This window comes from Pelodiscus sinensis, chromosome 16 (assembly GCF_052426305.1).
Source record: "Pelodiscus sinensis isolate ZL-2025 chromosome 16, ASM5242630v1, whole genome shotgun sequence".
NCBI lineage: Eukaryota > Metazoa > Chordata > Testudines > Trionychidae > Pelodiscus > Pelodiscus sinensis.
In genome coordinates this window covers 16,469,463-16,570,757 of record NC_143067.1, presented here as the reverse complement: position 1 = coordinate 16,570,757, position 101,295 = coordinate 16,469,463, and the positions used below count along the sequence as shown (strand labels likewise).

Here is a 101,295-nt window from a genome sequence, read left to right as displayed (position 1 = left end):
CGAGGAAGAAATTCTGGCCTCTAGTAAATCCTGGTAGAAGAAAGCTGTAAAGACTCACCTGCATCCCACTACATTTAGCTATTTGTGACTTCGGCCCCTCCTCCCCAGTTTTACCAATTAATGCAGTACCGTCAGATACAGTTTCTACCAGAATAATCCAGACCATACTGGAAAATGGAAATGTTTCCTAAGATGCCGAAACAATTTCTGAGTTACCAGATCAGACACTAGATCCCAGTTTTTTGCCTCCTTGCTGAGCTGGGGCCCATGAGGTTCGACTGTTGCATCTGGAGTCTATTCTCTATTTAGGCAGAGACTGTTTCCCCCCGAGGAGCAAAAATTCAGATCCGTCCGGCCGCCTGTACCCTGTCCTAGCGGTTTAAACCATTTGCTCTGAGGTGCACCGGGCCCTATGGGGGCTTTGCTGAGAGAGGGAGGTCTCTGCACACTCGTTCTGTATTTTTGTGGGCGGATCAGGGGAATCCTAGTTGGATCAAACAGGAGCTACGTGCAGGAGCAAGGCTGTTGCAATGGGATCTTGGCAGCCCCGGCGTTAGATTCGGTATCCTAGGAGAGCTTCGATTTGTTCTCCATTTAACAGTGGAATGGGAGGGGGTTGCTGCTGCGGCCAAAAAATAGCTGGATCTGTCCAGTTTTCCCCCGGCCCCACCAAAACCTAGCGGGCCTGCTTGAGCAGAAAAGCCCCCCACGTGGTGCTGGGGCCTCAGCCACTCAGCGGTGCACGGCCCCGGAGAAACCCCTCCCGGGCCCGCCTCCCTGCGATCCTCCTCTTCTGGCAGCTCCAAGTGACTAATTTTTGTCATATGACTGTGACACCAAATGGAGTCGGGTTCGCGGAACTAGCTGCCTGCCGGAGGAGTTCGCTGCTCCAGCCCCAGCGCCTCCGCTGGGTGCAGCGGGGAGAGAAGGAGGCTGGGGGGCAGCGGGGAGCAGCGCGCCCCAAAATGCCACCCACCTTGTTCCAGAAGCTCTTCAACAAGAAGCCCGGGCTGAGTTCTCCTGCCAGGGACTCCAGGGAGGAGTGTGTCTTCAGGTAACGCGGGGGGAGCCCTGGGCAGCCCTTCCCTCTCTCTCGCCCGTGCTCACAAACTTGGACCAGTTCGTTACTTTCTAGCCTGCTTGCCTGATGCAAACTACTCCTCGCCCCTGCTATGGAAGAGGCCAGAGAAGAGAGGATCGGGTGGGGGGGTGTGATTTTGCGCTCTGTCTGGAGGGCTCTGGTGTGCAGGATTGGATACACTGACTGAGCTGGCCCCCTGCAATCCTCCCCTCCCCCGTTTGACACACACATTTGGTGTGTTGCCTCCTTTCCCTTCTTCCCAGCCCCTTTCCCGGGAGAGCCCTGGGAGTGGAGAGGCTTCTTGGCCTGGGTTCCTCCCGCTACACAAGAAGCTGGACGGAAATCCCTGATGCGCTTTTTGCAATGCACTGGGACGCATGCAACATTGTTTCTCCCGAGTGTTTCCTAAAGGTGCCCTCCGTCTATTCTCCTCCAACGCAACCCCTTGGGGATCCCGGCCCCCCGAGCCCTTCGCTCTGCAACAAGTCTTATTTTCATTGCCGTCCTTCTTTGTAAAAAAGTTGCAAAGCAGAAGTAGCCTCTTAGCGCTTCCCAAGATGGGTTGCTTCCTCTGATTAGGTTGTGACTCTTCCTTTTGGCGTGGGTTGGGATTTCTCGCTTCCCTTTCCCCGTCCTCCAATTCCTTTGTTAACTTTATTTTATTTTATTTTATTGCCTTTGATGTTTTGACGCACTTTTGAGGCTGCGGATTTAACAAGCCCCCTAAAAAAGACGCCATTCTTTTGACTTTCTTGAAGTGGCGAGGTGGTTGCTATCTGGAAAGAGCCACCTTAATAAATACTAAGAGGGAAGAGCAAATATGAAATGCAGGCTGCCAACAGAAGTGTAAGGTTACTCTTAAAATCTGTCATGATCTAACCACAACAAAACTGAATCCACTAAGCTTCCAAACACAAGACTGCAAGAAAAATGCTTGCACCCTCCTTACAAATGCTTCGCCACCTTTATCTCTTAACATTAAACGTTTCAATTTAAGCTGATTGTATGTGTAATTCCCTGTATTTCTAAAATGCTAACAGAATATGGTTTTTTGTTGTCTGGAGAAAGCAGATCCCTAGAGATCCAGGGATGCCTGTGTGGTATAAGGACTTGAATTTGCAGTTTTTTATGAGGACTCCAGTGTAAAGTTAAAAATCAGGACCAGAACTACACTTTTGGCAGTTTGTCCCTATTGTAACTTATCAAAATTCTAAAAATAAGATTAAAGGTTGATCTAGCCAAAGGTATTTTAGGGTCTATAAAATAACAGTAGTAATGGATAGACAGAGCAATAACCATCTAGTAGATTTGTGTAGAAAAATCTGGTCTAGTTGCAAACTATTAATTTAAACCACTATCATGACTTTGTAACTGACATGTAAATAACACTTTGCATTTGTTGGTGTGAATTGCGGGGTGTGAATATTTACATTTTAAATTGACTGCTTGGAACAGCTCTCCATTTAATATTTTAAATATCTTTGTAAGTTACATTACACAATGTGATGGGTAACATGTAGACCTGAGGGCTGCCCTCTGGATCTGTACTGGATTACAGGACCATCTTTCTGTAGTTCCTGAGACCCAGTCACTGCAAACATCGGGGATGGTAAATACTAAACATACCCATTTATTCTCTCAAGAAAACCATTTTCACAGCATACTGATTGATCTTCCATGTTTTTATGAAATCAGTGAAAAACTTTTTGAAATAACCTAGAATCCAGTGCCATAAATGTTGGAATACACCTGTAGCAAAATTGGTTTATAGCTTCCCAAACACCTCCATTTCATTTTCCAGCTGAGTAATTTATTTTATTTTACTGACATACTGGGTGGGCCAAAATTTCTTCTTTAACAGAGAGAGAGAGAGAGAGAGAGAGAGCCAATTATATTTTACCTGATTTTTATGCTGTCCAGACACTTCTTAATGATAAACTTCTACTGAGGATTTAGTGTACAACTCAACAGCTGTGTTCCATACACTAGGGATATTTAGGATTGTGTGTTGTAAGGAAGAAAATATTACTATATCATCTTCTGAGGTCTTCCTCCTCCCCTTTCTTTAATACAGAACACTGTGTGCCAGGACAGGATGCATATATTTAAAATTACCTCCCTGCTAGTACATTTAAGATATTTTTATATGATGAATCTGTTAGTGGACATATTCAGATTAAGTTTTATAATTTCAATATAAATGTAAATGGGGAAACATACTATGAAATGTTAATAAAAAGTGTCTTTCTAACCTTCTGTTACTATTATATTTTGCTAAACTGAATTTTCCAGTGTTAAAATTCTGAAAAATTGGTCTTTGTTAAGCGCTGTGCTAAAAATCAATGAAAAGCATAATAGTTATATTCTTATAAAAGAAAGTGAAAGTACATCCAATCCTTGGATAATGCACAGGATTCCTTTAAAGCTATAAGGTTATGAAACAGGTATTTTACTTTAAATAAGATCTTGCCTGAATTCCAAATATTGTATGAAAGTAGAATCAGACTCATACTTCATGAAAAAGAATACAATTTCGCATATGATCTGGATAGCCCACTAGTTGCTGGTGAGCACTTAAATCTCCAGTGCATCCTCAAAATATTTGTTGTGTCTTGGTGAGAAGTTCAGATGGGGGCCGAGGATGGTCATGTGGTTAAAATACTAGCTTCTCTTTATAAGACCTAAATATTATTTTGTCACAGGCTTCCTTTATGCAAGTTGCATAATTTCTCTCTGCCTTAGTTTCTCTATCTATAAAATGGAGATAATTCTTAGCTAAGAAAGGCATGGGATGATGAACATGGTATGTGAAGGTTTGAAGGAATGTGCTATAGAAGGACAAAGTATTTATTAGAATATTAGGGATGAGACTTCAGAGAATGGGTGCATATGTTAGGCATATATGGCATTATCTTGCATCACTAAACTCAAAGATGCAATTGCTGTTGATCTCAATAGGAACAGAATTAGAGCCCTAAATCCTTATTGAGGTTCCTAGAGTAAGTGGCTCAGTTTTTCAAAGCACCCATCAGTTTTATTTTTGAAAAATTGGGTCACGTATTTCAGAGCCTAACTGGGACACATATTTAAAGGGAAAATAAGTCTTGGTCTGTGTATCTGGAGGCTGTTTCCTTCTTGAGGCAACAAGTATTGCTCTTCGGGCAACAGTTAAATAGAACATTGACGTGCAACTGTAATGCAGGGCTTTGGAACTGAGTAACTGACATGTGAGTGATATTAAGGTAACAAGGTGCAAGTTACTCATTTTTCCTTCACTATGAATACATTCTGCATTTGAGTCATGCTTACAAAATTGTAATGAAATTTTACCAGTGGAGACACATTCTGGAATCCTGAATTTAAAACACTTTAATGAAAGCAAATTTTACTTGCTTTTTCCCCCCTCTCAAAAAAAATAAATCCCATGTGTGCGTGGAGTTTTGCAAGGCAAAATCAAGTGCAACTATGGGAAATGCTTCAGGAATGAGTGCTGATTAAGTTAGCAGTTGCAGAGTTTTGTGAGTTGTAATGTAGCACTACCTGATTTAGTATATCATGGCCCAATCCTTCAAACATTTCCATGCATGTGGAAATATTATCTTGGCTCCTTTTGAAAATCCTAGCTGAGATAATGAGGGGACCTGATAAATGTCTAGAAAATAGGGATGCTACTGAACGTTTAAAATGTTAACTGGTGAAATGCTAGATTTAACCGGTTAACCCTGGACCAGCCTTGCATCATTCCCTAGGCCCGCCTTGCAACGGGGCTGCTCCCGTCAGGCCAGGCCAAGCCAAGTTTGCTGTGCAGCACTGTGGGCTGGGGAGGGGAGGGGGGAGGCAGCTGCTCTTCCAGTTAACTGGTTACACAGGAAGCATGCCAATAAGGCCCATGCTTGCCAGTTGAAAGACAAATTCAAATTCTTAGAAAAGGAATTATATTTTCACACAATGCAAAACTAACTTGTGAAACTCTCTATGATCTCATTGAGGCCAGAAGCTGAGGAGTCAAAAAATGATTAGACATCTATGGACAACAAGAATATCCACATTATAATAGTAATTGTGCATTAAAAAGTACCCCTAGGAATTCTGGAAGGGATATAAACCTTTAATATGCTGGAGGCATAAAATAATCTATACTATAGGAGTAAACTTTTCTTGGGGCACTTTCCACCATAAACTAATTGCTGCAGGATTTCTTGAATCTTGTTCTGAAGCATCTGTTACTGGTCACTGCTGATGACAGAATGCTGGATTAGGCTGACCGCTGGTCTGGTAATTTGGCAATTCCTATATTTTTGTGTTCCTGTTATTAGAAACAAGTATGACAGTTCTTTGGAGTCCATCTAGATTTAAAATTGAGGGTGTACACATTTATAAAAGCTAGTAGTAATTCTATGCAATCAAAATTCTCCAATCTATGTACAAAAATAAAACAAAAAATTAAAATCTTTGTAAACAGATGAAAATCTGTTTTTCATCTTGCTAAACTGTCATCTTCACAATAAATCCTGAGTTGCACTGTTTATATTACTGAATGCTGGAGGCAGAAGCAGAAAGTGTACATTTACATTTATTTTGTGCTAATAGTGCATTACAGTTCTGTATTGATTGTCATCGGTTGCCTCAACATTCAGTTTGTTTACTTTTTCTGAAAATGAAATATTCTTTTATCACAAGTCAAAATCTCAGAAGGGATATTCATGATTTAATAGCAGGCTACATCTGTCTACACAGTTCAAGTGTGTTGCTCACTTTGAACCTTTTAAGAGATGGATCCTCAACCTCATTATAGACTCACCCCACTAATATGAACAAATATAGGCCTATAATGGTTAATCTGGTTTGATGCATGCTTGTGTTCTGTGTACGACAGAGCCATTGAGCATCATTATGCTACAGAACAGTTTGGTGCACTTGAGTTCTCCTGTGCATCTAGCTATTTCTCCCCGTTAGTAGGAGGATAGACTGAACATGAGAGTTCCTTCAGGCCTGGGTTCCATAGACCCTCTCAGTGTGTTGTTTGATCTCAGAAGCTCTAAAGAATAATTTTCCAGTGTTGGGTGTTGTTCCATGAATGCCTGTCAGCTGTATATTGCTCTTGTAAAAGCAACTATTATAGGGGTACAAATATATGGGAGTTATTCCAACTTAAAAATAAACCATACACATTCCTTCTCCTACTAAACAGCAGGGAGTATCTCTTCAGACATTTTCTCATGGATGCTCGTTGTGGGTGTTTATATATCTGAGGGAGAACACAATTTCCCAAATAAAAACAGGAATTCATTACTTTGGTGTCCCCTGCTTGTATAGGGACAAGGCCACTTGCAGCTATTCTGTAAACATACCTTCTTCCAGGGTCTTTCTGGAGTATAGACTGCTTGATTGATTAATGATCTGTCAGATTTCCAGTACTGTATAAGATCCGAGGTTGGCTATAGCGTAGTATATCCTGAAAGAAGATGAGGCAAGCATGAGTTTCAACTATGACTTCTGCCATCTTCTCTTGCAGTAGCTTTAACGTGTATCTTGACATTTTTTAAATTTTATTTATTTACCTTGAACATATCATGAATTTATGAGTAGAATGACAAAAATGCTCTAAAATCTAAAGGAGACAATTCATTTTGCATAGCCATCCCTCTCCTTTAATAACTGATTATATGCTTCTTCAGCTCCTTTTTTGAACTTTAAAATTAATGGAAAGGAATTAGTCTGAAATAAATTTCTAATCATGAGGGGTTACATCTTGGGACTGGATGCAGGTGATTTTTTTTAAAGGAGTGCTGGAATAAGGTTAATGAAGACTGTGAAAGGCTCGTCTTATAACCAAATGGAAGGCATTGATTGATAAAAACACAAACAGGATGTTGTTGTACAAAGCCACTTGACTTTGGTTTCCCCTCTTTTGCGTAAATTCGAGTTGGTAGCAGGAAGGGCTCTTCTGTATGCCCTTCCTTAACAGAAGAATTTATGAGATGCCTAAAAACGCATATAGTCTATGGGAGTCAGACAGGGTGGAGGTGTTATGTTATCAAGCTTTGGGCTTGAGCGTCCAGTGTAATTCAACCCAACTGATCTAGTTATTGCCAAAACCCCTTTAATGGAGTTACTATCTACAGCACACAAAAAGCCTCACTCCACCCAGTCAAAGGCCTTTTGTGCATCCATCAAAAGTGGGTAGTTTTGTGTCTGCTCAGCCTGGGTCCAGAGAATCAAACTTATCATTCCATCACTTTAGAAAACAATTTTAGTTCTATTAGATAAATATAGTTAACAAAAGTATTTAACAAGAATTCAAAAGACTCCTCAGGTAAGCCATTAGCCAGTCAAGCTGATGCACCCTTTGGAAATTGAAGCTTGTGCAGTCTAGGATATTGTATCAAAAAACTTAGCCACTTATAAAAAATTTTCAAGTCTTTTCAGCAGTCTTATTAAAGCTGATTTGTTCAAAACCCATATTGGTCAGGAACCTTATCTGGTTTTAATTTGGCAATAACTTCTAGTCTTTCCAACAATGTCAGGTGAACCTTTAGTTAAATACTGTTTAGCCTTCTTGAATTTAGAAGGTTTTTGCTCTACCAAAAAGCATTTTATAACCTCTTGTCAAAGCAGGTTCTGATTTAAAAAAAAATCTTGTATTTTATTAAGTTTATGTATCTAGGATTTTTGTATTAAATCCTGCTTTTTCTCATTAATTCTCTCGGTCTTTCCCCAAACCCTCTTTGTTATATCAGTGGGAAAGTCTCTGACTTCTGGGCTAACTAATTAGCTTGAGTTTTGCAAAGTTTATTATGTATCCAGTTCTCTCTTTACAAATTGTGCTGAAGTTGCCCTCCAGCTATGATCATTTTGGCTAGCATTATGAAAAATATTTTTAATGTGCCTTAACTACATTTCTTTTTCTAGAACGCTTATTTTAGATAGTTTTTCTTTACTTTGCTGAGACATTTTCTATCATTGATCCGTTGTGTATCTTTTCTTTGTTTTTCAGCACCCTCGAGCTCAGAAACAAAAAAGCATAATAGGTTCAGGTGAGCATCCCTGCAGGGTTGCAGAAGTGCTTACACTTTTGATTAAGATGGCCACTATCCAGGTCTTGCTTTACACCAGGCCTGTGACAGGCTGAATTCCCTATAGGTCTAGGAGTCCAGATTCCTCTGCAGGCAGGCAAAAATGTACAATCATGGCTTAGGGCACAATGTCAACTTAAAAATCACATTTCTGTCTGAAAACTGTATACCTAATATAGTGACAAGCTAGCAGGTAAGATTATGAAAACTAAAGGAGATTAAGGTGTGTGTGTAGGCCTCCTCTACTTTTCTCACTTTATTTTATGTATTGATGGCACTTTGTGTATAATCAGTTTCATAGCGTCCATGTAAGGTCCCTAAATTTGGGCTGTGCTGCAAGCACCATGTAGGGGCAATGCATAGTTGTGCTGCTTCAGAAAGCAGACTGTGATACAGCAAGTCATGGGAGAAGATTTTCAAAGGCACAGAGAGTAGATTGGCAAGTCAGGAGGACTTAGGTGCCTAGCTGCTTTAATGCCTTTGAAAATCTCCCCTTACTCCAGGGGGAATGTTCCCTAAACCAGCCTGATACCCACTGTATGCTCTACAACTCCCTCCTCCCCTGAATATATGGGAGAGGTTGTGGTGGTTTGGGGGGAGAGGGGAAGAGGGAGGGTGTTGTCCAGTGATACAGGTAGCACCTTACATTCTCCTTGTAGGTGTACAGGATAGTCACAATCTGGCCCTTTTTTCAAGGAGAAACTGAGGAGGTGAAAAGGCCCTTCTAAACATCAGCAGAGGAAAAGAACACCCCTTTAAGCTTTTTTTTTTTTTTAAGGGAATTAAAACATGTGAAATCAGCCAACTTCAAAACACTGAAATCCCCCTGTGTTTCTCTTAGTAATGTTACCTCTCCCTTGGCTGGGCCCTTTCCGTGGTCAAACACTTCTTTGATGTCGTGTAAGACAAGATTGTGTAGGCAGTAGTAAAGATCATGCCCTTGCTGTGATATGGGTATCAGCCCCCTGTATTCTCTGTGTTATCACTTCCTCATGTGAGGAGAGCACGAGTTTTATGAAGAAGGGTTGTGGTCGCTGACCTGCTGTAGGCTGCCTCTGGAACAGCGTGTTGCTGTGTTCCATTCCCAGTGTCTTGACTCTTCATTAGGATAATGTTATTTGAAAGAAAACTGGAGCAAATGAATTATATTGCTTCCTTTCCAACTCTGGAGTCTTAAGAGGTTAGACCTATGCAGTCTGATCTCTGAGCTAACCAATATATGGAGAAAGCCATTTCAATACCTGCTTAGATGGCATAGGTCTCCTAATCCTCTTGCCATCTGATTAGAGATGCTTCCTATGGCTAATTGTCATCTTTTTGCCAATGGTTAGCCTTGGATCTGTTTTGTCTAGCACATTCTTTGAAGAAAGTGTTACATGGATTTCTGGCTGCCCTTTCCTCCATTGGGTTGTCGTGGTGGCAAGTGAGCCAGATGCTGTGACATGGGGGAGGCTGAGGTTCAGTGGGCGTGGGAAAGGAAGCATGGGTTGGGTACTGTTTCCATGGTGATAGAGCAACCTTCAAAGCCAGGAGGTAAGTTGTCATTGTTCCCTTATGTGAAAACTACTTCCACATAATGGAGCACAAACACCCTTCCCCATAGTAAAGGGCACGTGGTTTTGGAGACTGAAGTAGGACGGGTTCTTTGAGGAGTTTGAGATGCTCTGGACAGCATCCTTCGGTTCCTCTTCCATGTTTGAGCTTAGGTGGAGGAGCTCAGGGGGCATGGAGTGTACAGTAGCCCCTGAAAGTCTCTCTCCCATGTGTACCCTGGGGAGGAAAATCCCTTTCCACCCCACCAGCACTGTTGGAGTGCTGATGCTTCTGGGGTTTTTGGTGCCTTCAGTGTTTTTCTCCAGGGGATATGGTCCTTGGTGTTTGTATTCTGCTGAGCTAAGACACAGTTAGAGTGGCATCCTAGAGTCAATTTGTTCTTTCTTTCAGAGTTCATTGTTGGATACACTGGCTCAAATAAGACAGAGGCTGAAACTTGATTTTATTTTGCTGTAATTCTGTCTTGGTTCTAAAAATGGCTACTTTATAGTATATTTTACAAGTGGAAAATAACGTGCATGACAGTTTCATGCTTGCAGGGTACTTTCTCTCCTGTTTCTACATCTGTAACAGAGTCTGCAAGATCATGTGACTGTGTAATTCCCAGAAAAATCCAGTGCTTGATTACACCTGTGTAAATCCGCCATTTAGTTACGGTGGACTTTTGTTAGTGTAACTGAGACCAGAATTTGACCCTAAGTCTTTTGCAAAGATCAGAGTTGGTGTGAGAGGGTGATTTTATGGGAGAGAAATTACATCAGCTAAATTCCATCAATTAAAAACAGAAAATAAATTTCAGTCATTTATAAATCCCTTGCTAATGCATCACTTAGTCTCACATATTCAGTGTGTAAAGTGGAGTGACTGCTTAAGGGATTCAGCCATAGAAATTTCTTTCAGAAGGGGCAGTCCCTTAGAAGGATTAATCATTTATTTCTGAAAATAAATGTAGAAGTGTGTTCCGTAGTCATCATGTACTATCTCAGTTTCAAAGAGGATTTTTTAATGATGCATTTTGGTTTTAATGTGCCAGTGAGACATCTATGTAAGGTAATTTGCAGGTATGTAGAAGAACAATTACCTGGCAACCTCTCCCTCTCAAAATCATGAAACCAATAGGTTGTGTAGATAATATTATTCAGAATAAAATGGTGTACTTTTCAGAGGTTTAGGAATAATTCCCGTGGTAATTAAAAGCAAAATACATTCATTGTTGAAACATGTGAATTACAAGAGGAAGTAGTATTCAAAGTCATGCATAAGTCTGCAGTGTATATATTATTGTATAATACAAGCTCAGAATAGTTCTCACTACAGGAAGTTGGTTCTTCTGTCCTTGGCTTTAGCTGTCTCATAAACATGTGAGTTAGTAAATATACAAGTACCACCAAAATTATTTTCTTCCTTCCTTTCACAGTACTGTAAGCATGCAATCACCTTTAATTTTCATTTTGAGATGCTTATGACTGGTGACCTCTAGCTGTTCAAAACAAACCTAAATCCTAAAATCATAATTTAGATTATCACTCTAAGTGACTTTTGTATATAGCTTGAAACTGTGCTGATAAAAGAGACCACCTATTTGCCTCCGATTAGAAAGCTTTCTGGATTGATGGCCCCATGGCACTCAGTAGTGAACAGGTCTGCTATAGTGAGCCCATAGACTCCACCTAATTCCTGAAGAAAAATCAGCAACACCTTGTGATTAATGGCATAAGCAGCTGATAGAGTTAGATATATTTGTTAGGGATGTAAAATCCTGGTTAATCAGTTAACTGGTTAAACATTAGGTCAACCTAAAGTTTAATTGGTTAACTAAGTGGGATCCTGGTGGGGGACTACTGCAGCCTGTCTGGTGCAGCCTCCAGCCTGCAGGATTCCTGGCCCCGCCAGAGCAGCCTTTGTCCTCAACTGGCTGGGTTTCCCATAGACAGAGGCTAATCTGAATGTTGGAGCATCCCCTGCCTGTAGAAAGCCCAAGCCTACCATGAACAGAGGCTGATCCAGACAAGTGCAGCCCCTGTCTGTGGGGGGCTAGAGCAGCCCCACTGCAGGGCTGGGAGCTGCTCCAGCTCCCACTGGATACCAGTTAACCTTTTACATCCCTAATATCCGTATGGAATGCTGTCTCGTATCCATTACCCCAAGGAGGAATCCTCATCAGAATTAACCTTCTTGGAACAGGAAAATTATCCATCCATGTCATCTCCATATTGCTTCTACTATGCTTTTCCATGCTTCCGTTACACCTCTGAAGGGTTGGTCCTTTTCTTTCCAAGGTAAATAGTGTGATGCTTGCTAACAGGTTAAAACAAAAGGAAAAACTATGTAGCACTTTAAAGACTAACAAGATGGTTTAATAGGTGATGAGCTTTCATGGTTTAATCACCTATTAAAACATCTTGTTAGCCTTTAAAGTGCTACATAGTCTGATCTTGCTAAAACAAAAGGAAAAACTAACACGGCTATCTCTCTATTGCTACCAGGTTAGATGTTAATGAAGCTCAGCAGCAGATAGGAAAATGCATGTGCTTAGGAGCTGGGCTGGGCTGGTGTTTTGTCCTCTTAATCAGAGCATTTTTTAGTAGAAGGATATTGTGTGAACATCCAAAAATATGTCCTCAAATATATGTGCTGGAGTTCTGATATTAGGGACATGTTGCTGTTCTGTTCTAAATCTATGCATCTATTAGGTAAAGTTAAATGAAATGTCTCTAATGTTAAGCCAGTGAAGTGGCTTACGTAGCTGGCTGTTTAAAGGTAGACTGATCTCTGATAGATGACTAAAATAGTCATACAGAAAAAGGTTTTTCATTACTTAAACATATTCAATTGACTCAAGTTACTGGAAATTACTCTACTTTCTTAGTAGAAAAGGAAGTCCTCCTACCGACAAATTAGATGGTTATGAAGAAGCTGAAAAAAACTTGAATAAACTTAGTTTTTTATTACTCACATCTTTGGAATCCAGATCATGTACAGCACTGATCTTTATCAGGCAAGAATAAAATCCACATTTTTGATACACCGCATAAAAAATCATATTAAAAGAGGCAAAGATCAGAATAGGCTAAAGCAGATTCTTATGGGGTGATGGATAACATAATCGTTGCATTAAAAAACGATTTTCCAGGTGAGCCAAAATAACATTTTGCTTTATATGTTAAGATTTTTTTCCTCACACCTGAACAAATTAAGTGAGCAAAAGCACCACAGTCTTAGAAAAGGAAGATAAATTAGGTGCACTGGTTACATTTCAGATGAATGCAGTTAGTTTAAAGATCAATGCATTGAACTACATCCTGATTAATGAAGTGCCATAATTCCATTAAACTTATATAAGTGTGCTGTGTGCGGGGGCACGGGGTGTTTCGCAGATACACAAGACTGATTCTTTCAAATTTTGGGGACGGAAGCTGTGAATTCTGGTTCTGAGAATTAGTATACATGCCATTCCCCATTGCCATAAGGAGACATTTTCCCACCTTCCTTTAGAATTTTTAATTTTAAGGTTATCCTTAATTTTTGTTTTCCTTTATTAACTTGCTGAAAAAGTCTTATAAATTGCGCCTGTGAGAGGACAATCTACAGTCAGATTGGACAGGGAGCCATATAAACAAAGTAAAACTCAGGAACTGTATTTGTTATTGAGGGGACAGGAAACCAGCACAGAGTACAGGGAATGTAACTCCAACACATCTCTACGTAGCACAGAAGAAAAATAGAAACAAAAGTAAACATATAAAGGGCCCAATATAGTGAAGGTGCTTAGTGTCCTTAACTCCAATTTAAGGCAAAGGGAATCAAAGCCACTCAATGCCATGAAAACTTTGGCCACTTATGGAGAACACATCAGAGTGAAGAAGTGAGAGAGACAGAATTGTGAGGACAGAATGAAACAGGAAGAAAGAGACCAGCGGGAGTAAGAAACAAGACCCTACTTCCCCAGATTCCTGCTTCTCTGTATTTGCTTTAATTAGGTACTTTTGCTTTCTTAGGTCTTGATGTGTGTGAGCACATGCTTAAGTCCATCCCTAATCAGCAAAAATTCTTACGTATGTCTCTGAATCGAGGCCGTTGATTGTTGTCTGCGTCAAGTTGCGTACTGGTTAAAGCTCTCTGGTCTAAGACTCACTGGTCTGGCAACATATATGGTCCAGCAAAGCCCTGGACCCGAAAGGTCCAATGGCAGAGGTGGAGGGTGGAGGCTGGTGGCAGGCAGCGGAGCTGATTGGTGGAGCTTGCAGCCTGGCAGAGCCAGTGGGGCAGTGGAGCCTAGTGGTCAGGGAAGGGAGGCTGACTCTTCCCCCCCATCAACCTCGAGATCCTGGGGGCCTGACTCCCATAGTATGGCAAAATCCCTTGTCTGGGGCACATGCCTGGGGATCTTGGGGATGCCAGACCAGGGAGATCCAACCTGTATTATGAAGCAGTGTGAGTTAGCAATATGAATTCTGTATGTATATACATTCACAGGCTCTGATCCTGTAAATGGACCCTGTGGGTACAAAAGGCGAGTTGTTTCCTTGATCAGGACCATAGTTTTTAGTGTGCTTTGGTGCTACATAAATATGTGATAATACCAGGATATTTAAAATAGCTTTGCCTCTTTTCTCCTTTCTCCCCTTTTCCTCTCTTACTTGTTGATATTTTAGTTATCTCTCTGTCTTGTTGTCACTTTTTCCCCTCTTTTGCTCCTTCCCTCCATTTACTCTCCATGCCCTGGCCAGAGGCTGCTCCCTTAGGGGCATGTCCATACTGCAGCCGGAAGCAATGCCCCCAGTCAAAATAGGCAGACCTGAGCTAGCCCATCTGACCCCCCAGGCTTGAGAGTGCAAGTTCCAGTCAGAGTGGCAATATCTACACCACTATTTTTAGCATGCTGCCTCCAGCCCTACTAGCAGGAGTCTGGCTGTCTTGGCTGGGAGGCTGGCTCCCAGCTCCAGTGTAGTGGTGCCCTGTGTGCCCTGGCTTGGGCCCCTTTACTCTTTATCAACAGACGCCTGTGCTGGCTCCACCTTCAACATGCTGCCTGCAGGGAACCAGCATTATTTTGAAATCTATGTTTGAAGGAAATAACATTAAAAATGGCACCTAATTAAAAACTAAAGTTGCTGTGAATGTTGGATGTAGGGTGGTCAGATATCCTGATATAAGGGGCTGTTAATCTTATATATGAAACTTTATATCCCCTCTGCCCCAAAAAATAAGTGTCCCCATTTTTCACACACACTGTCTGATCACTCTAGCTGGTTGTATAGTGGTGACATTCTGCCACTAATCTCTCAGCCCCCACTACACCCGCTTCTGTCTTTGGCAGCCTTCAGGGGCTCTACAATGAAACAGTGGCAGCAGTAAAGGGGAAGGAGGAGAGACACACACACAAAAGCATTAATGTACCTAATGCTGCATGTGCCTCTTTCTTCTATTTTCCTTGAATCTTCTCTGTTGTTCTCCCTGCTGGTGCAATCAATGTTCCTCTGCTTTGGAAAAGAAATTCACATTCTCTCTCTCTCCCTCTTTCTTTTAAAGAAACAAGTGAAGCCAGGTCATTTCCTCCCCTCCCCCTCCACAATCTTTGTCCTTTTCCAAATTACTCCTTTTCTGGAGGCCTGCTGTCTCAGCCTCTCCCTCTTTCGTGTCGCGTCTTGGTTTTGCACCACAGGCTGCAGAACAAAGGCTGCTCGGACCTTTACTCTGATAACTTTGACATGCCCTATGCCAAAGAGGGGAGCAGAGGACAGGAGCAGAGTGAGCAATTTTATTGACAGCAGCGCCTTTAGAGACAGCAGCCTGAACGCAGCCTGGCAATACTGACAGCTCACGCCAGCCCACTTGTGAACCTTTCTTTCTAATTGATACAGCAGAATAAATGGCTTCTTGTCATGTTGTCAGTGGGTCACAACAGGATATCCATAGCACCCGCTTTCATAGGGTTCCCTTCGCAGATCATGTGAGCTGATTTAATAGAGGAAAAAAGCTGGACAAAAAATGCTAGTGTTCCTTTCTGCACTGGAGTGAGAGTCCAGCCAAATCTGTCCCTCCCCGAGGAATAGGGGGAACACTAGGTTTTTGTTCAAGCTTTTACATGAATGCCACATAATGTGCTTGCTGACACTGCTGGTATCCTGCAGGGATCAAATCAGCGCTGCACCAGGTTGTTCTGCTGCAGCATTGTTGTCTCACCAAGAGGCAGACAGGAGTCGCTCTAGCCACGCCAGAGTTGCTGCTGACCAGCGGTATTGGCCTACGTTGACTTGCATACACTCAGAACTAGTTCCTTAATGTTGGCAAGAAAAGCGGTGGATTTTAACAAATATTTTTAGTGTTTTTGTACCTAACTGCATAATGTCGTTTTTATCAGCTATTTCTGTTGACTGTATAAATTGTGAAGGCAAAACTTGATTGGTTTTGTGTGTGCCGCCTGAATCCAATGGTACAGACAGTGCTTATTCTAATGTGTACAGCTGGGTGTATTTCATTGCCTACATGGAATAAGGGGAGACAAGGTGGCTGTTTCTTCCTTAATTTTAAATTTCTGTTTTGAACTTTTTTGTTACGTTTGATCTATGAACCAAAGTGACATAGACCCTTACAGCCAGATTTTCAAAGTTATTTAGGCATGTAAAGATTAAGATAGAGGCCTAGTGGGATTTTCAAAAGTGCCGAAGCAGACTAGGAGCTTAGCTGCCATTGAAAATGCCAGTAGGTGCCCATCTGCATCTTTAAGCACCTATACACCTTTGGATGTGTGGCCCTGAATGCAGGAGATTATGTCCCATTTTCAAAAGTGACTTACATGCTTAGGAGCCTAAGTCTCACTGATAGTCAGCTGGACTTAAGATCCTAAACCGCTATGGCATTTCTGAAAACTTTACCCATAATCTCCATACAGCATGGCTGCATCTAGACTGGCATGATTGTCTGCAAATGCTTTTAATGGGAAAGTTTTTCCGTTAAAAGCATTTGTGGAAAAGAGCATCTAGATTGGCATGGACGCTTTTGCGCAAAAGCACTTTTTGTGGAAAAGCATCTGTGCCAATCTAGATGCGGTTTTGCACAAGAAAGCCCCGATCGCCATTTTCGCCATCAGGGCTTTTTTGCACAAAACAGTTCTCAGTTGTCTACACTGGCCCTCTTGTGCAAAAGCATTTGCGCAAGAGGGCTTTTTCCCCGAACGGGAGAGTCATTGTTTTTGCGGAAGAACACTGACAATCTTACATTCGATCGTCAGTGTTCTTGCGCAAATTCAAAGCGGCCAGTGTAGACAGCTGGCAAGTTTTTCCGCAAAAGCAAGTGCTTTTGCGGAAAAACTTGCCAGTCTAGACGCAGCCCAGATGTTCTTAAAAATGACTAGTGATTCTGGACATCCTACTTTAGATCAATGTTCCCTCTAGTCTTTTCCATCCATGTGCAGATTTTTTTCCACCTATGTGCAGAATGAATGTTATGTGCACTGAGGCATGTGCTAATGTGCACCACCAATATAAACAAAACCTAGCTGTGAGCACTCCTGTTAATCAGGTGGTAGCATCTAAATCTCTTCTGAATGGCTGCACAAGTGCACTGCTTACAGGGAACACTGCTTAAGATACCTAACAAAGCTTTATTTTCAGAATTTGGGTGCTCTACTTCTTCTTAAAATCCTATCCCCATTTAGATGGCTCAATTGGGGCACCCAAAATCATCTGTCACTTTTGAAAATATTGGCTGTGTATATGTTTTTCATGCACTGAAGATATATTATTTTCAACCTTGTGTCCTCATTATTGAACTGCTGTGTCTAGCATAATTCATGCCACCCAAGGAAAAAAAACCAGTCTAACTATAAATTCTCCTTCTGCAACAGTCTATAAACTCTCCTTTTCTCCATCATGCTGTTCATGGTCGGCTGAGTTCAATGAAAGGAGCATATGAGAGAGACAAAAAAATGATCAGTTGAGTGCCGCTCAAAAGTAGATTGCAATAATAACACGATTCTTTAAAATCCTCATTCATAAAAACGTTTTGTCCTTCTTCTTGTGCTTGACATTCAAGGCAACTCTATATAAAGCAGACCTGAGAAGACTGAGTCTAGATGTGTCTGGGTGTAATAATGCTGAAATATCTTGTAATTTTTTTTCTTTTGAGATGCTGGCCCAAACTGACTTATTGGAACAGAAATTTCAGCTGTCCCTGAACTATAAAACAAATTCAGTTTTATAAGTTTTAAGTTCCAGTTTAGGATCTGATTTGATTGACCAACATTCTAGAGATGGATTACAAATGCAACCCACCTTCCATAAATCCCTTCAACTAGCAGCGTGAAGGGATCCAAGGGCCTGGATTTGGCCTGTCTTTGCGTTGGTAATAGGTTATTTTTTCAATAGTTTGGGTTTGAGTAGGCAGTTCTCTGCAGCTAAGCACTGGTGATATGACAACACACCATCTCATTCCTGGTCTATATATGCATAACAAGAGAATAATGGTGTAAGGCCTCATCCACGAAGTCTCTGGGCATTAAACCATATACCCTCATACTAGCCGGCTATTTTTTCTCCTTATACTCAATTTTAAGCCTGTTAATAATCCTGTTAATGTCAATAGAATGACCCAGAGCTAACAATCAGAGGGGTAGCCGTGTTAGTCTGAATCTGCAAAAGCGACGAGGAGTCCTGTGGCACCTTATAGACTAACTGAAGTGTAGGAGCATAAGCTTTCGTGGGCAAAGACCCACTTCGTCAGATGCATGTAGTGGAAATTTCCAGAGGCAGGAATAAATATGCAGGCCAGGATCAGGCTGGAGATGACCAGGTGGATCCAATCAAGGAGGATGAGGCCCACTTCTAGCAGCTGATCTGGAGGTGTGAATTCCAAGAGAATAGAAGCTGCTTTTGTTGCTAACTACAAAAGCAGCTTCTATTCTCTTGGAATTCACACCTCCAGATCAGCTGCTAGAAGTGGGCCTCATCCTCCTTGATTGGATCCACCTGGTCATCTCCAGCCTGATCCTGGCCTGCATATTTATTCCTGCCTCTGGAAATTTCCACTACATGCATCTGACGAAGTGGGTCTTTGCCCACGAAAGCTTATGCTCCTACACTTCAGTTAGTCTATAAGGTGCCACAGGACTCCTCGTCGCTTTTCCAGAGCTAACAGCTAACCATATGCAGAAGTGTTCTGCTGGATTGAGGGATCAGAACGTGCTCTGCATTTTGCAGGATCTAGTTTCTGGTTCACTTTTTTTCCTTAGCTGCCAGGCTACCCCATTTATCTCAGAGGTTAACTACTTTTGCACACCTCAGATGGAGCTGCTGTTCTGTGCAGTTTGTTCAGTCCATTCTTTGTCTTGATCTCTTTGCAGTTATAGAAAGGTAAAGTCAAGTTAAGTAATTTCTTTTAGGGTCTACTCTATACAAACCTACCAGAAATAGTTTCTAGTCACTTCAGAGCAGTGTTTCTTAAATTTTATAAGATCAAGGAACACCAAACAATATTTTTTTTTATGAGGAACACCAAGGATTTTTTGTTGGGGGGAAAAAAAATAATGTGTGTGTGGGGAGGGGGGGAAAGTTGGAGGGAAAGGTATTGAGGAAAAAAAAAGTCACCTGCCCTTTAAGGGCAAGTATTTTGAACTCTGTTGTTCTCCTCGGCACACTTCCAACTGCCTTGCGTGCCACAGAACACAGTTTAAGAAATACTGCTTTAGAATTCTTACATTGTAAAAGCACTGAGCCCCATCACTCTTTGCTATGGAGAATTGAGCAGTCAAAGACACTTTCTTCCTAGCATCCAAAGGGGCTTTTCCACTTTCTAGACCCAGCAAGGTAGAATTTGAGTGGGACTATTGAGTGCTTGAGTTTGAGCAAAGTTGCAGAGAACTACTCTCCTTGTAGGCAAACTACAGTACAGTCCCACTTTACCAGTTACTATCCTTTGGAGGCATCAGTATGATTACATACATCTGTTAAAGGATGTGCAGCTGCTTAGCCCAGGTTCATAGACCGGCTGTTGTTCTGAGCTGAGAAGGTGATCGGCAGATTGTCCAGTCACAGAACTGAATCAAATGGGGGTTCTGCAAACACAGGGGTTTGCAAGACTGGGCAAAAATGAGAGGGAGACAGTACCTTTTGATGACATCTGAAGCCACTGAAGTTAAATTGTCCAGGACAACCAGTTGTCCAAGGCAATTGTCTATCTCCACATCCCCATTAAGGCCGGATTGTAGAATGCTTCAACAGTCTCCAAAGGGTTGGTAGCACAGTTGGTTCTAAAACTGCAGTTACTCATTTTCCCCTCTCCCCATCCTGACTGATCTCTTTGAGAGTCGCTGTCACTGAAGTCTTGGCTCAGCAAGAGAGTCTGGATAATTTTAGGTCTAAGCAAAAGTACTTGTTAGATAACTACATAAAAGCTTTCGGTTCAACAGGTTAGTTGTGTGAGACATGTTCACTTTGGATTGTGCTAAGGATGTTCGGAAAGCACCGTCTTGGATCAGTCATATCCTCGTTTGTCATAGCAAGTGCTGGCTTCATCAGTATAATACAATTAATTAGTTAATCACTAGTTCAGTGCTATTCCTTTATGCTTTTGATTTTTTACGGTATGTATCAGAACTCTTTTTTTAATCAATATCAACAGTTTGGTGTCTTTCATAAGAATCATATACTGCATATGACACTGCCGTTTGTTATACCAAGTAAGGAATATGGAAGATGTATTCCCAGATATTGGTGGCCTAGTGTCCCTTTGCTGACGTTAATTAAAATGATTGGGCAAGAAAAAACTGACTACAGAAGAAATATAGTTTAGAACTTGGAGGAAACTTTGATTCTCTTCTGTTTCCTGCTTGACCACAGACTTTCAGGAAGACCTTGGGTGAATTGGTGTCTCTGTGCCTTGGTTTCCTATCTGTAATAAGGGGGGAAAGCACCTCCCATCCTCATTGCAGTGTGGTGAGGATAACTGCCTTACAGAGTGGGAGGTATTCAGACCCTATGGCTATGGGGCCATCTAAGTCGGGGATTGGCAACCAGGAATGGTGGGCCACATGAGTTACCCTTCTTCCCTTCACTGGACCGCAGCAGCCCACAGCCCGCTGGGGTTCATCTGTGGCCGTGGAGCCCCATATCTATTCCTCCTCCCCCACACATCTCTTGTGCACCAGAGCCCCGCATTTCCTGCTGCTTCCCATCCCTCCCAGGATTTTTGGAGGAGCCGCAAATTGCCTGATTTGCACTCTGTCCTGCTCCTTCCCCTCCATCCTCCCTTGCAGAGCTGGAACACTGACAATCAGCTGCTTGCTGTGTTCTAGCTCTGGGAGGGAGGAGGAAGAGCCGGATGGAGTGTGAATCAGGCAATTTGCGACTCCTCTGAAAGTGCTGGGAGGGAGGAGCAGGAAGTGTGGGGCTCCAGTGTCCCAGTAAGCGAGAGGCGCATAGGGAAGGGAGGCAGCCAGAAGCTTTGCAGGCTTAAGGTGGAGCCCCAGTGAGCTGCTTGTGGACCATGGGCTACATGTTGCCCACCACTGATCTTTGTAGAAAAGATAGAGAGCAATGCCCATGAATGTTAACCACTCAGGTCTCTTCCATCCCAGTATTGTATGAAAGGGGGGAAACCTCCAAACCTCATCAATTCACTGTTTCCCAGTGGGTCTTGTGTTATTTGCATCTTCAATTTATGTCCCAACCCACGTGTTGACTACCATGTTCAGTAACGTGTTTGCAGGATCAGGCTCATGAATTTTTAAGATATGCAGGGACTTAATTAAACAGCCACAGCTAGCCCAGGTCAGCTGACTCAGGATTTCAGGGCTTGGGCTATGGCACTGTAAAATTATGTTGTAGATGTTTGGGGTTGGGCAGGAATATGAGTTCTGGGATGCCATGAGAAGGAGGGTCCCAGGTCCCAGGCTTCAGCCTGAGCCTGAATGTGTTCTCTATAGTGATACAGCCCCATAGCCTAAACCAGGTCACATGGACCAGCTGTGGATATTCGGTTGCCCTGCAGACGTACCCTAATTGTATTGTGCAAAGCTACGAGCCTGTTAGTAGAGCCCTGCATGGATATGCAATATGTATCCGCAGCCTCTAAAATGAGCCACAGATATCCGCATTGACATCCACGGAGATCTGCACTGACATCCATGGATGGAGATACCCGTGGATCTAAAGCGGATATCTGTGAATTTTCAGGGCTCAACCTGTTAGTTCTTAACAAATGAACAAAATGACGGGATGATAAGTGTTGGCCATAATTTATTTTCAATGGTGTTGGAAGTTCATTGGCTAATAGGCAATATGAGTAGATAGGAACATCACCCTAAATAGGTTATAACTGTACTGTATTTCATTTTTTAAAATATTTTTAGAGTGCTATGCTTGTTTAACTCATCAGCATCTGCTGTAGCTTGCACTTGTGTTACTGAGACTAAATGTTGAGTGCGTTCCAAAGACATTGTATCAGCAAAGAGTTTAACTGTATGCCTTGCTTTCAGCTCCTGAGTATTTCCATTGATTGAGGTGAGATTACTCACATGCTTAGAGTTAGGCACATGCTTAAATAGTTTGCCGAATTAGGGCCTAATGTGAGTGTAAAGAAATCTTTATGATTAGAGAGCACGCAAGTAAGCATAAGGCTACAAGTGTCTAAAGTGTCTAAAATATTACTGTTAGAATAAATTATTGAGTAAAGATTTGTGGTTGTACATAGAGATCCTATGCAATATTTTCCTATGGAAATAAGCTGTAGATATCTAATACATCAAACTGAAATAAAATATAGTCTTTGGAAAAACCATGAATTCACCATTAATTAATGTCAGTTTTATATGAATATTTGTATCACTGATCAATAATATAATTAGCTAATGTACACTGAATAAACAGTGAGTTATTTTGTCAAATAACTGTGTGAAACCAGATTTTTACATTAAAAGAGATAAAATATTTTAGAAGTGTCAATATGTCAGGCTTTAGTTGAACTAAATACAAGTAGAGTATTTCCTCCACCTTTTTTCCATTATAAATATCCACACAGTTGGTAACTTTTTTAAAAAAAGGGTCTGTGGCTATAGCAGCCAGGCCTAGTACAAAAAAGCTGTTTGGCAAAAGGAAGCCTGAGAAATTCTGCTGTGGCCAGGGTCATATCCTAGGAAAGTTGCTCAGCTTAAAATAAAATAATAAAAGCATCAGATTCTGAAACAGCTCAGACATGGGTCACCAGAGGACAGGGTCTGCTCTGAGACCTCTATCTACATTCATTGTAAGTTTCAGTCCGAAGAATTTAAGAATATTCCTGGTGGCCTTAATTTCTGTGAGGGAGGATAAAATGAGTAGGAGTCTCTATTGCACTCAGCTCCCAGACCATTCAAATGTTTGTTTCTTAGCAAGAGGCTAAAGTGATCAGGAGGTTGATTTTTTTATGTAAAGAAATGTTCATTTTTCCTTTCAGAACTGGATGTTCCCTCTGTGCTTTGCTAATATAGAAACTGGCAGAACAGGCACGGCTATTTCATTGGCGTTAGGGCTTGCATCCTTATTTGCTTGTGTCTCATTCGTATCTCATGACTGAATGAATCAACACATAATTAAGTGGTCACATGAGGACTGAGGTACAATGTTGCTCATAGCCTGATCGTTGTGAATCTTGGGAGGATCACTGCTGACGTCTGTCTTCTTCCTTGTGTGAGAAACCCTTAATCACAACAAAATGTCCCGTCCCCTCCCCCTCCAGGATAGTGGATTGCCTAAACTTCAAGAGAATCTACACTAAGAATGATACATAGGGTGAGGAGACAGAGGGGAATGGAGCTGCTGGAAAAAATCCCAGTGGTTGAGTTTACACGTCTGTTGTCAAGACACTGGAGACACCAGAATACTCTAAAAAAAATCAGTCCATGTGCCACTCCTGCCCCCCAAGCGTCTTTGATTCCAGCTGCAGATGCAATTGGTGGACAAGGAATGCAGGATGAGGCCCACGGCGTGGCTCAAGCAGGCCTATTTGGCAATGGTGGATGAAAAATAACTAATAGCCTATTTTAATTTTGATTTTTTTTTTTTTAGTTGAATCAAGTTACAGAGGCTCTGTAGCAATCATTTTCCAAGTCCAGCTGGCACATACTTGTCTGGAGATTTATTGGGTTCTCAATTATCGCCTAGTCACAAGAGCGGCCACCTTAATCAATTCTATGGATGTGGACGATGGCCAAAGAATGCTCAAATCCCTACGCTGCATTTTCAGGCCATATCAATTTCACAAGCAAGGCAGTCGTTTTCCCTTATAAGATTTGGGAAACAAGCTCTGAAGTGGGTTTTTAAAATATATAAACAGGTTGCCTCGTTGATGCTGGTAACCGCAGTCATGTGCTTGGCTCCAAGGCAGCATGTGCGAACCTTCTGGGGTAATCACTGAGGGGCCTCTGTCTGCAGGAGACTAGCTTGCTTGTCCTGGTCCCCTAGACTCAGCTAGAGTCTTTTCTCACACAGTGGTTGCAGGATGCAGATGTCCACCAGGGGTCATCTGTGTATACCCTGAACTGGACAGTAGTGCTGTTGAACATGGGTTTATTGGTTATAGTCTGTTTGGGTTAGAAAGTAATGCAGCCCCCTAATGGCCAGCCAACTACAGTCCAGGGATGCTTCAAATATTGTATTGTAGCATCCACAGTATTGGCAACTCCATGCATTCAGCAATCATGAGATTTAAAAAAAAAAAAAGCCCACACTTTTTTTTGCCTTCTGTTTTTGAGCCTTTGTCAAGCTTTTCTCTGCAAACAGGAGGGTGAGATACTTTCCCTTTCTTAATGAAAGCCAAGTTTGTCCCATAACCCCCTGACTACTGGACCTGGGGGTTTCAAAAAATGCTTGATGGTTTTTTGTAGCGCGCCAATGAAATTGAGAGTTGGCAGTACAGATTTGAGGTGGACAGTCATCAGATCAATGGCAGAGAATGTCCCTTTGTGAGGAGGGAGTTCTGTCCCTCTCTGTGTCCATGTTTCTGAGATGAGTTCTTACATTCTAGGGTGGACTGGCTGAGCTCTAGCTGGAGACCGGCAAGAATGGAAAAAACGCACTCAGCATGGTTTGCTGCAAACAGGAAATTCTCCAGGCAGAACAGAGAGTTTCCCAGACATTCTTCTCTCATTTTCAGAGCCCTTGAATTCTGGGAATGGACACGTTTACAGTGTTCCCTTTAAGCTGTGCGCTTGTGTGGTCACTTGGGAGAGATTCAAATTAGGGATGTTAAATAGCGGTTAGGAAGCTAAACGAGTAGTCGATGGAATTTCCATTGACTACTCAATTAGTTGATAAGGGGGTTCACTGCAGCCCTGCTTTTTAAATGTAGAAAGAGTCTGGCAGCCAGGCCGGGTCCCAGATGCTGTGGCTCTGCTTTTTAAATGTAGTAAGAGCCACTTAACCCTGTCGGATCTTACTACATTTAAAAAACAGGTGCAGCATCTAGGACGGGGCGGGAGCCAGGATTGCTCAACCACAGCTTGCGCCGTTTTCCCTGATGCACATCTACCTTCCCTCCCCCAACAGAGACAGTCCTGGGGGGAACTGGCTTTTAAGCCGGCTCCCCTTGCACCAGCTCCTGCTCTTCCCTCCTTGCTCCCTCAAGCAGGAGGAAGCAACTAGTTGAGTAGTGACTTGAGGCTTATTGGTTAGTTGACTAGTCGCTTACATCGCTAATTCAAATGGTGCTCAACTGATGACCAGAGCATCCACAGCCTGCAGCATATGTTTCTATTAGTGATGCACATTCACACATGCCTCGGTGCACATAACACAATTTATTCTGCACATGGATGAAAAAAATAGAGGAAACATTGGACACATGCACCCTTACAGGAGAAAACAGATGGTTTTATTTAATGCACTTTATTTAATCAGTTGATGAGATGGGAAAGGATCCCATATTGTGGTTGATTTCTTGCTGCCAACATGACAGGCCAGAGAGGTGTTTTGATATTAAGTGTGTGTATATATCCTGTATGAGTATATTAGTGTTTATAGCCATGGTGTAAAACATGCTACCCACACATGGCTATTTGGCCAGTTGAGTGTGGCTAGTTTGCTGTAGCAGTGGCTACTACTTCAAAACTGGTTGGACACCACTGATTTATAGGTTATGGATAGTTCTATCCATAATCTTGTATAATTGGGCTTTTTGTTAGGAAGTTATGTGACTGTTTAATAAAATATTTACTTTTTCTTTATATAAACACATATGACAGGCTATCAGGATCCTAAACTGGTGTAAATCAACATAGCTTCATGGTAGTAATGGCAGTGTTGCCAGCTCTCACAATTTTTATCAAATCTTACTTGTTTTTCTTAAAAGCTCCATGTCCCAGAGTCCTATTCTGAGAGTGCCTGATCTAATTTATTTTTAAAAAATACCCCTTTCTGGCCTTCATGATTGCAGAGAAAAGTTTAAGAGCATGACTCCTAAAGGCTCAAAAACCAGAACGGAAATAATAAGAACTCAAAATATATTACTGTTTTTAATATCTTATGAGTCTTTAGGTAATCTTGTTATTTTGGGAGCCTGATTTGTGATTTTTTTAATGTTGGGCATTGATAATTGTGTGATGGAATTTTGTTGATTAACATCTGTTGAGACGCAGGCCCATGCACCTTCAGATTCAGTAGCAGCAAAGATCTTATATACCAACTCTATCAACAGTGAATGTTTCCATATCTTCAGTGTGCCCTTTTTGAGTTCTATTAGACATATATATAACATCCAAAATTTAAAATACTAATTCACCATTTATTCCTGTAAGAAAGTAGGCGTAGCAACTTATAAACTTAAGCTAGTAACCTTGCTTTTGCTCAAGTACCTAGAGTTGCATTGAGATTGCTTTGTGTCCTATACTCTTAAATAGCTAAAATTAGTTTTTTGCATTAATAATTCACAGTGTTGGGAATTTGCAGGAAGGATTAATGCTAGTTTTAATGGGGAAAATGTGTGCAAGGTAATTTTGTGTAGAAGGTAAATGAAAATGCTGCACTGAATGTTAGGTTGTCTTTGGGACTATGAAGAAGGGAAGGAAGACAGAGACAAAAGTTTTGTATGTGGGTTTAAGGATCAAAGAAAACACTGCCAGAATTACCCAGAAAAAAAGCAATACATTTAAAAAAGGCTTCCTTTCCAGACAAGGAAATTTTATTTGCTTTTTAAAAAATATGACCTAAGTGAAGACAAGTTAACCTTTTCTATTATAATAACTGTATTGGGAATAATTTGTATTGGGATTTTCCCCAAAAAACTTTCCATTAAATACACACACCACTAAACTATTTAATCTTTATTTTTAATAGCTACAGGGTAAGATTATTCAGCTCTCTGAATACCCGCGAGTACACAATAAAATAACTGTTTGGCAAGGGGAAAAATGCCCTGTTGTCTTGCAGTACCAGTTGGTATTATGTAGGTTTGTTTGGTGTCTCATGTCTTATTTATAGGAGATGGCAGTTGGAAACTGGATACAAAACAAACACCAGTGTTCCAGTTTAGCTTAACCATGTATCAGATTCTTTCTCTGATAGTTTATTTTTACTTTAGGCATCTTTACTTTCTTAATTTTTCATGTAGTTTATAAAGGGGGACGTCCACCTGCTTAAGCGTGAACATTTACCTTGTGAAAAGGAAAATAAATTTCAGATAGCATTGCCAAAGGACTCTTTTTATTAGATTCTCATTTAGGATCAAGCCCCTTTTCACTGTAAATAAAAGTAATCTACTGCGATTTGAAGTCTTTTTGATTTAGTGCAAACATCCCATGTAAAGGATTTGTAAAGGTCCTTCAGGGCAAGGGGCGGCGGTGTGAGAGATGGAGGACTCAGGGCAGGGTTTTGGGGATGTGCGTGTTGGTATTCAAGAGGCTGGAGGTTAGGGGTGTGTGAGTAAGGCTTGGGGGTCACATCTGGCATGGGCCTTTTCTCTCCCCCCAATGCCCTCTAGCCGTCAGGGTGGTTTTTTCTTCCCCCTGGGAAAAGGTTTGGGATGGGGGGCTACGTACTTGGTGTGCTGGCAGGCAAGATGATGGAGCCTCCAACCCTGCTGGTCACTCCTTTGGCCATGAGGCTGTCCCCAGTGGACACTCCGCAGGGTAGCTCTCCCCTGCAGGCTCGCTGCCCCTAGTGGGCGTTCTCATATCACATCCCTCCAAATAGCAGCCCCTCTCTTTTCATGTTATTGAAAACAGTCCTTTTCCCAGGACTTCTGGTTGTACTGGCACAACCAAACCCTGACCTTGCTTTAAGTTAAGAGAAGAGGAATCTGCATGCCAGTTTTGGTGACCCTAGCTCTTCCTATTAGGAGGAGTTGTCGAACAAACGGACTCGTACACAGACAGACAGATGCACTCTAATATATAGATAGATAGGTATAGATAACATTTCTTATCAGAAACCCACAGGGTCTAGTTTTCTTTAAGGAAGATAAAATTGGGAGCCTTTACAGGTGGACAGGATTATCTGAACATTTCTCGAGATTGGTAGAAAATGCAGATCTTTCAGTTATCTTGCTGATGAAATATAAGGTTACCTACATTCTTTCTAAGCATCTTGGTTGCGGCAAACTTTAAGTTGCTGAGAAAGCTTGGATTCTCACAGCATTCACATGATCCAATTCCACTCCGTTACTGTTCTATATTAGATACTGTCCATTTCTTTTCCTAGCCAGCTAGGAATTTAGTAGCTTTTTTTCCACAAAGATCCAAAAATCACAAACAGTAATTTTTTAAAAAGTCTAACTTAGTAGTAATTCCAGAAAGGCAAATACCTGTATCTTGTAGATAAATTGGGATCAAAATATTTTTAATCGCATTTCAAATCAAATCACCATTGATTCTCACTTTGAAGCTGGGCCATAAATACAAACTTCTGTCATCTTACAGTGCTAACCAATAAATAGGACCATTTCTTGGCTGTGGTTTTTAGGGTCAAGCCACCAAACGTGTGAGGGAACTTTACTTACGTAAGACTCATTCTAAGCAAAAAATAATTCATTGTGCCGTCTCTATTCTATTAGAGCAAAATGGCTGCAACTCCTTTATTTAGCCTGAATTTGGGATTTGAATCCACTTTTGCCTCAAGAGTTTAGCACCACGTGATTTGTCCCCCAAAATTGAAAGTATGCTTTGACTGCAGTTTTTAATAGTTAGAAAGAGTCAAGATACAGTAAAGGCAATAAATCCCTTTCTGTTGACGGGTTATTTTATTCTGGTTTTATTTTGTGGACTTAGTTTGTAACAATCTGGCATTGTGAATTGTGCAGGCAGACTGCTGTGAATGTGTTGAGGCCCTCTGATTTAAGGATGAGGCCTCTGGCTTCAAGTCCAGAAGCTGCTCCACACAATAGAGACCCCTGCATTGAGGCAGGTCTTCAGTGGGACTGTGTTGAGACCTAGTGATCCTCTAGCATAGAGCTCATTGTGGGACTTGGCCCTCAGGAAGCATATTTTAGAAAACTTTTGCTTTTGAACTTTTTAACTTTTAAAGTATTTACCAGCTGGGTTACTTAAATTGATGTTTGAGCCCCTAAATACATAGTTTGAGTTCTCAGATGTGTTGAGCATCTGTGTCCACTGTTGAAGTCAGTGGGTAAACATTGGCCTAAATGGGGAACAAATGCAAATTTTTCTGAGTTACAAATTTTTTTATGGAAGCGCCGTTCAAAAATAGAAGCTGTAACTCTATCAAAATGAATTACATGTTAATAGTACAGGAAAGAGGACACTATTTCAATGTAGATTGTAGAAAATAACTAATAGTATAATTTATATCTGTTACTAACTCAGGACCCAATCGTATGTTCCTTATGGGACCAGAAACTCCCATGGTCCTCAGGGGACGCGGGGCTCTGTTGCCACTCATTTATCTCTATGGAATAGGATGTGTCTCACGTAACTGTACAGGAAATGGTTGCTTATTTTGTATGCGTGAAGGATGGTGGTGATGATTCTAATTTATCTAGGGCCTTTGAAACAGTGAATGGTCAATATAAGATGCTGCAGTTGTTGCTATCTGTCTACAGTTATGAAGCTTGACTTCACTTAGTGCATCTTAAGTGCTATCCATTCAGATTTTTTCCTGTCACTTATTAGACTGTGGCTGTGTCCTCTTTCAAAGCTCTTCTCTTTAATGTGCATCAAGTTACTGTGAGGTAATATGGAAACTTCAGTTGTTACGCCTGTAAATAAATATTTACCTAATACATTAGGCTCAACTCCTCAATGCTGCATCCCTTGAAAAAAGGTCACTTTTGACATCATTGACTTTTTTAGAGAGCAGTGCATATGCGGCACATGACATAGATGGTTTTCAAGTAATTTCATCTGGCAAGAGCAAGTTACTGTATTCCTGGCTGTGCTCCTTGGTAAACAAGAAGATAACTCAGGGTCAAATAGTAATAGAGAGGTAGCCGTGTTAGTCTGATCTTGCTAAAGCAAAAGGAAAAACTATGTAGCACTTTAAAGACTAACAAGATGGTTTAATAGGTGATGAGCTTTCGTGGGCCAGACCCACAAAAGTTCATCACCTATTAAACCATCTTGTTTGTCTTCAGGGTCAAATGTTATCACTTACAGTTCCTATTGGAAGGGAGCTGCGAGTATAAAAGGCAGGATCTGGATTTAAGGCACCAGTGCTTCCTGAAGTTTCTCACTTGATTAGCTGTATTTATCCGAGTAGTCCTGCTGATTCCATTGGGCTGACTCACTTCTGTAAAGTGGAACATATGCATAACTGAAGGGCCAGGCCTTTTGGTCTTTAATTTTGGACACTCTAGTGAGCACAGGAGTTTGCAGTTCTGGATGCTATACTGCATTGCTATTTCTGTTTTATCTCCTACTCCCATTATAAGGGACCAAAAAGGCACCACTCAGGTAGAAAAATTTCAAGTGAAATCTTGGCTTCCCTGAAGCCAATGAGACTTTTTTTTTTTCAATTGACTTCAGGTTTTTAACCCTAGATTTCTAACATTCTGCATGTTGCACTAAAGAGGGTGTGTGTGTGTGTGTGTGTGTGTGTGTGTACACAAACAGGAGCTCTGTGTTCTTCAGTGTGTGTGTGTGTGTGTGTGTGTGTGTGTGTGTGTGTGTGTGTGTGTGCGCGCGCAGACAGGAGCTCTGTGTTCTTCAGTGGAATTCACCCAGGCAGGTGGGAAATCCTCTGTGGATAGTCTCCAGGAATGAAGTTTATGAAGCTATGAATTAGCACAGCTAGCTTCTGTGAAATTAATGGGTTAACAATAGCAGTGAACTTTGCGATGAGGGGATGCTGCAGAAAATCCTAATGTTGGAAGATTTATTCTGATAGCCCCCTGTGTATCGTAGGTGCTAGCAATAACCTGAAGTCACCAGCCACAGAGTAAAATTAAAGTGGGGATTTGCTCAAATTTTTAAGGGAGATGGTCCCCACTGCGTGTTAATGTTCTACCTTTGCATATTTCCTTCTTTTTAATAGTGCAAGCAATAAGCAAATTAATCATATGAGCTATTTCTACACACACACACATAATATTTAACACCTTTTGTCACATGCTGAACCTTTCTGGATGTTTCACTATCTACCCGCTTCCAAAGATTTTGGGACAACCCCTGTAAACATTAAGCCTTTTGCTCTTGTGATGATACTACCATCAGCTTCCTTCTAAGGCCAGGGGTTACCCCAAGAGTAGTTATGAAACCATGTTTACTGCTCTGTAGCTGGTCAGGATTTCTTAGAGGGTTTTATTACACATCTCCTGTTTCTAAACTCCATATTGCCATCTAATTGTCTTGACTGTTCCTGGTTACTTGTAATCTTAATGAGCCTGTACAGAAAATACAGTGCCGTCTTTGTTCCTATAGGAGACTGGTGGTGGGAAAGGATGGAAGTTGCTGAAAACAGAAAATGTTTCTGTTTTCACTAAGCATGAAACATACTTCAGTTCTGCACTATAACTGTGTATCAGCAGTTCAACCTTTTTGCAATACATGTGAATAATTGTAGGCATCCCTTCTGGATGTCCAGTATAAAGCAGGCATTCTATACTGTTAAACCTTTAAAGGCCTTATTTTAGCGGTGAAATCGGTGTGTCTGAATCTTAGGCAGAGCTGGGATTGGATGGCAGGCTCATTGCAGACCCAGGTGGCATATACTGACAGCTCTGGGTCACATGATGGCTATTAGTGCTTGCTTTTCCACTCGCCTGCTCAGCCTGTCAGCCAGGGTTGGACTGGAGCATCCTGCAGCTTCCAAGAATGTGGAGGGGGAGGAGTCTGAGAGCAGGCTGCTTTGTTTTTCTCCCCTCTTCTTCGATCAGCCTGAATTCCTGACACATGTGGATCATGGGGGCTTAGAACTGCAGCCATAGTTGCCAGGGGATTCTGGTTATGTGGCTCAACTCATATTGGATTCGCTAAAGAAGAAGGATAGATTGAAACTGGCGTGGAGAGCCTACATTGACTGCCAAAGCAGCACTTAGCTATCAAATGAATTAGACTAATCTTCTCTCCTCCGCAGTAATATACTTGAGGAGACAAAGGAGCAGGGAAAACAGGCAACGTTTACTTTAGTAAAGCTCTCGGACTGGGCAGCAGAATGGAAGGACAGGAGATTGGTTATGAAACTATAGGACAGAGTAGATGGATCCTTATGCAGAAATCCATATTTTGCTTCTGGGATCTGCTTTCTTAAAGGCTGTATTAATGATCCAGTTGCTAGGATTAAGGTTTTTGCATTGCAGCATGGAGAGTCTTTTGTTTGAGTTAAATTCAGACCTCTCAATATGTCACCTGACAGTCGTGTGGTTTTGGATGAATATGGCTCATTGCTATTATTAACCTAGGTTGGCAGCAGGGCGTAATAGGAGTTTATAGGGATTTTGAAAAGTGGATCTGCGTGGGGAGACAAAGATGCTTCTCAGGTATGATCAATACATTATTGACGTTATTTTTACAATTTGGTTATTAACTTTCTTAACAATAGATTTGCTTCCTTAAGACTTTTTTGTAGAAATGTCATGCTTTCTAAAATATATATAGGCGTATATTTGATAATGCCTATAGCTGTACATGGAGTGGCACTATTCTGCATTTTTAAAACACCCTAAAATAATTCCATCTGCTGTAAGTTTGCAAAGACTAATGCTGATGTGCTAAAATAATGTGAATGGTTGTGTTCAGTGCTATTGAATTTAATCTGAAGGGACTCTTCTTGCTTTGTGAGTGTGTGGTTTTTATATATATATATATATATATATAAACAGAGCGTTTTCCAAAAGAACAAATTAGGGAAAGTGTGTGTATTTGTAAATCCTCTAAAAACTGAACAGGTGTTTTCTGGAATGGCATGACTTAAATATGCCCACAAATCTACTTCTAGGAATTGCTAGTGTTGTCTTTAAAGTCTTGATTGCTGGAAGTTAAGTTGTAAAGATGGTCAAAATATTTAATACTTTTTTACAAACCTTCTAGAATATTTATTTTCACAGTCTCACAATGCTTTCAAGTTATTGTGTTCATTATACTATGGCTATGTATGGCTATATTATGTGTTTGTATTCTGTGTACTTTTGCTCAGAGGCCAGCAAAGAAGAACTAAGTCCCTGCTTAAAAAAAGGCATTTGGAGCACATTGGAGTTTAAAGTGTGAAATAGGCATCCAAGTGAGAGCTGAATGGCTAAGCAGAGGCAAGTGACTAACAGGTGGGAGTTAAAAATGAAAACAAACTAAGTTAGTTTAGTTTGGGAATCCGACAGCACATTAGAATTTAGAGTCAGGACTAATAAAGGTAGAATCCAGCTGAAGTTTAGGTCTCGGTTTATTGTACAAAGTGCAGAATGTCACATTGCTTTTTATGTGGCCAAATGTGCACAGTGCAAGCAACTCAAGGATCCCCTAGAATGGGTATTACAGTTACTCAAGAGTGAGAACTGCTAAACTGGTAGATCAATGAGACAGATTTATAGATGTGACACAAAGCTGGCATTTGCAGCCTGCAGCTGTGCCCTTCTTCCCTCGAGGGTTTGGCAAACTCAGAAATATAGAAGAGCAAGACTCAGCTTTAGTGTTAAAAGAAAAGTCAGCTTCTAGTTCTATTCCATGTGGCAAGCCTTGAAACTGCAAGCTCTTTGAACCAATGGTTAGGGATGCAAGCTTGTCAATGATCCAGCCTTAAAGATCATAGGTTATTCCCTGGCAGCCATCCATCTCCAGCGATGACCGACCCCCTTGATTGTGGGAAGATCCCAGGCCGAGTTCACAGTTGTAGGAGGCAGTGTCAACCAGGGCACTAGAATAAGCTCCCCGCCAATCAGCTGACACTGACTTGTGGTCTTGTTAAATCACATAGGTCAGAATTTTCTCTGTGCAATTGGGTCATACATCCTCTTCCAGTGGACTCAGACTGTTACGGATAACTGCACCTTGCACAACTTTTCTAAGTATTGGTCCTGTGATTGCACTAGCAATGGAATATCCTCTTCTTCCTTCCTTCATGTGCAACTACAAGGCTATATTATTTTGCAAAAATCTAAGTCGAACTTCCTGCTGAAAACACCACGCGTGCAAATCAGTGGTATGAACTTGATTCCCCATTTCTGGATAATTAGTTTCGTTTGAATTTCTGGTGCCTCTAGCAAAAATGGTTGCATTAAAACTTGAAACACTATTAACATAATCACCCATTAAATACCTGATGAGTTCCAAATTAGTTATCCTTTTTCAAGAAAAATCTATGTATGGTGAACTGTCCATAATGCATCTATATAGCAGCAGGAATGTAATAGTGTAGGTGATTAACCGATAAGCAAAGGCTTATAGTTTAATGTTATAGACTACACATATTTCCCTCCCTCTTCCCCTCCCTGTTGCCAGTACATTTTTTAGCAGGCTGTCCAGCAGTGTGGCTTAGACCTGGCTTACTGAGGATCCAGGACCTACACCTGCTGTGGCTCTGCATTTAAAGTGTATTAGGAGGCAGGCGAGCAGGCAGCCTGGCTCAGTTCCAGCTCGTACAAGCTCTGGGAGCTCAGACCTGCCCTAGACAGGGGCTGTTGCCATCCCACGCTGCTGACTCTGTATCAGAGGCAGCAGCACAGAGCGACAGGCAGTCAGTCTGTGCGGGAAGCTGGTTTTTAAAGTGGCTTCCCTCACAGACAAGCTCCTGCCTGGCACCCCATGCTGCTGCCTCTGATAGAGAGGCAACAGTGCAGAGTGGCAGGGGGCTCCTCAGGAGTCAGGCTAGAGCATGCTGGCTGCCAGCCCCACCCCCGAGAGACTATAGAATAGTCGATTAACCAATAAGAATTAATGAGGTTACTCGACTATTCAATCAACCAATATTTAACATCCTTATATAGCAGTCGTCAAAACAGTGAGTGAGTTCTCAACCATGGTGAGAAAATGTTGGAGAACATGGTATGTCCTCACTGCAAGGCCTGCATTCCATTTTGTTTTTTGGTCATGTCTTCTGAAAGGCATAGGAATTGAAAAGATCCAGGAGTACACAGCACATCTGTCTGGAGTATTGTGGAAAAGGGAGTGGTAAAAGGAAGGAAGTACTTAATCTGCAAAGGGGATGGAGCATGATCAGAGGTAAGAGAGGTAATGTAGTGAATGGTACATAGAAGGCCAGTAAGGTGCTCCTCTTTACTTTCCCCCTGTAATTAAATAACTGAAGGGTTGTCAGTATCAGTAGACAGCATGTATACCTAATAGAAGAATATATATTTTATGCAACTTGAAGATAAGCTGTAACACTCTGCAGCACAGTATTTTAAATGCATACTGCTTAGAAAGATTTCAGAAGTGGATTACACCTTTATACTTACGCTCTATGCTCTTCAGAACAGGGTCAAATGAATGTTGTTGCTAATTATGTATGCTCATTCAAGACTTAACACAAGGGGATCCCAAACCTGGACTGGAGGCTCTAATCACAGCTGCCATACACAATAAATAATAATAATAATAATAAATTAATAATAAATATATTTAGGAAATTAGTTAAAACTACAAGGACTGTGAATCCCTGTGCTTCAGGGTGCTTCTGATCACCAGCGAGGACAAGAAAAAATGTTATCCCCAGTATGTAGCTTTGTACTGCTAGCTGCATTATGAAGCACCCGACATTGGTCACCATCAGTGTGAGGGCACCAGTCAAGATAGACCAGAGTTCTATTCCAGTCTGGCTGTTCATATCAACATTCTAAAAAGGTGCTAACATGAAAAACATGCAGAACAGATAAGCTGCTGTAAACTATAAATATCATTTGCGTAGATGCTTTTAAAAATAGTTTGAAGTGATTCATCACTGGGCAGTTTTCATACCTATGGGTAACATGATGTTGAAAACAATAAATTGACTGATAGTTCTAGCTTGCTGTTTGGATAACTGGCCATATCCTTTTTTAGAGAGGTTTTACTTTTAGGTAATTTAAGTTGTAAGTTTCTGTTTATTTGGTATCTTGATTTGGTGTCTTGATTAGGATCACCCCTTCCTTTGATTTCATTTGTATTTTATTTAGATTTAAAAAAATGTTTTGTTAGTTATTAAAAAGTAAACCAGCAGGATCCCATGTCATTTAGAAATGAAATCTTATTAGAGAGAAAATCTTTGCTGAGAGAGAGAACTTCATTAAGGTAATTTCTTAAGTGTCAAAAAAGGTTCTGTTGGTCTTACAAATAAGTACAAGAATCTTTGAGTCTTTAGTTACAGAAAAAAATTGAACTTTAATGGGATGGAGGAGTATTTGTATGTGTGGTGTCTCATGTATTAAGCCATAGTGCTGCATTGAACCATCATCTTTGGATCACTCCTTAACCTCCAAGAAAAACAGTTATAGTAGCAACAAATGCTATGCATTAGAGATGCGTGAGAAAATCCTTTATCAGAGAGAATTCAGAATGGTGACTTGTATACTGATGAACAAATCTCATCATTGGTATTTTAAAAGGTTTTTTTAAACAAGCTACATTCATAGGGATTCAAAGAACATACAGGAAAAGAAAATAACTCTGCTGTAGCATGTCTGACCATTTAATTTCCATGAGTACTTATTTTAGGAATATTACATTTCAAAAGATTTGCAAATATTTGTGACTTTTGGAAAATTACTTTATTAATTTGGTTCAGTTAGGTCGTATTCTGAGGTTTTCTTATGCTCCCTCTTCTTTCACATTCCATGCCAGAGCAAATATGACCTTGGAATTTGAACTTATAAAGTTAGTAGGGGGCTGCAGTCCTTGCTCTCTCTGGCCACCTCTCTCTGGCCACTTTTGTGGTCAGAAAGTCTGATGACATCATTCTGCTGCATGATAGAATATATATATATATATATATATATATATATATATATATATATATATATATATATATAAGAGAGAGAGAATGCACTCAGTTGCATAGCAATATTAGCCTTTGGCAGGAAATTCATCTTTAGAACCTGTTGCAATTAGGCTGAAGACTTACTATGTGATATATTGAAGAACCAATCTATTCGTCACAATGTAGGACCAATGTGCCAGCCTTTCCTTGCTAAGATCTAAAGAAAATTACTTAATTTTGGAGTTGTGTTTTAAAGAGTCTGTTTACTTATATAACCTTTAAAAAGGCTTCCCACCATATTTCCCATCTTTGAACTGCTGCATCCTTTACATTTTGTGCTCATCATGGATGGGGTTTTCAAAAACTCTTATATCATGTATGTGCATGTGAAAATCTCACCCTCTATGAATTATAATTATTATTTATTGAAGGCTTATAGAAACTACAGTTATACAATCAGGATGGGTACCATCTTCCTCTCTTGGTTCTTCAGTGAGGTCAGAATATGAAATTTGTAACATCACAGTCATCTACCATGACAACAGACTGAGCTTTCTTAAAACCATCTCCATAGAAAGATCAAGTAGCAGCAATTGAATTATGCAGGAGAAACATCTCATTAACAAAACTAGTCAAGATTTTCACAGCAGTGTTGGGAGGTTTAGACACAGCTTTCGTTACCATGAGCAGAATATGCGAGTCTAAATCCCCAGAGTGCTGTGAAAATCTCAGATAAATATCAATTACACTTCATGGTAAGCTACCATTTATATATAGCTATATACTGTCCAGCTGATGGGGTAGGGGGCGGAGGACAAAGAGGGCAACTGCCCTAGGGACCTGCAATTCAAAAGGGCTCCCAGCTGCTGCTATTATGGTGGTAGCTGGAGCCTCAAATCCTTTAAATCATTGCTGGAGCCCCATATGGTGCACTCTGGGTGATGCTGAGCCTGCCTGAGAAAAGCTAGCCCCAGCTCCACCACTTCCACATGAGGTCCTGTCCCATCTGGCTAGCCCCCCACCCTCCAACTGCCTTGCCCAGGAGCCTGGCAAGAGGATCAGTCCCACTGGCTATATGGGTAAACATGCATAGAAATCAATAAATGATTAATAGATATTTTACGTGTGTTTCATGAATAGCTATAGATGGTTATAATCGCATCAGCTGGAGTGTACCAATTATACAGGTCTTTGGACTTTTGAAGAGTGTAAGAATTGATTAACCGTTTATTAAAACATCCTTTAATCATTTGTTAGCCCTTGATAAAGGGAACTCTTAATATGATATGTGATTTAACTACCTTTAATGTCAAGGGAGGCACAGAATGATTTTAGTCAAGGGAATGTATTTTTCCATGAACCTTTCCTCTTACTCTCCTTCTCCCTAAAGAAAAAGTGTTCTCTGCATGTTGCCATTATTTCCCACAAGGTTGTAAAACAGGTAAAATTTGCCAGCAACAGAGGGATATTATACAAAGCAATCCTTTTACCTCCTTGGCTCTCAGGTTAAGAGCTAAATGGGTTTCACACTTTTGCTTGGATCTTCTATCTTAGGTAGCCCCCAATATGGTAGTATCCAAGTGTTTTTTTTTAATCTTTAATATATTTATCCTCTTAACATCCCCATGAGTGGTAGAGAAGTACATTATGCCCATTTTACAGACGGGGAACAGAAGCACAGAGTAACAAAGTGACTTGCCTGTGGTTAAACAGTGTAAATCTGAAAAATTCTCCATACTTTGGGAATAAAGATGCACAGATCCTTAGTTGTGCACATTGTTGTTTTATACCAATGAATATCTGTCCCAGAGTATTGTCCTGCAGTATTTATTCTGGGGATGTGTATTGCATATGGTAAAGGTTTGTACGTTTTCTCCAGATGCTCTTTTAAGATGTCAGCCTGTACAGCTGTTAAACAGGAGAGCAAATCTGATCTGTATGTCTTTCCTACTAAAGTGTGTGTCTAAGCATATGTCAGTGCTGCTATAAGGCACTATGCTTGGCCCAGGCCAACTGATTCAGGCTTGAGGGGCCCGCATTGCGGGGCTGTTTAATTGCTGTATAGATGTTTGCAGCCTGAGCTCTGGGTCCCTCCCACCTCACAGGGTCTGAAAGCCTGGGATCCAGCCCAAATCCAGACATCTACATTGAAATTAAACAGCTGTGCAAGCCCTAGTGAGTGGGCACAGGCCAGCCATGGGTGTCGAACTACGGTATAGACATGCCTTAAATGCTGAATGGACAAGGTGTTAGTTTGAGGTGCCAGCCTGCATCTATTTATTGACTCCTCAGCTAGTGTTCTTGATTCAGGGAACACGCCAGTACTGCCAGAGAATATTTTGCAAGGCTAAAGAGCATTAAAGCTATATTATGTAACAGAGATCACACTTATCTGGGACTATCATGAATATGATTTATAGCACATGTTGAATATTTGTATCAAGAAAGGTAAAACGACATGTACAGGAATGGAGAAGTAAACAGGCTCTTGTTATCTTGACCCAATACGTTGCCGAATGCAGCAAGGGTTTTATATTTAGCTTGCTTTCCTCTTCGTGTGTAATCTGCTCCTGGGGCATGTTATAAGCGGACTTTCCTAAACAGCTGTAAGGGTTCCTGCCTTCCTTTGCCAGGATAGTGAAAAGATTTCATAGTCGAATTGCTGAAGTACTAATAGAAGTCATGCTTTTATTTAAGAGAGAGGCAAATTCAAATGCATTGCAGGAGTGAGACAAGCAAAAATAATAATTTTGTAAGCAATGGATTATTATGATTTGTTTATAATAGTGTCAATGGCATAGCTTATGAGAATGATTTCTGAACTTTCCACTCTAAGGGTAAGAGATCCCTCAACCATATGGTTCCTACTAAGGCTGTGAGTGTGAGATGATCTACTGGACTCACTTCAGTAACTAGAGATTGCATGCAGGGAGTTGACTTGGGCCAAACTGCTCTAAATATAGTGGCTTAGTGTCTCTCTCAAATGGCTCTTTTCTGGTGCCGTCTCAACTAATAGTTGTGTGTTTGTGTTTCACAGTAAGTGACATTTGCTCTGCTTCATGGGAGAGGATACCACCATCTCTCGAATGGATTCTCATGGCAGCTGTCAATCAGAACTTGCCTATACTATTACCGGGCCAGAATCTGCTGTTACTGAAATAAATGGCAAAATTCCAGTTGACTACAGGCCCAAGGCATACTGGGACTGCTGGCAGGAGAAGTAGGAGAAGGGCAGAGGACCAGTGTTGTTTGCAAGCGCTGTACTCCAATTCTGTTGTCCTGTTTTAATAGTCATCGTAGCTAATGGTAGAATTTTTTTGTCTAGAATTTAGTTACTTAGCCATCGGGTCTCCTTCTGAGGTATGCAGTTTTCATTGAGGGTAACTAGCTTGATGTGTGTACACTAGGGATGTTACATTTCAGTTAATCAGCTAATGGAGTAGTTGATGGAACTTCCATTGACTACTTGATTAGTCGATAAGGGGAGGCGCTCCCTATACCAGCTGCAGGCGGCTCTTAGTATACTTAAAAGGTTGAGGCGTAGCAGGGAACCCGGGGCGAACGGGAACTCAAGCATTCCCCACTCACGTGGCGTCCCCACTGCTGCACCTCTGCTTTTTAAATGTAGTAAGAGCCCCCTTACTACATTTAAAAGGCAGAGGCACAGCTGTTGGGACCCAGTGCAAGCTTCAGTCCCCACTTGCGCTGTTTCTCCCATTGCACCTCTGCCCCCCCCACCATCCCCTGTGGAGGTGGTGCTGGGGGGGAACCAACTTTTAAGCTGGTTCCCCCCAGTACAGCTCCTGTTCTCCCCCTTGCTGCCTCTGATACAGAGGCAGCAAGGGTGGGGGGGGGGGGGAGCAAATTGTTGACTAATGACTTGACTACCCAATAAGCCTAGCTTTATCAAGTAGTTGACTAGTTGCTTTCATCCCTAGTGTATACCAAGACAAAACCAGGCTCTTACACTCAAATTCTGGACAGCAATATATTTCAGTTGTAAATTGCTCAAGTTTTCTCCTGTATTTCTTTCCCCCCTCCTGCCCATTTACTGTTTGTTACATAGTATCCTCTTTGTAGCTTCTCTTTTTCTCCTCCCTTGCTAAATTGTGGGGCTAAGCTGATTAGGAAATGGACTTCCTCCCCCAAAAGACCCAAGGAACTGTATTTACTGCTGCTTAAATTCCTCCAGGCTGATTGTAATCTAGCTAGGGATGTAAGAGTATAGCCATGTGAACGGGTAACTGCTACATGGCTACACAAGGCTCAGGGTCTGGCTCCTGGGCGCACCAGCTTCCGTGCTCCTGGGGAACTGCCTGCAGCCCTCCGCTGCTGCCTCTGTATCAGAAGGGACCAAAAAGCACAATCTCAATAAAGGCCCAGTCTAGTAACACAAGAGCTTATAATGATGATGGTGGTGGCCTGAACTGTCATTCTCTCTGTGTCTGAATGCAGCAATTACAGTAATTGGAGATAGACCCCAGCCACATGCAGATGTACGCTCTCCTGGAGCCTTGGGTGATTCTAATCTAGGGTTTTGGTTTGAACCCATCTATAAGACTGCCAGCCTAATCATGGCACATTTTTAACACAAACTTTTTGGGCCTTTATGGAAGGGTGGGTGGCTTCTCTATGGATTTTTTTTTTCAGTAATGCAGTTAAATGCTGATAGGCACTATGATGAATACTGATATCATCCGAGTAACACCAATTTACAGCAGTGTGTGATTTAACCCTCTTGCTACGTAGGCATGATGCTTGCCATAGGGTCAAAATGTTTAATAAGTTGCCATTGCATGTCTTGAGTTTTATATTTTAATAATAGTCAGGCATACAAAAATAGTAAAAGCAATGATGTAATAACTCATTGTAGTAACAGACACCTCTGTCCCTTTGTTTTCCATTCAAGCTGGCCTTTACCGGAGTTTGACCCAAGTCAGATCCGACTGATTGTGTACCAAGACTGTGAAAGAAGAGGGCGAAATGTCTTATTTGACTCCAGCTCTAAAAGAAGAACTGAGGACATATCAGTGTCGGTGAGCATTGCTAATCATATAATTGAAACTTGGTTACAGTAGATTGTATATTTTTTCAAAGTAGCACAAGATTAATATGTAAAACACCTTGTATTTTTGTTCACGTTTCAAATGTCCAGATCCATGTTGCCCAATATTTATTGTCAGAGCTCGACAAATAATGCAATCTACTTGCTCGTGACGAGTAGATTGCAACCTGGAAGAGCTGAGTTTGGGCGATCTGTGCATGCGCAGATCGCCGGACAGCGCTGCTGGCGAACAGGACTCGCCGTGGTTTGGCGAGCCCTGCTTATTGTGTTGCAAAGTATTCGAGAGTCAGTGATTCTCTCCAACAGTGTTATTTTTATTTCTGGACTTTTCTTTCAAAACCATGCAGTGCCATGTATGGGTGATGGAGAGGCAGTAGAAGATTTCAACTTCTAATCATTGTACCAGCTGTTTGGCAGAAAGTCACTTGAAAACTTTGACTTTTTGTTTTTTTCTTTTGTCAGCGAATTAACTGCTGTTTATTGATTGGTGAATTTGCAATGTAATTGCTGGAGCAGAATGAATGAGGGTGTTCTTTGGGTAGGCACAGGAAAGCAAGTTCTAGGCTAGTATTGCCAATAGGGATGTAAGCAACTAGCTGACTAGCCAATAAGCAAAAGCTTATCAGATAGTCGACACACTAGTCGACGAGTTGCTTCCCCCCCACTTGCTGCCTCTATCAGAGAGAGGCAGTGGGGGGGGGGGAAGAGTAAGGTGCAGGTACTGGGGGGAGCCATCTTAAAAGCTGGTTGCCCCCTGCTCCAACTCCGTTGGACTGGGCGAGGCACAGCAAGGGCATTTCAATCTTTGAAATGTACAAGAGTCCCCACTGAGGCTCTTTTACATTTCAAAGTGGAAGCACTGCATGGAGTCTGAGCTGGAGGCGGGGACAGACTCAGAGGCTCCATGTGGCATTTCAGCCCTACTGAGGCTCTTGTACATTTCAAAGACGGGATGCTGCGCAGCACTTCTGCCTTTGAAATGTAGCAACAGCCAAGCGGGCTCTTGCTACGTTTCAAAGTGGAAGCGCCCTTATCGATTAATCAAATAGTCAATGGAAATTCCATCGACTATTCTATTATTTGATTAATCTAATTTTAACATCCCTAATTGCCAATGACTGTCTGTGTGATCTTGGGAAAATCATTTATTGGCTCTGAACCTCATTTTCTCCATATGTAAAATGCCTGCAAGCCCATTAAGAGCTTCAAATAGAAATTGTTTCTATTTGAAAATTCTCTGAGTGCAAATGGGTGGCCATCGTTAGTTTTTCATTAGGATTTTGCATATGACTAAGTACTGATAAGTAAGGCAGTTCAGCCCATTAGCACAAAACCCCTGTCTTCACTTCAGGTTTGAAGATGGTTGCACTTAATGAACCCTGCTGTTTCTCACCTGGGTTCTGATTGCCTGCTTCCTCCAAATACCTCACTCTAACTCTGGACAGTAATTTGTGTGACTTGGGGCATGAACTCTCATGACTTCCATAGTTGAATATATCAGTTTTATTTTAGGTGTTACATTCTCAGCACAAACTTAATTGCAGTAACAGTAGCAAGTGTCACTGCAAAACAGAGCAATTTAAATGTCACCTTGCTCTGAAAAACTAATTTGTTAATATAGTTTTATTAATCCAAAAGCATATGACCAAATATATATTGGATCTGCATGTGTTATGCTAATTAAGCGAGGCTTTGTGGCAGTCCATATTAGGGACCTATTTGTCCTTTTCCTGTTGATTTACTGGACTACTCAAAATAGATCTAAAAAGTGTCTGTATTTACACAGTCAATTTTCCATTGCTTTATTACTGATACATAGTTCAGCGTGATGGCTTGGTAGCTACAGAGATCGATTAAAAAATAGCCCTGTTTCTCTAGGGTGATGATAATCTGAAATTGCGCCACCACAATCTCTTCTTTTTATGCCATTTCTTCACAGGAAAAGAATTAGACGATAAGGATGGAGGGGGAAAAATTGTTCTCTGGCTGCAAATTTGGAATGCCCAGTGCTAGCCACTAGTGACTTCATTTATTTTATTGTTGGTCACTTTCTTGGTATTTGAAAGGGAGTTTATGATGATACAGTTCCTACATTCCCCAGCTTACTGTCTGTCTTTAATGAAATTATTTTGATACTGTCATCTCATGCAATCTTTTGTCTTTCAAGAGCATTTTGCAGGTAAATATTAGGGATGTGAATGGTTAATCCTTAACTGGTAAGATTAGTTAAGTAGAATAGTTGAGTAGCCAATAAGAATTCATATGGTTACTCAACTATTCAATTACCCGCTAGCTAACATCCCTACTCCCGAGCGCAGCAAGCTACAGGGCTGCAAAGCACCAGTGTGAACCAGGCTACAGTGCTGGGAGCAGCACTCCAAAGCACAGTTAGTTACTCCCCTGGTGGAGGTAGTTTACCTAGAGCACTGGGACAGCGAGCTCTCCCAGCATTACTACCCTGACCACACGGTCATTTTCAAGCGCTGCCAGGGCTGAGCTGTTCTTTGAGAAGTGTTGAGAAAGCCTCAGTTAACTTGAATAGGAGCAGCTGGGCCAGTGCTGAGTGCTTTTTACATCTTCCCCTGACTGTATTTACAAATGCCCAGAGGTATTAATCGCATTAGGAAACACAGGAAAAAAGCCACAGGATGGTGCCTTTGGAAAAGCAAGTTACTAGATATTCTTTCATGGTGGAGAGTGCCCACCGCGCAAAAATGTCTTACTGCAAAAGGGCAAGAGTGCCTTGCAATGTGCTTAGAGCCAAGATCTAACTTTATATATGCAGGGAGTGGCCTCATTAAAATCAAAATAAATGGGGGAGAAAAATAAAACCAATACAATTCTTTGACAATGTCCAATATGCCCTAACAACAACAATACAAGTTTGTGCTGAACAAGCAACAAGTTGAGTTCAAGGTGGTTGTGCATATTTTACCAAGGTATAAAATCCTATTTAATTAGTTAACAGGTTAAACATTATGTTTAACCGGTTAACTGATTAAATGTGGAAGGGTGGGCTGGAGCATCCATGCCCGCAATGTGCTGGGACGCTGAGGAGGGGAGAGGAGGGGATGCTGCTTTAGCCAGGTTGTAGCAATCCCAGGTCCTGCCTTCTCCAGCCCTAGCTGGTTAACCATAACCGATAAGCATCACTCAGCAAAGGGTGATGCTTACCAGTTAAGGATTAACCATTCACATCCCTAATATTTACCTACAAAATGCTCTTGAAAGACAAAAGATTGCATGAGATGACAGTATCAAAATAATTTCATTAAAGACAGACAGTAAGCTGGGGAATGTAGGAACTGTATCATCATAAACTCCCTTTCAAATACCAAGAAAGTGACCAACAATAAAATAAATGAAGTCACTATTGGCTACTCAACTATTCTACAGAAGCCAGTGCACTCCAGTCCTACTCCCAGAGAGCCCCCTGCCACCTTGCGCTGCTGCCTCGCTTCGGGGCCCAGCACCGAAGGGGGGATCCCAGGCAGCAGCATGGGGTCCCAGGAGGGAGCTGGTCCAGAAGGGGAACCAGTTTAAAAAGCAGCTCCCCATGTAGAATGGCTGCCTGCTGCTCCCCGCAGACAGAGGCTGCTATGGGAGGGCGGTTGGAGGTGGGTAGGCTGCCACGAAGTAGCCTCTGTCTGCAGCACTTTGGGCTGGCCATGGACTGAAGCTGCTCTGGCAGCAGCCGCTGTCTGTGCAGGAGCTTGAGCTTCTCGCGGACAGAATCTACTCCGCAGGGAGAGGGCAGGTGGCACAACGGAGCCAGTGCTGGGGAGAGGGGGCTCCCCCCAGCATCAGCTCCTGCTTGACTCCCCCCTGTTCCCCGCTGCTGCCTCTGATACAGAGGCAGCAAGCGGGGAGAAATGTGTAGTTGACAAGATTAAGCCTAGGCTTATTGGTTAATCATATAGTCGACTACATGTTAACATTCCTACTCGGGAGAGAGGGATGTTTTTTCACACCCCTGAGCCTGTGGCAATATAGATTTAGCCTAAGTTAAGCTATTATTGAGTGATTTTTTTTTTGAAAACTCCACCTTCAAGCAGCATCTTATCATAGAATGCTCCTTTTTAATATTCAGCTAGCTGTGTAAAAATTGTATATTCCTGGTTTCCTGTTGTGTGAATATGAATTGTAATACAACTGAATGACAATTTAGTAGTAGTGTACTTGCAGCAATCCAAGTACTCAATGTCTTTTTTCGATGCATAATCCCTTGCATATATTAGAATTGCATCTGATGAACCAAAGGTGAATGTATTTCGGTCATCTTAAATCCTATTAAGGGATATTATGGTTATGAAATTTAAAGCACACCTCTTGCCTATTTTTCCAGAGGGGCACATGTTCCAAGCAGAAACATTTGGTGTAAATCAGCTAGTTGAATGGGTACTTGGCTTGAAATCTTGGATAGGTGAAGAATTTAAAAGTTGACCCAGATGTTCCTAAATTGTCCAGCAAAGCAGAATCTACCTTCAGTGGGGTTTATTCTAACATTACTAGACATTCTAGTAACATTTGTATGTGTGTGGGGGGAGATTTTTATACAGCAGAAAGAATGTCTGATGAAATCCTTAAATAATTCTCTTTTTTGCCTCTTTGCCTTCTGATAATCCAAAAAGCCAAGTAAATGAGATTTTGGAATGCTTACAGCAGAGTTACAGTGAAGGCTAATGGGTGATAACCTTCCATCTGAGGGACCATATGATTGCCTCTATAGCAGGGGTGTCCAAACTTTTTTCAAAGAGGGCCAGATTTGAAGAAGTGAACATGCGTGAGGGCCGTCCCCGCACTCTCAGCCCCAAGGTGGAGGGCCCGCGGGGTCGGAGGCGGGCGGAGAGCGCAGGACACGCCGGCCTCACGGCGGCCCGGGGGGGCAGGGCGAACCCGCAGCCGAGCGGGGCTGCGGACATGCCCTACAGGGCAGGCTCTAGGACCGCGGAGGCCATGGGCGGTGGCGGCGGCGTGGCCGGAAGCGGCGCGCTGGGCGCGCCAGTTCAAAAGAGCGCCGGGGAGCCAGGAGAGGGGGAGGAAGCGGGGGCTGTATTAAACCGGAACACGGGCCGCAATTGGCCCGCGGGCCGGACTTTGGACATGCCTGCTCTATAGTTAAAGATTTGAGGGGAGGAAATATGTAAATGTATGTTAAAATTTGTGCTAGACTGAGGAATTAGTTAATTGCAGAGATGTGCCTTTGCCATCAATGTAATTCTGAGGTCTGCGTAATGGTCTGCTATCACTGCACAATGCAAAAATCTGTTGTTCCTGGCGTTACAGGATTGAGGACAATTAAGACTGTTGAAAGAAACAAAAGGACATACAAAGAAAGGGACAAATATATGCTCTCCCTAATAACTAACTCTGTGTATGTTATTACTTTGGGATCATAGTGTGATGGCTGGCCATGGTGAAAATTCCCTGTAGTTCAATTTGAAGGACAAGTTGTTACTTTTTCTGGGTCTGATTGGGTCCAACGTCACAGCAAAAAAATACCTGTAGCCATGGGTCTCAACGCCCAGATCAACTGACTGGGGCTCATGCTGCAAAGGTAAAAATAGCCATTGAGATGTTAACTCTCTGGCTGGGATCTGAAACCTGGCAAAGGAGGGGATTTTTGGAAGCGGAGCCCCCACCTGAGCTGGAATGTCGACACTGCAATTTTTATTCCTGCAGCACAAGCCCGAGTCTGATCCAGGCTCCAAGACTCACTGCTGCTGGTTTTATGCTGGGTAGACATCATCCCCCTTGAGGGTTAAAATTGTTTGATTAGGTTGCAAAAGAGGCCTTGTGGCAAGGGCTGCAAGTTGCAGGAACTTGAGAATGTTGGCCGAGCTGCGTGCCAGGCATTGTCACTTAGATGTGAGATCCATGTTAGACAGCTGTGAGTCTTGGGCACTTGGCAAATAGGACAGGGCAAAGTGACTTCCTTTTGTGTATCCTGTGCCTTTTTTTGGTAGTTGGTTCAGCAGGTTCTTTCCCAACTTTATTCCCCTACTGATTAGTCTGCCTTCTGTATCCAGGGGTCTTACACAGTTCTTAGGCACGGTACCAGAATTAGTTGGTGTCAATTCTCCTTCCCCGGAGCAGCAGAATATTCATCAAGGCTTCTTCCACTTTGGTTTTGCCAGTATCTCAGGAGAAAGAGACTGCACTTGTCAGCATTGTGGCATCAGATCACGAGAAGATGTATCAGAACAGGAATCATTTGCATACTGAGTACATGAGGGCAGTGTGTAATGGAAAGAGCAGACTTTACCAATGCTGTATCCAAATAGTCATATACAACACCTACATCTTTCCGATGTTATCAGTCAGTAAGATGTTGGAAACAGCCACAGTGCTCCTCCCTGGCTGCTTTGCAAGTCTGATCTACTTGCCTTCATAGAGATCTCAGTGTTTGTATCTCATACAACTATGAGACTTGTTTGTAATGGCAGCTGACTAATTTGTTTTTAGGTGATCATGTTTGTCTATGATTTTGATGCCTCTTGGTAGCTGCACATCTGCACCTACTCCTTTTCCTCTCGCATCCTTTCCCTTCTTCCTGTTTCCTTCTATCTGCAAAACCCAGTCACAGAGATGAGTGAGAAATGTGCTTCCTCACTGGGTCCCAGTGAAAATCCGTTTTGCGGAAGCAGGAAGAATGCTCCTTAGAAATCCTTGAAAACCTGATATCAAACCTGGATTGAATTTGGATGCGAATATGCAATGGAAAGACAGATTTTCACCCCTATTTTAAGGTACAGGTTGAACCTCTGTAGTCCAGCACTCTCTGGTCTGGCAACATCTGGGGTCCGGCATGATTTTATTTAGCCAGATGTCCACTTTTCATGGGTGTGGCCAAGTTTCCCGCATTCCCATAAAGATTGCTTACAGTACCCAGTCCTGGTGCTCAGTGTTCTGTGGTGTTATTTAGCTCTAATTTACCCCTAAATGTCTTGTAAGACCCCAGCAAGCAGTGGAAGTGTTATTAATGCTGCTAGACAATATTGACTTCCCATGGTTCAGCAAATTTTTTGGTTCGGCACTGGTCAGGTCCTGAGTGTGCTGAACTAGAGAGGTTCCACCTGTATAAGCATAAGAAAGCAGAACCAGAGCTGAACCCTCAGTCTTTCCTCTGAATTTTTTGATGTTTGAATTGAGTGCTTGACTTCCCAACCTTGACACTGCATTGCATTGGCCATTTGCCAGCACCACACAGTTCTGTACTCTGCTTTGTTGTTGTTAATTAATTATATATCACTGTAAATGTGTATGATATGTAAAAACAAGCAGCAACAAAGGTGTCTGCCCTAAGTACTTACAATCAAATGTGACAAGGACACAACATAAAGGATGCCATAAAGTAGTGGTGAGGTCGGAGGTCAGAGTACACACTAGAGGAGAATCCTTCATCAGTGCTTGGCCCAGAGAGCAGAGTGCATGTGCTTTGCCTATATGTTTTATTAGTTACATTTTTGCATCATGTTGTCCTTTTGTTCGTGGCCCAAATGTTAGTGGGGGGAAGGGCATTTTCAAAAAGGGATTTGATTGGAGATGGTTGCTGACAGGTACATGAGAAGTGGGAGAATTACATAAGTGCAAGGGGAAATTTGCAAAGATACGTGGAGTCAGAAGGCTAAAGAATGATGACAAAGGAAACAAGGCGGAAGAGTTGGAAGGACTGAAGGAAAAGGTAGCAACAGGAGCCCGAACTAAGCAGAACCCTGACTGTGGGTCAGAGTTATGAGCTCAACACAGAAGGTAGAGGGGAACCAGAGACAAAACTTGAAGAGGGAGGTGACAGACACTGGGCATGGAAAGAGAGATTTAGCAGCAGGTGAGCATCAAGGAGAGGCCTAAGTAAAGAAGGCTGCAGTAGGCCAGGTGAAAAGGAACCAAAGAATTTGGCAACTGTGATGGAAATGAAAGGGTGGATCTTAAAGATGCTATAGAGGAGCAAGAGGTAATAACAGGTGGCTAGGCAGTGGGGAGGAGTAAACGAGAGCCTAATGTGAAACTAGCATTAGGGGTTTGGATTATGGAGAACAGTGGAGTTTATCACAGTTTCAGGGCACATCTGTATTCCCCCCTCTCTCTCACCAGCACACCCATTCTGCAATCCGCTTAAGGAATGCCCAGTCAGATACCAGACTCCCAGCCATCCCTGGGCTTTCGGTAGGGATCCAAGCCACCCCCTTCTGACTGGTGCCATACACTGAGATATTCCCAGCAAGTTAGTCCACCTAAAGGCCAGTGCCTGCATTTTGCTTTCTTTCCATGATCAGTGTTTTGCCAGGCATTGCTTGTAATCACACAGTTCTTTCTAAGCAACGTATATATATTGTTAGGATAAAAGCATCACAGAAGAAAAATATGCACACAAGATAGGTCCCTACATGCCTACTAATATATGTACCAGAAATCGCTCATTAATGTTATGGGGCCCTGGTAGATCAATGCCCATCCAGCCCCTCCTTTCAGGGTTAGGGTTCCCTAGCACTAATGATCATGTCTGATGAATCTAAGGGAAGACCCTGTGCTTGTTTATACTCAGCCTTTATATAGCCCACTTTTTCTCATTGTCTTTGGTCTCTGGGAAACCCAGTTGGAACACATACATGCACACCGCCCCTGGGGTGGAACCTCTCTGGGGTTGTTTATAGTTTCAGTGATGTGTGTTAGTCACCCCGCCACTGTTTTTAGTACCTGGAGGAGCTAATCACATTCATCCCTAAACCATTCATACATTTAAATTCAGTGATCCCCAAAGATACCTCATGGAGTTGCGTTATCTGCCACAGAGTTACTCACAGAGCTGGCAAGAGGAAGAGGGCTTGGGGAGCAGCAGCTGAGTTTCATTTCTACCGTGCTGCATAGGCCGCTGTTTCTGATGCAGTAACTCTTAACCAAATGATAGTGCAGTGCGCACGTGGTCTCATTTGGAATCTCTGACTCCAGCACTGGATAAAACATATAAAAGCAGCCCATAATGTTAACCACACCAGGATTACCCACTCATTTGATTATGCTGAAACACAGGGCAAGTGCTGGGCACTACATTGCTCAAGGGATTAGTAATAGAATATTGAGCCGTTTGGCTGGAGGTGACCTGTGAAACTGAGACGATGGTCTCAAACTGTTTCCTCGTGGACAAGTTTTCAGGGAGCAAGAGACTACTGTTACAGTTGGCATCTTCAATTTCTGTCTGCTCAAACAGCCCAGAGAATGAATCCTGCCCTCTCCACTCTCAGACTGCTGTCAGTCAAAACTGAAGGTATATTGATGGGGCAGCAAGGGGATTTTTTCCCCCTGATCACTGCTCCCACTTGACCTGTGAATGCTGAGAATAAAGCTGACAACTTTCAGGAATGCTACAGTCTCTTTGTTTAAAACAACAACAACAAAGCTCTGCATTTATTGACAATTGAAAAAATGTGCAACAATCTAGTATTCCAGGCAGATGCAAAAATTATTTTTATATGAGCAGTTGCGATTCAGGCTGATGTCCATAAACTCTGAGAGTTAATTTCACTAGATTCATTGTCCATCAGCGTGGTGGTCCCTTTCTTTCTGAGGATTAGAGTAGCCTAGAGATTGGATGGATAGTTTTCAGGCCTAGAGTTCTTTTTGGGTGGTTTGAGTTCTTTCCTCATTCCCATCACAATGGAAGGTGAGACCTCCTATGGTAGACAGGTATAAAAGGATAAAAAATGCCTGATGAATGTTCTCACTCGTATGCACACCCATCCTGTCAAACTGCTTGGCATCAGCGCTATATCCTAGGTTCCCTTGAAATGGGATTTTTCTACCCTACTCTCTAGTTTTGGTACTTCCATTGCCTGCCTAGAAAACACTTCCTGCATCTTCTGAGAGTCTGACTTTTGGAATCATACAGCATTCCAGAGCCTTCTCCCTGGGGTCCTCCCCCCAAATACCTAACTTCTATTGGAACTCTCCTTTGGGAATTGGTGTGGCATTTTATCCAAGTGGGGATCAATAGCTCAGAGATCAGTCCCTATACATGCAGGGGAAGACATCTTTCCTCTACACCTATGGTACATTTACTCTCATCTAGCCATGTGCGTTTGCAAAATATTCATCCCATTGATTCTGGCTTCCCATAACCTTAAAGATTCATTTATTTTCATTTGACTCTTGTCCTGTGTAACTCGTGGTGTTCGGGGAAGAAGCAGAAGTGCTGCTTGTGCCTTGCCCGTACAATAAAGAGTTTGTGCTCCCAGTGAGAAACCCATGAAAATGCCATCAAGAGGTTTAGAAGGACCAAACATTGCTAGTGCAGGTTGGGGAAGATGACTGAGGAAACAGCCTGCTGCAGATGTATCTGATAGAAGTTCAGAAGCAAGTCTACTGGAGAGCTGCTTCATAGCATGTCTTCAGTGCGTTCCCATCTGCAGCCGAGACTGTCAGCAACAGTAACGTATGCATAAGAACTCTGGCCTGAGGATGCAAAGACCCCTTTCCACAGCTTTCCTTTCTGGCAGCTATGTGCATGGCAGAGAATTGCCAGTACTGTAGCATTTTATCTAGAGATTCCATTTGCTGCACTATATATATTTGGGAAGAAAGAGGCTAGGTTTGAAACTTTGGTTGGTGCAGCTTATTTAATGCTATAGTTATCTCTTTATTTGGGGAAATATGACGTGAAAATACTTGAAATATTATATTGGAACACAAGTTGGCCCATTCCCTTGTTGCATAATATCTGGCAGTTTGTAGCATCTAATATTTCATTGACATTCAAATCCAGTAACTACAGAGAGGAGGAGCATTATAGATACTTGATCTCATAGTCCAGCACATGCTGGATTCTAAAATTGCCTGTCCCAAAATTTGTCACTGTTCTGCGTTTTACAGATGATTTGCTACATGTAAGCTGCTGACAGATAGTATCTCAAAGATCTTGAACATTTGACCTCTTTCACTTCGGAGGGTCCTTAGTTCATTTTGCGTTCCACTGCAAAGATCAAATGTCTGTTCTCCTCTAGTATTTAAATTATTAAACTGTAATTTCGAGATGTCTTGTTCATCAGTGGATTGGGAAAAGCTACGACTCTGAAAATGTTAATATGCTAGTAAATAGGAATGTAAAATCCCATTTTATTGGTTAACTAGTTAAATATTATGTTTAATTGGTTAACCAATTAAAGGAAGGCATAGATAGGGGGAGTAAGGCCCCTGTATGCGGGGTAGGCATGTAAAATCCTGTTTAATTGGCTAACCAGTTAAACATACTGTTTAATCAGTTAACAGGTTAAAGGGGGGTGAGTGGATGGACCACTCCAGCCAGCTGGAGCAGACCCACAACCTGCCGCTGGGCTGGAGGCAGGATGACTGGAACAGCCCCTGTCCACAGCGAGTCCCACCCTTCCTTTCCCCCGTCCCCGTCCCCCCTCCCCGCAGGGCTGGAACAGTCCTCTGCCCGCGGCAGTTGGGGAGGTGCTCCAACCGCCATTGGTTAATGGTTAACTGGAACTGGTAATCAGCTAACCGGTTAACCTTTCACATTCCTACTAATCAAGAGAAATGATTAGGGTTTGCAAAATGCTCACTTTTTAGCCTCTCATTTAATGCACAGAAATTTTTTCTTTTACATAAAATGCATTTAATATACTTATAACCTGAAGTAAGCCTAGCTATTGCCAAATCTTCTTATAGGAACTTGCAACATCTGATGGAAAATATAAAGCTGAAATGTGGTTTGCCTGCAAAAGCTGCTGTAACCCTGTGGATTCAATGTGGTTTTTTATCACATGATGCCTTGCCTAGCTTGGGACATTGTTGTTTGTGTCAGAGATAAAATGCAATTCTGGTTCACGAGTTCCTACTAAAGTCATATGATTATTGTTCACATGTTCCAGCCATTGTATGCACGGTGCAAGAAATATGAGACATTAGCAAATCTACACGTTGCATGAGTTCAGCGTGCTCCTCATGAGGATTAGTGTGTCATAATGCGAGGTGGTTACTCAGAGAGGGAGCTTGTGTAAAGCACAGGCCTCAGGGTCAGGAGAATGCTTTTCCAGTCCTAGACCTGCCCCAAACTCACGAGTTTGTCAGTATGTTTTTCCTTAACCTCTTTCCCACAGGAGCAGCTTCACAAGTGACAGCACTAGTGCAAACACTAGTGCGGGTAACATGATGGAAAAATGTCAGTGAGTGTGTGTGCCCTGTTTAACTTGGGGACAGATTATAGCAATCTGGTAGCCTACATGCACTATGACACATGGGGCTGCACACCCCATTTGCATTGGCCTCTACCTTGCCCAGGGAGGGAGGGGCAGAAACATGATGCTCCTTTCTCCCTCTGCCTCTCCACCACCACCGCTGCTGAAGCAGCAGGGGTCCATCTTTTCCCTGCACTGGACCAGTGGAAGTGGCAGAGATCTAGTACTTATCCTGGCAGCTGACATTATCAGCTTGGAGGAATGGGCGGAGTCCCCTTGCACTTTTCTCCTTTTGCCAGCTGACGCATGCACCGAGCATCTTGCTGGGGTGGAATCGGAGGGATGCCCAAAGCAGGGGTTGGGCATTCAAGTCCCATTGAGATGTCTAGGACAATTTGCACCTCTTAGAACCATTGTTTCTGGCCCTTTGCAGACTTTGCAACAGTTACACTTGGGTTGCATTTCCAGGCTTTTCTTCCTTGTCAGTAGGGTTAAAAACCTGAATTTGCCTGTACAAAGTGCAGTGCCGATCACGGGACTATATGAATACTTAGTATGTATGTAAGGCAGGGAGAAAGCAGGTGAAATCTGTTGTTCCTTGTCTTGTATTCACCCCTTTTCATGCCATCCATTCTCTGACTCCCCATAATTCATTCTTTGTAAAACTTCAAAGCAGTTTGGCTGCCTGCAATTTCTTAAGGCAATGAACAGGGATGGTTATGTAAGTAAAGTAGGCCAGCCTCCTTCCCCATAGCCAGTCTGTAGAAGAAGTAAATCCTCGCTCTGGGAATACAAGGCCAGATCGTTCCGGTGCCATTCAGCAATGTTGCTGATGATGTGAGCTGGTCTGTGACAAGCTTGTGGTCTGTGTTTCAGAAACTCTGTAGCGATGCTCAGGTGAGAGTCTTTGGGAAATGTTGCCACCTGAAGCCTGGAGGAGACAGCTCCTCTTCATTGGACAGCTCCATCAATTCATCCTCCTCCTCGTCTGACACGAAAGAACAGTGCCCAAAATATCAGGTGAGAATTCTTTAACGTGACTTCAATCTTACCAAATTTTGCAGCAGATGTATCAAAGGTTTTAAAAGGCTTACAATGAGAGACAGCCAAGGGCAGGAGTTTTTCTTTAAGGTTTAGGTTAAGGTTCAATTGTGAATTGAGACTAGGTATGTTAACAGTTAACTGGTTAGCCAGTTATCTGGTAAGCACCTTAAGGGAGTGATGCTTACCGGGTAATGGTTAACCAGTGTGTGGGGGCACCCCCCTCACCAGACCCCTGCACAGGGCCGGAAGTGGCATCCCCAGACAGAAATGACCTCAGAAGCAGCAGCAGCTCTGCTGACCCTGCACAGGACTGCTGCTTCTGACCCTGCACGGGCTAGGAACCCAGTAGACCATGCCGGGCTGCAAGCAATTGGGTTGGAGAAGCCCCTACCCCTGTTTAATCAGTTAACTGGCTCAACTTAACATTCACCCATTTAACTAATTAAATGTGATTTTACATCCCAAATTGAAACCAGGATTTGGGGTTCAAGGGCACTAAAACATGGTAAACTGTTCTCTCAAGAGTGTGAGAGTTCTGCTGTTTTGTGTCATATTTGATTGAATGAGGCTAGACATTAAGCCCCTTCCATGGAATGAAACTTTGGACTAAAGCCATAATGGTAGGTTAACACATTTTGTCCCTTAGAGTATTTGAACATAGGGCTACCAGGTGTCCAGTTTTTGCCCAGACAGTCCATTATTTCTAGCCCCCGTCTGGTTAAAAAAAACAGAAAATACCGGACATGTAAAATGGACGGAAGGCTGGTGGAGACATTCTTAAAGGTGCTCCCAGTTTTTTTGTTTGGTTGGCTGGTTGGTTGGTTGGGTTTTTTTGGTCAACAAGTTTGGTCTCCCTTTTTTTTTTTTTTTTTTTGCTCAACCAAGTTTTTTTCCGGCCATGTTCGGGATTTTTGGTGAAAGCATCTGTCAAGTCTATTTGAACTTGCATTGATAGATAGTATGGGCCCTTCTCTAGTGATGGACCCTAAGCTTCATGGTACATTTAAATATTCTGAATTAAAAATATATTTGTTGGGGTTGGTCCTGCTTTGAGCAGGCAGTTGGACTCAACCTCCTGAGGTCTCTTCCAGCCCTGGTATTCTATGATTCTGTGATTTAAAGTCAAATGTTCTATGTCGGGGAAACTTTTTTTAAAAAGTAATGTGTGTCAAAATATAGCGGCCTGTAGATTAAGACTATGTATAACTTGAGTTAAACTTTACAAAAGAGTCAAGGTTTTTGATACAAGAGTAGCCAGAGTCATCTGACTTGGATATATTTCTGTCATCTCAGCTTCCACGGATCACAAGCATTTTATATTAAGCCATTCTAAAATAGAACTGAGCCTTTACACTCTTTGTAATGAATTAATTGCATGTTTGAGGGACACAGCCCCTTACACAACCTATTTTGAGGTACAGTACTACTGATGTCTTAACCTACCAGAGATATAAATGAACAAACTTTCTGCGCTTATTTATCCAACATCACATTAGCTGTTGCTATATTTGACCAGAAATGTGTTCCCTTTGTCTTATCTTACACATACCGCTCCTCTCAATAGTTTCAATAAGGTGACTGAAGTCCTGTTTGCCCTTTTACCTTTCCTCGGAAGGACATTTTGTCTGGTTTTGAAAGGAAAAGCTATTCCATTTCTTTTGATGTACTTCCACAACATCCTGTGTAACCAAAATAACATTATGCTCCCCAATGTCTAGACCTACAGCTACTTATTCTCTTGTCAATTGGGCAGGCTATGTACAGACACCGATTAGCATTATCTGGAGAATAAAGGTGTTTATATTGCAACCTTTGCAATTGCAAAGTGGAAGCCACAATAACTTAATGCTAATATAACATTTTTTAATACTTTTATTCAAATATATGTGACCATGATGTGGGTGATTTAACTTGTTTTTCGTTCTAAGGAGGATGAAATACAGTGCTTTGTCCCAGGTTGCTGTGTGGTATTTTAATTATGTCCCCTCTAAAGCCCTCTCAAATGTCACTAGAATACATTAAGATGTACCTAAATAAGATCTGAAACAGCTAATGGTTACTTGCAGATGACTTCCCAGAGTACGATGCACTTGTACCTGGTAGTGTTTGCAAGTTCTTGCCCTAGTATTTTTGTTCTTATTCTAGTTATATGTGCAAGTAGAAATGTAAAATGCTATAAATATAGAAGCTATAAATGTGACTTCTGAATCATGCAATGTTACTGATTCTAATATGCTAATGTATAATCATAAACACTTTTTATGATCTGTTTTTGTGAGCTCATAAATTTGACCGACAGATTTGGTTTGTTTCCAAGTCATCCTTCCCTTGCAGGGAGCCCTTTTGCCATACACTCTTCAGTTATTACTCATGTGAGTTTTTTAATTTTTAAACCCCTTTTCTTGGCTGATGGCACTTCACTTTAGCCTTTGGTAACCTGTTTTCTAGAGCTTGAAGGCCCAGGTGGTTGGACAGCAGCAGAGTTTCCACAATAAATGTGGGCATCTGTAGTAATGCATGACAGAGTAATCCTCATTAGACACATATGAAGGCCAAACCAAAAGCAGGACAGCGATGCATCTCATCAGTACCTTTGGCTTCAGTGGAGCTTCTTTTCGGTCTTTCAGTAGAAAGATGAAATGCTATAATTAGGTGTGAAATGAGCGGATTTTCATTTCTCATGACGTTTCCCAGATAGGCTCAATAATTTATGTCTAAGTATTTCCCCCCCAGTTTTATTAACTTAAATTGTCACACTGTCACAAAATTAAAACCAAACAACCCTCAAATGTTTTGTACTTATTTAAAACATAACTCCTGCAACTTGTATTCGTAGATGAAAAATCATCATATTTTCCACCTAATAATTTGCAATAATAGTTATTCAGTGTTCCAGGTAAAAAGTACTTTGCTAGAGCCACGCTCATTTTTTTAAGCTTGTGGCGATATTTACTGATTACAATCTAATCTTTCTAAGACAACCTACAGTGCACCTTGCCAATTATGCAATATGAGACCAGGAGAGATGAAGATGGGAATTCATCCATGAGCCTGGTTGTAATCAGTTTTTGCCCTGACACATGAAGATTAATAGTCTCTGTAATTATATCTTCATTTTTATAGTGGCTGTTGCTATTTTTATTCATGCCCCCATCTTTTTTGGGCTCCTGGAGTGGTAGTGAGTTGCAGAAGTTAGATGGGTATTCGGTTAAAATATGATGACCTTAGTAATGGATCCTTCTTGTAAACTGCTTTGAAGATTCAAAGAGCTAAGTAGTGAAAAGTGTTATATTTTCAATGAGTTTTCTTCGAGTTTCAGAATATCTCCGTATTTTTATTTTGGTGGATAGAGCAAGTAGAAGAATCCAGTGACCTTCGTGGCAAGGGCCCCTCTTTCCCTGGCCAGAGTTTGGGCTGGCAGCTTTTCCTCTTTGCCAGGGGCTGGGCTTGCAGCTGGTTTCTGGGGTAGGAAGCCCAGCCACTCCTTCTGGAACTCCCTCCCCTGCTGTCTCTAGCTCTATAACTGTTGGTAGAGGTGGAGGTGGAGGTGGGGCTGGGGCTGGGGCTGGGGGCTCGGGCTCTCCACTACCATCTTCTAAGTGGGAGGCTTTTAAAGGCCTCCAGCAGGCCTTTGGCAAGCCTGAAGTGGAGTCAGCTGGCCTCAGTCTTCCTGGGCCAGCTCCCTGCCAGCTGCTCCTAATAGTCTTACAGCCTTCCACCTCTAATTAGCAGAGGAGTACAGATAGTTCGGAATGGCTACGTAGTTCGAACTATCCAGCCCGTGCCACGTGTAGCCGCGCGGCACGGGGTTCGCACTAGCCGGCTTTTAAAAATGGCGGCACCGGCTTTATGCTAATGAAGCCCGGGAAATTCAAATCCCGGGCTTCATTAGCAAGTTCGGTATGCATACATTACCCCGCTAGTTCGAACTAGTGGGGTAGTGTAGACATACCCTTTCTGATTTTGCCCTGGCTCACTCTGTGACATTGTAGTCACCTAAATAATCAGTCCAGCTTTTCCCAGAGAGTGCACAAACCCAGCCCTATAGATTTCAACAGGCACTGTTGTGTGCTTAGCACCTTGCAACTATCAGCGCACGTAGGATCTAATTTTAGGCAAATGTTGTTCCAAGTTCTTTGTTCCACCATCTGGAGTTGACAAATTCCGAGGATGTGGCTTGTTGTTGTTTTGCCCAGTGCCCAAGTGCAGCCGCTTGGAAGTACCTGACCTTTGGGAGTCCTTATGGCATTTAATTTAGTTAGGGTCAGGAACAGCAAGGATGGAGCCGGTGCTGGGATTCTGGAAAGTCATTGGGGTAGGGTGGAGGAACTGCCACCAGAAAAAGCACATGACTACAAAAAGTGACCTTGCTCACTCATGAATATGTTTAGAAAGACAGCACATAGATGGGGGGAAGGAGTGGCATGAGCTTTTTGTCAGCTGCAAGGGCATCTCCGGTTGATAAGCCTTGGTAACTTTTTAATTTTAGTCTGAAGATCTTTGCTTGTTGTGTGCAGGACTTTTATCTAGCATATGATGCTATATAATGACATTCCTCCTTTGTGCTTAATCAGTATCTCTTAGGGTAAACTCTCACCAGTCAAGTAACAGGAAATGCATGATTACTTGTAGCAGTATGTGTGCTTTCCTTGTACTGAAGGAGGTGATCAGCACAACAGCTATAGACAGAAGTGTGTCAAATGCAAAATATTATGCACAGGTGATTGAGTCAACCCTTAACTTGTCAAAAAGCCACTGGTCCAGTCCACCCCAAATCCATGATCTCCATAAAGCGATAGCTAGTAAACATAGCTCTTCTCACTCTTTTGATCAAATAAAAGTTAAGTTTGGTTTCTAAGGCTCTCATTTAAGAAAACAGACTTTTATTTGTATCAGTGGATGAAAAAGAATGTATTCCAGAAATAATTACTATTTTAAGATACTCAGAATTAATTGGACTTTTAATATACTTCGTTTTTTGGAATATTTACAAATATATTTTAACGTATAGAAAAACCCTTTCAGGTCCCCTGTTAGAATTGCTACTTAATTTTAAAAATCTTATTTCCTCAGTACGCGCCATATTAGGGAAACCACATTCGCCCTCTGAACGCACAGTTGCTAGAGCTTAGAAAAAAGCAGTTCCTCCAACTCCCAAATGTCACATATGTAGTAGAACCTCAGAATAACAAACAGCTTGGGAATGGAGGTTGTCTGTAACTCTGACGTGTTCGTAACTCTGAGTACAGGCGCTGATTCTGTGATTGCTTCAGCCTTGAAGCACCTACAGAGAAAAATTAATGGGTGCTCAGCACTCACCGGCAGCCAAGCTCCTCCACCTCATGGCACCTCTTCCCCTCCAGTGACCCACACTGATTCCTGTCCTTCCCTCCCAGTACCTCCTGCCCACTGCAAATACCTGTTTCACAGCACTGGGGACACTCTGGAAGGGAGAAGGAAGAAAGGGGACGTGGTGCATTCATGGGAAGAGGTGGGGTAGGGATGGGGAGGGACTTGAAGGAAAGGGATGGAATGTTGGTGGTATGGAGCAAGGGTGGGAAGAAGCAGCATGGAGCCTTAGGGAAAGGGTGAACCAGGTGTGGGAAGAGACAGGGTGGGGATTTGAGGGAAGGAGTGGAGCAGGTGCAGGAAGCGGTGAGGGTTGGGGACAATGGGTGAGGAGAGGTCGAGCACCCCCTAGCTAGAAGAGAAATTGGCACCAATGACTCTGAGGTTCTACTGTACATTGTGAATCTAATCTAAAGGCCCTTGAAGTCAATGGAAGGACCTCACATGATCTTCAGTGAGCCATGGATCAGGCCCTACGGAAGAAATCAAACAAATTTAGGGAGCCTTCACTTTGATATTTGGATTATTTGAGAAACAAGAATGAACATGCTTTGATTACTCTAAGACCCAAAGAAGATAAATAAACATTTCTACTCCTACTACATTGCAAGAACTGTTTTGTCTGTTCAGTCTTCATCTTCTGCTTAAAATGATTTTCCAAACCACGTGTTTTACAGTAAGTACAGTAAAACTCCAATAGTCCGGCATCCAATTGTACAGCACTCCCAATAGTCTGGCATCAAAATGGCAAGAGCCTAGTGAGTGAGCTTCGGCAAAAAATGAGTCACAAGGCAGCAGCGGCAGCAGCTGAACTGAGCAAAAAGGGTTAAAAAAACTAAAACTTTACAGTATACTGTATGCAGTATGTACAATAAAAAGGGTTAAAAGCACTTTATATACAGTATATACTGTATACAGTATATATATATATAACCAGTTTATAGTACCTCCTGATAGTCCGGCATATCCGATAATCCGGCACCATCTAGGTCCCAAAGGTTCTGGATTATTGGAAGTCTACTGTATGTATAAACTGGGTTGTTAGTGGTGTGATAGTCCATTGTTTCTTTATTATATTCTGTAATTGAGTCTTGATTTTTTTCCCCAGGCTTCGATAGGCATTATATCTGGTATGACTATGGTGTAGGCCTGTCAGATATTAGTTAAGTGTTTGAGATTTGTATGTGATATTAACTTTGTATTTACTAAAAATAATTAGAGGAAATAATTTTTGTAAAAGAAACACACGCACACACTCTCACTCACTCACTCACTCACTCACTCACTCACTCACTCACTCACTCAGAACAGTATAATTGGGTTAAGCCTAACCCAGATGGACAACTCTGCTGGCTGAGAACTTGTATAGATTAATGTTAGTGAAGGCCATTGACTGCTTATCCAGATGTTAAATATGTGTGAAATTCTGAACGGTGGTATTTTAATGCAGAAGTCACAAAATAAAACAAATTAGAGCCAGTCAAACTATTTCTTGAACATTTAGCCCTATTTTTTCTTCAAGAATCCTTCACAAACTTACTAATTTAGAAAATATAATAATTATTTATAAGTGCTCATATTGTTGTAAACAATACAAATAATATCTATTGCAGTAGAGCCAAATAGTCCCAATCAAGAACTTGTTGTGCTAGGCACTGTAATTATTGTTGTTTATTATTAGCGTACAAGCTCTTCAGAACAAGGAAGATGATAAAGGGAAGTCTACTGCTCTGTGTATGTACAGTGCCTAGCACAATAGGGTTCCATTCTTGGTTGTCCCTTTGGTACAACATACTAAATAGGATTAATAATAATTAACTGACCAATTTGTGTTGTAGTAAGGCTTTACCAGAGTGGGTTGCAAATCCAGCTGCCGAACACTACTTTTTTTTTTTCTGAGGATGGGTCCAGCACTATTGCCAACAGTGGAAGAGTTAACCTTACAGCAAGAGAAGCAGTTCTGTTAAGCCATAACTTGAGGATGGTAGCATGCACATAGAGATCAAAACACAAGTATGTCAGATCACGGGGAAGCCCAAAAGGAAGCTGAGATCTGGAGACAGTGGATCCTAACATTTTAATCTGGAACAAGAGTAGGCACGTTGAATGCACGCACTATGTGTATTATGGGAAAGCTGTCAAAAGTCATCCAATAAATGAAAGCAATCCATCTGAACAAACATGGTGCAGTGAAATGAGGTGGGCATGGAGTGGCAAGATGGTGTTTAATTCTGCTACCATCTTACACTTAGGAGTAAGAGCGCATGAAAGAGATTTAGGAATTATGTGGATAACATCAAAGTGAAATATCCTGTTGTCTTGGGAGCCAGCAAATTACAGAATAACAAAAGCTACGCTGCAAACAAGAGACGTAATGTGTACAAGAATCTACACTAGAATTTACATCAGTATAACTTGCGTTGTTTAGGGGTGTGAATAAGTCACCTCCCTGAGCAAAAGAAGTTACATTGACCTAAGTGCAGGTGTAAACAGTGCTTTGTTGGCAGGAGAGCTTCATTGCCACTCGTTGAAGGGGGATTAGTTAAGTCAAAGGGAGAGCTCTCTCCCATCATTTTAGAGCATTTGCACTAGCAGCACTAGAGCTGTAAGCTCTGTCGTGTAAATAAAGCACAATTATATGACCAACAAATGTATCAGGCAACAGTGAAAAGAATAGATTCTAAAAGCAGGTGCAGCACTATTGGATGGCATGCATAATCAAGACATCAGTTTGATAGATGACTTAAATACACACATTGGCAACAGCTCTATAGACTGGGAAGATGTCCTGGGCACAACAGCGGAAGGCATCCAAACTTACGGTGATGAATGGCTTTTGAATCTCTCTAGTTCAAACACTGTATAGATAGGAGGCAGTTTCTGCTAGCACAAGATTCACAAGTTCACATGGAGATCACCAGATAATGCAGCTGTCGACTAGATAGGTCACGTGTATATCTAAGAAGTGAGCATCTTTTTTGAGGGGTGTCTAAGTCAGCTGAGAAGCAGATGTTGGCTCAGAGCGTTATCTCTGAGGGTCCACACTCCAACTTAAACTCAAAAAGATCACAAAGATGCACAAAGAGAATGTTATAGCAGTTGAGAAATTCTGGGTTAGATTCCAGATTGCATTTTGCAACTGTTCCAGTATTTTACAGAAACAGTAGTTGAGACAGAAGAGGAAGTAGTGGGCCCCCAAAGAGGACAAAAGTAAAATGCATGGATTATTACATCTGGAACACAGACCGTGACTGACAAACAGAAAGCTCTGAAGGCAAAAAAGGACCAGTGCAAGACACAGGCAGAAATCTTAGAAATGGATGCAAGAGACAAAGAAATAAAGAAAAACATTCAGGTGAGATAGAACTGTCTGGGTTCAGAAGAAGTCTCCAGAGGCAGAAGCAGCAACACGAGAAAGGAAGTATCAAGCAGCTCTATAGAATAGTGAAGAACCTCTCATGAAGACTAGATCATGTCCATCAATGACTGTCATGGACAAATACTGAAAGAAGAACAAGCCTGGAAAGAACATTTCCTTTCCACATTAAACTGTCCAGAGCCAACAGTCATGCAAAAGATGAGAGAAATGCCAGTGCTAAGTTAGAAATAGAAGAAAGACCTTTAAAAGCCCATGAAATTGAAGCAGCTCTCAAAGGCCATATCTAGATAAGGGAAATGCCTGATTTTCACACAATTCAAGGAGGTGTACTGAAGGCAGAAGGGAAAATTCTGACTGAGTGGTTCATAAAACTCTATAACGACATATGGGTGAAAAACCAAGAACCATGGGGCTGAAAAGATAGTATTAGGCATTATGAAAACTGGTAATCTTACTCAGTGCATGGTAAAAGTACCACAACTGGTGAGTGACAGTAATCCGTGGTAAAACTGAGAGCTTACAACCTGAATATAAGACAAGAGATAACAGGTGAATACAACACATGTGGGAGGAACACAAGGTAATGGTGACGTAATTGCATCTGATGAAGCCCATGAAAGCCTATGCCCACATAAAGTTGTTAGTCTTTAAGGTGCCACAGGACTCCACGTTTTTGCTGAAACAGACTAACATGGCTACCACTCTGAAAAAAAGTGGTCTTGTTAGTGTAATAAGTAGCAGACACAGCACAGCCACTGTCTAGCCTTTGTCAAATGTCTGTTAAATGGCAGAGCAAGATTTAAGGAGAGCTTTGAAGAAGGACAATGTAGTGTCTGGGTTTATACACCTATGCATAAAGGGTGGCCTGGGCAAAAGCACTAAGGTGTTTGAGAGATGGGTGTTAAAGGCTGGCATCATTGGCAAGGTAAGGATGGAGGGTTGAAGGCTTAAATGGCCTTAGATGTAAAGCTTCAGAGGGGTAGCCATGTTAGTCTGTAACTGGAAAAACTTCACTTGAAGAAGTTGGCTGTGCCCACAAAAGCTCATGATACCATCTACATGTTTTGTTAGTCTTTAAGGTGCTGCTAGAGTATTCATTGTTTTTTAAGTAAAGTTTTTGTTTGCAGTGGAAGAGGGAGAACAAGGGGTGGGACTAGTTTGTGATTACATTTCAACCAATTGTGAACTGGTTTTCAGCAATCTGCTCACTTTTGTCTTCCAGTAACAACTGCCAGCAGTCCCTCCCATAGAGATAGGTTTGTTCTGTTAATTGTACTGACTGACTTAGTCCTCAAGCCCACCTTAAGATTGTTCCCTGGAATAGAAAGTATCTCAGCCAACTATACTGTGCTTTTAAGGGGCCTGCACCATGTTGTGTTTCAAATGTACCCGATACCAGAACAAAGCATTTTTAAATATTTGTCCTTGTTTCTGTGTTTCCTTAATCAAAAATGTACTTTTAAAGGTTCACGTGCATAACAAAGTGATCTGTCCTATAGGGTTCTCGATGCTCTTCAGATGCCAATATGCTTGGGGAGATGATGTTTGGCTCTGTGGCCATGAGCTACAAGGGTTCTACATTGAAAATTCATCAGATCCGGTGAGACTCATTCTGTTGGGGTTTTTGTGTTTTGGGGGGAGTTTTTAAACTAACGTCTTCTTCACAAGATTCTGTATTGGAGTAAAAGTGTTGTTCTTCTGAATGTTCCCAGTGCTGAACAGAGGCAGTTTCTCAATTCAGGTACAAATAGTATTTGTCCTGATACTGATTTAGACATACAATAATGCTAGGCTAATTGTCATGTTATAAATGTAAGCCTTTAAAATCTGGAGGGATGTGAATAGAGGACAAGAAGGAAGTCTTGGGACAGTTGTGCTGTACTGACCTTTTCCTTTTTTTGTCTCACAGCTCCCCTCCTCAGCTCATGCTTAGCAAGGTTTTTACAGCTCGAACTGGAAGTAGCATCTATGGAAGTCTAAACACGTGAGTACATTAGAAATGGTATTCTCAGTCTGAGTAGCTGAACCTAACTACTGCTTGGAAGAGAATTCTGATCATGTCAGGAGCCTTAGAATCTTTTATCCATATCACAAGGAACTTTGTATTGTTTCCTGTAGCTTGCCTCCCTGTTATTTGCTTATGATCATCTCCACCTCACCTGGCCGTAAGGAAAGGGATGGACTGTCATTCAGAGTAGTTGCTGGCACTTCGGCAAAACTGATCCTGCAAGGGTTTTTCGTTTTGAGTCCTGCAGAAATCAGTGACAGTTGAGGGCACTCAGTATCTCTTGGGACTGAGGGTACGTCTAGACTACATGCCTCTGTCGCCAGAGGCATGTAGATTAGGCTACCAGACATGGTAAAATGAAGCGGCGATTTAAATAATCGCCGCTTCATTTAAATTTACACGGCTGCCACGCTGAGCCGACAAACAGCTGATCAGCTGTTTGTCGGCTCAGCGCGGCAGCCGTGTAAATTTAAATGAAGCGGCGATTATTTAAATCGCCGCTTCATTTTACCATGTCTGGTAGCCTAATCTACATGCCTCTGGCGACAGAGGCATGTAGTCTAGACATACCCTGAGATGTTACACAGCGGCTTTGTCTTTGAGCTACTTGCTGCTGAGTTTGCATGTGCTAACAAGAGATGTTAATTACCCTTTACCATGTTAACCCGTTGAATGCTAACCCAGGAGCAGCCCCCTGCTCACGTTGTGCTGTGGGCGGGGGGGCTGCTTCAGCTCGTTTGGGCCCGCCTTACCACAGTCTGTTCCGGACAGGACAGGCTGAACCCATCACAGTGCAGCGCATTGGGCCTACCATCCCGTGCCATGGGGTGGGGGGTGGAGAACTGCTCCAGGCAGGTTGGCAGCTGGTAAGGCTCATTACTGGGTTACTGGTTAATCCTTTACATCTCTAGTGCTAACTGTACAACTATCCTGGCTTTGTGAGCACTGTTAGGTTAGTGGGGGTTTTCCACAACTGTTGTGAAAGCCTGCACTAGTTGCTAATGTGTTCCATTCAGGTTATCAATGAAATCAGACAGCACTGTACCAAAATGTGAATTACTGATTTTTTGTTGTTGGGTTTTTGCTTTTCTAGGTTGCAGGACAGTCTTGAGTTCATTAATCAGGATAGTAATACATTAAAGACAGACCATAGTACAATTATGAATGGACTTCTTGGAAACATAGGTAATTTAAAGCTGCTTTTCTTTCTTGGTATCTTTGTTAATTGAATAATCACTAGATTTTTAGACTGTTGCGAACAATTCCATATATGAACATTTATTATCCAGCTCATAAAACACACTGAAACAGTAGCAAGGGATTTTATAAAAAGAAACCTTGGCATAGATTTGAGAAAAGATGTATCGTTTATCCTAGGTTTTGGTATTGGGACGTGGAGCTTTTTTTTCCATCTTCATTAGTGGTTTAAATACTGCCTATATGAGGAAACACCACTTTTCTTGATCAGAGAGGGTTGATTCTGTCTAGCTCAATTCTCCAATTCTTGTTAGTTAATTTAATGTTCAAGCCAAAGTTCTTTTGTAGTTAGAATACAGTTGTCTGGAAAAAGTTAATTTGAAAATTTTAAATGATCAACATCCAAGATTATCTGTAGACATGCATACTCTTCTGCTCTAGTATCCAGACCCCTGAGGTGAATTGAATGTTGTGCCCCCAAATGGGGTTTTGGCTTCAATAATGGCATCAGTTCTTGGGAACAAGGATCCACCCATGTACTCATAAGTCTAAGTGAGGCTACATTTGTGCTTCAAGTTAAACATGGGCTGAAACTGCAAACGTGAACCAGCTTTAAAAAGGCAGAGAAGGTTCACACATGGTTTTTCCTCCTTGTTGCGGCACACATTTGTTTAAAATTTACACCATCACTTCCAAGCTAATTGAGGTATAATAATGATAATAGACTTGCGCTACTTTTCTTGCCATTAATTCATTTACAAGAGAAACCTTGTAAAGGAGTTTGAGATTATGGTTCTTTACATGCATCCAAGTTTACAAAATATGGAAAGTCAATGTTATACAACCTCTCATTATTCAGTGTTTCCTTTTGGCATTGTGTGAGATTTTTAAAAGTGCCCAACTGACTTAGGAACCATAGTAAATATGTTCTTTATCAGGCACTTTCCTCTGCAATTTGTATGACATTGGCATTTGTCTGGCAAAACTGCTGATGTGCCAACCCCCACTTCCCTCCACCCCTCAGAAAAAAAAAAGAAATCCACAGGGAAAATTAAAACTTGGGAATTGTCACTGTATGATCCAATGATATAAGTGCTACAAAGCACCATAATGCTGGTGGTCTTCTGCAGCCACAAAAAGAAGAGAATTCTCCTGCTGTGCTGTGGTAGGACGGGCCAGAACTTTGATTGGTGGAAAGTCACAGAGAAAAAGAACAGAAATACTGAAACTGCAATGAGACTGTACAAACTTTCAATCCTTTCATGAGTATTTGTTTACAGTTCTCACTTCATGGCAGAGAGAACAATGCATAAGATAAGGCCAAAAAGTTAATCTGTAACTGGAGCATTTGTAATAACTAAATTTAAATTAAAAAAAAAGGTTCTAACCCACAGGCTCCTGCCAACTCATGATATAAAAATGTTTCTGTGTGTTTTGGTTGGAGACTGTTTACACACTACTCTTTTCATACATACCTGCTCTGGTTTTTAATTAGTCCCTGCCATCTTCTTCCTTATTAGGGTCCTACCAAATTCATTGCCATGAAAGATGTGTTGTGGATCATGCAATCTGGTCTTCACCTGTGAAATCTGGCCCGTTGTGTGCTTTTACCCTGCATTATACTGATTTCACAGGGGAGATCAGTGTCTCAGATTAGAATCCTGACCCAATAGGGAGTTACTGGAGGGGGAGAAGGAGTCACAAGGCTATTTTAGGGGGGGATCGTGATATTGCCACTTTTACTTCTGTGCTGCCTTCAGTGCCGGCAGGAGAGTGGTAGCTGTTGACTGGGCACCCAGCTCTGAAGGCAGAACCCCACCAATAGTAGTGATGCCACCCTTACTTCTGCGCTGCTGTCTTCAGAACTGGACGGCCAGAGAGTGACAGCTGCTGACTGACATAAAGATGGCAATACCATACCAATACCATGCCATGGCATCCTTCTGCGCTGCTGGTGCTGGCTCTGCCTTCAGAGCTGGACTTCTGATCAGTAGCTGCCGCTTTCCACCTGCCAATCTGGAAGGCAGCACTGCCATCTGCAGCAGCGTAGAAGTAAAGATAGCAATACTGCAACCCCCCTACAATAACCTTCTGACCCTTCACCAACTCCTTTTTGGGTCAGGACCCCTACAGTTACAACACTGTGACATTTCAGATTTAAATAACTGAAATTTTAGACGTTTAACATCCTATGACCATGAAATTGACCGAAATGGACCATGAATTGGGTAGGACCCTATTAATTAAGAACTCAGTTATTTAAAGAGAAGGAAGATTACCTAGAGTTATCTAGGGAAGTGGTGGAATCTCCATCCCTAGAGGTTTTTAAGTTTCGTCTTGACAAAGCCCTGGCTGGGTTGATTTAGTTGGAATTGGTCCTGCTTTGGGCAGGGGGTGGACTTGATGACCTCCTGACGTCTCTTCCAGCCCTATGATTCTATGAAGAGGCACTTTAGTTAAAGTGCAGTCTTCTGAATTTTTAAATACATTTGCATAGAAAACCTTGAGTGCTCAATAGTTTCCCAAATTCAGCTTTTTGGTGCAGCTTGCAATTAACTAATTAAAAATGTCAGTGTTGTATTTTTTTGTGATATATGTAAAACAAGCATAACCTAGTTCCCTGATGCAACTTATGTATCAGTAATTAATTTTTCTATGATTTTAAAGTTGTTAATGTTTATTTTCTATCCACCATTCTTAGGACCAATGTCATGTATTTACTCCTAATTTGCAATTTAATTCTAACCTATAATTTTTCTTGCCACGCTATTAAATTTAATTTACTCATGCTTTCTTTCATCTTCTTCGAAGAGGGAGTATTCTAGCCATTCCCTCAATGGAGATGTACAAATAAATGTTTGACACCAGACTAAATCTAATATCTTTGTTAAAGTTTTAAGCAAGTAGGTGTTCCTAACTTCCAGCATAAATTATTTATTTATTTTTTAAAAGTCCCTTTTATTGGAGATAATGTAAAATTGGATCCCAGGTTTTTAAAAAAATCTTGGAAATACAATATTTTAACTGTAGGTACTTCAGCTTGGATTGTTACTCCTGCTGAGTATAAGAGCTGCATTCCCCTATATCTGTTGGTCTGCATTTGTGCTGGCTTATATCTTTTCCTCTCCTACAGACTCTGCTCTGCTTTACTAACTTCATTCTTTCATATGTATTTTACATTTTGCCATGTAGGTCTTTCACAGCTTTGCAGTCCTAGGCGAGCGTTCTCTGAACAAGGTCCGCTCCGCCTGATCCGGAGCGCCTCTTTCTTTGCAGGTTTGCAGTGTGCTGTGTGGATAGTCTAGTTGATGTAACAAAGATGTGTGGGTTTGTAGTATAGCCATGGAAATAAGATATGTTTTTAAAATACAGTTGTGAAATTGGAGGGGGAAACGTAAAGTGAGTCTGCTTTTTTTAACTTTTTATCATTGGTGAGAAGATGTTTTAAAAGTTCTGTTCTCTTAATGAGTTTTGTTTTTATAGATGCCCATTTGCATGGTGCATATTTATTTTGGAGGCAGTATTTGCTTTACAAACTAATTTAAATCTGGACTTGTTTTATCCAAATTTCAAGAAATGTAGTCACTTTTGGTTCATATAAAATGAACCTTTCTTGTTTTCAGTGGCTTGGTCTCATTTCCATGGCTGAGTAGCTTTTGTTTCACAGATCTGTAAAATATATCACATTTAAGATTATTATGATTGACACTTTTTTTTTGATCTTCTATACGCATAAGGACTGGCTGTGAATAAATATACTGCTCAAAGCTTAGTTGAACAAGCAATTCACTATATAAAGTTTTAATAGTAACCCTTTTCCTTCCTGTTTACTATTATAAGACATTCTGGAAGAATTGTTTATTACATGGTCCAGACTTGAAAACACAGCTTTTATTGAGTATTGCTGATTTGTACACATCTATGATCTAAGTTTCTCTTTTTGTCTTTTACTTAGTGCTTTAGTGGCTTGGCTAATACCCTTTTGGTACATTATGATTTTACTCCATAAATTTGTTTATGAGAGAGAGAATGAATGTTGGCCTGAAACTTTTTGTTCTTAAATAAAGAGGCAGATTTCAGAAACAAAATATGTAAGAGCTTTTTCAAATAAAAATTTTGGCTTGTTCAGCTTAGCAGCATCTTTGGTGATGGGCTTGTTAGAGTGTGTTGAAAAAAATCTAAATTAATGCATTGACATGATGAGCATGATTTGGTTTTATTAATTAAGTGGAACACTACAAACAGGGACAGAAAATGTATATTCTCTTGTTGATTGGTGCCTTATTTTTCAGTTCACAGCAACCCTATGGACATGCCGGGGAGAGAGCAGAATGAGGATAGAGACAGCGGCATAGCAAGATCTGGTAAAATCCAGCGCACTGCGAATAATTGCCATTAGATATTCATCTATCCTGTTATCTAAGCCACCTTCTCTATTGCTTGGTGACCTCCCTAAAACCAGAATCCCAGAAATCTGACTTTCCCTACTATAATGATCTGTTTTAAAATGTATGTGTTAATTTATTTATATTTATGCAAATGCTAGAGATGAGCATCTATCCACATAGTTCAGGTATCCTTGATATACTTAAAATTGTCTCACAGAAATACTCTGCATTCAGCAGTACAGTTGAATATAACTCGCCCCCAATGAGCCAGGCAAGTTAAAGACTCAAATCTAACTCATAACACACTCAAAAATATTGTATTCCATTATTATTGAGGGGATTAATAATCTCCATTTTCTAATCTGGGTAGTGTCCCTCAATAAACTCAGGTTGATGGGACTTGCATCTAACATGCCATCCTTCCTGTCTGTTTTTCCCTCAACCTTTGGAGAGCTGTTAAGGGATTGAAACTACCAAGTTTCTTATCCATTAAAGAAGATTGTTCTCTTTCCGCCTTGTGGGGCAGGAGGCACAGTGCGAGGTATCTGCATATACGCAGTGCCTACACTGTTTATAAATCTTAAAATAAGAAATGTGTATAGATCAGAGGGATGAGCCAGATGTTTGATTAATCAGATGCCTTTAGTGGGGTCCCTGTAACTGCTAACCTAATTTCCCAAATATTCTTTTCTTTTCTCTTAGCAAAGTAGAAAGAGTTTCACTTGTTTTTGTTTTTGTTTTTTCCTTTTTTCCCAATTCTTACAGCATCTCTGAGCAGCCTGCTTATCACTCCATTTCCCTCCCCGGGCTCTTCACTTACCAGAAGTTGTGCCAGCAGTTACCAAAGACGCTGGCGTCGCAGTCAGACCACAAGTTTGGAGAATGGGGTCTTCCCTAGATGGTGAGCTGATGACATAGCTGGCTTTACTTCTCATTCTTGCAAATTCCTCTAGTCTGATTCTGCTCTGGTGTACTCCAGAGTAACGCTATTACATGCTATGGCATATTTATACTGCTGTAAGAGAAATCAAAATTGGATCTCTGGTGCTTTTACTGATTTATTTCTCTATAGTGTTTACTGTTTTTTTTTTCCACACAATAAAACCTGACTACAAATTGCAGATAAAAATGTGGGTTTAAATTCTTAAGAGGAGCCCTGAGATCCTAGTAAAAAAGTAAATGATTGGCAAAGATGGGTGTGAATTGAAATACCAGATCCGAACTCCGCAAACTTCAGATCTGGTCTTTGAGATTTAAGGCCCATCTTTTAATCATGTGTCGTGCTTTTATAGAGTGACAACACTGATGTCACCAGGGAAGATGATATAACAGCAAATGCAAACAAAAGGAGTTTGCTTAAGTTAAATGTTCTGATATTTAAACATATAAGAACTCAAACTGCCATTTAAAGCAATAATTCCTCACTTTTTCCGCCCCCTTCAAGGTCCGTAGAGGAAAGCTTTAATTTGTCAGATGACAGCTCTGGCCCCAGCCCTGGAATTGTTAGGAAAAAGAAGATAGCGATTGGTGTGATATTTTCACTCTCAAAGGATGAGGAGGAAAATAATAAATTTCATGAGTTCTTTTTCTCACATTTCCCTCTTTTTGAAAGTCACATGAACAAACTGAAGAGTGCAATAGAACAGGTAAGCACAGTCTCTTGAGATTCTTGCACTTTCTGTATTTTTGTTGATTTTTTTTCTTGCATCTTACTGAAGTATCTGTAATACAGTGGGACAGATTCCTCTCCGCTAATGGAGTAATAGCAGATTTGTGCTCAAAGAGCCAGGTCTTTGCCCCTGCTTCCTACTAACAGTAGAGAGACTGTGTTGGGGAGGGGACAACGCATGCTGCAGGATGCTGAAAGGATCGTTGGAAGTTAGAACAGTCCTTAGACTTGCACTGGTTGAAAGGTGACTTAGAACCTCCTTTGTCTCCTTCTCTCAACTATACAGGATCCACTCCGGCTGATTACATTGCAGAGTCAGGATCCATTAGTGCATTCCTATGGGCTTTAAACAACTCTACTATTTTAGTTTTTTGCTGAATAGTTTTACATATGAGGGGTGGATTGATTGTTTCATCTCAAACGCCTCTTCTAGGAAATGTTTTCTCTATGAATGTGCTGCTGCAATGAAAGAGTTAAAGTATGCAAACTTTGAACTCTTTTTTAGCTTGAATGTCTAAAAGTGCAGAAGAGAAAGAGACTGCAAATACACATCCCTCATATAACTCTCCTTATATATGAAAGTTGGCAATGTACCATCGTTTATCATGTTTGAAAAAAATGTTATTTGCCTGACTGGTAGCATAAAAGATAAAGCCAAACACATGACTTTGTTTTCCATTTTCTTTACTTCTGTTGCCATGTATGGTGTTTGTTATCTGTTTAATGATTTTTTTCAAGGCTATGAAAATGAGCCGTAGATCAGCTGATGCCAGTCAACGGAGTTTGGCATATAACAGAATTGTAGATGCCCTAAATGAATTCAGGTGAGTGTTTAGTCTTAAATCTTTTATTGCTGTTTCTTTGGAAGTGCTTGAGATCCTTTGTAGTGCAGTGTTTCTCAACCCTTTCAGATTGGCAATCTCTTATTCAAGTTAAGAAATGATTTGTGACCCACTTACCTTAACTGTAATGGCATTAAAACTACCATTGCAAAACCTATATGATTTACCTGGGTGTGTGTTTTGAGAATCTATGAGAGAGTACTTGACTGTGAAAGGGCATGGTGATGTGGGAAGCAGGTGAGCAAGATTTTCTTTGCTTCGTTTTGTAATAAAGTTTTCGATGCCTCACATTCCTCGGATTCCCTTTCATGGTCCACCCTGCCAGTTGTAACCTACGGGTTGAGAAACACTTTTCTAGTATATCTTTTCCTGATCTGTGAATAAGACAAACCTTTTCCCCTCTCAGATCTCTGAGAGGAACTATAGATATTGCTCTACAAAAATTTCCAACAGGAGCATCCTTCAAAAAAAATCTAAGCTTTTCCTCTTGACACTTGTACAGTGGAGAGGGCAGTGTCACAACCTAGTTCTTTTAAGCAATAACACAGATGAGTATGTTGCTGGCATTTTCCTTGAGTAATTCAGGTAGCATGGGAAAAGAAAAATGAAACCAATCTGTTTCTAATGATTAGGTAGGAGTGGCAGGATGCCCCTAAAAGACTAGAACTACATTTAACAAGCCCTGGAGACAGCAACATTATATTGTAAAAAGGTAGTTAACCTTTTTTCCCCGACATTTAACTCACCGGGTGTTTTTCTTAGCAATAAAAGATTCTGTGGGACCTTTCATCTGAGGGGAAAAAAAGTGTTCCAGTTTAGTTGCAGTTAATAGAATTACAGTGGTGTGACTGAATATCCCTGGATTATGTGCTCTTTAAGGGCAAACAGCACAGTTGTGGTATTTTCCAAACATCTCTCATCTCATAATGAGCCAGATCCTCAGTTCTGCAAGCAGCTGCTTTATGCTGTCAGTTGTCTGTCTGGGCTGGAGGGACAGGCCTGTAATGCGCCATGCTGTGAGACTTTTCAGCACCACCTGAGCTGCATATGCAATCCTGGAGGCTATTTCTAGGAGCTGTCTGACATCGGGAAATTTGGCAAACTCAAAGGTGACTTGAAGTGCCCTTAGGCGTTCTCCCTGAGGATGCAAGTTCTGTGCTTTGCTTCTGCAAGTCACAGCACCGGGAAAACTCACCCATGTGTTCTTCCCCTCTCAATAAGTTCTGTTTGGTTGTGCTCCAGCTGAAGAGTAGATGACGTGCAGAGAGTGAAAGAGAAGTTCAGGGTTCTCGTCTTTGTACTTGTAAGGTGAAAATGCAAGTGGAACAGTAAAATAAAACACCTCACTTTATAGGACAGGATTGGCAAGCTTGTTTTCTGAAGTTTTTAAGTGATCATTCATTCACATGACACATTGATTGGGTAACCCCCAATGGAAGCAGATGTGCACTACTAGTTTTATGCAGTGTTTCCATGGTGGTGTGAATACAGTACCATTGCAATGAAAGTAGGTGAATTAAATCCAGTATGGATTTACCTGGGGCCTCAGTCTTCATTTGGATTATTTTATTTTTAACTGAGTGTGTTAATAGGTAGGAATGCGCAAATGCTCTTGCAGCTTTTGGCAGCTTTCTAGAACCATATTCCTCTGGGGTGTGTAGACTCGTAATGCCGTATTGTAGCCAGATTACTATGAAAAGTGTTTTTTACGGAACAGAAAAATGCCTCTTTTAAACTAAAAGTATAAAAAAAGAAGTGCATGTAAATGTCAACATCTGGATGAATGAGTTAAAAAATCCATTTGGGGTTAAATGGAATATCTTTTAGATAGACACTTGACTTCTGCATTATTCAGAAAATTCAGTTGTACGTGCATGTGTTGGGGGAAGATGTGAAGCTCTCCCATTAGCCTCATTTCCATACTTTGGCTGGTATAAATCAGCACAGCTTCACTAAAGTCAATAGTGCAAGGTTAATTTATACCTGCTGAGAGTATGGCTCCCTGCTTTACTATCCAGGGGCTAAAAGATGTACTTCTCTGAGGTAAAGTGAAAATGAGGATGGTCCATATATGGCCCTCTTGTTGCCCACCACAAAAATCGGTTTGGGGCAGCAGGTGAGAAGGGGAGACTGGCTAGGGATGTAAAGGATTAACGGGTTGCCCTTTTGGATGATACTTACCAGCTGATGCTTACCGGGTAACCAGTTAACCAGCAACTGGGCTGCAGCTTGCAGCATCCCCCTCTGCCTACAGAGGGCTGTGCTGAAGAAGCCCGCTGCCCACTGCAGGCTATCCAGACCCTGGTTAAATGGTTAAATGATTAAAATTATATCATTGAATCCAGTTAAAATTGTTAAGGTACATTTACATCCCTAATCCCGAGGGAATTACTCTTCTTACCAAGTGCACAGACAGCATCCATTGTTACATTCTGGGACCTGCCTCATGTTTCCTGATTTCTTCCTCCTCCCCTCCCCCACACCTTCCCTTTGGCTTTTTATAGGAGCTTAATTCTGTAGTAAGTAGCACTATGCTGCATCTCGCAGCCTGTCTTTCCTCCCTTCCCATGGGACATCTACTCTATCATCTGCAATATCCTTGATCACCCTTGGCCATGCAAATGGGGATTCCCAAGGGACATTTTGAATGGAGGCACTGCCTTGTGACTTTCCAAGGTACAAAAATTGACCGTGAAGTTAGTCTGGTTCTGTTCTTCTTGTCGAGTAATGGTCAGGTTTTTATGTGTTTTATATTGAAGATGCAGACCATGCTAGACTTTAAATCTAATGAACAACAACTGCCTCTGGCCCCATATGATTCTTTTAGCAGCCCACAAATCACTCGGACATGTGACTATCCCAGTCACAACCTTTATTGTGGCAAGACACGTCTGCACTGGTCGAGCAGAATGGTAGGAGACTCCCAAAGACATCTCTATAGGCAAGATCCTCTTGTGCCTGAAAAAGATGGCTTTAGATCAGCTTTTTTCAGGTATAGCAATGTCAAGCTGCCCTAATGCAGGAGAGGATCTGGATCTCTGGGTTTTCTATTTACCTATCTGCACATGTTCTTATGTATGATTTGTTCTATTGTAGCACATGGGGTCTTGGTCTATAATTAAGACTCCTCTAACATGCTTGTGCCTATTTCATACCCATGAATCTTAAGCAGCTTACATTACTTACTTCAACAGAGGGTTCTGCTTAAAAATTGATGGTGCTTTATGTCCCTTTGCACGATGCCTAACTCAGCAAGGTGCATGAATCTTGCCTATTGCATGGGCTCTCCCACAGCAGCAATGGGCATGAGGACAAAAGAGAACAGACATGCTCTTAGTCAAGTATGTTGCATTCTGAGAGTGATTTTTTCCTGTCTCAAGAAAATTGCCCATTTTATAGAGGAAAATGGAGTGGGGGAGGGCAAGTATGTTAGATGAATTTTGCAAGGCAGCAAAATTATTTTAACAGAAAAGAAAAATACCTTAAGAATCTCTTAAGACAGGGTGGGAAACAGGTTTTTTTTTTTGGTGGTGGACACTGACCCACAGAAAAATAAGTTGGGGGGCTTTTCACAGGTGAAAAGCAAAGTGAAAAGCCCCTAAGAAGGAAAAAGACACTCCTTACATTCCCCTCACACACCAGAGCCTGGGGGGCCCAGGCTAGTAGATTCTGTGTGCTCCAGCCCTGTGGGTGGGTGGCCGGAGAGCTGGAATGCCAGTGCAGGCTCCCCATTAAGGGGGAATTCCTGAGCCTCAAGGGCTGGATTGAAGCAAGCTGAGGGCTGCATCCGGCCTCTGGGCCAGAGGTTCCCCACCACTGTTTTAAGCTTTACTTTAATAACACTTTGCCTTCAAGAACCGCAAAATGCTTTACGTACATCAGTGAAGTAAACATTGCAGCTGCTTTCTGAGGCTGGGAAGGATTCTGATCCCCATTGCATGGACTGAGAATCCGAGGCACAAAGAGCAGCACTTTGGGGCATGGACCGTCTTTTTAAAATGATTTTGTGCAGTGCCTCTCCCCGTGGCAGGGTGGGTCCTATATTTCTACTGTAGTTCAAAAAATAAAAGGTAATAAAAGGGAAAGAATTTGCTCATGGTGTAATGGTGAATGAAGGCCGGGAAGAGGGTCATAGTCTTGTGCTCTAACTAGTAGGCAGCGCTATTCCAAAGCAGTACAATTGGATTCTTAATGAGCATTACGGTTATTTGTCTTCTGGTAGCTGCCATGGCATGCTAGGTGCTCTTTGCACCCATAGGAATACGCAGTACAGCCCCACCCAGCACTCCAATGGCTTTGTGTGTGTGTGTGTTTGTGAATGTTTTTTAAAGCTGAGATATCTGTTATAAGAGGTGGTATTTTCATATTTTCTTTTGAGTGTTCCCTGTGTTGCCAGGGACACGGCTGCTTCCTCCCCTCACCCTCTCACCCCCTCCCCGCACCCCTCTCCAGTGCATGAATGTCTGCAAATTGTAGGCAAAAGTTCAGACTCCCTTAAGAATTTCTAAATGTAAACCGTTTTTATTGTACCGGAACCTTCATGAGAAAAAGAGTCTCCTACAAAGTGAAATTCCCCTGAATTGTCACTTTAAGGGGTTGATGTGTGTGCAGAATTGGGGAAGTTAGGGTCTGAATAGCAAAGGGGGGGGAGGGTGTTGTGCTGTTAAATGAGGTGTTTGCTGCAGATCACAGATGGTGATCGATGAAAGCAGGAATATTTGTTTGAGAAAATATTGCTTAGAAGTTAAAGGAGGGATTCCCCTCCTCCCCCCCTCTGTCTGCAGAGCTGCAAAGCAGTTAATCCTTGCCCTTGGTTTCTGTGCCATTACTTACATGTCTGGTATTGAAGGTTCCCTTTACTGCAGTCACATGCCTGCTGGCAGGTGGCCAGTGGAATCTGATCTGTCTCTGAGGAAACACTATCAGTTGCAGATGCAGCCTCGGTTACCAGAATAGTAAATAACAAGTCACAAGACTCAAGCTCTCCTTTCAACAAAAACAAATATTTTAATATCTTGGTTTTAGTGTAGAAATAGTTTCTTTTTCCTTTGAAAACAACTGAACAGCTGCACAGGGCTTGTTGGTGTTAGCCTGCACTAATGCAGGACAGAAGGGTTATTATGTGGTATTACCTCTGGCTTTTTAAGGGCTGCTCTGCCTCACGGTGTGGATTCTGACACCAGTTTTAAGCTGGCCCCCCAGTTTAAAATATGTGTAATATGCATTCTGATGCTCTGGATCTCTCCCATTCTTTGAACCAGATGGAAGGATCACTGAAGAGAAGGGGCTGTGAATCAGGGCTGGTGGGAAGCTTTCTTGTGCTACTCCTGTTTTTAGCCCTAACGCATAAGTGTGGAGATTTACCCTAGAGGCATCCCCTGTGCACAGTGAAGCAGCAGCGCTATGTCTCAGACCTTCAAGCTCTGATGCCTCAGCACAAACACACTCTGCTTCCTATCACCCCAGGCCATGCTCACAGCCTGATCCCCCGCCCTGCCATGGCCACAGCACACTGTCATACTGTCCTCTGCTAGCCAGAGCTCACGCAGCACCTTGAGAAGTAGAGTATAAACCAGAGTAGCTTCAAGGCAGCAGCTTACGTCTGAGGCCAGATCTATACTAGACCCAGAAGGCTGGCTTAAGGTACACATCTCCAGCTACACACATAACATGGTGGAGTCGACATACCTTAAGCCAAGCTTGGTGCCACCTTCACAGCTTTGCGCCATGGCTCCCATTGGTGTCCATGACTCCTCACAACTCCGAGGAGTACTGATGCTGACTGGGGCTGCCCTCATCATTTGATTTAGCACAGGGCTACTCCACATGTGGCCTGCGGTGTGGTTTGGGTTTGCGCAAGGCTCAGCAAATGTCCCTCAGGTGGGATCCTTTCAACATGGCCTCCTCTGGGAACATGCTCCACAATGGCGAGGCGTCTCTCAGGCCGGGTGAGCATTGAAAGATGCAAGCAGATGGGCTGGCTTGAACAGACGGCCCCCTTTTCTAGTCCCCAGGGAAGAGGTGTCAGGAGCACCAGAACATAGTGTGAAAGAAGCTATTTGCATATATTTGCATATATATTTGCATGTATATGCATCCACACTTAAGTTGCGGCCCTTGGCATGTGCTGTGAGTATCATCATGGCCCCCGGGGCTTCCAAGTTGAGTAGCCTTGATTTAGCAGGTCTTTACCAGACTCACTAAATTGAACGCCAGAAGCTCGATCACCAGCGTGGTAAGTATAGATGTGGCTTAAGGGCCACGTAAGCTGTCTGAGAATATGGTGAGCACAAAGGTGGCTTTAAAGCTACATTTGTTCTTCCCCTTTACCTCCCATCCCACTTATCTCCTGGCACAAGTGCAAGAAGGGAGTAACTGAGACTTGTCCTCAACAAAATCTAAAGTAAGAACTTAAAAGAGATAGTTATGACGGTTGCTAAAGTGCTGAAATTTGTTTTTTAAAATGGAAATCAATAGAGTGGATCAGTTTTAAAAAGAAAAAGAAAGGCCCCATCCTCACATTGCTTTGCTGAACGTTATACCGATATGTTGAAAGTTTTGATAAGTCATTTGTGTTCAGTTTGGGCAGAGACTTTCCATCTGCACTGGAGTTCCTAGCCTTGTGTGGTTTTTTGCTTTCCGTGAAGCCCAATTGCCTAGGGACAGTTTCTGCTTTTGAATTCTTCTGTCATATGAGACTATTTCCATGGCTTGAACCACTGCTGTTTTCATCCAAAGCTTCTTCATTTTTGAGAGAACTTCACCTAAATCTTCATTGGTTCAGGTTTTTTGGCAGCTGCTTCTTGAGTGCATTCACCTTCCTGGCATGCATAACTGTCACTCTAGAAGTATCTGTCCTGAGCAGAAGATAATTTTGGGACCAATACACTGAGCTTTTGGAGACTGTCATTATAAGCAAGAGATTTGACTAGGCACGATTTACAGGGACTGAGACTTGCATGTCTTGTTAGATGAAAGATACTTATCACAGCATTCTTCTAAAAAATAAAAGAAATTAGTTGGGGAAAACCAGTGGAAGCGATAGGTATTTCCTTTGACTTCTTCAAAGTTGCTGACATCACTGGTTGGTTTAATTGTTTGTTTAATGGTGCTGAACTTAAAACAAAACTCATTAGGATGGAGAAGGAAAGCTGGGGAATTGTTGGAGAGATTTTAATGGGATTCTTTAGCAAACAGCCAGAGTTCTAATTGGTCTATTTATGGTCCTCTGTGAAACTGAAAAGGTATGGACAGGTGCAGTAACCCTAATTTACATTCGAAGAATTAACTGATCTGTCTTTCTGCACATGCATTCCCCTATGCATTTGGTGGAAATATTTGTGAATTTTCAAACTAAGTGGCCAATTAAAACACAAGTTGTGTATCCATAAAGTGCCATATTCACCAAATAAATCAGACTAGGGAAGGATTGATGTGGCTTGAATATCACATATAAAGAGCAGGACATATATGAAACAAAAGAAAGAATGCTAAACCAATTAATTGTGGAACCCTTCATTTCCTTTGCATTCTAAACGGAAGCTATTGAATCAATGAGCATTATTGTGTTGGAGATCATTTCAGTTTGAGAAGGTGTTTCTAGTGTTTAGGTCACAAAGATGGAAAGGTGAATTTGGTGTATTAAGTGAAAGGTTCTTAGTTTCTGTGGAGTTTGCCTAATAACTGATTAAAAAATTAAGTTTGATATAAATAGCAACTGGAATTAAATATTGAAATACATTCTTTACCCATATGACCTTTCCTTCTTGAATTTATTTTAGAACAACTATTTGCAATCTCTATACCATGCCACGTATTGGTGAACCTGTCTGGCTTACCATGATGTCGGGGACTCCAGAAAAGAATCAGTTGTGCTATCGTTTCATGAAGGAGTTCACTTTCTTAATGGAAAATGCCTCAAAAAATCAGTAAGTTGTTTAGTTTAGGGTTTTTTGGGGGAGGAGGAGGGTCAGTGATGTCAGAGTTTAACATTGACAAAAACAGATGAAAGAACTAGCCGGAGCTATGGGTACGTCTGTGCTGCAAAAGCAGACTTGCTGGGCTTATAGGAGTTTACAAGGAGTGAAGGAAGTCTGAGGAAGAGTGCTCATCCTCGGACTTCCTGCTGTGTAGACAGCGACAAAAGCCAAAATAAGCTATTTCAACCTAAGCTACACAATTGATGTAGCTCAAGCTGTTTAGCTTATGTCAGCTTTAGCCCTGCTATGCAGACATGCCCTAATAAATTCATTATTTTGTCTTCTCTTCATCCTCTTACTCCAAGGCATAAATATGAGAGATTAAAAAATGTTTGGCTGCACTGACATCCTAAAACAAGCACAAATATGTGAAGACTGAGTGAAAATAGACCTCAAAGAAATGGAAGCAGAAGAGCTAGCTGCTGGCCAATGTTGCTCACATGTCCTCAAGGGAAAACATGACTCTGTTGTACCTCAGAGCCTTTTACTTTTGCCCCAAAGTGTTAATTTTGCAATCCTTCTTCCCCTACAGGAAGGTTACAATTAGCATGGGACATGATCCATCTCCTTTCAGTAAGGGATTTCTTGCAGCAGTATGAGTGCCATCAGACTTTGGGGGGGGATGTGGAAAGCCTTGGTGATTTGTAGAGGGAGCTGAAATGTTTTTCCCAAAATAAGTTCCAAGAGAGGTGGAAGAATGTGGCCAAGCTTAACCGCTTCGGCCTCCAGTCAATCTACACTGTACACACTTAGGTTTTGTCTACATTTAAAAGTTTAAAGCGCAGCCACAGCAACTGAAAATCTCTCCCAGCACACTATGTAAACCACTTCCATGAGGGGAGTAGCTAACTGCTCCAGGAGCCTGGTTCACACTGGCACTTTAAGCACTGACACACCCCTGAGCCAGATAGTTACAGCTCTGTAAAGTACCGATGTAGACTTAACCTCAAATATATTTTCTGATGTGGTTCTGTTTGGTTTTGTTTTAAACAGACCAGCATTGCTCCAGTGAGGGTATTAGGAGCATCAAATTCTGTGGGTCTAGTTCTCCACTCTGTCACACCGGCTTTACACTGCTGTAACTCAGTTATTTTCAGTAGAAAAGCTCCTAGTATACATTGGTGTGGGAGGAGAATCAAACCCAACACCTTAGGTTTCTAGTTTAGTTCCAAATCTCCATTCATTTATTCCATGTACTCTCTCTAGCCAGCAGTCGAGAACCAGAGGACTAAAGTTTTTAAGATCTACAAAACTGTATTTAAATAGACATTGTTCTACTCATGCCCAGAGGGTGTCTGCTGGGTTTTTTGTTTCTTCAGGGGAACCTGAAATTGTAGTTAGGCCAACCAGCACCACCTGTTGGTCTGAAGAGGAATCCTGGGTTGCCAAATCCTTGGTCAACTCTGCAAATATCCTTAGGGGGGACTGGAGTTATTTACCCTTTCTCCAGCTCACTGGTCTCCTGCTACTCCTTTGGTTAGCATTGCAGGGGGCGGGGGGGGGGGGAAGGTGTGGAAAAATAATGTCCAAACAAAAATGCAGTTAAAACTCAGAAGCACTCTGGGGTGCTACTTCCCCTTTAAGATTTGCCAGTACTTGACTGCCTAAGGCTGACTGCAAGAACATGATGGCATTTTGCAGGTCAGAACCTCCCCGGATCCAGTCATATTTGTGTCTTTTCCCACATACGCTTTCTCTCTCCCAGCAAATGGGACTTTTTAAAATGTAAAATCTCAGTGTACAGTTCTCAGCATAAGAAATTACTTTCAGTTCACAGTGAGGACCTGTACAGAATATTGCCTACAGAAAATAATTTCAACAAAAGTAACTTACCTTTTCATAATGCTATCATAGACCAAGGGGTTCTGCTCCACTGACCTCAATTTAACCTTACTGAGAAACTAGAAATATTTGGGAAAAGGGATGGAGATAGAGTCTGTAACTCACTAACATTTGAACTTTCCCATCTGATTTCATTAGCTATTGATGTATTGTTGTTGTTTATTTAAAGTGCCATAAGCATACAAAGCACTTCAAACATTTGCAAGACACAAGATCTCTTTCTATCCTGAACAACTCACATATCTCTAATATCTCTGCAGAACAAAGGCCTATGGAAAATACAATCTTATTGCCACAGAAATGGACAAAACCAAAGAAAATGATTAGAAGGGAAGCATGTAATTTTGCCTTTCCATATTTAGATGCAACAAGTTGTCATCTTTATGACTTTTAAAACATTTTAATTTAGTGTTTATGTAGAATGCAAATGTAAAATTTGGTTATAGTATAAAGCATGTTGCTCTGTACCATGCATTGATGGAGAGAAAGTATGTTACGTTCAGATTGGCGATAATAAAAAAACATATTTCAAATGAAGAATTATTTTGAGCTTGTCTTTCAAAAAGATTATTTAAAGTCTTTCCAGCAATTGTTACTCCATTTATATTTGAATGTGAAGTTGGTATCCATTCAATGTCAATAATTGTTATATTAGTACATCAAATCATGTTGTTCAGGTTTTTCTAAAAGCTGTTTCACTCAATTTCTTAACTTGGCAAATGAAAACTATTTTGCCTGTTAGAAATGCACCTTTCCTGGATGATTATCACAGAGTAATGTGTTGATGCCACGGAACTCGGAGCATATTTTAAAATCAAGTAACCATATCATTTTTAAATTGCATTATTGTTAAGCACAAAGCACAATATCTATCTGTATTCAAGGTTTGGTAGCAAGTATAAAGGATCCTTCTTTCCTGAGATGTTCTTTTTCATAGATGCACACATTTTAAAACCAAAAAGGATAATTTCTTTAGATCTTATTGTCATCTAATTTCTTATATAACACATGCCATAGAATTTCATCTAACTTACAGCTGTAATGAAGCCCAGTAACTTGTGTTTTGAGAAGATGTTTTTTCATACTTAAGAACTACTAGGTTGTAGAAGATTTACTAAAATAAAATGTTAAAGTAATGAAAATCCACCCTTTCCTTTAGGCTACGTCTAGACTGCTTTCTTCTGCCAAAAGAAGATATGCAAATTCAGAGCTAATTTGCATATCTTCTTCTGAGCATGTTATGTTAAGCGGTTTTGTCGAAAAAGAAAGCAGTTTAGACGTGGTTCTTTCAGGGGGGGGGGGAAAGCCTTTTTCAAAAGAACCTGTCTTCCTAAAAAAATGAGGTGTGCAGGGTTCTTTCAAAAAAGGGTTTGTTACTGCTGTCTTTTTCGACAAAACCTCCTCTGATAACATGAGTGGAAGAAATATGCAAATTAGCTCTGAATTTGCATATCTTCTTTTGGCAGAAAAAAGAAGTCTAGACATAGCCTTAGATAAAAATTCTATTATGTTTAGTGTTCTCTAATAATAAACTTTACTTACTATTAGTTTTATTGGCAGTATGGTACTCTGTGTATAATTAGTAAACATATTCCCCAGACCTTTTGGTTTCACATATTTTAGCACACTCTATGGCTACAGTAAACAGCTTGCTATGCATTCAATCACTGGTGAATAGAAGTCTTACAATATTGCTAAACAGAAGAATCAAGATGTCCATAATATGGAAATGTTTTATGGTTTTAATTTTTATACCTTTCAAGAAATGCTTCTCATCTTGGGACAGTACATTTTCTTTCTCCAGTCTGTTGCATAAAGAAATCAAAGCAGGCTGAGCGGCCTTTACAGTCTCTGTGTTCTTCTTAGGAACATTCTTGCTTTTTGTTGTTGGTGGAATTGCTGTTGCTCTAATGCAATGAATGCCGGATTGGAAAAAGTGACACCGAGTGTTTCATTTTCAGATTTTTACCAGCCCTTCTGACTGCAATTCTGACTAACCACCTGGCCTGGGTCCCAACAGTCATGCCAAATGGACAGCCTCCTATAAAAATCTTCCTGGAAAAGCATTCCTCCCAGAGTGTGGACATGTTGGCCAAGACCCATCCATACAACCCACTGTGGGCACAATTAGGTATGTCTTAAACCTCACCAAACTGTCCGTTGGCGCACCACATAAACATGTGCGAGTGTTGTGACTTCTCCTGACCAGCCCACTCACACGTTACAAGTAAAAAATCTGGGCCCTCTAACCAAGATACAGCTTTATAGATCAAGCTTACAGAGTGACACTGTGTTTACTATGTACTTTGTCATCATTTTTTAAGCACCATCAGTAATAAAGCCACAGCAGAAGAGTACAAAATCCCTTTTAAGTTTTTCAGGACAGGTCTTACAGACGATTTTGTTCCCCTTATGGGTCTTTATAGGGAAACTGAATTTTCTAGCTGCTGTGATGCTAACTTGACAAGGCAAGTTGTGGGGAGGAACATCTGTGTGGTCAGTTAGAGAGACCATGAATGGTAAGGCTCCATGGATGATTAATGCACAAAACCCATAGGTAATACTCTGGCTGAGAAAGGAAAGGCTTCAATGGATCAGACCCGACGCATGGTGATTCAGGTCACCCTCTCATGGCTGGTCAATAGAGATGAGAATTTCAGACTCCCACTGTGCGGTCACATTGCCCTCTCCGGCAGCAAGCCCCATGGAGGGGGTTGCTCAAAGGGAAAGAAACCTGTTGAGTTCCCTTCATAGAATTTCTCCCACATTGGCGCAGGTCATGGTGACCTGTGAGGTGGGCGAGAGGATCACATACTGGAACTTGTGGAACTCAAAGAGTCCGATAGCAGGCAGAGCCGGTATTAGGGAGGCGTTGTACCTCCTCTATGCCCTCTGGCTCCCTGTGAGACTTCACCACCACCTCACACCCCTATAACAGCCAAGCACCCAAACAGAGAAACCAGAGCAGCTCTGAAAGTGCAGGGGATGGGTAAAACTCTATTACCTCCCCCTGAAGATGGCAAAGAGGGAAGAGAAGAAGGTAAGGGAGAGCTGCAGCTGTGTAGCATGTCTCCCCAGCACTGACACATTGTTGGCACAGATTTACTTTCCCTCTCCCCTGCAGCTGAGAGAAGGTTTCTTCGCATCTTCTTAGGATGTGACTCTTTACAGGAGTATCAGAAGCGATCACTTCCTTTCAGGCAGGGGCGGCTGACCCAGGTGCTCCTGCACCTGTCTCCACCCACTGCCTTGGGTGTACTGCCTAAGCCAGGGGAAAGGAGAGGATAGGTCAGGGGTCCCTTTGCCTCCAAAATGACCATAAAGATCAAATAAACCATCCCTGGCCATTTCCTCTCCTTGATCCTCATTTCAGAACAGGTGACAGCCCTGAGCAGAGCTGCACTGGAGACACCCTCAGAGTGATTTAGTGCTCATGAAAGATGTGTGATAGAAAGCCCTGTGGCAACCAAAACTTTCTGTGTCAGGCACAGCACAGGCTGTGGCAGCACAAGTGTCCCAGTGCCGCCCTCCCCGTGATCCCAAACGCTGATCCGGGAGAGGAAAAGTTTACGTGTAAAAAGTTTGGCTCCGTTTCCATGATCATTGAATTTTTGGCGTCTCTGCTGAGCTTGCCTGTTGGCTTTTGTGTTTATAAACACCTGCTCACCAGAAACTGAAGAGAGACCCCTCTCATCACCAATGAAGTGACAGGAGAGGATAAATTTCAGTGACTGTCAATCTGGGGCAGAGTTGAACTGGTTATGTTGAGGTAAAAGGTTCCATTGTTTTTGGACTGTAATGAGACAGATGTAGCAACCCCTTTCTGGTGTATAATTGCTGTTAAGGCTGTTGTCTATAGAATCATAGGACTGGAAGGGAACTCGAGAGGTCATCGAGTCCAGCCCCCTGCCTTCATGGCAGGACCAAATACTGTCTAGACCATCCCTGATATACATTTATGTAACCTACTCTTAAATATCTCCAGAGATGGAGATTCCACAGCCTCTGTGAAGGAGGAGGATGTGTCAGGAGTGGGATATGAACCCACGTCTCCACTTGGAGACCAGAATACCCAATTGAGGAAAAGGCAATCACTTGAGTCTGGCGCTTTAGACCACTTGGCCATCCTGACATCCATAAGATCCATGTCAGGATCTCTCTAAAAATAATTACACTTGAAAAGAAAACATGCGTCTTTCCTCTGAACTCAAGCCTTGGAGCCTACATAAGGCAGCTCAGATGTTCCTCTGGTCTGTGCATCATCCTCGTATGAGTCAAACTTGGTTGAACTTGATTTGTTTGTAATTTTGGCAATAAATATCCATTTTTATTTTTAGCATGTTTTAAACTATTTTAACTTTCATAGTTGTGGGAAATTAAGGGAGGGTCTTGTTCGGGGGAAGGGCAGCACTGACAGTGCAGCCGCACGGGGTTCCCAGAACAGACATCTGGGCAGCAGGGGACTCCCTATGCAGCAGAGGGGACTAGGGCACCTGGGCACAACCTCTGAGGAAGGCGGTCATAGTGCAGTGGAGAAGAGATCTGTGATCAGGGCCCCGGGAGAAGGACTCCCCCCGCCAGCGGGAGGGGCCATGACAGCCGGGCCAATGACACTAGATCCTTGTTAGCGTTAGGTGTGGGGGAGGCTGTGCTCGCCAACTGTTACTGATTTAATTTCACCAATTTCTGTCATGTGAAATCAGCATCTATTGATGACTAGCTATTTAAAGCCAATCCTGTCGAGCTTAAATGCAGAAACAATAAGGAGTCCTGTGGCACCTTAAAGACTAACAATTGTATTTGAGCATCAGCTTTCATGGGCTGGAGCCCACTTTGTCAGATGCATCCATGAAAGCTAAGATGGCTAAATTAGTTAGTCTTAAGGTACCACCAGATGCCTCATTGTTTTGGCTAAAACAGACTAACATGGTTACCCCTCAGAGACTCCCACGCTGATTTAGGTGACATCAACACTAGAAGCTTTTGCAAGTGTAAGAACATTAGTTAGAAGTATGGATTTGGTTTTGTTGGGCAACATTTCTATACAACTAAAGCACTAGGTTAGACACAGTTGTACCAGCAAAAACACTTTTTTGCCAGTATAATCTGTATCTGCACTAGGGAAGTTTGCTAGCGCAGATTTACCCACAAATCTCATCTATTGTTGACCTGGCCTTAGAAAACCAGCAACTGTATAATAATAGCATGATTATATTAAAGCTGAAAAATATTTATGCTTTGTTTTCTGTTGCAGGAGACTTGTATGGGGCAATTGGCTCACCTGTGAGATTAGCAAAAACGGTGGTGGTTGGTAAAAGACAAGATTTAGTTCAGAGATTGCTTTATTTCCTCACTTACTTCATAAGATGCTCTGAACTACAAGAGACTCATCTGCTAGAAAACGGGGAAGATGAAGCCATAGTAATGCCTGGAACAGTTATTACTACCACGCTGGAGAAAGGAGAGGTAGAGGAATCTGAATATGTGCTCATTACAATCCACAGGAACAGAAGCAATTTGCTCACTAGAGAGTCTGAAGAAATGAGAACTCCTAGCTGTAGCTGCAAATATTGCAAGTGCCCACTTGTTCTTGGGCAAAATACAGAGGGCGTTTCGCAACAAGAGAGAGAATGTGCCCCAAATGCCTCTAAGGAGGAGCTGGAGACTTCTCCAGATAAGAGCAGAACAACTTCTGCTCCTGACTGCCAAGAAAATGCTGCTGACATTAAGCAGTGCAAGGATAAATTGACACCTTGTCTGGATGCCAAATTGGAGACCATAATCTGCACAGGGTCATCTTCAGTGGACAAATGTGCAATAGCAGAGTCGGGATTAGAGCCAGCAGCAGGAACATGGAGGACTGAGGAGTCACTGGAATCTGGTAACCAGCCCATCAGAGTAACAAGATCAACAGGTATAGCTGTGGAAAAGAAGCCTCCAGATAAACTCTTATCTGATGCGTTTCCTTGTGGTACCACTGAGGCTCAGACAAAGGTGACTTTCCTGATTGGAGATTCCATGTCTCCTGATTCAGACATTGAACTTAGAAGTCAAGCCGTAGTGGAACAAATTGCTAGGCATCACAACCAAGCAGCAAGGGAGGAAGGAGTGAGTGCTGATCACAACTGTGAAGCAAAACAAACGGTTGAGGACCAAAATAGAAACTGTGGGACAGCTGAACCGTTTCCTCAAGTCATCAGCGAACGTCCGAATTGGAACCCGCATCCTTACAATGCAGAGAGCATGAGTCTGTTTGATGAGTATTTTACGGATGATGGTTCAATTGAAACCAGGACTATTGATGATATTCCAGTGCAAGCCCCGATAGAGGTCCTAGATGATGGTGGTAGTTTAGAATTTTCCAAAAAATTAGGTACCAAGAGCAACAAACTACCCAGTGAATTTTGTAAGTTTATGGAATCTGTTCGCCAGGAGACATGCAAAAACTGCTTTGCTGAGCAGGACCAAAGAGGCAAAATCTCTATTTGTGTCCCCCATGGGGATAAAGAGAACTCAGAGAAAAAAGTTGCCCCAGGATCTGATTGGGACATTCCAAGAAATGAGAGCTCAGATAGTGCCCTGGGTGACAGTGAAAGTGAAGACACAGGTCATGATTTAACTAGACAGAACAGTAACTACTACGTAGGCGAGCATGAGGACTGGGCAGAAGAAGAGGAGATCCCCTTCCCTGGGTAAGTAATTTCAACAATAACAGGCGCACTGACAAATATAATCTCTTATCCACGTGCATGGCTTGCAACAATGATTGGAAAGATTCTCTTGGGCTTGGTGGTTGTAAAATGAATGTTAAAAGATTCATGATCTGCATATTAACAATATTAATTATGAATTGCAACTCTGGCTCATAATCTTGTTCCTCTACAGTATTTTATGCTCAGGGCTGAATATTGTAAACTGTCTTTGAAGTGTAAAGTTTCTTTTTAAAATATGGTTGTAAGCTGATCACATTAAGAGGAGAGATGGTTGGAACTAAAATGTCACACTTGCTCAAGCTGAAATGAGTAGATATCAGTGTTAGTTTTAGTACATGTCCATGATATACCTTTCTTGCAGGTCAAAATTAGTTGAAGTGACCTCTATCCAGCCCAGTATTGCCAATTTTGGAAGGTCCTTGCTAGGTGGCTACTGTTCATCTTACGTACCTGACTTTGTTTTGCAAGGAGTAGGAAATGATGAAAAACTGAGACACTGTTTGGTGTCGGATTTGTCGCATGCTGTGCAGGTAATTAAACCCTATGCAATTAAATGTATCTTTCTCAATAAAAAGAGGCAAATATTTCTGAACTGGCAATCTGCTGGAACTGGAAATATTTATTGTCACAGCTCCATTCGAGTGCCCCCAGTCCCATTTTACTAGTTCATTCTCAATGCTCTGATCTATCTGTTGGTACTCCTGAGTAATATGATTATCTGCTCCTGAGTAATAGTTATCTGCTCCAGATTTTCACTGTGAGATCATATGAAGCCAGTGAAGAAGGATCATGCCTTAAGAGAAAAGAGACATCCATGTTAAAGGGCACAGAAATCATGAAGTCTCTCTTCTTTTAGGTGCAGCAACCACAAATAGAGTGGTTATAGAGTCCGAACTGACATAGAGCCTTTCCCATTCCTGTCTCCCCAACTAACTGCTGGTGTCTTGAGTTTCTGCAGAGCAGAACTTATAGTGGGGAAATTAATATTTAGCACTGGGATCTCTCAGTACTGTTATTTTTTCCTTAGGGCAGGCCTACACTATGGGGTAAAGGCAGCCTAACTTACGCAGTTCCAGCTATGTGAATAACGTAGCTGGGGTCGAAGTGCCTTAGGTCAACTTTATGTGGTGTCTGCACTGTGCTGGACTGATGGGAAAACTCTCCCATCTACTTACCTGTAGCTTCTCATTCCAGTGTATCACTGGAGTCAATGGGAACACGTTCAGCGGTTGATTTAGCGGATCTTCACCAGACCCTCTAAATTGATCTCTGCCCCCCCCCCCCCCCCATGGATGAAGGGGATGAGATAATGGCTCAAGGGTGCAGGCTTAGTGGGGGGAAAAGAGAGACACCCTTTTTCCCCCATACACACTCAAGACACATGTGGAGCAGGATTCTCTGCACTCCAATCTACCTTTCTTTCTGTTCTTTCTCTAGAATGGGCACTCTGTGGAAGTGTTTCTTCCCCAATAATTCCTATCCACGTGATTCAGGGTCTATACTGGGGGGAGGCTGGAGATGGGGCAGGTTGGAGGGAGGAATGAATGGGGTCATTTCCTCCTCCCTCTGGCTCTGTGAAAATTAAGGGAAAAGACGTTCCAGGCAAAGACTGCCAGTTGCCATTGAAGGACATGATCTTGTTTCTCTATGCAAATAGTTTATTTCAGTGGGAGTGGGATGAGACCCTAGTGAAGATAAAATACGACTTTTTCTGAGAAAAGTTAATAGGCCTTCTGCCACGATTCCCTTCTGCCACAAAGCCCAGGTATAGTTAGCACCATTTTATATGCAGCAGTTTGGCTACCCATATCTGTGGCAATTTCCCATAGTTTTCTTCCCCTTCCCTGCACATATCCCTATCAAGTTCATGTCACCCACTGAGCTGACCTACACACCTGGGTAGATTTCACCCAGGCTATATTTAGACTGCAAGCCTCTTTCAAAAGAGGCTCTTTCGAAAGATACTTTCGAAAGAACCTCTTTCGAAAGAGAGCGTCTAGACTGAACGTGGAACTTTCGAAAGAGCAAGCCGCTTTTTCGAAAGAAAGCACCCAGTGAGTCTGGATGCTCTCTTTCGAAGAAGCCCTATTTACATTCAAGAACGCCTTCTTTCGAAAGAAGCACTTTCGAAAGAAGGTGTTCTTCCTCGTGAAATGAGGTTTACCGCCGTCGAAAGAAAAGCCACGTTCTTTCGATTTAATTTCGAAAGAACGCGGCTGCAGTCTAGACGCAGGTGAAGTTTTTTCGGAAAAAGGCTACTTTTCCCGAAAAAACCCCTGAGTCTGGACACAGCCCCATTTATAAATAAAGCACAGCTGAACTTTGAGAAACCAGTCCAGTATCTCAAAGTGTCTACAGGTATGAAACAAATGCTTCATTCTTACATTCTACAAAAGAGAGATTTTTTTCCCCCCTGACAAACAGCCACTGAATCAAGAATATCAAAAACTGCCAGGGCAAGATTAGGCAAGATTTTACGCACTGACTTTCAAATAAAACCATGGACCATGTTGATGGTACTCTGAGAAAAGGGATGCTTTTTCAAGCAATTAAGCCACACGTTTGTATGAAAGTTGGTATGAAAAGGGCCAACAAAGTTCTAAATATCCCCTTTTTTAAAAATCTGTTGGAAAGAAATATTTTATAAAGACACCAGTTGAAGGCACTAGAAAAGTCATTGTGCACTTTGTTGTTTACTCCCTCTGCTGGTTTTGCAGCAACACTTAACAAACCTTACTCCCAGAGCTGATGCTGACATAAAGAAAAACTGATTAGTAACAGGAGTGAAATTGACCAGACTATTTAAAGTGTCCAAACCCAGTGAAATACAAAAAACAAATAACCACAGCATACATGGTGAAAAGGAAATTTGATTTGGGACGCTTTTAGTTTTAATAACCTAACGTACTATTATTAATGGTTAAAGCTATTCAGGCTTGTTTTTTCTAAAGTATGATTTTAACCTACGTCCATTTAACTTCAGCTCCATTCAAACAGGATACATCAATATTTATTGAATGTCAAAGGGGAAAATTTGTAGGCACTGAAACATATTCATGCTTGGAAGAAGATATTCGATGCATTAGAGGATAATAAAAAGAAAACTACTTTGGAAAATGTAGGATTTTATCCTTTTAAGACTGAGGTAGTTTTTCTATTATAAAGACACATTTTTAAGGAATTGCAGTATATGTAAAAACACCGTCACTATTCGGGAAGAGATTTTTGGAAAAATTGAGTTGTCTTTTGTTATTTTCAGACTCAAAATATTTATTCTGTCTTTCCTTTTTCTTTTTTCTTTTTTTTTAAGCATCCTGTTTTGGATGAACCAATTGCAGAGGCTGTTTGCATTATCGCAGACATGGATAAATGGACAGTGCAAGTGGCCAGTAGCCAAAGGCGAACTATTGATAATAAACTAGGAAAAGAGGTTTTAGTCTCTAGCCTTGTCTCCAACCTGCTTCATTCCACTCTTCAGCTTTATAAGCATAATTTATCTCCAAATTTTGTAAGTATGGGTGAAGATCTAGCTACAGGGCTAAATGTGTTCTGAGAATATCATTTTAATTAATGTGTTAAAGAAGATGCTGTAAGTTGGTATTTTGCATGCTTCCACATAGCCACAATAGATTATATTGTGCATTGTCTAACTTACATTTGTGCCCACTTGGGACATTCAGTTAAATTTTGTTTTGTAATCAAAATAGCTCTCTTTGGTCCTGATTGGATTGTAACACACTATTCCACTAAAATAGACGAGTCTTGCTAGAGTAAGACCGGGAGATCTGCCCTCTAAGTAAAAAATACTTTTCAAAATAGAAATCTAAACAAAAGTTGGCATTGTCATTCTAGCTGCATGTCTTCCCGTGCTGTTGCCAGGTGCTTTCAAATAAATATTTACCTTGTCATGGCTAACCAAAGAAAATGGCATTGTGGGAACTGAGCTGTTCCTCTTTGGAATTTGGCTGCAGAAGACAGTGGTTCCCAACCTTTTTTATGCCAGCAAAACCCATTCACAAACTTTTGGCAGACTGGTATCATTTTTGTTTTCATATTTGCAAATAATGAATTTGCAGATATGCAAATCAAAGTGTTGCCTGACTGCCTAGCCCCAACCTAGCCCCTTGCTCCCCAGTGCCTAACACCCTTTGAACCCCACCCTAGTCCCTGCCCTTTGACCTTTTAACCTCTGACCCCTATAGCCCATGTCAACACCGTCTTGCCCTGTAACCCCACTACACCCTCATCCAACACCCCTTTGCCCCCACCCCACTCCCACACTCCCCAGAGCGAGGCTGCCCCCTGAGTGAGCTTGCTTGTTACTGCCATGTGGGCAGGGGGAGTAGCCATTGGCAAAGTGTGCACTCCCTTCTTCCCCAAGTGTGTCTTTGGCCCCATGGGTGGGGAGAACGCTTAGACCCAGCCGGGCCGCTATGATCGAGGGGGAATGAGGGAGGGAGATGCCTCCTGATCCACCTCCTCTTGCCTCCGCTTCAGCCCCAGTGTCACCACTGGTGAGAGCAGTCATGCAAGGAGGGGGAGCGGCTGTTGGCAGCATGCACTCCCTACTCCTTCGCGCCCTCTCCCTCCCCAAGCACAGAGGAGGAAGGGAGGGACCTCCTGCTCCACCTCCTCCTGCCACGCCTCAGCCACCATGGCTGCCAGAGCTGAGCTGCTGCGAAGAGCTGGCTTGAGCTCTAGCAGCTGCTGTAGCCCGGCAGCCAGCAGGTCATGGACCAGCCACGGTCTGCGGACCGGTGCTTGGGAACCACTACAGTAGAAGACTGCAAGGTGTTTTGTTTCTGATGTGATTGTTTTCATCTTCTTCTAGTGTGTTATGCACCTGGAAGATCGGCTGCAAGAGCTGTATTTCAAAAGCAAGATGCTGTCTGAATACCTCAAGGGCCAGATGCGAGTTCATGTCAAGGAGCTGGGCATAGTGTTGGGGTATGATCACAATGTTATTGAATAAAGTTTCCATATGTGTTTCCTCCACCCAAATCCTCTCCACACCTAGCAGGGTTGTCACGGGTAGTGGCATGGCCTCAGGGTCTGCACTAGTGGATCCTCATACAGGATCAGCACCAACATGCCCTCTAATCTTTTCCATCCATGTGCAGAATAAATTTTTTCATGTGCACTAAGACACATGCACATGTGTATCCTTTAGTTTGACATGAATTTCCCAGATCTGGGGCTGTGTCCATATCCTCTTAAGATCTCTCTCCATCCTCCATCTCCTGCCCCACTGGACTCACCACTCCACAGTTCATCAGAACCATTCTTTAGGCGGCCACTCCTTGTTTAACAACACAAGATACCTGATTCCTCCAAGGTGACGTTCCCCACATGGCAGAGGGCCCAGAGGAGACCCACCGTAAGCCACATAGCACCCCTCAGTGGGAATGGGGCACAAGCAGAAAGGCCATTTCAGAAATCCTGGGAAGGCAGTCACCTCACCAGCACTGAAGGGGGGTGGAGAGTGAGGAAGGGTGGGTGGGTGGGTGGCAGGGGGAGTGACAGCAGATGCTGGCCACCCTGCATGTGGGGGGTGGGGGAGAAGCAGTAGCCAACAGCCCCACATGCTGAAACGGTCCCCCCGGTATCTCACTTAATCAGCTAACCAGTTAATTGATTAGCCAGGGTTTTCCATCCCTAGAATGAATTCCACTCCCTCCTTTGCTCCCAACTTGTACTGCGTTGCCCACATGACGCTCCTTTACTCAGGCTGTCTGTGCCCAGTGGGTAGAATGAATTCCCCCAGACAGTGTATTCCGTTGCCAGAGCTGCTAGTTCAGTGATGGAGAGAGCAGACAGGAATGGATCCCCAGTCTCCTGCATGACAATGAAGTTCTGTCAGTGACTCACCAGGCGGATCAGGAATACATTTTGCTGTCTGTTCAAAAAAGAACTGATTGTTCAGAATCACAGAAATGGTGTTGCCTTTACTTCAGAAATGCAACCGTTTGAATTTTACATTAAGAATGACTTGAAGTTGAAAGCTTTATCAATTAAAATATACTGCTCTTCTTGAATAGTCCAAGTGCAACGATCTTAGCGTGGCATGGATAATATAGCAGTTGATGCACACATACCGCACAGCTACATTTTGGGTTAAATGTAGTGTTTCTCCCTTTTTCCTTTTAGGATTGAATCCAGTGACCTCCCTTTACTGGCGGCTGTAGCAAGCACTCACTCTCCTTATGTTGCCCAGATATTACTTTAAAATGCTGAAGGGCATAGAGATTAAATTTTTTTCCTGGCAATGAAATGGAAGACAAGGAGACAGACATGAAACACGCTTGTCCCGGTTCCTTTTCGCTGGAGGCAGCTGAACTGCACAGCTTGCTGAGCTGACTGGGTCTCCGTCACTGACTGCATATAATACAAACAATTGGAGAGCTCTTTTATTTTTTTCTCTCTCTCATTTGGCCATTCATAAAAAAAGAATTTAAACGCCAATGGTAATTGAAAAGCCTAAAGTTTGAGGCTGCTGAAGAAAATCCAAGATTTTGGAAAAAGCGGAAGGATTGCAAATGTGTTTGGCCATTTCTGCAAGGAGGCTAATTATGTACAATGAAAACCAGGGAATGCAAGGAAGAACTGCTTTGTAATACTGTACAGTGCTTTTGCTGATTTTGTAAATTTTAACAGGAGAAGGAAGCAACTTTCTTGGGACTGGCTTATACCTATTAGGAGTGTGTTAAGATCTTAACTCTCAAACTGCAGTGATTTGTAACAACTTCTACTTTTTCACTAAATAGTCAAATTGTGGATATTTCTCAAAGGACAAAGGATTTTTGTAAACAGCTTACTAATGACACACAGCTAAAAAATGTATTTATAATCTTTTTCCAAGGGAGTGGGATGGAGGGAGGTGGAGCCAGCAAACAAATCGGCAAACGTGACTGTGTTTCCCTTTCTTGGGTTGGTGTTGTAACAGGTATTCAGTTGTTACAATGTTTAAATGTCTCTTTATAGTAAATGATACTTTTGTTTTATGACTTGCAAAAATAGAAGAAATGCAATTTTGAAACAAAGGCTAAAGAGAGAATGTTGATTTACATTTCCCTATAATATCCCAAAAATGCCATGCTAATACCTCTAATATTTTTACAGACTATAATATTCTGGCAGTACATTGTTTTTCAGTCAGTGAGTGATCTAGAAATTACTTGTACCAAAGCACTAGGGGAGAAAAAAAGACAACCTTAATTGCTCAGGTAACTAATTGCTATATTTTAAAAAAAATTAGCTCCACAAACGTGGATGCGTAATTATGCCCTTGCATAGAAATATCAAATTTATTTTTAGACAAAATATTCCCTTGATGCAAATTGCTGTAATCCCTTTTCTACTGTTTTGTGTAGCTACCAGCAGGAAATGCTGTTTATTCCATTCTCAGAATTATTCACTCATCATTGTTTTGCCATCATGTATACAGTAGTGGTAAAAATAGCTGATGTGGAACCAATCTGCTGTAAGTAATGTAAATGTACAGTAGGTAGGTGATTATGATTCAGAAGGCTCTACTACCTCAGTTTAACTGGACACCGCATTATATGCTTCTCTTTGCTTACTTGTCTTAGTGGCCAATTCATGTAGCTAATTATAGTTGTTTTCATTGATCATTTTCAGAATATTGAAGTTCAGACTATCCATAATAATAATGAAAGATACTCGTTCACTAAATTATATTTACCTTTCTACAGTATCACATTATTGAAAAGAGGCTTACAGAAAGAATGAAGCATGCTTTTTGTTGTGGCTTGTAGACATTTTAAAAACAGATTTCCCCAGTCTATCAAACTTGAAAATAGTGGGTGAAAGTCCAGCCCTACTGACATAAATAGCAAAACTTTCACTGGCTTCAGGGGGGTCAGGATTTCATCCAGTGTGTTTTGGTGGTAATATTAAAAATAATAACTCCATTGCCACAAGAATCCGTATGAACAGACTTGCACCTGCATCATCATCTTTGTAGGATTGAAGTCTAATTAGGTAAGTAAGCCCCACTTTAACATGGGCAGTGTGTTCTGAAACTGTCTGCTTACAAAATCCAATGCTGACTGCTGCAGGAGAACACTTTCCTATTTAATATGTAGTCTGAAGATTTTTAATTTGTCACTGTTTGCTTTTTAAATGACCTCTTTTTAGCACATGGTTATAGTACATCTGGTTTTGAAACAAAGACAACAAGGCTACATCTACACTGGCAGCTTCTTGCACAAGAACAGCCGTTCTTACGCAAAAACTTGCCTGCTGTCTACACTGCATGCGTGTTCTTGCGCAAGTAAATTTACAGTATAGTGTGTAAAACAGGGCTTCTTCCGGAAGGGTTATTCCTCTCCCCATAAGGAATAAGCCCTCTTGCGCAAGAGCTCTTCCACAAGAGGGCAGTGAAGACAGGCAACATGAATTTCTTGTGCAAGACACTCCTATGGTTAAAATGGCCATCAGAGCTTTCTTGCGCAGGAGAGCATACACACTGCCATGGATGCTCTTGCGCAAAAGCACATCTTTTGTGCAAAACTCATGCCAGTGTAGATGCACTTTTGTGGAAGACTTTTTGCGCAATAACTCTTCCACAAAACAGTTCTTACGCAAGTAGCTGCCAGTGTAGACGTAGCCCAAATGTTTAAGGGCCTGATTCTACAAATACACATCAGTAATGTAGGATTGGGCTCTAAAATATGAATTTTAAACTATTTTTGCTAGAATACAGTATGGAATTATGCATTACGTAATTATCATTACAGTTCTGAACATTGTACATATTTGTGGTTACTATAACGTGATTGCATTAGTGCTACAACACTTGGTACTACAATGTATTGAGCACTGTGGTCCTAATCTATCACAGCATTTAAACACATACTTAACTTTTAAGTATGTGCTAGTCCCATGGACTTCAGTGATTTGCAGAATCAACACCATGCTCAGCACCTTATAGGACCGAGTCCCTAATGAATTATTACAGGAAAATATTATGTTCTCTTCTGGTCACTCACCACTAAGAAAACTTTGGGCTTTATTTTGAAATTGGGGTTGACTCTCAGGGAGAGTCTATACTGCACCATAGCTCGAAATAAGATACACAACTTGAGCTACGCAAATTCAGTATCTTATTTCCATCTTATTTTGAAATAGCTTATTCCATAATTTTGAAATAACCCACTATTCCAAAATGTCCCTTACTCCTCATGGAATTAGGTTTACAGGGATGTCGGAATAGCGAGCCCGTTATATTTTGAAATACCGGGCTTGCTTTGAAGACGTGGGATAGCTATTTCGGGATACTCTGGTATCTCAAAATAGCGTTGCAGTGTAGACGTAGCCTAAGAAACACATGGCCTCTGCCAACATGAAATTGAGAGAGGAAAAAATTGTCATTAAGATGAGTCATTTTCAGTTTTCTTTTGCCTAACACAACTCTGTCAGATTGTTTTAATGCTATAATTTGTTCAGTCAGTCCTAGACAAACTGGCCACCCTGCCAGCACTGTGGATATAGGTCATTAAAGCTAACTCCCCCTGTGAGAAGAATGCCTAAGCTCTGGGTCTAAAATGTAAGGACACTCTTCCTAACCATATTGGCATTGTGATAAATATGCAAATTCAACTTTAGGATGATGAGGAGTATTTCTATAATTTATCTTTTATGGTACATGAAAAATGTGGTACATTCGCCTCTCTGTCAAATAATTTTTAAAAAGGGATCTTTAACAACACTATAGTGTTGACTTCTAAAATGTATCACACCTTTTTTTGTATAGAAGACTAATCTGTGTGATATTTTTCTTCAGTATTCCCATCATCTATTAATATGTCTTAATTTTTAAGTGAAAAACATTAAGTGTACTAAACGTATATACTAGCAAATTTATTTTGTTGCAATTGGCAAACACTGGCCTGCTGGGGAAAACAACAACAACAATAATAATAAAGCAGATAAGGATTTTATATCTTGCATACATTTTCCCTGTTAGTTATAACAGATGTTTTATGACAATTTTTTTGCTTTCTCTAAATTATTTAGATGGTGGTATGTGTAAAATGCTGGGTAAAATGTACATATTTGTTACCTCTTTTTGTATATATTTCCCAAGATGTGCACTTGTATTATAATAACCATTCCCAATTTTAGGGGAAATTTGTGCAATAAATACAATATTTCAGTTTACTTGCTTGTGGAACTCTTTTGTTTGTATTGTTTTTTACTTGTGGAAATGAAAATACAAATCCCATTGACCACAGGTTTGAAACTTGGGTGCCTGATATCAGATACGTGAAACTTGGGTGCCTGATATCAGATACCCTTCTTTGCAACCTAATTAAATGTGATGATTATCACAGGTGGGAAGAACACTTAGGGTATGTCTACACAGCAAAGTTATTTCGAAATTACAGCCATTATTTCAAAATAACTTCACTAGCATCTAAACAGCCAAACCGCTATTTCGAAGTTAATTCAAAATAGCAGAGCACTTATTTTGAATTTGGTAAACCTCATTCCACGAGGAATAATGCCAAATTCAAAATAGCTATTTCAAAATAAGTGCCGTGTAGACACTTATATCGAAATGGGGGGGTCTCCAGCCTTCCCAGGGTGCCCTGGTGGCTACTCCAGCC

At 41.7% G+C, this 101,295-nt stretch overlaps 1 protein-coding gene across 4 annotated transcripts; it reads left to right on the top strand.

The window, feature by feature from the left end:
- The first annotated feature begins 795 nt into the window (after positions 1–795).
- FNIP1 (folliculin interacting protein 1) lies at positions 796–100,846 on the top strand. 4 transcript variants are annotated; one of them, XM_006116070.5, is made up of 18 exons: positions 951–1,054; positions 41,923–42,049; positions 55,131–55,274; positions 65,526–65,626; positions 65,936–66,010; positions 67,128–67,219; positions 70,424–70,507; positions 71,524–71,595; positions 72,385–72,520; positions 73,064–73,265; positions 74,027–74,112; positions 81,912–82,058; positions 85,913–86,082; positions 89,206–90,643; positions 91,026–91,194; positions 93,975–94,172; positions 95,496–95,611; positions 96,812–100,846. In XM_006116070.5, the coding sequence occupies exons 1-18, from the start codon at positions 966–968 to the stop codon at positions 96,888–96,890; spliced, it is 3,525 nt and encodes a 1,174-aa protein (XP_006116132.2). In that variant the 5' UTR covers positions 951–965; the 3' UTR covers positions 96,891–100,846. The 4 variants fall into 4 exon arrangements, 3 of the variants coding, with proteins under 3 accessions (XP_006116133.1, XP_006116132.2, XP_006116135.1); XM_006116073.5 differs by lacking the exon at positions 951–1,054 and adding an exon at positions 30,828–32,610; XR_003087990.3 differs by lacking the exons at positions 95,496–95,611; positions 96,812–100,846 and adding an exon at positions 93,648–93,809 and having other exon boundaries at positions 796–1,054; positions 93,975–94,107.
- The last annotated feature ends 449 nt before the right edge of the window (positions 100,847–101,295 follow it).

Coding starts and splice junctions, on each gene's coding strand:
- FNIP1 (XM_006116071.5), top strand. CDS start 825: ATGACTGTGACACCAAATGGAGTCGGGTTCGCGGAACTAGCTGCCTGC. Junction 66,011..67,127: donor ATCTATGGAAGTCTAAACAC/GTGAGTACATTA, acceptor TTGCTTTTCTAG/GTTGCAGGACAGTCTTGAGT. Junction 71,596..72,384: donor CAGCGGCATAGCAAGATCTG/GTAAAATCCAGC, acceptor CAATTCTTACAG/CATCTCTGAGCAGCCTGCTT.